General features: G+C 41.6%; 11 protein-coding genes across 14 annotated transcripts; 6 read left to right on the top strand and 5 right to left on the bottom strand.

The window, feature by feature from the left end:
- Positions 1–8302: 8302 nt before the first annotated feature.
- On the top strand, positions 8303–11684 carry LOC137285280 (venom protein 164-like). Its single transcript, XM_067817610.1, has 4 exons — positions 8303–8671; positions 8896–9034; positions 11094–11219; positions 11602–11684. The coding sequence occupies exons 1-4, from the start codon at positions 8627–8629 to the stop codon at positions 11616–11618; spliced, it is 327 nt and encodes a 108-aa protein (XP_067673711.1). The 5' UTR covers positions 8303–8626; the 3' UTR covers positions 11619–11684.
- Positions 11685–23472: 11788 nt separating this feature from the next.
- LOC137285274 (uncharacterized) lies at positions 23473–27515 on the bottom strand. The gene is made up of 5 exons (XM_067817596.1): positions 27363–27515; positions 26104–26269; positions 25499–25678; positions 25149–25268; positions 23473–23541 (listed from the first exon to the last, which is right to left on the bottom strand). Exons 1-5 carry the CDS (start codon positions 27405–27407, stop codon positions 23528–23530), a joined length of 525 nt encoding a protein of 174 aa, XP_067673697.1. The 5' UTR covers positions 27408–27515; the 3' UTR covers positions 23473–23527.
- LOC137285254 (uncharacterized) lies at positions 26756–48083 on the top strand. Of its 3 annotated transcripts, XM_067817575.1 has the most exons (7): positions 36811–36920; positions 38222–38340; positions 42153–43337; positions 43763–43990; positions 44679–44892; positions 45773–45895; positions 47558–48083. In XM_067817575.1, the coding sequence occupies exons 3-7, from the start codon at positions 42354–42356 to the stop codon at positions 47737–47739; spliced, it is 1731 nt and encodes a 576-aa protein (XP_067673676.1). In that variant the 5' UTR covers positions 36811–36920; positions 38222–38340; positions 42153–42353; the 3' UTR covers positions 47740–48083. The 3 variants fall into 3 exon arrangements, with proteins under 3 accessions (XP_067673686.1, XP_067673668.1, XP_067673676.1); XM_067817585.1 differs by lacking the exons at positions 36811–36920; positions 38222–38340 and adding an exon at positions 26756–26848 and having other exon boundaries at positions 47558–48080; XM_067817567.1 differs by lacking the exon at positions 38222–38340 and having other exon boundaries at positions 36770–36920.
- Positions 48084–49557: 1474 nt separating this feature from the next.
- LOC137285246 (F-box only protein 39-like) lies at positions 49558–53689 on the top strand. The gene is made up of 3 exons (XM_067817556.1): positions 49558–50662; positions 52120–52287; positions 53562–53689. The coding sequence occupies exons 1-3, from the start codon at positions 49558–49560 to the stop codon at positions 53687–53689; spliced, it is 1401 nt and encodes a 466-aa protein (XP_067673657.1).
- A 3052-nt stretch (positions 53690–56741) lies between these two features.
- Positions 56742–72880, bottom strand: LOC137285240 (proline-rich protein 11-like). The gene is made up of 9 exons (XM_067817543.1): positions 72800–72880; positions 71152–71314; positions 70476–70595; positions 66873–67049; positions 66347–66457; positions 65949–66061; positions 63995–64051; positions 63328–63436; positions 56742–58428 (listed from the first exon to the last, which is right to left on the bottom strand). Exons 1-9 carry the CDS (start codon positions 72820–72822, stop codon positions 58189–58191), a joined length of 1113 nt encoding a protein of 370 aa, XP_067673644.1. The 5' UTR covers positions 72823–72880; the 3' UTR covers positions 56742–58188.
- A 117-nt stretch (positions 72881–72997) lies between these two features.
- On the top strand, positions 72998–81161 carry LOC137257339 (spindle and kinetochore-associated protein 2-like). The gene is made up of 9 exons (XM_067794648.1): positions 72998–73051; positions 73295–73372; positions 76324–76419; positions 76987–77067; positions 77325–77505; positions 77717–77847; positions 78493–78536; positions 79097–79172; positions 79998–81161. The coding sequence occupies exons 1-9, from the start codon at positions 73019–73021 to the stop codon at positions 80055–80057; spliced, it is 780 nt and encodes a 259-aa protein (XP_067650749.1). The 5' UTR covers positions 72998–73018; the 3' UTR covers positions 80058–81161.
- A 2617-nt stretch (positions 81162–83778) lies between these two features.
- On the bottom strand, positions 83779–87215 carry LOC137277650 (actin CyI, cytoplasmic-like). The gene is made up of 5 exons (XM_067809492.1): positions 87013–87215; positions 85592–86540; positions 85137–85400; positions 84785–84897; positions 83779–83874 (listed from the first exon to the last, which is right to left on the bottom strand). The coding sequence occupies exons 1-5, from the start codon at positions 87127–87129 to the stop codon at positions 83779–83781; spliced, it is 1539 nt and encodes a 512-aa protein (XP_067665593.1). The 5' UTR covers positions 87130–87215.
- Positions 87216–88426: 1211 nt separating this feature from the next.
- LOC137277644 (streptococcal hemagglutinin-like) lies at positions 88427–91051 on the top strand. The gene has a single exon (XM_067809479.1). The coding sequence runs from the start codon at positions 88427–88429 to the stop codon at positions 91049–91051; it is 2625 nt and encodes an 874-aa protein (XP_067665580.1).
- Positions 91052–94473: 3422 nt separating this feature from the next.
- On the bottom strand, positions 94474–97901 carry LOC137285231 (F-box only protein 39-like). The gene is made up of 4 exons (XM_067817531.1): positions 97101–97901; positions 96496–96745; positions 95356–95517; positions 94474–94619 (listed from the first exon to the last, which is right to left on the bottom strand). Exons 1-4 carry the CDS (start codon positions 97899–97901, stop codon positions 94474–94476), a joined length of 1359 nt encoding a protein of 452 aa, XP_067673632.1.
- Positions 97902–111327: 13426 nt separating this feature from the next.
- On the top strand, positions 111328–117422 carry LOC137285225 (uncharacterized). The gene is made up of 2 exons (XM_067817518.1): positions 111328–112368; positions 116225–117422. The coding sequence occupies exons 1-2, from the start codon at positions 111741–111743 to the stop codon at positions 116716–116718; spliced, it is 1122 nt and encodes a 373-aa protein (XP_067673619.1). The 5' UTR covers positions 111328–111740; the 3' UTR covers positions 116719–117422.
- Positions 117423–125312: 7890 nt separating this feature from the next.
- On the bottom strand, positions 125313–136068 carry LOC137257332 (RING finger protein 215-like). 2 transcript variants are annotated; one of them, XM_067794623.1, is made up of 11 exons: positions 135746–136030; positions 133013–133159; positions 132214–132285; positions 131502–131587; positions 131070–131124; positions 130478–130576; positions 129644–129763; positions 129296–129418; positions 128913–129015; positions 128128–128185; positions 128032–128093 (listed from the first exon to the last, which is right to left on the bottom strand). In XM_067794623.1, the coding sequence occupies exons 1-10, from the start codon at positions 136028–136030 to the stop codon at positions 128151–128153; spliced, it is 1125 nt and encodes a 374-aa protein (XP_067650724.1). In that variant the 3' UTR covers positions 128032–128093; positions 128128–128150. The 2 variants fall into 2 exon arrangements, with proteins under 2 accessions (XP_067650735.1, XP_067650724.1); XM_067794634.1 differs by having other exon boundaries at positions 125313–128185; positions 135746–136068.
- Between the last annotated feature and the right edge of the window lie 271 nt (positions 136069–136339).

Below are 136339 nucleotides of genomic sequence, written 5' to 3'. Positions count from 1 at the left end.
TGACAACTCGTCCAATATACAGTCTGTTCCAGTCGAGTGGTTTTTAATTTACTAGTTCTCTCTACTCACAGGCAAACTGTAGCGCAAATGCGGCTGCGCAGCATAGAGAATATAACAAGTCTTCTTATATGCGAGCGAAGCGAGCAAAGTTTGGCAACGTACTTTCCTCGCTTCGATTCTAAAAATGTTTCACATGTCAAAATGAAATATCGCCACCATCAAAGGTACACTCCCATTTCCTCACTTGGCTGTGCTCTCACGTTTCTTACCCCATGTTTAGAAATTACTCACGTGAAATATGTTTTATTCAACATTTTAAGCGCCAATTGTGGTATTCAGATCGTTCTTCGCCTACATTACCCCTGCCGGCTTCCGGTTGAACGGAGTGATGGATCAACAAATAAACAGAAATTATAAATAAATAACACATTGCCTATTTTTATCATGAACCTCTTGCAGTTTATTTGTCTTATCTGTCGTCGCTATTGTTAGAATTTTCGTAACATTTATTCTACATAAAAACACCTCTTGCGTGATGGGTGAATGAAGCAGGGGAGGTAACTGTAAGTATTCAATATAGAATAATACCCTCCTGTTCCTTCACTCCGTTGACCCGGAAGCTGGAAGGGGGAATGGAGGTGAAGAACGGTCTGGTACACCACGAGTTGCACTTAAAATGTTGAATAAAAAATATTTCACATGAGTAACTGTTCAACATGGGGTTTGAAACGTGAAGAAATGGGTGTATACCTTTGATGGTGGCAATGTTTCATTTTGACGTGAAAAATACTTTTAGAATCAAAGCGAGGAAAGTACGTTCCGAACCTTTGCTCGCTTCGCTCGCATGTACGAAGACTTGTCATTTTCTCTATGCTGCGCAACCCATTTGCGCTGCAATTAGCCTGTGCTCTACTGAATATTGGCTCCATCAGGTAGACTGTTCCACTGGTATGTTCCATTATGAGTACTCCCAGTCTGCCTACCCATCAACATACACATACGTTCCGTCAACGCTTATAGAGAATTATAACTGGACCAGGTTCATAACAATTAAAATTATTCGTCTAACTATGTTGCATATTATGAACGTGCATGTGCGCGCGTGTCAGAGAGAGAGAGAGAGAGAGAGAGAGAAAGAGGTGAGAGTATGTGTGTATGTGTATCATATACACTACATAGTAAGGCAGTTAAGAAGTATAATATAATTGACAGCTCAATGAAACGTATATAACGGGAGTCAACATTTCTTCGTCTCCAGTATACATTTTGTATTTACAAAAATTGTTTTGCACTATAGCCTGCTGCCGGATCAAATGAAATAAGCGGCTTCTGGAGCTGATCCTGCAAACGGCGGAATACAGCATCTAAATCTCTGTACATTCTGTACCGGGGTGGTGCAGGAGCTCCACGATCCATGATTATTTGGTCTTGGGCCATCTAGTTCGGAATAATTTCACTCTGGGATGGGAAAACATGCATCATCATCAACCCACACACTCACAACGTAGTCCTTGAAAGCTCAAAAAAGTCCTCATTCTCTCTGAACTTTATTACAAGCCCTAGATCCTTTATTTTGCACCACAAGCGCTGCGGGTAATGAAAGTAACGCCCTCTCACAGATATGTTAGGGAACTCATCAGAGATAGCATTGTGAACAGGAGACTCAAAGTCTACTTGGATAGTTGAAAGATGAAGAGGCCTGCTAGTTATTTGTTGAACAGCATCCTTTAGCACACGAAAAGGTCTACAGTCAGTATCACGCTGACGACCAGACAAAAGGTCTACAGTAAGTATCAGGCTGACGACCAGACAAAAGGTCTACAGCAAGTATCAGGATGACGACCAGACAAAAGGTCTACAGTAAGTATCAGGCTGACGACCAGACAAAAGGTCTACAGTAACAATCACGCTGTCGACCAGACAAAAGGTCTACAGTAAGTATCACGCTGACGACCAGACAAAAGGTCTACAGTAAGTATCAGGCTGACGACCAGACAAAAGGTCTACAGTAAGTATCAGGCTGACGACCAGACAAAAGGTCTACAGTAAGTATCAGGATGACGACCAGACAAAAGGTCTACAGTAAGTATCACGCTGACGACCAGACAAAAGGTCTACAGTAAGTATCAGGATGACGACCAGGTAAAAGGTCTACAGTAAGTATCAGGCTGACGACCAGACAAAAGGTCTACAGTAAGTATCAGGCTGACTACCAGACAAAAGGTCTACAGTAAGTATCACGCTGACGACCAGACAAAAGGTCTACAGTAAGTATCAGGCTGACGACCACACAAAAAGGTCTACAGTAAGTATCACGCTGTCGACCAGACAAAAGGTCTACAGTAAGTATCACGCTGACGACCAGACAAAAGGTCTACAGTAAGTATCACGCTGACGACCAGACAAAAGGTCTACAGTAAGTATCAGGCTGACTACCAGACAAAAGGTCTACAGTAAGTATCAGGCTGACGACCAGGTAAAAGGTCTACAGTAAGTATCAGGCTGACTACCAGACAAAAGGTCTACAGTAAGTATCACGCTGACGACCAGACAAAAGGTCTACAGTAAGTATCAGGCTGACGACCAGACAAAAGGTCTACAGTAAGTATCACGCTGTCGACCAGACAAAAGGTCTACAGTAAGTATCACGCTGACGACCAGACAAAAGGTCTACAGTAAGTATCACGCTGACGACCAGACAAAAGGTCTACAGTAAGTATCAGGCTGACGACCAGACAAAAGGTCTACAGTAAGTATCAGGCTGACTACCAGACAAAAGGTCTACAGTAAGTATCACGCTGACGACCAGACAAAAGGTCTACAGTAAGTATCAGGCTGACGACCACACAAAAAGGTCTACAGTAAGTATCACGCTGTCGACCAGACAAAAGGTCTACAGTAAGTATCAAGCTGACGACCAGACAAAAGGTCTACAGTAAGTATCACGCTGACGACCAGACAAAAGGTCTACAGTAAGTATCAGGCTGACGACCAGACAAAAGGTCTACAGTAAGTATCAGGCTGACGACCAGGTAAAAGGTCTACAGTAAGTATCAGGCTGACTACCAGACAAAAGGTCTACAGTAAGTATCACGCTGACGACCAGACAAAAGGTCTACAGTAAGTATCACGCTGACGACCAGACAAAAGGTCTACAGTAAGTATCACGCTGTCGACCAGACAAAAGGTCTACAGTAAGTATCACGCTGACGACCAGACAAAAGGTCTACAGTAAGTATCACGCTGACGACCAGACAAAAGGTCTACAGTAAGTATCAGGCTGACGACCAGACAAAAGGTCTACAGTAAGTATCACGCTGACGACCAGACAAAAGGTCTACAGTAAGTATCACGCTGTCGACCAGACAAAAGGTCTACAGTAAGTATCACGCTGACGACCAGACAAAAGGTCTACAGTAAGTATCAGGCTGTCGACCAGACAAAAGGTCTACAGTAAGTATCAGCATGACGACCAGACAAAAGGTCTACAGTAAGTATCAGGATGACGACCAGAAAAAAGGTCTACAGTAAGTATCAGGATGACGACCAGAAAAAAGGTCTACAGTAAGTATCAGGCTGACGACCAGACAAAAGGTCTACAGTAAGTATCACGCTGTCGACCAGACAAAAGGTCTACAGTAAGTATCACGCTGTCGACCAGACAAAAGGTCTACAGTAAGTATCAGGCTGACGACCAGACAAAAGGTCTACAGTAAGTATCACGCTGACGACCAGACAAAAGGTCTACAGTAAGCATCACACTGTCGACCAGACAAAAGGTCTACAGTAAGTATCACGCTGTCGACCAGACAAAAGGTCTACAGTAAGTATCATGCTGACGACCAGACAAAAAGTCTACAGTAAGTATCACGCTGACGACCAGACAAAAGGTCTACAGTAAGTATCAGGATGACGACCAGACAAAAGGTCTACAGTAAGTATCAGGATGACGACCAGAAAAAAGGTCTACAGTAAGTATCAGGCTGACGACCAGACAAAAGGTCTACAGTAAGTATCACGCTGTCGACCAGACAAAAGGTCTACAGTAAGTATCAAGCTGACGACCAGGTAAAAGGTCTACAGTAAGTATCACGCTGTCGACCAGACAAAAGGTCTACAGTAAGTATCAGGCTGACGACCAGACAAAAGGTCTACAGTAAGTATCATGCTGACGACCAGACAAAAGGTCTACAGTAAGTATCACACTGTCGACCAGACAAAAGGTCTACAGTAAGTATCACGCTGTCGACCAGACAAAAGGTCTACAGTAAGTATCATGCTGACGACCAGACAAAAGGTCTACAGTAAGTATCACGCTGACGACCAGACAAAAGGTCTACAGTAAGTATCAGGATGACGACCAGACAAAACGTCTACAGTAAGTATCAGGATGACGACCAGACAAAAGGTCTACAGTAAGTATCACGCTGTCGACCAGACAAAAGGTCTACAGTAAGTATCATGCTGACGACCAGACAAAAGGTCTACAGTAAGTATCAGGCTGTCGACCAGACAAAACGTCTACAGTAAGTATCAGGATGACGACCAGACAAAAGGTCTACAGTAAGTATCACGCTGTCGACCAGACAAAAGGTCTACAGTAAGTATCATGCTGACGACCAGACAAAAGGTCTACAGTAAGTATCAGGATGACGACCAGACAAAAGGTCTACAGTAAGTATCAGGCTGACGACCAGACAAAAGGTCTACAGTAAGTATCACGCTGTCGACCAGACAAAAGGTCTACAGTAAGTATCAGGATGACGACCAGACAAAAGGTCTACAGTAAGTATCAGGCTGACGACCAGGCAAAAGGTCTACAGTAAGTATCAGGATGACGACCAGACAAAAGGTCTACAGTAGGTATCAGGCTGACGACCAGACAAAAGGTCTACAGTAAGTATCAGGCTGACGACCAGACAAAAGGTCTACAGTAGGTATCAGGCTGACGACAAGACAAAAGGTCTACAGTAAGTATCACGCTGACGACCAGACAAAAGGTCTACAGTAAGTATCACGCTGACGACCAGGCAAAAGGTCTACAGTAAGTATCAGGCTGACGACCAGACAAAAGGTCTACAGTAAGTATCAGGCTGACGACCAGACAAAAGGTCTACAGTAAGTATCAGGCTAACTACCAGACAAAAGGTCTACAGTAAGTATCAAGCTGACGACCAGGCAAAAGGTCTACAGTCAGTATCACGCTGACGACCAGACAAAAGGTCTACAGTAAGTATCAGGCTGACGACCAGACAAAAGGTCTACAGTAAGTATCAGGCTGACGACCAGACAAAAGGTCTACAGTAAGTATCACGCTGACGACCAGACAAAAGGTCTACAGTAAGTATCACGCTGACGACCAGACAAAAGGTCTACAGTAAGTATCACGCTGACGACCAGGTAAAAGGTCTACAGTCAGTATCACGCTGACGACCAGACAAAAGGTCTACAGTAAGTATCACGCTGACGACCAGACAAAAGGTCTACAGTAAGTATCACGCTGACGACCAGACAAAAGGTCTACAGTCAGTATCACGCTGACGACCAGGGAAAAGGTCTACAGTCAGTATCACGCTGACGACCAGACAAAAGGTCTACAGTAAGTATCACGCTGACGACCAGACAAAAGGTCTACAGTAAGTATCACGCTGACGACCAGACAAAAGGTCTACAGTAAGTATCACGCTGACGACCAGGTAAAAGGTCTACAGTCAGCATCACGCTGACGACCAGACAAAAGGTCTACAGTAAGTATCACGCTGACGACCAGACAAAAGGTCTACAGTCAGTATCAGGCTGACGACCAGACAAAAGGTCTACAGTAAGTATCACGCTGACGACCAGACAAAAGGTCTACAGTAAGTATCACGCTGACGACCAGACAAAAGGTCTACAGTGGGTATCACGCTGACGACCAGACAAAAGGTCTACAGTAAGTATCACGCTGTCGACCAGGCAAAAGGTCTACAGTAAGTATCACGCTGACGACCAGACAAAAGGTCTACAGTAAGTATCACGCTGACGACCAGACAAAAGGTCTACAGTCAGTATCAGGCTGACGACCAGACAAAAGGTCTACAGTAAGTATCACGCTGACGACCAGACAAAAGGTCTACAGTAAGTATCACGCTGACGACCAGACAAAAGGTCTACAGTAAGTATCACGCTGACGACCAGACAAAAGGTCTACAGTAAGTGTCACGCTGACGACCAGACAAAAGGTCTACAGTAGGTATCACGCTGACGACCAGACAAAAGGTCTACAGTAAGTATCACGCTGTCGACCAGGCAAAAGGTCTACAGTAAGTATCACGCTGACGACCAGACAAAAGGTCTACAGTAAGTATCAGGCTGACGACCAGACAAAAGGTCTACAGTCAGTATCAGGCTGACGACCAGACAAAAGGTCTACAGTAAGTATCACGCTGACGACCAGACAAAAGGTCTACAGTAAGTATCACGCTGACGACCAGACAAAAGGTCTACAGTAAGTATCACGCTGACGACCAGGCAAAAGGTCTACAGTGAGTATCAGGATGACGACCAGACAAAAGGTCTACAGTAAGTATCAGGCTGACGACCAGACAAAAGGTCTACAGTAAGTATCAGGCTGACTACCAGACAAAAGGTCTACAGTAAGTATCAAGCTGACGACCAGGCAAAAGGTCTACAGTCAGTATCACGCTGACGACCAGACAAAAGGTCTACAGTAAGTATCAGGATGACGACCAGACAAAAGGTCTACAGTAAGTATCAGGCTGTCGACCAGACAAAAGGTCTACAGTAAGTATCAAGCTGACGACCAGACAAAAGGTCTACAGTAAGTATCAGGCTGACGACCAGACAAAAGGTCTACAGTAAGTATCAGGCTGACGACCAGACAAAAGGTCTACAGTAAGTATCAGGCTGACGACCAGGCAAAAGGTCTACAGTCAGTATCACGCTGACGACCAGACAAAAGGTCTACAGTAAGTATCACGCTGACGACCAGACAAAAGGTCTACAGTAAGTATCAGGCTGACGACCAGACAAAAGGTCTACAGTAAGTATCAGGCTGACGACCAGACAAAAGGTCTACAGTAAGTATCACGCTGACGACCAGGCAAAAGGTCTACAGTAAGTATCAGGCTGACGACCAGACAAAAGGTCTACAGTAAGTATCAGGCTGACGACCAGACAAAAGGTCTACAGTAAGTATCACGCTGACGACCAGGCAAAAGGTCTACAGTAAGTATCACGCTGACGACCAGACAAAAGGTCTACAGTAAGTATCAGGCTGACGACCAGGCAAAAGACAGTAAGCTAAGGGAATCAGAGTATTATTTCATTGCTGAGATCTGTGAGGTGTACTCGATGCACTGACAGTACCACAATCAGTTCCTTTAGGCCTTACCTAATGGATGTCGAGAATGGAGACTGGCAGCCCACTACCGATTTCGAATTGTCTGTGAGGACAGTCGACCTCTAAACATCTCAGCCCTGGACCTGTAGCCGGCAGAAATCTGTCACGTAGGAGACGTTGGACGATTTGACGGTCTTCTGCTCGTGACGTCACACGTGGACAACCCGACCTTGGGCGATCAGAAGCGGTGCCAGTTTGTTGTAGACGACCTCGCAAGTCATACACAGTGCGACGGCTACATCCCATTGCTCTTGCGACGTCAATAACTGATCTTTCCGCTTGCAACATGCCAACGGCACGTTCACGTTGCACACTTGACAATCGTTAGAACTGTGGTTTAAAAGTGTGGGGTTTTTCTCAATTCATCAGCCCATGCAAACACGTGCAAATAAAGAAACCTTCGATGCGAAGATCACGTGATGGACTGCACGTGCAAAACATTACTAAACTTGCATTTGCACGACGAATGGATGGGTTTGAGTGGGTTTTGCTTACGTTTTTCTAAGGTCGAAAGATAGGGATCCCATTTCGGATACATAGATGTATCATCAGAGAAAAATTATTCATTACTTTTTGTGAAGTTTCTCTTTTGGCTCAGTGTATTTGTGATGGGTAACACAGATGGGGCACGATAACTCACCTTTTTGCCTTAACCTGCTATCAATTTCATTTGCTCTCTGGATTGTGGTATTCATAAAGACAGTTTCATTCGGTCACAATCGCCCCAAACGTACTACAATAGCAATGGTAGCAAACCCTGTCATTTAAACGTTGAGTGTTATTTCTAGGGCGGAACATGCTCACCCATTGACAACATCTCATATCGTCACTGGGGTGTAGTGTTCCGTTATAAAATTTACCTTTTGCAAACACAAGGAAACTGTTTTATTCTGATAACTGCACACGGAATCATTACTGAACATAGAAAGAGGCTGGATCCCGATCCTCAAAGCGTTCGTAGCGCTAGGACATACATTCAGAACCGTACGATAAACTGTAGAGTTACGACTTGTCTTAACGTTACGAACCCTTTGTGAGTCGGGGCCCTGAACACTGAGTGTCGGCGGCAGCCGACGTTCCAAGGACGTCACGTCTGGTTACCGCTGGTACAGAGAAGTCGACTTGACCCACTGTGGCCGGCACAATTTTTTCCATCCTTATCAGGACATTGTGACAACAATCAGCGGTTACACAACTAGATAGGCGACAGAGAACGACACCAGCATGAAGTCCTTTGTTCTACTCATAGCTGCCTCCTGTCTTGCCCTGGTAAGTTTTCTTTTATTCACTTTGATCTTTTAATATAATACAAAATTTCATTCCTGTTGCGCCCAGACAGGTAGTCCAAATATGGTCCTTCTTATAGCTGGTCCTCAGAAATTAATTCCGCTTGAAAGGAAAAAGGTGCCTTTATGATGTGTGGATACAATTCTTGGTTTTGGTCCTTGCAAATTGTCGCTAGTTCGAATTCCAATCCAGTTAATTGTTTCCAGGTGTATGGCCAGAACACAACATCCTGCAGTGTGTCCTCGGAGTGTCCGTCTTTCAAGTGCTGCCAGCAAGTCAAAACATGGCCCCAAGTTGGCAAGAGAGCACTAGGAGAGTGCCGACCCATGAGAACACAGGGCCAAAGTAGGTGGAATGTTAGGAACGGTTGCAAAAGGGCGCCCGGGGAGTGCCGACCCATGAGAATAAAAGGGACAAAGTAGGTGGAATGTTTACTGGGGTGAGAAGAGATCCCCCGGGGAGCGCCGTCCCTTGAGAATAAAAGTGACAAAGTAGGTGGACTAATGGATTGGGTTGGGATGCCTCCGGGGAGTGCTGGCGCATGAGAACGCAGGGATCAAAAAGGTGGAATGTTGACTGGGCCGACAAGAGTGCCCTCGGGAATAGCCGGGGATAGCCGTGGCAAGAGGACCGATGTGGAGTTGACAACTATGGCTAGGACTCTAGGCTGGAGTAGGTTCAATGTTGGGTTGGTGGGCAATAATCCTACACTATCGTTTTGCATCGTAGGGCCGATGGGGTAGCTTTATGGTAAAGCACAAGTAAATTATACTGACTGAGTGAGTTTAATTTGACGCCGCGCCCAGCACTACTCCAGCCATATGGAAGCCGCATGTAAATTATCGAGCATGGACAGCATGACCATCGGTCTGCGCATTTGAGAACTATTTTGCACGTGTCAGCCAAGTCAGCGAGCCTGACCAGAGTGAAGAAACAGGGGAGTTAAATCTAAATTTTCTTGTTGAATCATATGGAATACTTGTTATATGGAATATTTGTTATATGGGATACTTGTTGAGTTACATCCCTTGCTCTATTCACCCACTAGACCCGAAGTGTTTTTTGCAGAATAAATGTTACGAAACTTCTAACAATAACGACGACAGCCCAAAAAGAGTAATCTCCAACAGTGTAATGGTGAAATTAAGCAATGTATTTTCCTGTATATAATATCCCAAAAATGAAACGCATAGGTGATTTGTATTTTTAAAATCGTCAAATTATGCAACAAAAGTGTTGATAACATGATTTTAGACAATGGCACAAGGAAAAAAGGATTTTACTGGAAAAAGCTTAATAATATTTTGATGAGATTTCTTACAAGGGCTAGAAAGGCATCGTCACAACGAAACAGAGATAACCTTCCAGTTGAAATTGTGCAGCAAACAGCATTCGGTGTCTGGCAATAAATATCCACATTACTTTCAGAAATTGGCTTTCGTTTTGAAAAGGTTTCAATGTCAGATCACTACATCACGTCTTGATTTTGCGACACGGAACATCGCCATTGACAAAAATGCATGCTGGAGGTTACCAGTCTCCTGTTGCCAGGCGTCTGAATGTTAGTCTGAGGAAGATACCATGGCTTTCAGCTCGTTGCAACCAAACAGGTATAGCATATGACAGTCCCCGAACATGTAGCCCAAGATCGGTACGTCCGGGTACTACAGTTGCATGATCGTACTACCATGGATGGCAGCACAGGGGTCTGGACTTCAGAGGATATCCGATGAAACGGAACAGGTTGAAGGAGATTGGTCCGAGAGCCAGGAAGTCCGACGTCGGAGTCGTTTTACGTCGTCACCATCGCGCCCAACGTCTCCGTTATCTAAAAGTATCCACTTCGGTGTATAGACTTTATCTTCTTCTAAATTCTACAAATTCCATGCACTAAAGCCTAGTTGTGGACGAGTTATATGTTTGAAAATGCAACATATTTCGCAACAGATTTCTCGTCTATGCGTTTCTTTTTATGATAGTATATTTCTACTTATTCTTGTTCCTTGACTCCTTTGAACCGGACGCGGGCTGGGGTAATGGAGGCAAAGAACGATTTGACACCAGCGAACCTACAATGTTGAATTAAATATATTTTGTTCTTGAGTGATTACTAATTATGAAGTCGGAAATCTGAAAGCTCAGTCCTTTGAGGAAAAGGGAGTCAATCTTTGATGGTGGCGATATTTGTTTTGATATTAATATTTGCGAAGCCAAAGTTTGCTTCCTTCGATCGTATGTAGACTTTCATCATTCTCTCTGATGGGCAGCCCTGTGCTACAAGTTGCCTGTGCGCACAGCGTTTGTCTGTGCGCCTTGTTAAAGCGACGCAAAACTAAACTTACTCACTCACTTGTGCAGAGCACCTTGAACTTGCATCACTGACCTATTGTGACGTCATCTGCAGGCTGCTGGGTGAAGAACAAAGCTCTGGATGGTACACGGCCGATGCAGATGATCGACATGTGTCCGTGTGAGGCTGGACTCAGATGTGTCGGGATGGGGGCCTTCGCTGTACCACAGGGAGAAGCAGGTAAACTAGTATCCAAACAACTCACCCATTCACTTGTGAACCTTGTCGTAGAAAAGTTGCTTATACCAGAAGTGGTGGGTGTAGTAACGTCACCAGCAATAGTTGTTGAAATAGTCGCACCAGCATTAGCAGCAGCAACAGCAGCAGTAGTAGTAGTGGTGATGGTGGTGGCAGCAGCAGCAGCAGCAGCAGCAGTAGTAGTAGTCGTAGTCGTAGTCGTAGTCGTAGTCGTAGTCGTAGTCGTCGCCGTAGTAGTAGTAGTAGTAGTAGTAGTAGTAGTAGTAGTAGTAGTAGTAGTAGTGTGTGTATGTGTTATATTTACTATCCTACATTAACAACATAATGTACTTCCTTAAGTTTGATAAACATTTACAACTTGCAGGTAACTGCGCGATGTGAGGGTCGCTTGTCAGAACCAGTACCACGTGAGACCACTACTTAATAAAGGTCATAGTACGTTCATTTTTTGTTTGTTTCTTTCTTTTTCTGAACCGAGGATACAATTATTCCGGTAAAGCGGGGATGCTGTTTTGTGATACAAAGGACGTTTCATCAAAATGTCTGAAAACATACCCAGTCAGCTGACTGTTACAGTTCTGTGTTCAAACTATAAGTTACGGAATTAACTGTTAAATACGGAATTTACAAGGGTCTTACAGTTCTGTACATCCTTTCAAAACACCGTGTGACGAAATGATTACCCTCAAGATCTTTTCATTTAGGTTATCTTTAATCCTCTCAATGCTACCGTCGAACCCATTCGACAGGAGTGCAGGATAATGACATCTCCAAATAAAACTTGCAATAATTATTCAACGAGTCGGATTTACGTGTCATATGAATTATGTATGGAATGTACTAATTCTCACCTTTTTAAATATGTAATGTTCAATACGTTTATATACCTTAAAACGAAACGCCCGCGAATCAAAAATGAGATCGCCGAATTTCTCAGTACGCAGTCGAAAATAACGGCCATTGTTGACTTCCAGCGCACCACGCCGTGTGGTACCCAGTCTAATATTTTCTTCATAATGAAATATTTTTTGATAGTTTAGTCGATATTTTTTGTTCCTTGACGAAGAGAAAGCTCATAAGTTTCCCATTTTCTAAAAATTAGTAACTTTCGGCTCAAATAGATATAAACAAAACCAATCTCAATGTTATATCATCGATTGGACGAACAGAAACGATCATGGCAACGGCGGTAAACAAACAACTCCACATGTATCGTGATGCCGAAGAAAATGTGCCATACTTTTGACATATCCAATTATTTTATCTGGAATTAATTACACGGTGTGAATAGGTAAATGTTATTGCCCCTGCACATAAATTACCAGATTTAGCGATTTTATTTTGATTTGGTTTGATAAACCTTCCAACATTCACAAAGTTGACAGCCGTTGGTGACCCGAAAGGGCGTGGCCAAACTCGCGGTCTTTCTAAGTGACAAGATACGAAGGATGTTTGAAAATATGCGTTCATAAGCAGAATCTGAACACATATACATTGAAAGAAAACGACTCAATACCTATATAATGCAGATCATGAAACAATATCACAATATTTATAATTGTACCCACCCTTGATGAAACCGGAAGCACGTACACAGCATGGCACTCGTGGAAGTAAAATGTGAACGAGTTGGAAAACGACCATTTATACATTTTCTAAACTGATTCAAATTCCCGTAAGATCCATACTATACACCAGAATTACATTTCAGTCATCCTCAGTCATTTACTATTAGTTGTGTTCAATAGCAGTTGTCATTTGTTGCTTGTGTTGTAGTATTTCTCATGAAGTTAGCCGTCGATGTGTTGATCTTTAGTTTAGCAAATCCGAAGTCGATGATGTTCTGACACGGGGAGACATATAAATTGTCAGTGTGTCGTAACAATAACAGAATATTCTTCTGTGTATATCGTTACAAGAAGTACAATTTTGATGATTGAAGATGTCATGAAAAAAATCATTTTTCCTTTTGCAGAAACGAACGAAACCAGAGCTAGTGTGAGAATGTAAAGTACAGTAAATGTATTTCATAAAAAATAATTACTGCTTAGAAAACAACTGTCATCGTCTTTGTGAATCAGTATTTATTTTAGACATTAAAACAGCTGAACATCACATCTTTTGTTCACGAATTTGGAGCAAAATTGAAATTATTTTGTTACTCCAAACAGCAGAGCTTTCGGAGTTAATTCTACCTAGTATAATGCAGGTAATGTTTCAGATCAAATTGTTTGACGTGTGTGCATATTTGTATAAAAACATCATGTCATGTGGCTCAGTCTGTGGTTCCAAACAGCTTTTAGATATTGCACTAGTGCAATCTGAACTGCAAAATGTACCTCATGTTTATGGCTATACTTTTTACCTACTTGCACACTGTCTATGTTCATATTTTACTGCTAAAACAGACTTCATCTGGGAAACAGACTGATGATCCAAACTCTTGGAGCAGTGATTACACTGACAGTGATCGAAAGACTCATTTTTTTCTTGTGATGAAATTTCATGAAGTAATATGAAATTATCATACCAGGCCTAGAATAATTTTGTCGTAGTGATGTTTTGAATATGGAATATCAAAACTACAAGTGACAGATAATTAAGTGTTGAGTAGGAGGTGCAACCTATGTTAGTCTTTGGCATCAAGGTAATCATGTGGTGGCAAGTAAATTTCTTTTTTCCTAATACTGAGCTCTGCAGTGAGTGGTTTTTGTTGTCCAGTTTGGAACTATTCTTTAAGATTTCAATTTGGATTTTTTTCATTGCCATGTGTATATATATATCAAATGCTTCCAGATCTTTAACGGAAGACTGCTCAGTCCTTGGCATTTTGTTATTCAAGGAAGACTGTTCTTCATGTGTCTTGTTTCATGATGGTTTAGGCTATTGAACACTAAATAATTGGAGTATATCACCATCAGACACTTCAGCAAACAGAAACAATCCTTGAAAGTTCATTAGACCCATTTCATATTGTGACATTGCTCCTAAACCCAGGAAAAGACAATAAGGTAGAATAATATATATTTACAGAATATGAAGCATGTTTACTTTCACCAGAGACAATATAACTTCTTATATGTATGTGGTTTCTTTTTTATCAAATAACATTTTCCGATAAATTTACATGTACTGTTACTTCAACAACATAAATGACATTATTTGTCATGTGCGATTCAAATTAATTCAGCAAACAAAGTGGTACTGCTGAAAACAAAAATAACTCATCACCCATTTGTATTTGATGTACATTTTGGCACGATATTATGAAGAAATAAAATACACAAAATAATTTGTAACATCTATCCATATATTTTATAGCATACATGTAGTTGTAATAAAAAATTGTGCAAAACTGTCAGCTTTCCACATTACTGAAAGACATTAATTAAAATTTGGTTATTTACACGTTGCTAATGCATTGACAGATTTTAAGTGTCTTTGCCCTTGTCTATTTGAGAGAGAAAAATAATTGTCATATTATTAATATCATTTAACATATTAAAGTATATGAAAAGATTTAAAGTTGTAACCAGTTATGAAACATAAAGCATTGACAAATCTATCGTAATTATTCATCAAGAACGTGAATTCATTGCATAAAATGATGAATGTAATTCAACTTGTTCTAAAGTGAGACATATAATTTTCCCAATCATGTAATATGAACGCAATTTTTATCAAATCATCTCCGATTTCATGTGAAACTATAACAGAAAATATATTTTTGTTTATAAAACATGTATACTGCAGTTCTTACTACACTACATCGTCATAAAAAGAAAAGCATGAATGTTATTTTGAAACACAAATGCCACGCCCATATCCGCACACCTGTTGTTGAGAATGATATTTGTACACGTTTCTGTGTTGGACTATGTGAAGAAAAGAATAAGCTGGGATCAACATGCATCACAATTATATCTTTGCTGTCTTTATATTGAGTGGACATGAAAGTAATGTGCCTAATATGAACAAAAATTTCACAAAAGATACTGAAAAACTTGCATCTGCAGTGTTGATCGACTACTGTTTCCGGGTCACGGGAGCATACAAGGTCAAACTGGTTCGGCTATGTGCGAATTATATAGTCAAAAATACACCAAGAAAATTCTATGAGCTCTGATTAATCACTTTAAACAGTTATTTGTGCTAAATTCAGACGAAATATCTCCAACTTTTCTGTTCATATTCAATAGCGAATGAATTTCATCAGGCAATCCCCGTCTGTGACATCACATCCGGTGACCTTTGCACTTACTAGAAAACAAGTTAGATTTCACGATCTTAATTTTCGTCCGTCTTTCGTCATACTAAACGGAAAATGATACATGGAACACTTGTAGAATGAGAAATTCTCCCTCTTTCACCAGGTCTTACACAGAAGAGTTCTGTAATCTTTCTTCTGACCAAAAAAGCTATATTTTATGTAGGAGTTCGACGAAGCGCGCCATGTTTGTTTTTTCGTATGCGTAACACGATTTAACACCGTCTGTTTGTGGGTTTGTGCAAAAATTAATGAACCATAACACTTGATATTTGCACTCATGAATGCTTATGAATCATGTATTTTATTCTGCTATTTTCATTACATGACACGTTTAAATAAACGTAATAGTGCCATTTCAGTAAGACCTGTCATGACATCGAAAATATTATTTGTTTACGACGAACGTTTTCGATTATTTTTTTTCAGAATTATTTTTTAATTTGTCGTCGCACGGATATTTGCCGATACAAATATACGAAATTAAAGTCAGATACTTATGAAATATCAGTAGTAAGAATATTGAAATCGGTTTGCGATAATTGGACAATTTATACGGTTCCTAGTATAAAACGCATCCGGCTACCAATCGAGTAATTCAGGTAAATTCAGGAAAATTTACTCTATTTATGTTTGTCTTGTAATTAATATCTGTACGTTTGAAATTATCTGGATATTTTTTGATAATAATATTTATTTTTGTATGTAGTATTAATGAGCTGAATATTTTTTCAGTTGTCCCTTATTTAGTGACGCACTGAGTGTTTGAAATCACCCACCCTCTTATTAGCGCCTTATGCTGAAATTAATTCAGCAGGCTAAAGGTTAAACAACAACATTCATAATTCCTGAACAGTAATAACTCGGTAAATAACTCGGGATGGTTTAGTTTATAACAAAAATGCAATCTCCTACCCATAGTTCCATGCGGCGAGCTAAGTCATCTAAGGTCAAGGTCATTGGTACAACTGACAGATTTGACTGGGTGTATGGTTCGTGCACCCTGGCAAATTCAGGTACGTTTGTAGTTACACGGTGTTTTGAAAGGATGCACGAAACTGTAGGACCCTTGTAAATTCCGGAATTGTCAAGGGTCTTACAGTCCCGTACATCCCTTCAAAACACATTTATTACCCATAAGATCTTTTAATTAACTTTATCTTCAAACAACAACACCCCTCGACAGTATCAGACGCAAAACATTTCGCAATGACTTTTTTTCCTGAACAGTCATAAAGGGGGATAACTCCGGATCACTTAGTAAATGTCAAAAATAATCGAATTTGAGGTCTTGTTAAACGATAAGTGAAGTACAGAAGTTAGTTAATTAGTTAGCTGTTGACCAATCAGAATTCGACAAATTTATCTTAAGGGAAATAAGGTTAAGGGAAATAATGCTGTGGCTATTGACCAATCAGGATTCGACACATTTATCTAAAGAGTAATAATAGTTACTATTTGGAGTTCGTATTAACAACCCCGTGGAATACCAACTGTAGCGATATTTTATCTGATCAACAACATCCGCATTTGTTTATGTTACACGTAATGCAAACAAAACCCAAAAATAAAACTCTCAGGCCCATTCTATAACGTTTCCACGTACACTGCTCACGGGAAAGGTGGATCTTTCATTTCCAACTTTCCGGTCGGAAATTTGTATGTCTTAGAAGTGATATAAGACCCAATGTTACCGATGTTTTCCGAAATATATACATCCTGTGAAAACACCACCAAGTTTGCAGCCTCCTGACTGTGTATTATCAATCTGACAACTGCACGCACACATGAGACAAATCTGCAACTGTATGTTTGGGTGAGCGATAAGATATAAATCCGCGGTGTACCGGTCCGGCGGTTGCCATGGGTGCATGACCTTGGATTTGTTCAAGTTTCCTTCGGGCTTCGGGTTTCGGATGTCTTAAACTTACTTAGAGCGTCCTCCAAACCGTGTTGCCTTCGACAAATTTGGGCTACATGGCACTGATGTTTGCTCTGTTTCAAAAACTGTGTTGCCTTCGTTTGTGTGCGTGTGCTTGCGTGCGCCAGTGTATTTCTGTGTAGGGGTTCGGTGCGCCACTGCACCTCATACTGCACCTACTGGGTTCACATATGTAGAGTTTGCCATGGTATCTGATAAGATATAATATTCAGCTGACATTGTCACGAAAGGTCAAAGGTTGCATGATTGTGTAATTGGTGTATTCAAATAAGTGTAAAATATTATCTGCTTCCGTTGAACAACACATCGGCCTCAGACACTGAAAATATCGATGAGGATGTTACTGAGAGCCCAAAACAAAACCTCGGTTCTGGACAAATATTTCAGAGCTTATATTAATTACTCTATTTGTATTCTGTTTCTAAATGGTTTTTATTGCGTGTACATGTATTTTCATTTGTTGTTGACAAATATAGGACCCAACAGTGAATCAGTGGTTGCAGTAAACAATGATAAACAAGGGTTCAAATCGACCGTTTCGTGAATATAAAATGCTGCAAATATTACGTAATTAAAGGGAGTCCTCCCTTATTAGATATTACTGTAAAATGTCAATAATATACCGCTTCGCCTAATAATGCAAGTGCCCATCAACATGTTAGCTGAACTTTTGTGTCATTTCTCTAATCTTAAATGAGTATGTTGAATGAATCAGCATGATGGTACTAAGGATGATGATGATAAACCACTACATTTATCAATTCGTATATTTTAAGAGACGCTTTACGTAAGGGAGAAATCATCTTGTTTAATGCCATATTACATACATCTACTTTAAGGAACACAGGCAAATATTTGCATTGTCCTCCATCTGTGGCCATGAATTAAAACTAACAATGAGGTAGGCATGGAAATTATGCCACAAATTTTAACAAATTACTTGACCTCTACTCCTCTGATGGCTGAAACAAGACAGAACAATATTGATTTCACGGCTTACTGTGAGTATAGCTATATATTTACATCTATTTTATGTGTTATGGGTTCACACATTTATTATTTCAAGCAGTGTGATAGGTTCACATAAATAATATTTGATCGCAAATATGATGGGTTCATGCTACAAAAGCTTCATTACATTTCATTTGAGCATGACCAACGTACACTTTGCACACCGCAGCATGAATCCGTCATACGTGTGATGAAATAATATTTGTGTGAACCCATCACCTTGGTAACAATAATACATGTGTGAATGCATTACACTAGCTAAAAGAATATTTGTGTGAATCCATTACACTGGTTGAATTATTAACTGTGTGAATTCATCATACTTTCGAGAATAATAAACCTGTGTAAATATACAAAGTGTAGTTACAATCAAGGATGATGATTTGAACCATGGGCACCATGAGTGGTATCTAGAGTACTAGGTCGTGATCCTCTGAGAAAGAAATACGGAAACATAATATTACCAGTAAATCTGTCTAGCCAGTTGACTTATCTGTATCAGTCTCAGGGCTTGCATGTTCGATCTGACTTGAGTTCATATTATGACCCTTCACCTGAAACTAACGTATATTAATATAGATATCTGTTTTGAAATCAGTAGCTTTGTTGGACTGTTGAAGCATTTGTGTGGATAAAGTATATCACAGTGTCCATCACTTGATATCATCAATATTCTTATGATTTTTGAAAAATGATATGTTGATAGGATTCAATGATACAACTTGCACGTACCTCAGGCACAACTATTCTGTGGGTTGATCTCTCGTTTGGTGCAGGTCTCCGGACTCTGGTTTCAAATTTCGGTTTTCAATCCTACACATTTCCAACCCCATGTTGAACAATTACTCACGCGAAATATGTTTTATTCAACATTTTAAGCGCAACTCGTGATATATCAGACAGTTCTTCGCCTCCATCCCCCCTTCCAGTTTCCGGGTCAACGGAGTGAACAAACGGAAGGGTATTATTCCATATGGAATACTTACAGTTACCTCCCCTGTTTCATTCGCCCATTACGCCATAAGTGTTTTTATGTTGAATGAATGTTACGAAAATTCTAACAATAGCGACGACAGATAAGAGAAATAAACTCCAACAGGTACATGATAAAACTAAGCAATATGGTATTGTTTCTTAATTTCTGCTTATTCTTGTTCCGTCAGTCCGTTCAACCGGAAGCTGGCAGGCTTAATGGAGGCAGAGAACGATCTGAATACCGCGATTGGCGCTTAAAATGTTGAATAGAACATATTTCACGTGAGTAATTATTAAAGGTCACATCAACGTAAAATACAACTTTGCAGATTCTGATACCTTTCGGTATGCACTTATGTCAATTCAACCTATAAAGTTGAAAAACGCGATGAAAAAACAGCCCGCGAAATCGGAGTTCACGCGATTCACTAAATTTCCCCCAGTGCTGGGGGAAAAGGTGGTTTCAACAGCTGTGCTGCGCTGCGTCCATAACACATGCGCAGTGAATAGGTTCGCGGAGCTTGAAAGAGTATGCCTGCCCGGAGTATGAGGTCGTGAGCAGTAGTCTAGTCTTGGTTGTGTACACAAACAAGTAAATTATCTACTCGTTGCATTAAAAACTTGTTGATTGTGGTAAGCAGCCTCTGTCACAGAGAAAGCCCAATGTCTGGTTTATTGACACCTATATGTCTGCCTGGCTGTCTGCTAAAGACAATATACAATACACAGCTTCAATCATTGACCATACACAATTTGAACTTAACACCTATCAGGCTATACGCCATAATCAACATAAATTGATTTATGACTAGTGCACCCGAGTCCTGTCTCTGCCAGATACTTGTACAGGTGTGATACTTCGTACACACGACACGTTTTTGTGTGTTGCAAACAAACTACGTGTACATCCATTTTTCTCGGATGACTGGATCTGACGGAAATTCTTGTCAGTTTCAAGTCCTGTTTGTACTTGGACGAATGACAGTTTCCAACCACGCAGTTGTTTTTCATTGAATCGAACACAAATTCAGAGAACATATATCTACAAAACCCAACATCTCTATATACATTCTTTATGGATAACTTCTTCTAGTGCATATGATTTTGTTTGACAACAATATATGATTCCATACCGAAACGACGCATCAAGTACAACAAAAGAAGTTGTTATCCATAAAGAATGTTACTTTCTTGTGACTCGCCATACTTCTAAAATGCTCATCAAACGGATAATTTTTCCGTACACACAATGAGCCCTCAGCGTATCAGTAAATGAACCGGCCAATCGGAAGCCGTCGTTACGCTTGAGTGCAACCTCACCCGCTATGACTGGGTTCGGTCTCCCGAAGGCCTGTTTCGAGGGAAGTTAGCCCAAGTACAAAATATAGCACTTTTGAATCGCGATTGTACACTTATAATTTTCTTTCTTTATTTTTTTACAAGCAGCAATGTATATTATATGTCATGAATAATTGATAATTGTATTTTAATTATGTTTGATTTTTTGGTTGCATGTGACCTTTAAATATGGGGTAGGAAATCTGCGGGTACAACCAAATGAGGAATTGTGAGTGTGCCTTTGATAGTGGTGATATTTTATTTTGACATTGAAAAATATTTTTCGACCCGAAGCGAGGGAAGTACGTTGCAAGCTTTGTTCGCTTCGCTCGCATATACGTAGACTTGTCATATTCTCAATGCTGCGCAACCCCATTTGCGCTACCGTTTGCATGTGGTTTTGCAGACACCCCAAGCACACCTTTTAACTCCCATCCTCTCTCAGTGAGAAGCTTGATCAAAATATATGTCAAGCATCGACAGGCTTCACATTCGTCATTTTGTCCTCTAGCTTGTCCTTTGTCACAAGATCGCCACGAAGGAAGTACCAACTGTGCAGCTGCGACAAATTCAGCGGAAAATCAAGTATTCAAAGAGGGTGAAACTTGACACTGGAAATGTGAAGGAACAATAAATTTGTGCATGCAAACTCGGAGAGATATTGACGCCCTTGCCTACTGGTCAGTGACACCGTCCTCCGTGCTGATGAACAGGAGGGCACGAGTTGTTCCATACAAAACTTTGACTAACGTTTCACCATCCGAACCCATTGCCAAAAGTCATGAAGCAAATATATCCCCAGTAGAGCTTCCATCTCTGTTCCCTCCATTTACAAATTTTATTTAGATTTCATGAATCAGTGACCGTACAGGCCATGCGGGAAAGGTCGTGAGAAAGACATCTTGTCAAGATTGTCAAACTTTGCAGGGATGGCCTTAAAAGTCGAGCCAAGAAAAGTCGGGCCGGGCCGGGACACGGGGTACTACTAAGAATGGATTGCACAATATTAAAACGAAATCCGCGCATTTGGGTAGCTAGAATTCCAAGTATGGTTTGGTTGAAAATGTATAGTTAACGATGAAAAACCAAAATTGATAACATACCGAGAGTCCCAGAGAAAAGACATTGTCTTGTTGTTATGTGTTCTCCTTGATATGTCTGTGCGAGAAGGTTACTTACTTCTCTTAGCGCGTCAGGTGTGACATCCTGGGGTTCTGGGCAGGAAGTGACAGTGTTTTTACAGCTTTTCTTTCCTTAATTAAAATATTTGGAGTTTCCTAATTAACCTTTATTCTTACTGCTGAATCAGCAGAGGATGTTTATGTTAAAGAGGAGCGGGCATTGGCGAGAGCCAGTGGGCAACTGTGACATGATTATAAATATGTGTTAAAAGATTTAGATTTACAAGTACACATGACAGACAAAATGTAATAATATGTACCTCAATAACACTTACCAGAGCATGTGCAAACACGTTTCCTCAAAGCGCAGGACTCTTTTTTCTATAGACTCAACATACACACTGTATCGCTAGCGTGCGGTCCGGCTTTGCGTGCAAGTACCGTCAGAAGCATTTTTCATCTCTCAAATGGACCTTGAAGTGTATTTAAATCCATAGATTGGTATCATATCTACCTAAACATCACACTGTAGTGTTACAAAATGTAAAGATAACCGGTCCCTTAAAGTGAATTACCTGTCCTGAATTACATAGCCTCGACCAAAAGTGGTAAGTCTCTGTTCGGCCCGACTTGGCCCGACCTGTCAAAAGCACCTTACGCCTCACAGGTGTATCTTAAGTTCTATTTAAATCCATAGTTTAGTATCATATCTACCGAAATACGGCTTTATAGAGCTTTGTCTTTGTAACAAACACGTTGCTTAAAGTGAACCTTATTTTCTATGCATTCTCAATAAAGACACAGTATCACAAGCTTTCGGTCCGCCTTGGCCCGACCTCCTTAAAACAGCTTAAACCTGACACATCTTGAATTGTAATTCAATCCATAGATTAGATCTACAAGTGCCTAAATATCACCTTTTCATGTTACAAAATGCAACATGTAAAGATAACCGGTCCCTTAAAGTGAAGCCCTTTTCGCTCTCCGTTCTCAACATAGCCTCGACCAAAAGTGTTAAGTTTCTGTTCGGTCCGACTTGGCCCGACCTCTCAAAAGCACCTTACGCCTCACAGATGTATCTTAAGTTCTATTTAAATCCATAGTTTTGGATCATATCTACCGAAATACGGCTTTACTGAGTTTCAAAGCGTTGTATTTGAAACAAACACGTTGCTCAAAGTGAATCCTATTTTCTATGCATTCTCAATAAAGACACAGTATCACAAGCTTTCGGTCCGGCTTGGCCCGACTTTTAGGCCATCCCAACTTTGCATCTGGTCACTCCGAACCCGCCGAAGTCTCGGCCACGACTTACAGACCATTCCCAGTCTCTTGTTTATCTGAAACTCGCCACGCAAAATGTGAAACAAATCACGAGATCTTTCATTCACCCAGTGTCCTTACATTAACTGGTTTCCAGAAGCTGAGATTACAAGCGTTATTATACCTGCTTCCTTTTAACAAGGAGGGCGTGCGAATGTTGTTTGAAAATCTAAAAGTGTTTATTTTCCCTGACATAGTTTAGGTTCGGGTCCAAATCATGACAGTAACGTTACATGACAAGGAAAACACGACATGTCACTCAATATATTTCAGTTTATTTAATACGTCCTCATGGAGAATGTTGGTACTTCTGTTATGTGCAAATCCCTGGAAAGCAGCAAGGAAGCTGTTAATATCTCAGGTTACTTTCAAGAAAGCATAACGCAGGTAGTATATTATCTAAAACGTGTAATGTATACATGAAAGCGTCACAACAGGTGGCTTCAGTGAGGACCACTGGTGGCCAAGCAGTTACTTCGCTCGCTCGCTTGCTCGTCAACAGATATCACTAGTTCGATTCCGTCTAGGAAACGAGAGCTGTTTAACATCCATTGTTGATGTCATGCATTGATTTACCAAGAGATGCCAGACAGGAATTATAACGTCAATTAGGCTGGTCGCTTAAGCAGGACGTCTTATGAGATTTGGCAGGCTTTGACATGACAAGAATATAAAAGGTGTTATTTATTGAAGCAACATACACACTCACCACGCCACCAGTCGTCGCAATAATCAAGTCATTATGAAGTCATTATCCAACGGATCTAATTAGCCATTAACCAAGGCAGAAACCATGTATTAACCAAGAAATTTACAAAGGCATCACCCAAGGCTTCAGCGAAGGTATTAAAAGGCATTACTCAAGGTCTCAGCCAAGTCATTACACAACGTATCAAGCAAGCCATGAAACAAGGAATCAATCTTGGCCTCAGTCAAGCCAATAAGCAAAGCTTCAATTAAGCCATTACACAACGCATCAATCTGGCCAGTAACCAAGGTATCAATCAAGGCATTAACCAAGGCACCAGTCAAGCCATTAACCAAGGCATGTATCAAGCCAGTAACCATGGCATCAATCGAGCTAGTAGCCAAGGCATCAATCTAGCCAGTAACCAAGGCATCAATCAGGCCAGTAACCAAGGCATCGGTCAGGTCAGTAACCAAGGCATCAATCTAGCCAGTAACCAAGGCATCAATCTAGCCAGTAACCTATGCATCAATCTAGCCAGTAACCAAGGCATCAATCTAGCCAGTAACCAAGGCATCAGTCTAGCCAGTAACCAAGGCATCAATCTAGCCAGTAACCAAGGCATCAATCAAGCCAGTAACCAAGGCATCAATCTAGCCAGTAACCAAGGCATCAGTCAAGCCAGTAACCAAGGCATCAATCAGGCCAGTAACCAAGGCATCGGTCAGGTCAGTAACCAAGGCATCAATCTAGCCAGTAACCAAGGCATCAATCTAGCCAGTAACCTATGCATCAATCTAGCCAGTAACCTATGCATCAATCTAGCCAGTAACCAAGGCATCAGTCAAGCCAGTAACCAAGGCATCAATCTAGCCAGTAACCAAGGCATCAATCTAGCCAGTAACCAAGGCATCAATCTAGCCAGTAACGAAGGCATCAATCAAGCCAGTAACCAAGGCATCAATCAAGCCAGTAACCAAGGCATCAATCTAGCCAGTAACCAAGGCATCAGTCAAGCCAGTAACCAAGGCATCAATCTAGCCAGTAACCAAGGCATCAATCTAGCCAGTAACCAAGGCATCAATCTAGCCAGTAACCAAGGCATCAGTTAAGCCAGTAACCAAGACATCAATCAAGCCAGCAACCAAGGCATCAATCAAGCCAGTAACCAAGACATCAATCAAGCCAGTAACCAAGGTATCAATTCAGCCATAACCCAGTCATTTCCAACTATTGCAATACCCACCCAACGTTTTGTCTGAGTCGTCAATGAGAGTGCAGTTGTACTTGACGTGACAGGGGCAACTCTTCACCAGTCCGTCGGGGCGGGCGTTGTTCGTGCTGTTGAAGTGGTCCAGACGACAGTCTGCAGAGAAGACGTCAACATACTGCACACAACATACTTCCTTGTATCTTCCTTACACAAATAACATTTCACCGGAAGTATAATGAAATCGCCTGGGGAGCTAAAAATAGTCAATCATGCGTTTCATTTCAGGAGATAACCTGGAATTTCGTTTTGCCAAATACGGCGCCAACGATATACATCCAGTACATCGGAAATCAACTCATGTGCACTCTTCTTGGCAGATTTACCTGAGTCGTAGTGTCCCAGCTTGTCACACACTCCGAGGTACACATCCCGGCCAACCTCCCTCCGTCCGAAGCCCGGCCCCTGATCATACTCCACGCAGCACTCGTCGTCGGCGCAGTCGCCCCCGTCGTTACACCAGTGAGGTATCGCCGCCCTCACTGGCGCCGACCTCATGCATATTCCTGGAGGAGAAGTGGCAGTCAGTTATGAACATCACACATGCACATGCATGACAGAGCCAGTCAGTCGTCAGCATCGCACACACCACACACGTCATAAGCCACCATGGTCTAGATTTAAGACCAGGGTCTAGCGCTAAGATAGTTGTAACTTAATGGTTAATGTTAATGTATGTCAGTTACGACTGTCTTAATGCTAAGAGGGGTTCGAAAATCTAGGCCCTGAACAAGTTTTGATGAGCCTAATAAAGCAATGTAACGGAATTATCGCTTAACCTTGAAATTAGGTACAAGCCGTGTGTGTGTGTGTGTGTGTGTGTGTGTGTGTGTGTGTGTGTGTGTGTGTGTGTGTGTGTGTATGTGTGTGTATGTGTGTGTGTGTGTGTGTGTGTGTGTGTGTGTGTTGCGATGATTTCTCCCTGCCCTACCTCTGAGAGCCGACGTTTCAGTGAAACACCTCCCAGGTGCCGCTACACCTCGTCTCCCTAAAGACCCATCCGGTTCTGTGACGTGTACACAACATTCATCATCCGGGCACCCCGTGGAGGAAAAGCACCATTTCTGACTTCCGGGAGGGTATGGTCGCTGTAGCAGCTGCAAGACATTACCGTCAGGAAGGGGAAAGTTTACAATCCATGTAGATGTTACAGATGAATTTAAGCCTGTTTCCTCAGATTGGTCGGAGAGTAAGAACAAACGTCCCTGGCATTCTTACCATGCCAGAGTATTCGGCGTGCGGGCAGTCATCATCTATTTGTATACAGTGCAACCAGTCATAGATCTGGCATCCGATGATGACGACACTAACCTTGAATTAGGAATCTCTGATGACAGTTCACAGAAGTAAATAGACTGGATGAAGATGAGCTGTATTTTAACGCATTCGTTGCTACAAATAAGGCCTTGAACCACCAACCTGAACGAGTAATGGCATGATAGCTGTGACTGGAAAATATTTTGTTTGGGATGTCAAATTCTGTATTGTATGTCTAATGCTTATTTTCTAGAAACGTACTCTGGCTAACTGAATGGATAGAAACTGGGTGCAAAAGGTAGGCTGACGCACTGGTTCTCTAACTCAGTCGGGAGCAATCGTATGTGGTGGCATGGATAATATTGAGAACTCCTTGAAAGAACTATCACTTTGGGGAACGTGTGGTGTACCGCACCAGGGTAGGTAATCGTTTTAACCCGTGTTAAGACTTGGAAAAATACCATAATGCAATGTTTTGAAATGTTTGTACTTAAATACTCATGAGACCAAATTGTCGATTCTCTATCATGTCGTTTGTAAACGATGTCGGGTAGATCAATCAGTTTACGATAGATCGTGCATGAAACTCGTCCTTGATGCCGACAAAATGAGCTCTGAGGTAAAATGCAGGACCACCAGCCTCATCTTACATTGAGTAAGTTAAGTTCTGAGCTTTCAACAGTATTACTACTCATCTATATACTGCAGGGGCGGTGGGCTAACCTATGTGATCAAAGCGTTCACTCATCACGCCGAAGACCCGGGTACGATTTCCCACATGGGTACAGCATGTGAAGCAAATTTCTGGTGTCACCCGTCGTAATATTGGTGGAATATGGCTAAAAGCGGTGTAAAACTAAACTCACTCACATATAAACTAAGCTGTTCAGAGCGACGTTAAAATCGTCGAGTATGATGGTGAGATATACTTACCTGGGCTGTTTTAAACAGAAGTATCGCAAATAATAACTTCAACATTGTGCACAAAGTCCCGGAGAGAGATAGTGACAGAAAGTTGAACGCTGTCCTGAAGTCTTATCTGGTCCAGTCGTCACAATTCTCACCTGTACACACCTACATATACGACTCCAAGCAGTAAGGCGATCATCTGTTTTCTGTTGTCGTTAATCAGTGATTTGCCTATTCTCCTGAGTCATGATCAATGCAAATGGCAGTTTTTTTTATTGGCCTTTCAAAACACTTTATTGTCTGTTGTAAACCTTGACTGTTGAAGAGATAATTTCGCTAGAGAGGTTTTCTTTTTCTGCTTAATGTTCCTTTGAATAATATTTCAATAAGTCTATTCGTATTTTGCTTGTTTGTTCCCCATCAGCCACCCGTCCTGAATTTACGTTCTGACATGAAATAATACAACATTTTCGTATAGTAGGTTTTTCGTCGGTGTGGAAATTTACCCCCTACCCTTCTTCGCTCACAAAAAGAGGTCAGTTTGACCTTTCGTTATCTATATTGTATCAACCACTTCTTCTGGAAGAAAAGTGGCCCGATCTACAACAGATAATATATGAAGACCATCACCAAGTGATCTGAATTACTGAAGTTAGCCCAAGTTACACAGCTGGTTAGAAAACATTCTTAATTCATCAGTATAAGGTTTTGGACCCGTGGAGATCCAGGTTGGAATCGGTTTTCAGCTTGTCGTAAAAGGCGGCTGACGGGATCGGTGCTCTACCTCGCTGACATATCATCGTATCCCAATTACATTGATCGATGGTCATGCTGTTGATCTCTGGATTTTCTGGTATAGACTCGATTGTTTATAGACCTCTGCCATACAGCTGGGACATTGCTGAGTGCGGCAATAAACGACTAACCAGCTAGAGTCTATTAACAACTCAACCAAAACCATTTGGACTTTGAGAGCAGGTACAAGCGATACAGGTTTTAAATGTTTAACATTTTGGTGGAGTAACCAAGCAGCTACAAGGTGATGACCAACATAGAGACATTGTCAGGTGTTGCGTTCCTGGCACACCCAAGTGCAACAACGCGCATCTGCTGAAGTAGGAGTGAGTAAGGCTTTACGCCACTTTTATCAGTATACCAGCAATATCACTGCGGGGAGCACCAGCAGTATCACTGCGGGGAGCACCGGCAGTATCACTGCGGGGAGCACCAGCAGTATCACTGCGGGGAGCACCAGCAATATCACTGCGAGGAGCACCAGCAATATCACTGCGGGGAGCACCAGCAGTACGTTTCACATATTGTACCCATATAGGGAACTGAACCCAGGTGTTTGGCGTGAGATGATGTAACTCCTAGGCCACCCCACTAGGCCACCCCACCGCCACCCCACTGAATCGGAAAGGAAATCGGTTTTGTCGGGGAGATGTTTGTGAAATACCACTGTGTGTAACGTGTATGTTCAACACATCAATACCCTGATTAAACAGACCTTGAAGCTCAAGAAACCTCGTTAATCAGAAGGAGTCAAGTCTACACTGAATCGAAGGCATATCGCCATTATTGTTCGTTATTCGAAAGTGCGGACGCTGTGTTTCTATGCGTCCCTTGTCTAAGAGGCGACTAACGGGATCGGGTGGTCAGGCTCGCTGACTTGGTTGATACATGTCATCGGTTCCCAATTGCGCAGATGTATGCTCATGTTATTGGTCACTGGATTGTCTGGTGCAGACTCGATTATTTACAGACCGCCGCCATATACTAGTGGCTGGAATGTTGCTAGGTGCGGCGTAAAACTAAACTCACTCTCACGTGTGGAAGTAAATGACGGAAGCGCTAGTAAAATATATCCCAAAAGCCAGGGTGTACACGCAACTTGAGCTGACAAGTTGTCGGGGGAAGGTCCGACTTGATGCCGATTTTGACTGTTGAACACTAGTGAATAATCTACATCCCCTCGACTTCCACCTGATGAGGTATTTCGTTCCAGTACCTAAATTCTCGAATGCGCAGTTCAGATGAGCAATTAAAAGTCATTTGCCTGTGAGTGTTGTTTAACGCTATTATCAGAAGTATTTCAGTTCCATGGCCACATGACATATACAATCCAGTAACGGTATTCTGTGTAAAGATCCAAGCCGACAGGTCCAGGTCATGCAAACATTCATACTACCGTGCCATTAAATGGATGCTACATCTGCTCTGACAACCTGCAATGATGCTATGAAAGTGAATGATCTCTATTATGTTTCTCATATATCTAAACATGTAGACTACTGGGCAAAGCTAACCAACATAAATAACGAGAGATTACCGACGAAAACCTACCTAATGCTATAAGGACTATACAACAGATCGTCTTGGGCCACAAAAGTTACATACCGTATTACAGTTTGGAATCGGGCACGCTTTGATTATGAAAGATGTTGGAGATTTGGTTTTTCCATGTCTGAGTTCAAACAATGAGTGTCTAACTGCAACATTGAACCATGGCAGGCTTCAGTATCAATAACCTCAAAGATGACAGCCTATTCATCTTACAAAATAGTTCTGCGTGCGGAATCCTATCTCACTCAAACAGGTCCTAACCTACACAAGCAAACGTTAGCCATGTCCACATGTGGCTATCAGCAGCTCATGATTGAAATGCTGAGACTAATGAGTATAATCATTGAGAGGCGTTTTTGCAGATACCGCCTTCGATATAACGACCAGCTTGTCGCAAACGAGTACTTTTTAACCTTATCTTATGTGCCTTCTCCGACTTAAGAAAGTGAAATATTGACTATAAATACTACGGCATCCCTTCATTTGAAACGTTACGTCAAAAACCCCAACTTACTTCTGTAAATTTCTCTGTCTCTCTCTCTCTCTCTCTCTCTCTCTCTCTCTCTCTCTCTCGCTGTACTCTCTCTCTCTCTCTATCTGTCCCTCCCTCTCTCTCGCTGTACTCTCTCGCTATCTGTCTCTCTCTTTCACTCTCTCTCCCTCTCACGCTGTACGCATACAGACACACACACACACATATACACACACACATATACACACACACACGCACACACACACATATATATATACACACACACGCACACACACACACACATATATATATATATACACACACACATATACACACACACACGCACACACACACACATATACACACGCACGCACACACACACACGCACACACACACACACACATATACACACACACAGAGTATGCCATCCATGCAATGCGAGTGAGTGAGTGAGTCAGTCAGTCAGTTTACTGTTACGTCGCTTTCAGGAATACTCCTGCAATATCATAGCGGGGTATGCTTGAAATGGGCTTCACACATTGTACCCATGTGGGGAGTATCGACCCTGGGTCTTCCGCGTGACTTCCTAACGCTTTAACCCATAGGCTAAGATCCCCCTTCATAAATACGTTTACATGCATCGAACTATCACGGCCTGAACAAGGGTTGTTGTTTAGATAGATAATGCTTTGATCGAAGATAAGCGAAAATGATCAGTCACAAAACCTAACTGGTGTATTTGTGAACTCCCGGTTGGTTCCACTACTGACCAGTCTACGTACGATAAGATACACAGAGTTAAATATACAGGCATGTTCCGACTCGCTGTACTCTGCTGTATTGTGGTGGGTGTTTTGCAGATCTTATTTCATATTCTAGTTTATTTGTTTCTTTAAATCAGCCATATTATAGTTTGCTTTACAGATGATCATCGTTAGAGCTATATGTGTGAGTGGATGGATGGATGGATGTTCTCTTTTATTTCAAGACGACTCTGATCTTTGTTTTGTGAGGAACTGTCATTCTATCTTGATCTTATCTGATCACAAGTTTAATGATTTTGAATATGGACAAAACCACTATGATATTCTGGACATCTTGTTGCACAGTATTCCTGTGTCTGTAAGCCATGCTTGTCGTAAGAGGTAACTAACGGGATCAGTGGTCAAGCACACGGAACTGGTCGTAATACCCACATGTACAGATCGATGATCATGATGGCAGTCTGGAGTGTCTGGTCCATACAAGATTATTTACAGACCACCGTCATATATCTGGAAAATTTCCGAATTCGGCATTAAACAAGCGAACAAACAAATCACCCAAGAGTATTTAATAACTTGACTCAGTATGTCACAACAGAAAAGCATTGACTATTGACGTATACGGCACTGAAAACAAACATACAATAGACTAGTGCGGTTCCACTGCGTCTTAGCGTCTTGTTTACCTTGGTGTCATGACGTGAATCAAGGGTATCCCAGTTTCAGACACTAACACTGTAACTACGAACTTATTATTACTTATTACCTCAGCACTGAATACACACACACACATACACACGCACGCAAGCACGCACGCACCCCCCATCTCACACACACACACACACACACGCACGCGCGCACACACACACATATATAGTGTGTGTGGGTGTGGGTGTAATACACATTTTTTTATTATAATGAAAGCTATCAGTGTGTATGACAGTAGGTACCTTGTCTCTGACCAGCTGACGTCATGGGTAGAGGGTGTCCCCGACGGCTGTCATACTGGGGCTGAGTGTGGGGACAGGCAGTGTTGTGTGGACGTCAACACCGTCTCCAGCCGTAGTGGTACTGCAGGACCGGGTGTATGTGTCGACATGGGCGTTAAAGGTGCTGGTAGGTGCAGCTGATGCTGTGAATAGTGACAGTATAGCAGGGTGGAAGGGTGATAGATCTGGATACAATGAAGTGATATTACTGAAATATTTATAAAAGCAGCGTAAAACTATACCATCTCACTCGATCACATTCGGCAATGGATGATGGTTCGCTGGATCTGTAAGACCAGGCTAATATTTCCCGAATTAAATTCCCCCTTTATGTCCAGGCTGCCATCTAGCATCCGGGTACGCGTGGCAGAAACCACAAGAATTGGTCCAGTTGTGTCCCTGCAGAACAGGACTGATATGTGGAGCAATAAACAGTTACGACGACTACGGTAAAAAAGGTACGAAATCAAGAGGATTATTTGTTTAAACCGACTAACACCTGTTCAGAACATGTTCCTTCCCCTTCCTCGCCCGTGTATGAGAGGGTGGCACGTCCTTAGTGGTCCACGAGATGCAACGGGTCCAGTTAGCATTGGTACAGCTGATGACCTGTATGTTATTACTCATACAATAATACAAGCACGGACATATGTGGGTACGAAGAAGAAAACGAAACATCAGCATCCAGTTTCGTTCCAAACAATAAGCGTCAGAGTCCATTCAGACTATGAAAGAGGAAGGATACACTCCGAAACGCCGTGTCCATCACAATAAAGAAGCTGATATCAAACAAAATCTTGCCTATAACATGTCTCAGCATTGAAATCATGAATACTTGGTTTGTGGCTAGTCTGAATACTGATGCATGCAATCATGATCAATATATTTATGCTATCTTATGTTTCTAAACCAAGTATATCACTCGAAGGACTTTAGAGGGCATTATTCTTTTAAGATCGCCTCAGTACCATACACAGATAAAACTATTAACATGATATTGCTGCCTGTAATTGTTTATCTACCATGGGTGACCTGACGAGTGTCTCCACGTCGTTTTCAAATAATCCTTATCTGTACCCTCATATACTGACGTGTTCCATATATTCTGTGTTGAAGGTATCTGATCCATCGGCTAGACACTAGCAGAAGGCCATACATGTGTGGCAGAGCTGGTGACTTCACGTGTCAAGCATTAGCATTCTGTTGTAACATGCTGAATCGTGTGTACTAAATACCGCTGGGAGATTTAGCGGTTTGTGTCTCGTTTAACGCCACATTCAGCAATTCGCCAGTTTTATGGCGGTGGTTTTTAAATAAACTAGTCTGGACCATACAATCCGTTTAGCAACATGAGCATCGATCTTCTCAAATCAGGAACGATGTTCAAGTTGGGACCGCTACACTCAATCTTAGACACTGTCACAGAAGTGCTGGGGCCTCTATACTTAATGCTAGACACTGTCACACAAGTGCTGGGGCCTCTATACTTAATGCTAGACACTGTCACACAAGTGCTGAGGCCTCTGTACTTAATGCTAGACACTGTCACACAAGTGCTGAGGCCTCTATATTTAATGCTAGACACTGTCACACAAGTGCTGAGGCCTCTATACTTAATGCTCGACACTGTCACACAAGTGCTGGGGCCTCTATACTTAATGCTAGACACTGTCACACAAGTGCTGGGGCCTCTGTACTTAATGCTGGACACTGTCACACAAGTGCTAGGGTCTCTATATTTAATGCTAGACACTGTCACACAAGTGCTGGGGCCTCTGTACTTAATGCTAGACACTGTCACACAAGTGCTGGGGTCTCTATACTTAATGCTAGACACTGTCACACAAGTGCTGGGGCCTCTGTACTTAACGCTAGACACTGTCACACAAGTGCTGGGGCCTCTGTACTTAATGCTAGACACTGTCACACAAGTGCTGGGGCCTCTATACTTAATGCTAGACACTGTCACACAAGTGCTGAGGCCTCTGTACTTAATGCTAGACACTGTCACACAAGTGCTGGGGTCTCTATATTTAATGCTAGACACTGTCACACAAGTGCTGGGGCCTCTGTACTTAATGCTAGACACTGTCACACAAGTGCTGGGGCCTCTGTACTTAATGCTAGACACTGTCACACAAGTGCTGGGGCCTCTATACTTAATGCTAGACACTGTCACACAAGTGCTGGGGCCTCTATACTTAATGCTAGACACTGTCACACAAGTGCTGGGGCCTCTGTACTTAATGCTAGACACTGTCACACAAGTGCTGAGGCCTCTATACTTAATGCTAGACACTGTCACACAAGTGCTGGGGTCTCTATATTTAATGCTAGACACTGTCACACAAGTGGTGGGGTCTCTATATTTAATGCTAGACACTGTCACACAAGTGCTGAGGCCTCTATACTTAATGCTAGACACTGTCACACAAGTGCTGGGGTCTCTATATTTAATGCTGGACACTGTCACACAAGTGCTGAGGCCTCTGTACTTAATGCTAGACACTGTCACACAAGTGCTGGGGCCTCTATACTTAATGCTCGACACTGTCACACAAGTGCTGGGGCCTCTATATTTAATGCTAGACACTGTCACACAAGTGCTGGGGCCTCTGTACTTAATGCTAGACACTGTCACACAAGTGCTGAGGCCTCTGTACTTAATGCTAGACACTGTCACACAAGTGCTAGGGTTACTATACTTACTAGTCATTGTCACACAAGTACTGGATATGACGTTTTATCTCCCCTGAAACAGTGAGAAACAATGTACATAATAAGTATAGTTGTGGGATACCAAAGAATTCCGGACAAACACAACCGAGAAATATATGAAATGTAGAGAAAGGTCAAATATTATCTGGCGTTTCCTCCCTGAACAGATGTAAACTCGATCAATGAGAACAAGCGAGCAGATAAATATCCCCTGTCTCTCCAGAAAACAATGTTTACTTTGTAGACCATTCACGCGCGATTATACACTTCTGTGAGCAAAGGAACCCAGATACATCCCACTGAATATGCACCAACTATGATATCGGCAACATGTTTGAGCTGGATAGCTGACATCAGTAGCAGATTTGGAGATGTTCAAAATACTATAAAAACGCTGCCTATCCATAGAACTTGGATTTCCTCCATTCTCTAGGCGCCTTCAAGAGGAGTGGTCTCGTACTAATTGGAAATAAAAGGTGTTAGTCTTACACTTTACACAACAGACGAATCACGCTTTACACAACTGACTACGGTCTAAATTCTCGGCCAGAGACAGAAAACATTACGTACAAGTTTCATTATGGTGAAATCAGTCTAAAGAAATGCAGCGCAAATGCATTTACCCAGTTTAGCAGATTAACAATATACAACCGGATAATATCCAATTTCACTGTAATAACTCTCACATATTAACAAATGTCGTGAGTAACATTATACCACTGTATTGTCAGTACTTCAATCGCCATTATGTTCGTACAACAATCAACAAGTCAAACCGCGCAACTGTGTCTCCTATCAGAAAGAAAGCAATCGATTGAACACAGAACAATGACGATCAACAAGCAAGTGTCACTGACGGTCACAGATCTACTGTTGACGTCAACCGATCGCCTTTCTCCGGGGGGTGATAAAGGAATCGCTTGTACGGTTTGAAAGCGAGAGTTTATGGAGGCTATTGAGAACATAATCGTTCAATCTCGAGTCTCGGGTCGCCGGCTTCGAGAGGCTTGCCGTTTGAGAGGAACCAGACTGTTACACCTCGACCATGTTGGTGTGGCTGTATCCCACACACTGGTGTTAGTCCGCTCTCTTTGGGATTTATATTGGTAATACTGATGTTTGTAATTTATGAATAAAAACGTCTTCTATTTTTTGAGTGAGACATTTTATACGGATCCTTGCACTGTTGTTGGCAGCAACGTAACATGGAGATAAGAGGGTTCATATAAACTAAAATTATCAATGGAAAACAGCTTCATCCTTATAATCTAAAATGCCTTTGAAAGGAGTTATGTTTGGCCCAAGTCGTGTCTCCATCTGACAATCCTGTGATAGGTATGGTGCGTATCAAGCGATCTAGCTTGGGAACGATGACATGCATGAACATTTCTTAGCGAGGCTGATCATCCGAGTCTTATTACAAAGTTGGAGTAGTGAAGACCAACCTGATCTTCTCGGGGAGGAGGTTAGTTGTGTGTGTGGCAGGTTGGGATGATTATATGATCATTACTAGCCATTTTACCACATGTTTCTGTGTCCACGTGTATACAAATGGTAACGGTATAAGTGGAGCGACGTCGCAAACGGTGTGATGATAGATGGGTTGTGTTTGACGCAGTCTTGTACAGTACAGCCATGCTGTATGAAGGCTGTAGGCGGTGGATGTCACACTCGTCTGCATACTACGTGAATTACACCATATTTTGCTGACGAATGTTGATTAAAGTCAGTGCGGCCTTTGCGCGCATGATCAGCGCATCCTATCAAAGGTGAGGTTCGCAATTATGTATGACATGGGATCAATTAAACAGTTTCACCAAATGTAGTGACCTTGTGGTTGAATATTGTACGAACATCAATGTATTTCAATGGTTGTCACAGATTTGAAAGGATATATCTTATGTATGCCTTCGCTAATGCAGGAGAATTCATTGATTTTAATGAATAACAACGGGTGTAGAGCTGATAAAGTAGATTCTCTGGAACGTCTCTTCTCAACAAATACAACTATGACCTTGACCACAGCTAAAGATATGGTTTAAAAAAACGAAGAGGGAGGCACTTCAAAGATCTAATTCCAACTGAAGACTACCCAGTTTGCCAGAGCAAAGGATCTACAAGGTCGTACCAGTGCGGTCAGACGGTGTCTGGGGGACCGCTCCCTGACATTGCAGCGAGACGGTAAAACGGTAGCGGGAGAGCAACTTAATGGCTGCCTAGCGAGCACAAGCTTTACATTTCGCTTTTCGTACGTTACCGTTAACTGCTTCAAGGGTCATCTACCCTTTGTAAGGTAGGTAAATGTAATTACGTCACGTTCACACAGACCAGTCGGAAGCTAGCTGATGTTACAGTTTTGTCATTGTCTTAGTTGTGGTATTGTGTATAATAAACACAAACAAAGTGAATCTATCTTACACAGATGTATATACATATATTTATATATTTACTTCCATAAATGAAATATACGTAGAGGCGCAAAACGGAACCATTTCAAAATATGATAACATATAACATGATAGTTGTCACTTGTGCATATGATCACGTTGTATGGTCATGTGTTGTTACTGTTGCTGTAAACTGAAACAGTAGGGTGTTGTGTTATCACATGTTGTGTTATCAACCGTTGACTTGACAGTTGCCGTTATCTAGAGTCCATTAACCCTCCTTCCTTGGTGGGTGGAGGTATTGCAAGGCTGTGGAGTGTGGTGGGTGTTGGTGTTGTCGATGAACTTGTTGCCTGCATGGGATTGTCGTCAAATGCACATAATGTATAAACAATGTCATTCAGTGATCTGTACACATGTAGCTATTAAGACACACATACCACTCTAGCGGGCTACCAGTTGCCTAAACATTCATACCATCCTACCGGGTTACCAGTTGCCTAAACATTCCTTCTACCCTACTGGGGTACCAGTTGCCTAAACATTCATTCTACCCTACTGGGGTACCAGTTGCCTAAACATTCATTTTACCCTATCAACCTGCCCGATTGCTACCCATCAGCACTACTCTTCCGGTCTTCCCATTGCCTACACATCCGTACTACTTTACCAGCACACATTGCCTACACGTTCATACCGCCATACCGGCTTACGCATTGCCTACACGTTCATACCACCATACCGGTCTACGCATTGCCTACACGTTCATACCACCATGCCGGTCTACGCATTGCCTACACGTTCATACCACCATACAGGTCTACTCATTGCCTACACGTTCATACCGCCATACCGGTCTACACATTGCCTACACGTTCATACCGCCATACCGACCTACTCTTTGCCTGCGTGTTTATACCACAAAGCCAGCCTACATGTCGCCCAAACATACAGCTATACACAACGTTTCCCCATGAATTACAACTCCTTCATTAGAATATTCATCATAAAAATATATTCTGAAACGCCGTGTCCTTACCACAGAAATTGAAATCCATAAATTTTCACCCTGTATGTAATCACATCTAAATGGCATTCAAAGACCTTACACTTACAACTAAGAGACGTTATTATAAACCACTGTTCAAAGTTGCCATACCAAAATCACCGACTTCATTAAAACATGACATATATTTCATGTACACAGGTCTTAGGTGCGCCTCTTATACACTACTGAGAAGCGGACATTATCAGCACCTTAGTACAAGTATCACCGGCCTCGCCATGGTTTAACGTGTAGTCACGCGTGACCTGACCCAAACACATGTAAATACTGATTGTCAATGCCGAGATTGGCCACACACTTGTAAACAAATCTAGCGGTATTAAAAGTTTAACCATTGTCCACGGCTATATAATCAAGGAATTCCTCACAGTTATGATTGCGGGATATCAGTCTCAGGTGTGTTAGCGACAGGCTATTTAATATGTTAATGGGCGTGTCGGGTTACTCGATGTAGATTCGATATACATATTACTTACCAGGTGTAAAGAATTTTAAAACTATTTTCATATCGTGAGTGAATTTGATTATATGCCATGTCTTTTCCATTTCATCCCATCAGTCAGTCTCAAAGTCAAAGCTCGTGTTCCTGCATAGAGCTTTTGGCTGGTTGTAAATATTCATTTGATAAGAAGGCAGGTGAAGTCTTACTTCACCCCCATACATGTAACATAGACCTTAGATAACTCTTGCCTCATAAACAAAGACTGAATGAAATTGTTACAAAGGTAATAGATAAACCTCTTTCTTGTGAACTATTTCCTTCCTGTATTAATAAAAGTTAATAAAAAATATTACAGCGTTTGACTGATCCGGTGAGACAGGCTTCACACGCATTGTTCCAAAACGAAATTCTCTCTTGGCTGTTTATTAACCTGCTCACAGACTCGGACTGTAGACATTCCATTTTAGGACTGACCACCAGCATTCTTGCTGGCTGCGTGGTGACAGCGATGTTGGACACTCCTCACAATATCAACCACTGGTTTGGCTGTGCCATATTCGATTTGATACACGCCACAGCCATATATCTGTAAACTTGCTGGATGTGACGTTAAACAACAAACGGAACAACTGATGTCATAAAATCAGGAAAAATAGAATTTCAAGTCTCTTTACGACACATGATTCTCCACGTTGTGTAATGAGAGTATCGCACGTTTAGTGATATTGTAAGATGTCACACTAAATAAAACAAACAATATATAACAATATAACAGTGACAACCAGTGAGTACAACCTGAGCGAGGGCTATTTTCAAGCAGAGCCTCCAAACGTTTAAGTGCGTTTAAACAGAGAGTCAACTAACCTACTTGACATGTTTGCTATGGTGCTAGACAGTCGAAGCATTAAGAACAAGTGTGTACCCCCTGTGAAATAGTAAACCCATTAGACGTCAGTCTTAGAACATACACTGCTTGCACAGGAACTATACGGCCACAAAGTCAATAGAAACGGTGTCGGGTTCCCCACTTACTGATTCCAGTTGCGCTACTGAGAATGTTGACAAGTGACATGCGGTTGATTGCTGAATAATGTAACTGGCACGGGTAGATATCACATGCTGCTTTGACAACCTATAACACCTGACAGAATATACAATGAAAACTAATTTAAGATTTGATATATCTGTTTGTTGTTTAACGCCACAGTTAGTAATTTAAAACTATACGGCGGCAGTGTGTGAATCTTCCGGTCTGGGCCAGACAATTCAGTGATCAAAAGTATGAGCATCGATCGAAGATGACATGTGTCAACCATGTCAGCAAGCATGACCAACCGATCCGACTGTTGCCTCATAGAAGGATAGATTGCTGAAGATCAGTTCTAATCCGGACCGTCACGGGTTTCAGTTTGAGAAATATATACAAAACAAATAAGAGTAAATGCCAAGTTTTAATGTGATCTATAGGCCGATATATTTATTATATGTCAAAACATTTATAAAAAATATTTCATTTATTTCGCAGAAATAATAGATGCAAGTAATAGTTCCATTGGTTTCATGTAGAAAGCAACCATAGAAGTCTAAACTTCCATGGGTGAATGGAAAGGAAGATATATGCTTGAAGCAGGATTATAGTCGTATTCATACAATAGAATCTATCTCTGTATTTCTCTTTTTCTGTGTTTTTGTATTTCTGATTATTTTTTTAAATATTTTAACGAAATCGGCGAAGTCATCAATGTTTCAGAAAATTCTACCGCTACACTCATTACATGTTTTTTTGTTTGTTTTTTTCTTTATTTGGTTGGGGTTTTTTTGGTTTTTATATATAAAGTGTGTAGCTATGGAATTTTCGGTAATGCTTCAGAGCAACCTAGAGAGTGTGATTAAAGCGTCACGTAAAATCCTACCAGAGTGACAGTGACTGTCAATCATAAATATGACACTGTTTTAAGCAGTTTGGTCTTTTTCACTAAAAGTTATCATAAAACTAGGGATGCCAGCCCCACTCTTGTTTCTGAGCATACGACATACCGAAACATTTTGCATCTTAGTTTACACACGTTTTAGTCGTATCAGTGTACGTAACCGCTGCAAATGAGTGAGTGGGTTATATTTTCGCCACTTTTAGCAATAATCCAGCAATATAACGACATGGGGCATCAGAATTCGACCCTACACGTTGTACCCATGTGGGGCATCAAACCCTAGTCTTTGGCATGAGGAGCGAATGATTTAACCACTAGCGTCCCCCACCACATACTGCTCCAAGTAATATGGCTTTTATTTTCACATAGAATCTATTGCTTCCAGTGCTCCTTGGCTTAGATATTAACAATGTACTGTTTTGTCACAATCAATTCAGACTGTGAGATAGTTTACCCGTATGTGCAGATGCACTTATGCCTCCTACAATCGATCTGGCTGATAACAGAATTAACTCGGTATCCAGTAACATTAGGGTATACCCACATATGTCAAAATGCGGCTATATATCACGCCATGACTGATGTTCTAAATGCATTATTGTTTGTTTTGGATTGTACGAATACAGTGACCCTTATGCGCACTTATACTGTACATACATCATCGTACACAAACGACTCAAGAGAATCAGCAGGAACCTTTGATGTTCACAAGGCCCAAATATAACCTAAGACGATAAGATTCAATTACAGGTAACGGTATTTGCTTATGTTACACCTGTTCCATATCAGTGTTATCCAACTGTGACTTTAACAGTGGTGTTTAGTTATAAAAATGGCGGTGTTACATTACAGTAACATGTATTATTCTCATCACAACAGTGATGCTAACTCAAATTCACGGTTGTGTTAACTAAGCGTAACAAACGACTTGTTCGACCTAATCAAACAGGACTAACTTTTACCAAGCTCTGCGTGCCCATTTAGGCTATCCAGACTGGTGAACCTTTCACTAAGGCCCAACGGAGGAGGCCTTCGATTTGTCGATTGCGGGGGATTCCTTGATCGGACTCTTCGAGCTTATCTGTACAGGGAGACCTCTGCATGTACAAATAACGAACTTTTACATGTCAGTAATAGGGATGTGGTTAATATATTTACACAAGGACGTGTTCCATTTAGTCCTTACTATGCGTTCCGGTAGGTTAACGTATTGAGATACACGGGTGAAATCTGAGGAACTCCATTGACGGAGTTGGGACGGAAGTCCAGAGTTGCGTCCCTTGGTCTACCGGAAGTGAAGATCGTGAGTTCCAGTTCCGGTACGTCCATGGTTTGTCAGCACCATAACCATGTTCGTAGGTTCGACAACTTTGACACGAACCACTTCCTGGCTTCCTTGAACAAACACAGGCGACTTCATATTACTGAATAAGACGCCAGTGATAAACAATTCCTAGTCTTGACCATTCTCATAAATAGATTCCGAGGACAACAGTCAAAAGAGCCAATCAAACCGAAATCCCCATTCCCCTTTAGTACGCATAATCACATTTAAAACAATAGTGCACGGGAAATACATCACAAAACGAATAGTCTTACCCCATCAATACGTTCAATACCTTCACAAAATGAGGCAAGTATTAATCAATGAAACGACCATCACGATCACATATATGCCGCCTATTTCTTGTAATTACAGACCATCATCGATCTCTGACCACAGACCACGACACTGACAGAAATTGGTCTGTCTTTTATCAGCAGGTGTCAGCAAGAGGTATATTCACACAGATCGATGTATCGATCCCAGACGCAGCTGAGACGTGGGGAAAATCTCAACCCGTCAGAAATGGACTTCAAAATGTGTTCTAGTCATCATACAACGGCTGAGGCTTGACGTATGGGTAAACGGGCCTCAACTAAAGGCAGTAGAAAGAATATAGCATTTAGACTTAGTCTATTGGGTTCTCAGTCTGTTGAAAACATTCCTGTTGCTAAAAAACCTGTAAGTATGCCTAGCGTCGGTGGCAAGTTCACTCAACCCGTCTCTCTGGAAGGGGAAAGACGAAAGGCCATGATGTTGGTTCACTCTGTGGAGAAGGACATTGCGCTGTTCAGAGACCGATTCTTCCGGAAGCCCCAGAATAAGTTCAACGATGACACCAATGATTTTATAGCGTTCGTGCTGGAGAAAACTGGCTCCACTCGAAGGCCACCTAAGAGTTTCCGCGAGTTTTCCATGTTGGTTGACAAGACACGCTCGAGTGCAGCGTTGTTGTATCGGGAAGAGATGGTGGTCACGGACGCTGTCATCCAGCGGCAGATGATGTTCGAGGAACTCATGATGTCGGGTTTAGACCGTTTAGATGACGCTTTGAAAAAACATGTGGGTAAATTCTGCCACAGCTTTGTGTCTGAGGCGGAGGGTATGGATTTGAAATGTGTCCAGGACTACGAAAACAACATCACCAGGTGGAAAGATGCCATTAATGACGGTAAAGGTCTGTTGAAGGACATCCAACAGAGTTTGAAAGACCATAGCACGCCCTTTAATAACTTCGTAAGGCATTACAACAAGATTCTACATTACATTGGTCTGTCGTTGGAAGTGTTTCCACGCATCTACAACCCGCTGAAAGATTGGGTGACGGCGGACGAGGCCTATGTGCATAAGGTTCAGGACGAGCTGAATTTGTTGATGAAGCAGAAGATGGACATTACTGAAACGGGCAGACGCCAACAGATGAGGGCAGAAAACATGCATCACAAGGTTCAACATCAGAGCTACCAGTCCAAGAAGCTCAGAGGACGTCTGTATGACGCTATGGACGAACGGAAGTTCTGTCGGAGGCGGGAAATGGCGCTCATGGATACGTATGCTAAGGTAAGAGACTATTTAAAAGACTAACTATTTCAGGTCTGAGAGTGCAACAAAAACATGTGTTATGTACAGGTACCTGATTGTTCAGCTACTCTTTCGGAGAAATGCATCTATACGACTTAGCCTTTGAGAGTTATTTTCCCAGATGTATCCACGCCAAAGCATCATTTCACCATGCGCTATGAGTATGGAAATTCAAGACAGGGATGCTTCCGGTAATATGCTTTATGCGTTGTAATCGACTCGGGGTTACATGTAAATATGCGACGTGCTATCTAGGTGGACATTCATGTTTAAAATTGAATTCATGCTTGAATTCATAAAAGTAGGCACCTATATAAAAATGCAAGCACGTGAAGGCACGCACACACAATAAGAGCAAATGTCCTCTCACTCCTTCGCCATTTCATTGCCCCTTCTGCTTCCAGAACGCTAGCCAGCTGGAGCAGAAGCACCAGTACCTGGAGGAGACACTGAGCCGTCTGTACAACCAGGAGCCCAACTCAAGACCCATGTACGACCGACACCTGTCATCCATCGCCTCTTTGCAAGAGGAAATCGACAAGCTGGAGAAACGCCAGGATACCCTGCAGAAGACGCTATCTAACATCAAGAAGGAGCGGTACCATATCCAGAAGGAGGTACACAAATTGCAGGTGAGTGAGTGAGTTGGGTTCATGCCAAAGTGAACAATACATGGAGGCGGAATCACACGGAGCTGGAGTGCAGACACATTTGAGAAGCGACTGACTGTTACAGTCACTGCATCGCTCAGATATTTCTAATGTGTGAATATTTCACTGTAATTTAGATGAAGCCACTCATATTTGTATTAGACCTCGAGCTCTCACTCATAAAAGAGCGTGTAGCGCAGAACTGACAATAAAGAAATTCTATTGTGATCGTTATAATATAGATGTGTATGAAAGGGCAACGGTCTTTTTATCTCAGAATACTCAAAGGAAATAAATATGCCATCACTTCGCACGTTAATTCCTACTAAGAAAACATTCGTATCCGTGCTTTGACAAATTAGTATATATATTTCATGCATTATTCTCAGATCTTATTGTCTCTTTTCATGAAATCTTAACGACGAACCTTAAAGACGTTCCCACTCCCCTGTTATGAAAAGGTCTAAAAGTGTATGTGAATTGATAATCTGCAAGAACCGCTGACAGTAGATTCCAAACCCCGGATCGTCCTAACTATGTTGCTATGAACCTCAGGACCAAGCCGGCGCTAAATTGTTGTTCAAGGATGGCAGACATACACCTCACACACCTGCCAGACCTCCCTTATCTAGCTCACACGACCTGATGGTAACTCAACCATGCTTTCTAGGTGATGTATGACAAGAGCATACGGTCAGAGGACGTGGTCCACACCAACGCTGACTGTCAGGTTGCAGGGGTCAAGGTCATACAGGACGAGAGCAGAGTTCTGGCGGAAAAAATCGAGATTCTCAAGAGAATCAAATCTCTGAAGTCACATCCGCACACAATCAGACATATACACAACGAGGGATACATCCCCGGACGCCGTATAGATATATCAGGTGGGTGTACAATACATTCTACAAGGTCATAAACATTACATCCTGGTTTCAAACAAAGCTCTCACTATGTCCAATCACAGGTCGCGATCAGAACGACCTTAGGAACCTTGACCGACCAATGAAATGTCAAAGAACAGTGAGTGAGTGAGTTTAGGTCTACGCCGCACTTAGCAATATTCCAGCTATATGGCGGCGGTCTGTAAATAATCGAGTCTGGACCAGACAATCCAGAGATCAACATGGGCATCGGTCTGCGTAATTGGGAACCGATGACATGTATCATCCAAGTCAACGAGTGACAAGGAGTTATAGAATATAATCAGAAAGCTGTAGAACACTTTTCAACTTGGAGACAGCATTCCAGGGAATGCCTTGAACAGCATTTTGACAAATTTCTCGGTTCCAAATTTGAACGCTGACCAATAGCACTTTCAGGAATTTCTATCAATTGCCGAAATTACATGGCAGTATTTCTAGGTGACTATGCAGAAGGTCTCTTCCGTTCAAACATTATCCCGTCAAGGCCAGAGATGGTTTAAATGGAATTATCCCTACAGCGTGTAAGTGTTGTTCCTAAAACTCTGTGTACATTTTTCTAGGTCACATGTTCAGGAAACTGTCTCATTCACACTTTCCTAATTTGACGTGACAAGTTATAAGGAGACAAAAGAATCTTTTATTGTGTGCTTTTAGCCAATCTTCTTATCATTACAACTATTGACTAGGTATAGTCAATAAGTAAAAGTGGTTTCACTGAAGACAATGCCAGAATACATTACATCGAAAAGCGGGAACCAGATGGGATTAGAGACTAAATAATGATATTCACCGAGCCATAACTTACAAAACACACTTAAAATGTACGTAAAATGTGTTCCAGACCGCCTCTTGACTGCCTTCCGAATCGTGGCCCCTGATGTAGGGCGTGACTGGGCGTATCTCTACCAGAGACTGCCATTCAGCCCAATCAGGGACGCCGTGACGCGGTCTCACGACATTGAGCGTAAGTAACCCGTAACTATATCGATGATATTGTATGAGTGCCGATGTCATACTACGTTTATAACCGGAGTGTTTAATGCTGGTATTTCCCGGGCGTGAGCGAGGGATATGCTCATATTTAGGCACATGTGTCGTAAAAGCAGTTTGATATTTCCACAAATATAATATTCAGTTTATTACCAAAGTCGTCAAATTGACGAAAATAAACCAGAATCTTTGCATAACTATGCTGGCTGGCCGCATGGAGAGGGGCTCGTGATCGCGTCCGGATTGACTGCCGTGGTTACGGTACTGTCATTGCTTTGATCCCAGAAAATTCTGTTTACGATACATGGAGTAGAAGATAGAAATCCATAGGCTAGCGAAAATACCAACAAGAGTTTCTCAACCGACTGTCAGTGTTAGCGAGAGGACGGCATAGGAATCTATTTGCACAATGTCACGTGAACGTTAAAGTGTAGACAACGATACGCTTTTTAACATAAAAGCTGACTGGGAACTAGATGACGTAACGCAGACAAATAAATGATCAGTAGAAAATTGCGTCACCCAGCTTGTGACGTCACGTATTACTACGCCCATATTTACGTCACTGAGATGCGGGCACATCCAACGATTCATGATCTGTGGTAAATGAAATTGCATTTTTTAAATTATAAAGTAATGATAAATAGGTTATCGCACTCGTGTATTTGGGGTTGATTAATATCCTGCATTAGGAATGAACACTATGTACTCGTCTCTCTAGGGCTCACGAAATACGATGTTTATTACTAAAGAAGGATAGCCTATATTTACTAGTTCTACCGATCTTCAGATGGCAGTTGGGTACCAAGTGCCTTGAAGCGTTTGTTTGTCACGACCACCCGGATTCCATACATGGGTACAATGTGTGGAACCTATTTTGACCCCGACATGATATTCTAGAATAGTGCTGAAAACGGGATAATATATCCTCGCTGTCACTACACATCTGACAGACAAGTTGTATATAGTAGTAAAAGCTCAGTGCCCCAAAGTACAACTGAACTTGCTCAAATACAACTATTGGTTGGGTGACATGAAATTTGATTTTACATGTGATTTACGGATGGACATCAACTGTTTCATGACAATGGGAACAGATTTTAAAATATCAACATTATTTGAGTAAAACATTTTCTGTATCGTTTGTGGGGCTTCATTAGAGCATATTAAACACTTCTGTCGGCAGACAGAGAAGGCCTGTGACTAGGACGCAGACTATTAATAAGTGACCTTCGTCTTCAGTTCTCCCAGAACGATAAGAATGTGACAATATATTGCCTTTTCTAAAAGATTGAATTTTAAGGCATGTCGAGAGATTCTAAATTTACACTCTTAAAAGGGACTAATCATTAATTAAATACGCTGATATATTTTTCGGATCGGAACAATGAGTTACATTGTAACTAAGAGAGTACGATGAATTTACTGATGCGTACCATTTCTCAGTTAAAAAAATTTATAAATAGTTTATTTGCAAAGTACACGTAGACTGGCAGTTTGAAAAGGTCTACATGTAGGTCTGGACTTATTATACTTGTAATCCGTGTTTAAAATGCCAGAAAACCCAAAGCCCAAGGCGGCATAAAACCAACCCATTCACTCCCTACTACTGATCATGTCGTGTATTTATTTACAGTTTTGGATCTGTCTGCCCAGAGGAACGACCTGAGTCTACGCGACACGGTGTTGAAGAGTCTCGAGCGGTGGAGGCGTCTCAGCCATGACGCCACAGTTCCAAATCTCGTGAAAGCTCTCAAAGATATTCGCAAACGAGATCTTGCAAAAAAACTTGAACGAGAGATGCTCGTAACCAGTTGATGTCGGCCGGACATTCGGAATGTGCATGAAGTAATGAGAGTATCTCGAATATCCCTTGCTGACCAGATCCGTCTGTGATAAACTGATGAATTTGTCTGCATATCCTTTGAATATATTTAAGAAAATTGGTATATCAAATAGACATCGGTCATATATATTTTTTGCACTTATCCCCCGAAACAAGAAGGGACAAAATACCTTTTCTCTGCTGCTAGTAAGAATCTCACAATATAAAATCACACACAAAATTATACGTCACACATTTGCTATTCTGCCGGGCAATCTCTGAAAAAGGGAAAATAGATATGGTTTTACATTAAAAGAGGTTTTCTATTTGCATTTAATTGTTCTTCATGAGAGTATATTTTTCTAGTAGTGTTCTACATCGGTTACAGGCAGACTCGATTCCACAACTGAGCCGTTACGCTACTTACTGAATAGCAACGGAACACAGGCCTGTGAACATCCGGGTTACAATTCCGTAACCCATGTTTGTTCTGAGACGACTAACGGGATCCGGTGGTCAGACTCGCTGACTGGGTTGGCACATATGTATATATCTCAGTTGCGTAAATCGGCGTTCATGCTGTTTGACCCCAATAATGTCTGGTCCAGACTAGATTATTTATAGACCGCCAACATATGGCTGGAATATTGCTGAGTGTGGCGTGAAACTAAACACACTCACTTAACCGGACACAGAAAAATTAAACCCATCTCGGAGTGCAATATGGATCGATAGTGATGACAGTCAGCTTGAGTCAGTGGGGGAATTGTGCTGTATCCATATTATTTCGACAACATCACCAGGAAGAGAAGAGTGACTGGGGCCCTGTGATAATATTTTAGAAAAACTCTCATCTGTCGACAGATTAAGTAATAACTGCCAGGTGTTATTTCTTTTTAGGATTATTTTTCTGTTAATAATACATGTAGTTCCGTAAATGTCAGTAAAATGCTAGTGTGCTGGAACTGGAGAACAATTATCGAAAGAAAATGGCAGGCATTTTGTAACGTACAAAAATATAAGGTTCAACACAACCTCTCCTAACCTAAAGACTCTTGCATCTTGCTGTCTCCTTCGTGGATACACATTTAGTTCCTACAGATTGCCAATGACTAATACTTTCCTATGTCAATCCAAGGTAGGATTAAGACACCTACTGGTCTTTCGGAAGTACAAACGAGCGTAAACTAAAGCTTGACAAGAAATGTTGTCAAAGTATTGTGGGTACAGAGGTTCGGTCTCTGTTGCCACCAACTTGTCTATCAAACATCGGTATTGTCAGACTCGAGTTCGATATGTTAACTGTTGGCAAACTGTTGTTGTACAAAAATAAGGAAATTGCAGAAATCGTCATGTGGTGTGACATGGCGCTCGAATGTTTGACAACACATGCTGACACATGAAATTCAAGTTTGACAACGTTTAAAATTTTTACAATATAACAATATTATGTTGTTAAACTTTAGTTTGACATGTGATGGCGACTCAAGTATTCATAGTTTGAATCCATATTTATGATCCTTTCGAAATAGTTTCAAGAATGCATCATGTAGATTTTGTTTAAATTCATGTTTGACTGCCATTATGAACTTACAAATGCGTGTCGCTTTCCTGAAAGAAAATACCTGAAACGAGAGTTGGGCATGTTGCGTTTCTACAAAGACGTAAATATAAGCTCTGGATTTGTAGGATAAGTTCACACCGCTCCGGCTCACAGTTTGACGTCATATCATGTGTGACGTCATTGCATTCTTTGACGTCACAATTCTAAATGTTTGCGACGACGTCACAACAACTGAAAGAACACAGCAATGGCGTCCTCTAGTAGTTCGGATAATCAATCCAAAGCGGTTAAGTCTTCAAGTTCTACATACGCAGTTTTGACTAGGAGCAAGAGCAAGCGTCTGTCGGCTCACAAGTCAGACTCGTGGTGGGACAAACTGCCAGACGAAGCCCTCATTCTTGTGTACAGCTACCTGGAAGACAATGACAGAGCATCCATGTCCTTGGTGTGCAAACACTGGAGCAACATCTTTCGGACGCCAACCCTCTGGAGGGAACGTCATTTCATGTTCGTTGGTATGAGAGCCATGGAGCATACGAAGAAAGCTTGTGAATTTATTACACATGTTGGTCCTCATCTCAGACGTATGGTCCTGGAATGCGGACATCCAGTTCTTCACACGGCCAGACCCATTGCAGAAGCTGTAGCAACCTTTCTGGGACATACCATCAAAATCCCAAACATGAGGGTGACATATTTCAAAGTTGTATATCTTGACTGCTACCACAGCTGGAGATTTTTCGATCTGTCCAGGGGGAAGCTTATAGAGGCGCTGACTAAATTCCTGAGAAAACAGAGAAACTTACGAAAGCTTGACCTCTCCGGAGCTCACATGACGTCAGCAGAAGGAATGAGATGCCTCGCTTCCGCAGCCCAAAGTCCTGCCAGAAAAACAATCAGCTACCTCCACATCAAAGACCTTTTCGAGCTGCGGTACCCAGCATTCCAAGACAACCGCTTCCGGGACAATCTGGCTCGCTTCACGAACCTTCGCCAGCTCTATCTCAACTACCTGTACGTTGATGAGCTCGTTCTTCAAGTTTTGCGAACTCACAGTAGGACAAGCCTCCAGTATCTACGGATCGTTGTTGACTCGAGTGAACCTTGCAACCATGGCATTTCAGCATATTCGTGGCGTGATTTCAGTGACGGGTGTCCTCATGCCAAGGTTGTGTTTCATTTTCTAGGGAAGCTGTCAATTGAAGATTACAGAAGGGTGTTTGTTCGATGTGTTCCGATACATGAGATTGACATTCTCAGCTGGGATCGCTACCCGAGTGACCGGGACCCCGCCTCCGAAGACATGTCAGCCGTCTTAGCTCACGTCGTTGCGACTTACTCCACCCAGCTAGGTATATACCGACCTCATTTGCACCCCATATATAGGAATCCCTGAATACCATATACCCTTCCTATTTTTTGTTAATGCTCGTAAATATAGCACTTGGCGATGACGTAACTATTCGTAATGTGGGTAATTCGGCTCAAAACAAGCAGAAAAGCGCTTGCTTGTGGATGTAACAATGAAATTACAATAATGCAGTGCAGTTACATATAAAATAGAAATATGCAGAAGGTCCGTGCAGCAACCACATCAGTGATATTAACAGCGTAGGATTTCAACAAATACGTTGGATTATTCACGGAATGGAAATGACGTTCATATACCGTGGTATATCTGCTGGAAGTCGCTGTGTACAACTTGGACAGACTCGACAGAACCCGAGTTGACTTTAGGCCCGAAAATATTAATGACTGTCTATAAGGAATGAGCTCGTGCACATTATCATCACAAATACACTTGCAACTTACAGCGTGCCCCAAAACAGTTCCTTACATCAGACAGTTCGATATGAATGTAGTTTTCTGTATTTCAGGACGGCAACCCCCAGATCGGAGTCTCATAGTTCCTCTTCAACAATTCAGTTAACTCATCCAGTAAATACATGCATGTAGAAATAGAGCGGGGGTTCTGTTCAGACAGCTACACCAAATATAATAGCCGCTCAATTGATAGCAAGGCGCTTGAGTATACTGAATCCTCCAATGAGAACGTCCAGAAATATTTCTTGAGATGGCGCAATACTTTATTAGGTGTAATACCGTCCGCTAGTTTACTGTTACTAAACAGTTCTAGCCCACAATTTGGCTGAGAACGAAATTCCGAATATGACAGGGTTCTCTAGTTCCGAACATGACAGAACGCACTGACGATAGTACGTGTGAAAGATATCGACGGATTTAGTTTTTGAAAGCAGTGCTTACTCCAGCTATATAACGAGGTGTATTGGGTCACAAACACATTGGAAATACTCTTCTGATAAGTTTATCTTTCATACGTTAGTGAGATGATTTACAACTGTTCCGGTCAAGCATCCGACTTATAATAGGAGGAATGAGTAAGTGAATTTAGTTTTACGCCGCTTTTAGCAATATTTCAGCAACATCACGGCAGGGGACTCCAGAATGGGCTTCACACATCGTACCTATGTGGGGAATGGAACCTGGGTCATAGACGTGAAGATCGAACAACAAGACTGCCAAGTACAATACCAGGATAAACATGTGTTAACATAATAATGAGGGGTTATCGAGAAGCTTCAACTGGTCAACGATCCGTTGAGGATGCTGGTCGAAGTACTCCACCAAACTGATCGGACGGTGTGTAACATATACTGTGTCATCTGACCCCAACAGGGTACATTGCTCATAATATCCTTCACTGGTTTGTACTGGACTTAGTACATGTCGTCTTTTATGAATGGTGTGTATTGTTATTCAGCAAATAGTATTCGTATTTCTCTTGCAGTCAACTTCCGACTCGCATTTGATCACCTGAGTAACGAACCAATCGACTCTGCACTGGTCATGCTGCTCGACAGGTGCACGAAGTTAAAGGACGTGTGCATCAACACCGCGATTAGGATTGACACGGTTGAGAAGATTTGTGCAACACTCAAGAAGAAAAGACCTAGAGGTACACAAGTACAAAGCTAAAAGTGTCAAAAGTTATATTCAATGACATTTCGACTTCAGTTTTTTTAAGGTTGAACTGAATTCAAACAACTTCATTACGTCCTTCATTGCGCAAAGTTCGCGTGGTAAACCGAAGCCCCGAAGCCATCTCTAACAATGCCTAAAAATGTAGGAAACATCGGGGTTTTTTTCACACGAAACATATCCTGTTGTGAAATTTGAGATCATTTTAAAAAATAAAAAACTATCATGCTGTAATCAGTGACGATGAGTTCCAAATCCACTATGTAACGGCAATCAGAAACCGTTAACAATGTTTCAACTTGTAGAATTTCGTTGCATTTTCTGCTACGCTTCTTGAGGGAAACTCTAAGACATAGTTCTTTTCATACTATGTAATATGTATATTTTATATAATGCAGCAATGTTTAGTTTTGTCAGAAATTGAAACAAGTCTACCGGAGGTGTAGCAATTCATATACATTTGGAATCGATGGCGAGCTTGAATCTCTAGCTGCCAAAACAAATGTTTCCAGATTAAGAGTATAACGGGGGCTGCTGCTGCAGAACATGCCATTTCAAAAACCGATCGTAGATCTGTGACTGTTTACAGTTACTCGGTCACGCGACCACTATCTAATTACCTTCACAATCCACACACTATATCACGCCTTGAATTATAGACTGAAAGCAATCCACTGGGTGTTCCCAATGCCAGAGACAATATACGGTTTCAGCCAATGGCAACCTGTGGAAGCAGTCTCGATATGTAATTCGTCTCCACTTGCCCCTTTCCTTATCCTGCAGTCGGCATGCTATTATTTATCAGCAGTGTTTTAGTGGGTTGGGGACGGATTGTTTCATTTTGTTTGGGATTGTGTGTGTGTGTGTGTGTGTGTGTGTGTGTGTGTGTGCGTGCGTGCGTGCGTGCTTGTGTGTGTTTGTTTGTTTAAAGGCACTTTATTGGAGATTGCTCCCGTCTAATGATGAACCAACCAGAGATATTTACTAATGACAAGTCGCACAGACTGAATATGTACCGACCATACTTACAAGATGGGGTCGTGTCGGTGCGGTAGCCCAGTGGTTTAAGTGTTTAGCACATGGGTTCAAATCCTAAAGTAGGCACGTGTGAAGTCTATTGATATTGCTAACAGCGGAGTAAAACCATATTCACTCACTCGACACTTGCGAATTGCATGTGAATGATCATCTTTCGTTTTGATATTACACTCGTCATAGACGTCGGAACAACTCTTCATTTCCATATTTCAGTGTTGGAACACCTGGAGTTAAAGGTTCGTGACCTGACCCCGGAGGAAGTGTCCAAGTTACGGGGCATCGCCATTTTAAGCAGCGAGGAGCTCGGATTGCGGAGCGTGGATGTTCAGCCAGACGACTGACCAATCACAGACCGTTACAGACAGCAACGGCCAATCGGCACTCAGATACAACTAGATTCGTTGAGGTTGAAAGTCAACTGATCATGGTAGAACAATTGTAGTTCGATGATTGTGGTGGGAATATGTTCCGTATGTTTGGAGAAGTATGGATGTATGACCATGGGATAATGTATATTTTATTATGTTTTCAAATATTTCCCGTACAATAAAATAAAGATGTCAGTGATGCGTCTTTCTCGCGATTTCTTTCTTTTCCTCTTTGTTTCTGTTTTCACAGAGATTTCTACGATTCATGAGACTGATCTATGACGGAAAGGTGTCTGGATACAGGGCAAACACCCAGTAGTATGCTTGATTAGCTTTGCTGTATTTGTCGCAAAGTGTTCAAAGAAAGGGTGTATCTCAAACGATACCATTGTCAATTCTGAGACTCCTCCCTAACGCAACAAACCTGTTCTCGGAGATCGTCAGTTACAGCAGTACAAAAATAAAATTCAAACAAAATCGGAATTATAATAAATCTTTAATACCTTATCACAGATTCACTAAAGGTATTGCAACTAAAAACTATATAATGTCAACAATGATAAAACGTAGACAAACATAATTGCTGAAGTCCATAAGCATGAGAAAATATATGAAAGCCATTGCGAATATTCCCTACACAGCCATACAATCAGATAAAACCTGGAACAGGTCTAAGATGCTATTTTCCGGCAAAAGATAACATTCATTGTATTACAGTGGAAGCTCATGGGTCATCACCTAAATCAATCATGCATTTGCGTAAAAAAGAACGATATGAATATGTGAAAGACAAGAATCTAAGAGTGCACCAATTAGAACCAAGCTGGTGTTATCATCCAACAGTATATCACGTGACTGATCAAAGGAATGACTTTGCCTTCTTGTGTGTCTTATAAATGGCATTTACTTTGTGAACGATGTTTGCCTAATAAAACGTATTTGTTTAATGAAAGGTATGTGCTTCATGAAAGGCATCTGCTTAATGAACATATGGCCAACAAAGTCAAATCAAGTCTTATATCATTGACGAAGATTCAGGCAATACAAAATTTCTAAATATAAGGTGTTTTAAAGCCAACCGCGTTATTCCACAATCACCTCATGACACATACAAGATATACGTGTGTAAGTGTGATATGTAGTTCTAGCACCAACCATGTACTTCAGACTATCATGTTTTCCACTACCCCTACAAATACATATTGAAACATATTATAACCATTTGAGACATGGAAAAGAAAAGAGTAATGTACACGAGAACAGTGTTATACTGGAAGGAAGCAGTGACAGTACAAGTGAGTGAGTGAGTGAGTGAGTGAGTGAGTGAGTGAGGAGAGTTCACTCATGAATGAAATCAGTGTTTGACTAGAACAAAATGGCTTTGGGGTTCTTCTCAATTAGTCTGTTTGGATGTCTGACAAAGTTGTAAACAATTAGAGTATTGCAAACACACACAGGACATATGCCTTTAAGTAATGTATTCTTTAGTCGCACAGGCCAAAGTCAAATCCATTAAAGGGGGAAGCGGATAATCTCATAACTGGCTGAAATGTCTGCTTAAACCATACCTACATCACACATTAGCAGTTGCAACTTATTCCATGGAAATGAGTAGGTACAGTTTTTGGCAAGTGTTTGCAAAATCAGAGAGAAAAGATGTAATTCAGATTGCCGTTAATTTTAGGACTTCACTGGTCATTCTAAAACATTTTAGACAACTAAAACCAACTAAAATAAAGGTCATTATGCAGAACTTTGGAGAAATCACTAGAATAACAAATCGGGAGAGAAAAATCAACTTGATCTTTGTCACATGAATTCTGTTCTCACGACCAGCTTCTCAGGACTCCTTGATACCTAGGCACGTGAATTTCACCAAACAATACCTGCCATATTTTCAGGAAAAAACATACGGTTGCCATATAGTAGAAACACGTAAACTAACATCCTACAAGTAACATGATTGTGCAAGGGCGTGAAGCATTACCATAACATTACCTTCCAGTCAATGCTGCTGATCACTGGATTGTCTGGTCCACACTCAATAAGCCACAGGCCACTGCCATACAGCTTGAATATTGCCGTGTGTGGCGTTACTTTGAAATTGTGATCATGCAAAATTGAACGCACGCAGTCCGTAATTGTCTGGCACTCAGTGAGTATTGTGAAACACTGATGAACAAAAACAGGCAACTGTAAGCATTAGTACTTAGACGCTTCCATGAAATGCATCTTCATTAAGATAATGAAATATGTATGAGCAGAATTAGTCTAAGTAAATTTTCTCTCAGTACTTTTAGCTACACTCCACTACTGAATCTAACAAAACCTAGTTGGAGGCCGCGTCAGGTAACCTTTGCGACTGACCAATCAGAACACAGCTTACCAAATCACGAAAGTGGACATTCGTACATACCTCTTGGATTTTTACCTCGGAAAGGTCTGTACCCGAATGATTCCGAATGCTATTTTCCATTGTCTGATTGGTTAAATCAGTTCGGCCTCCTCACATTTGATTGGACGGTCAAAGGTTAACTGACGCAACTCCAACTAGAATTTGTTTGACTCAGTAGTGGAGTGTCACGAAAAGTACTACGACTAAGTTTACTCAGACTGGAGCAGAATAATTATAAATGCATATTATGCATTAAGTTTCAACAAACATAAAGGCATTGAACGCATTTCTTAGAAACAGTTTCTAAAATAGATACATAATAAACAATTTCTGTGCCTTTTTTCCCTTGTTAAATATTATAAGAGAGATAGTTTGAAAAACAAGCAGTGTAAATCCAGCAGGCTGGGCTACATGAGGAGATACAAGGGACAACTATCATGCCAAGCAGACGTGACTATTAAAGCTGAACATTTGTACAAAGAACCAGCAGTGACACGTTGATTATGTTCAACAATGATATCATGGCTGATGTTTAAACTTCGCCAGCTCCAACACAGATACCAGCCTTCTCCATCAGGCTGTGGTGAATACCCTACCTTAATTGTCAGTCACCTAGAGACAAGACTTGTATTTCCAAGATAGATGTAAATTTATTGACAGCACCTTATGAACACATTCTCTGAGATCCTTAAAAATGCGTGATATGACAGATACATATTTCACTATATTCTACATATTGTACATTTTGTAACATCTACAAGTACACCTTAGAGCAATAGAGACTAAATCCTTGGCAATTATAAAACCGTTTTGATTAAAGATTCATTCAACGCAAACAACCACCATGTTTTCTACAACAAATAAAACAAGCTGATTGTATAGAAAAAGAACTAAACAGGGTAAAAGTGAGTTTGGCTCATCTCTTCAGAGAAATAAATATCCAGATAATGGCCAACATTCCTTACCGGGGTTACCAGTGAATTTAGCAGCTGTCTACTGATTCCTGGGTTTTTCTAAACAAAAAGGAGTTTCACTTTGTACCTTACAGGGTATCAGTGAAGATCTGAAAGACAAGGCTATATATTAATGTGGGGTTTAGAGTGCTACCCACAGAGACACCACATCACATATTTACGTGGATGCTAAGATTGGTACGATATACTCATGAATTCAGGAATCGAACCATACCACTTTATGAATTAATTTCCTAACTTGTGATCACTTAAACCCAATATTCATGAACTTCTCTACAAGGAGATGTTTTACTTGAATGTGGGTGTTAATTATCAAAACGAGATATTGAAACTCGATTGCATCCAAGCATAACAAGCAAATAGTAAACACTACTATATATTAAATTTGACAGTGAGGCACATGATGTTGCTGGTTAGTGTCGTGATATTTTAACAATGACAACATGTTCAAAACTGGACATGAATACAGTGTTATTGTTGCACTGAATATTTTCAATAACACATCTACAGCTGAGCCCTAGTACCCATGTGGGTCAAACAGGTCTGTTAAGCGTAGGTGAATGAGTATAGTTTTTTGCCACTGTTACCAATACTCCTGCAATGTCGCAGTTTCACACACTGTAGTATTGTGGGGAAGTCAATCTGGGCGTTCATCTCTCAGTCCACAGAACAGATTGTGGTGAAAGACATTTAAAAGACAATTATGTCCAGCCACTTGAACTGGCTATCTAGACACAGAGAATCTACTCTGTCATACTTACCCTGTTCACCAGTATTATATTAAATACATAAGATTTCAACATGATATTTGAATGGATTTTTCTCCTTAACATGACATACACATATTGTTTAAGTGTGTTCATGAAACAAGTAATTTTAAAATGGTGTCATTAACAATAAAGAATTATGTTAGAGATCAAAAGTCACTAGGCTATCTCATTTGTATTGTGAACTAGGTTCAATCAGTAGAGTGAACATAGGTTTAATAGACAGTGTGAACAACCTTTGATCAGCAGAGTGAACAAGGCATGAAGTGAATGAGTGAGTCTAGTTTTAAATATAATCGCTGGGGACACCAAATATTGGCAGCACAGACTGAGGTATCACAGCGGAGACATAGCCGCTTCCTGTGTCTCATTCACGTTGTTGATTTCCACCAAAGGAGACCGTGTGTTCATGCTGCTACGTCGTCGCCGCTTGGACTTGGTTATCTTGTCTGTGGTGGCTGATGTTGGCGTGGAGGCTGACGCTGAGGTAAATGACGCTGTGTTTGATGGAGGGAGGTCGGGGCTGGAGAAAGAGCTGGATGAGTCACCGGAGGAGATGCTGTCAGACTGGACTAGCTGCGGACACAGAGAATGGTTACCATGGTGATGATGTCTATGTTACATCATGTATTGCAACTGCATAAATAATTTCCAGCATAATTTCAACAAAATAATTGTCATAAACAATGGTTTTGCTCCCGTCAGATTCATCATATTCTTCCATCTGTTTATGTAAATTACCCAACTTGCATGATATCAAATATATATAACAAATATTTCAAAGCAGTCATGTTAATGGAAGGAAAACAATATATGGATGAACAAGTTTTATGTTACACTGAGAAGAAAGTTTCGTTGTAGGTGCCTATACTGTCATGTGATGAAAGGTTTAAGGATTGAGAGGCATATTGAAAGTGTGAGAAAGGGTTCATACAAACCATTTGGAATTAGGGCTGCAACACCAACAGCCAGTATAACATCACATAGAAACACTACACATAATAAAGAAGTTGTTTATCCATTTATGATTATCATTCCCTATCTTTAAAAAGCATCAAAGATGTCATGCTAACTATTGACCTTGACATATTTTCACTGTCTGGACATCAAGGCAGTATAAGTAACATGAATGATATTCACATTCCCTTACCAATATTCATGTATGTATAGTATTCCCAGAAATTATTGAGAATCATGTTGCGTCATGTAACACATTACGTTTATTAACTTCTGGCGTTTTACTTACATAAACATGTTAAAACATCATCCTTTTACAGTCTCAGTCTTGTTTTAGTACTTTGTTAGACCTCCTCGCTCAGCAATGCATGCCTCAATACGCCTAGGCACACTACCCATCAAAGTTTGTAGGTAATCGTGTGACAGGGTATCCCAATATTGGACCACCTCGGCCTTCATATCTTCAATATTTCTCAGTCCCTTTTGGTTTATTCTGTCCTTCATGACTCCCCACACATTCTCAATTGGGTTTAGGTCTGGGCTGTAACTGGGCCAGTCTAAAACTTGAACATTTTCGCCCGACAACCACTGTTTTGTGTAGCGCGCAGTGTGTTTTGGGTCATTATCATGCTGGAAAATCCAATCATCTTCATACAATGTTTGTGCTGTCAACGTATCTTTCTTTTGTCAAGTTTCCCGTGAAAACACACAATGGCGTCACTCCGCGAGCCGATATGCCACCCCACATGTGAAACTTTGGGCTATGTTTTGGTCGCTGGTAGATAGGTTTGACAGTATCTTTGGTCCAAATTTTCACACAATTAGGGAAAAGCCAAACAGAACTTTCATCCGAAAAGAAAACATTATCCCAATCTTGATTTTCATGAGCCAGTTTAAACGTTTTTCCTTTTGTGCATCTTTCATCAACGGCGAGGGAATTCCACGTTTTTTCACCCAGTTAAGTCTCTGTAATTCCTGCCTAACTGTTTCATTGCATAACTGAGGACTTCCTCTGCTAATCATTTCATTTCTGATGTTCTCAACACTTTTCAATTTGCCCCTACTCACAATCTGCTGAAGTCTTCGGCGATCCACAACACTGAATTTCCTAGGCCGACCTGCCCCTGCTTTGTGCTCTATCCCGGTTCCTGTTTGAATATTCTTCAAAGTTCTGTATACTGTAGACAGAGGAATACCATGTCTACAAGCTAACACTTTAGCATCAGCCTCACCCCTTTCAAAATCATCTAGAATGAGCTTTCTTTTCTCTCTTGCTGTAAATTCTGCCATGTCAACACAGGAAGCCGTCTGCTCAGACAAGGGAGATAACTCTTGATGTAATGAGCTGCCTTCTAAGCCTTCAAGAGTTGTCTCCTTTATGTAGTATGCTTAGTGCATAGTGAAAGCCCTTTTTCCAATCTTAGCATCATTAGAAAAAAAACAAAGATTTTCTCAATAATTTCGGGGAGCACTGTATCGTATCGCCTCATTATTGATAATATCTTGCAGCTCCAATGTACAATTGTCTCATCCCATTCCGGTCTATTACTTTCAATTTCATCCATTATTTGTGACAATGTAATGTCATCCCACTCCTTACTTGACATTGCGGCAATGTGGAACAGAATGATTTCAAATTTAAACTTCCCATACAGATTTTGAAAACACGCAGTAACGGTATGGTACAAAGCAGTTAAGCTATCCAGTCACTCGAGGTTTGTCCAGATAGACGATGGATGAACTGGGGTTGATCAACAGCTGCATGTGTCTTGGGCTGAACACAACACCTGCTTGCCCGTCTATCTGGAGAAAGCTCTCGTAACTACAACTTACCAACTCCACCACAACAAGTGCTTGTTTTATATCTTTACCGCTGATCAGCTGCTTAACAAGACATAGCATCCCATCAGGGCCGCGTTTCACAAAACTCTCGTAAGCCTAAGATCTCGTAACTTTTCTCGTAGCATCCGTAGCTCCTATGTTTCAGTATAGGAGGCACAATGGCTATGACAAAACTTACGAGATCTTAGGCTTACGAGAGTTTTGTGAAACGGGCCCCAGGTCTTCTGGAAGGATGAAGCTGATCAGCTGCCCAACAAGACATAGCATCCCATCAGGCTTCTGGAAGGATGAAGCTGATCAGCTGCCCAACAAGACATAGCATCCCATCAGGCTTCTGGAAGGATGAAGCTGATCAGCTGCCCAACAAGACATAGCATCCCATCAGGCTTCTGGAAGGATGAAGCTGATCAGCTGCCCAACAAGACATAGCATCCCATCAGGTCTTTTGGAAGGATGAAGCTGATCAGCTGCCCAACAAGACATAGCATCCCATCAGGTCTTCTGGAAGGATGAAGCTGATCAGCTGCCCAACAAGACATAGCATCCCATCAGGTCTTTTGGAAGGATGAAGCTGATCAGCTGCCCAACAAGACATAGCATCCCATCAGGTCTTTTGGAAGGATGAAGCTGATCAGCTGCCCAACAAGACATAGCATCCCATCAGGCTTCTGGAAGGATGAAGCTGATCAGCTGCTCAACAAGACATAGCATCCCATCAGGTCTTTTGGAAGGATGAAGCTGATCAGCTGCCCAACAAGACATAGCATCCCATCAGGTCTTTTGGAAGGATGAAGCTGATCAGCTGCTCAACAAGACATAGCATCCCATCAGGTCTTTTGGAAGGATGAAGCTGATCAGCTGCTCAACAAGACATAGCATCCCATCAGGTCTTTTGGAAGGATGAAGCTGATCAGCTGCCCAACAAGACATAGCATCCCATCAGGCTTCTGGAAGGATGAAGCTGATCAGCTGCTCAACAAGACATAGCATCCCATCAGGTCTTTTGGAAGGATGAAGCTGATCAGCTGCCCAACAAGACATAGCATCCCATCAGGCTTCTGGAAGGATGAAGCTGATCAGCTGCCCAACAAGACATAGCATCCCATCAGGCTTCTGGAAGGATGAAGCTGATCAGCTGCCCAACAAGACATAGCATCCCATCAGGTCTTTTGGAAGGATGAAGCTGATCAGCTGCCCAACAAGACATAGCATCCCATCAGGCTTCTGGAAGGATGAAGCTGATCAGCTGCCCAACAAGACATAGCATCCCATCAGGCTTCTGGAAGGATGAAGCTGATCAGCTGCCCAACAAGACATAGCATCCCATCAGGTCTTTTGGAAGGATGAAGCTGATCAGCTGCCCAACAAGACATAGCATCCCATCAGGCTTCTGGAAGGATGAAGCTGATCAGCTGCCCAACAAGACATAGCATCCCATCAGGCTTCTGGAAGGATGAAGCTGATCAGCTGCTCAACAAGACATAGCATCCCATCAGGCTTCTGGAAGGATGAAGCTGATCAGCTGCCCAACAAGACATAGCATCCCATCAGGTCTTCTGGAAGGATGAAGCTGATCAGCTGCCCAACAAGACATAGCATCCCATCAGGCTTCTGGAAGGATGAAGCTGATCAGCTGCCCAACAAGACATAGCATCCCATCAGGCTTCTGGAAGGATGAAGCTGATCAGCTGCCCAACAAGACATAGCATCCCATCAGGCTTCTGGAAGGATGAAGCTGATCAGCTGCCCAACAAGACATAGCATCCCATCAGGCTTCTGGAAGGATGAAGCTGATCAGCTGCCCAACAAGACATAGCATCCCATCAGGCTTCTGGAAGGATGAAGCTGATCAGCTGCCCAACAAGACATAGCATCCCATCAGGCTTCTGGAAGGATGAAGCTGATCAGCTGCCCAACAAGACATAGCATCCCATCAGGCTTCTGGAAGGATGAAGCTGATCAGCTGCCCAACAAGACATAGCATCCCATCAGGTCTTTTGGAAGGATGAAGCTGATCAGCTGCCCAACAAGACATAGCATCCCATCAGGCTTCTGGAAGGATGAAGCTGATCAGCTGCCCAACAAGACATAGCATCCCATCAGGCTTCTGGAAGGATGAAGCTGATCAGCTGCCCAACAAGACATAGCATCCCATCAGGCTTCTGGAAGGATGAAGCTGATCAGCTGCCCAACAAGACATAGCATCCCATCAGGCTTCTGGAAGGATGAAGCTGATCAGCTGCCCAACAAGACATAGCATCCCATCAGGCTTCTGGAAGGATGAAGCTGATCAGCTGCCCAACAAGACATAGCATCCCATCAGGCTTCTGGAAGGATGAAGCTGATCAGCTGCCCAACAAGACATAGCATCCCATCAGGCTTCTGGAAGGATGAAGCTGATCAGCTGCCCAACAAGACATAGCATCCCATCAGGCTTCTGGAAGGATGAAGCTGATCAGCTGCCCAACAAGACATAGCATCCCATCAGGTCTTCTGGAAGGATGAAGCTGATCAGCTGCCCAACAAGACATAGCATCCCATCAGGTCTTCTGGAAGGATGAAGCTGATCAGCTGCCCAACAAGACATAGCATCCCATCAGGTCTTTTGGAAGGATGAAGCCATGCATCAACTCAGTGACACAAAATGTAGTCGGACACGATAATATTCTGACATACCCTGAACTTCTTCCTGAGGGCCCTCGTCATGATGGGGGTGAGACCCTGGCCCGTCTCCCTCTTCCTCTTCTTCTCCCCACTGTCAATGATGGGGGTTCCCCCCGGACTCCTGACATTACAAGTAAAAAATCACCATGGTTACTTGTGCACATTGACAATAGTCAAAAGAAACTTGCTAACTGATATTTTATGTCAGGTCAAAAATTACATATCAGTAAAACATATCAATGACATGAGCAAAATTTCCTGATTCACAATGCGTTTGTACACAGTAAAACGGAGTGTCAAACATTTCAAAAGTGTGAACTAGAAACAACAGCCACCTAGTGACCTACACTAACTAAACATATACTCTATTATACTGACAAGACCTTTTTCCCTTTTTTCAATGGAAGCCAAATAAATTATGAAATCTTGTATTGGCACCTGGCACGACTAGTTTGTAACCAATGTTAGTATATCTTGCTAGAACCTACACCCAAGTGTACAAAACATGAGGCACCTAACGGGACATGTCACTGTGTCAAAATGGCACAGGTCGATGCTCACTGATCACTGGATTGACTGGTTCAGACTCGATTATTTATATACCACTGCCAATAGCTGAAATATTGCTGAGTGGGCTGTTAAACAATAAACCAACCAACCAGACACAAGTCCAACCTACCTCTGGACGGTGGTCTTCTTCAGCTTGAAGCGGTTGACAATGACCTCCTGGAGCAGCCTGGACAAGGCAAGAGTGGAGATCACACATAGAGAGAAATTGCAGTTCTGTGGAAAGGGACCTTTGGGCACCAGGCAGATAGTTTAGATAGTGCTTTTTGATGATCAAATTGACAATTATCGATACTTTTTTGATTATCCAATCACCAAATATGCATACTTTTTTGATTATCCAATTAAACATCACAACAATTATACCATTTCAACATATTATTTAAGAAATCAGTTAGCATTAACATTTAACATTAAGCTTCAGAGCAGGATGTCCTGAACACAATATAAATAGTTCAGTTTCAGTTGTCCTGGACCCCATGAAGTAGTTGTTTAGTTGTAAGGTCTTGGTTAGTTAATGATTAGTAATAAGTTGCTCGTGATAAGGCAATGTGTCATAAGTGTTGATAGTGATTAGTAATACGTTGTTGGCGATAAGGTCATGGGTTGCTAGGGATTGGTAATAGGTTACTGGCAATAAGGCAATGTGTCCTTAGTGTTGATAGTGATTAGTAATACATTGTTGGCGATAAGGTCATGTGTTGTTAGGGATTAGTAATATGTTGTTGGCAATAAGGTTGTGGGTTGTTAGGGATTAGTAATATGTTGTTGGCAATAAGGTCGTGGGTTGTTAGGGATTAGTAATATGTTGTTGGCAATAAGGTCATGGGTTGTTAGGGGTTAGTAATATGTTGTTGGCAATAAGGTCGTGGGTTGTTAGGGATTAGTAATAGGTTGTTGGCAATAAGGTCGTGGGTTGTTAGGGATTAGTAATAGGTTGTTGGCAATAAGGTCATGGGTTGTTAGGGATTAGTAATATGTTGTTGGCAATAAGGTCGTGGGTTGTTAGGGATTAGTAATATGTTGTTGGCAATAAGGTCATGTGTTGTTAGGGGTTAGTCATAGGTTGTTGGCAATAAGGTCATGGGTTGTTAGGGGTTAGTCATAGGTTGTTGGCGATAAGGTCGTGGGTTGTTAGGGATTAGTAATAGGTTGTTGGCAATAAGGTCGTGGGTTGTTAGGGATTAGTAACAGGTTGTTGGCAATAAGGTCATGGGTTGTTAAGGGTTAGTCATAGGTTGTTGGCGATAAGGTCGTGGGTTGTTAGGGGTTAGTAATATGTTGTTGGCAATAAGGTCGTGGGTTGTTAGGGATTGGTAATAGGTTGTTGGCAATAAGGTCATGGGTTGTTAGGGGTTAGTCATAGGTTGTTGGCAATAAGGTCGTGGGTTGTTAGGGATTAGTAATATGTTGTTGGCAATAAGGTCGTGGGTTGTTAGGGATTGGTAATAGGTTGTTGGCAATAAGGTCATGGGTTGTTAAGGGTTAGTCATAGGTTGTTGGCGATAAGGTCGTGGGTTGTTAGGGGTTAGTAATATGTTGTTGGCAATAAGGTCGTGGGTTGTTAGGGATTGGTAATAGGTTGTTGGCAATAAGGTCATGGGTTGTTAGGGGTTAGTCATAGGTTGTTGGCAATAAGGTCGTGGGTTGTTAGGGATTAGTAATATGTTGTTGGCAATAAGGTCGTGGGTTGTTAGGGATTAGTAATATGTTGTTGGCAATAAGGTCGTGGGTTGTTAGGGATTAGTAATATGTTGTTGGCAATAAGGTCGTGGGTTGTTAGGGATTGGTAATAGGTTGTTGGCAATAAGGTCATGGGTTGTTAAGGGTTAGTCATAGGTTGTTGGCGATAAGGTCGTGGGTTGTTAGGGATTAGTAATAGGTTGTATAGGTGACAGTTTGCAAAGCAATAGCTATAGTCTGGACAATGTCTTTAATGTATAAAAAAAGAAACATATTTATTTCAGTTGTATTGGAATTTTGTTTGAGCATGATGATAATTCTACCAAACAGCCCTCTGTCACCTTCTGAATACATCTACTCTGAATACATTGCTACTATCTTACATGTGTTGCATGTTCTCCTTGCCAAGTTCCCCTAGAGTGACTGCCGACTGGGTCTTCCTCAGTGACACCCTCTTCAAGTCCTCCAAACTCACAACAGGGGCTTTGCCATCAGCCTGATATAATGAGGGAAGACTGTCAGTGGACAACATCTATTGATGCATGAATAGGTTCCTTGCTTTGTCAAGGGAAGCAACTCTGTATACACAACTGGTAAAACATGTTTCCTAATCACTCGTTGTTAGCAATTAAGCATGTATCATATTTTAATGAACCTATATATCAAAATATATGATTTAAAACTTTAATACATTTCATAACGGCTCCGCCTGATTGTGAGATACTTGACAAACTTTACTGGACAATGGACTATTCCACCTTGATGGTGGTATATCCCGTACCTGTTCCTGGCCTCCGCGTGGAGTGTCACGTGGTGTTGACCTTAGTTTGACCTTCAGCAAGTCAGCTGCAGTAACCACCATCTTCCCGGAACACTTGTTCTCTTCTGGTGTCTGAAACAGAGAAATGCATTCAGTCATATTGTATTTTATTGAATTTCCTTGTTTTAAAACACACACAGAAAATGCAAAAAGAAATGGGGGCAACCTACCTGAGGATAGGAAAAACAATAACAAAAACATTGCATATTTGTCACAGTGGAAAGAGGCGTGTTAAACTACTAGTTTGTTGAGGATGTACTTCAAGGTCCAAGATTAATTTTGTGACAATAGTCAGACTACTTTTGTGACAATAGTCAGATTACTTTTGTGACAATAGTCTGACACTGATTTTAATGAAAGCTTATTTTGGGGTTTATTTTTTCAATAAGATAGAGAATGTTGATGGACTTCAGCATACATCTGGTACAGATACAAGAACATATGATATTCTACATGATTACAAAGACTGAAGATCAGATCCCCATACCCGGTCATCAGCACTCTTCTTCTTCTTAAACACTATCTTCTGAGGGGGTAGTGCTGGCGGGGGAGGGGGTGGAGGTGGAGGAGGAGGGGGTGGAGGGGCACAGGGGGGTGGTGGAGGTGGGGGGACAGTGGTGGCAGAGTCCAGAACAGCTTTCTTGGCATCTTGAGCCAATGATTCCTGCAACAGATGATCAAGATGTGAATGCAGTGCCAGTATCACAAGAACTGCTTGCTATCATACTTTAGGCTTCTCAACCTGTGGTTAGGACTCAGTGAGTGTATCAAAGTGTACTATTTCCAGAACGCTTGGCACGATGTACCATCAAGAATTCAAATCCAAATCTGTCAGTCTCAGATGAAGGCACCTCATTGCCAGTAGAATCAGCTGCCAACCCATCAGCAATGTGCATTCCACAAACTGTACGGCTGACAACTGGCAGCATAGAATGCTTTGTTTACCTCTAATCAGCTTAAATTCACACCCTTCTCGCAACAACAAGTGAGTATTGCTTTACGTCAATTTTTGCAATATTACAGCAATATCATGACAGAGGACAACAGAGTTGGGCTTCACAAAATGAGCCCATGTCGGAATCAAAACTTGGTTTTACACACAAGTAAATGCTATAACCAGCAAGCTATCCCACCATCCCTAGCAGCAACGACACATGCGACTTGCAACTCTAGTTTAAACAAGGAGACAAAGTCATCATTATCCCCTGCAAAAGCAAACTTCTCTTCATCAATATGTCTACATGTTGTGATGATGTCAAATGTTTTCACAAAGTGGAAGGACAGTATTGGAAATATCTTATTCAGTATTCCAAAACTACCAAAAGGCACCATTACACCACCAGACGAATCTGTGTGCCAAGTTTGGTGAAGAAAAATTGAAACATTTTACAGTTCTGCTCCAGAAAAAAAACACAACCACCACATTCATTTTAAGTTAAACTTGTTCTGAAAATGCACAAATATATGATATTCACAAGATCTATCTATGTGCCAAGTTTGGAGAAGAACAGTTTGAAAGTTATGCTCCGGGAAGGACAAATGTGCATGAACGCAGTCCATTTTAAAACCCCCTCCAAAATGCATTGCTGGGGATGAAAACAGACTGACGATAGTTTACATATACAATTTTCATCACTGCCTCCTGCTCATAAATAATAACAAGAAACAATGCATCGAAATCTAATGGATTGCAATTGTTGAGTCTCCGATAGCTAGTAATCGATGGTAGAAACGAAAAACTATCTTTGCATCGATAGTATGTGTGACTATCAATACTTCAATATATACCTGTGTGCTTCTCACTATAATGCTACGTCATCTCCTGTTTTCCCAGAATAACCACATTTGAGGTTTTTGTTTAGGAGGGACAGGTTTTACTTTTCGCAAGAAAGATCTCTTCCCAGGTTTTACTTTTCATTAGTAAAACCGCCTCCCAGGTTTTACTTTTCCTAACTTTATCATGTTTATATGAACATCAACATTCAGATGATACATGACTGTTTGAAATCAATTGAAAAATATCATTCAAGATTTAACTCACAAGACAAATGTCTTCCCAAGCGGAATTGGAACCCCAAATCTCAGATCCGTAGGCAGACTCTCTACCTCACGACCACCAGGCTGACAAAAGTGGTGGGGTTAAATTATCTACTTATAGTTACTGTCATTAAATTGACTTTACATGTGCTTCTGTTATTGTTATGTAGCTTCATTAAATGATCATCTACATTGTAATTACCTATCACTGATGGTATATATGTTAGAGAAAACACTTCTCCTCAGTTTCGGAAGACAATGTAAAACCACCAGGCTGACGAAAGTGTTGGGGTTACATTATCTACTTATAGTTACTGTCATTAAATTGATTTTACACGCGCTTCTGTTATTGTTATGTAGTTTCATTAAATGATCATCTACACTGTAATTACCCATCACTGACGGTATGTATGTTAGAGAAAACACTTCTCCTCAGTTTTGGTAGACAATGTAAACGAGGGATTTCCCTCCCCATCCAGTTTTATATTGTCTACCAAAACCTTGGAGGCGTGTTTTCTCCTATATTCACATGCAACGTAAAATACAACTTTGCAGATTCTGATACCTTTCGGTATGCACTTATCCAAACAAATCATCAAAAATGCTAATTCAACCTATATAGTTAAAAATAAATGTGATGAAAAAAAGCCCGCGAAATCAGAGTTCAAACGATTCACTAAAAGCGGTTTCAACAGCTGTGCTGCATTGCGCTCGTAATGCATGCGCAGTGAATAGGTTCACTGAGCTTGACACAGTATGCATGCCCGGATGAGTGATGAGCAGTATTCTAATACTCAGAGATGATTTTTGATAAGATCGAATGAAAATTCAGAGAACATGTATTTACAAAACCCAACATCTCTATATACATTCTTTATGGATAACAACTTCTTCTAGTGTATATGGTTTTGTTTGACAACGGTATATGAATCCATACTGAAACGATGCATCAAGTACAATAAAAGAAGTTGTTATCCATAAAGAATCTTACTTTCTTTTGACTCTAAATACTTCTAAAATGCCCATCAAACAGATCATCTTTCTGTACATACAATGAGCCCTCAGCATTTCCGCAAATGAACCAGTCAATCGGAAGCCGTCGTTACACTTGGGTGCACAGCCACCCACTATTACTGGGCTTCGTTTCGAGGGAAGTAAGCCCGAGTATAAAATATTGCACTTTTGAATTGTGATTGCACGCTTATAATTTTGTTATTTGTTTTTTTAACAAGCAGCAATGTATATTCTATGTCATGAATAAGTGATAATTGTGTTTTAATTATGTTTGAATTTTGGTTGCATGTGAACTTTAAATGATCATCTACATTGTAATTACACATCATTGACTGTATATATGTTAGAGAAAACACTTCTCCTTGGTTTTGGTAGACAATGTAAAACCATCGTTGTCGGGAAATCCCGAGGGGCAGGATTTCCCTCCCCCCTCCAACATTTTTCTCCTATACATAATGACTTCTGTTGATAAATGAGCTGTGCAAAATGCAGAAGTAGCAGATTTATTCACTTTGATTTAGAGTTATCCACCCCTGTTACCACTTAAACAAACTTGATCTGGGTTTCAAGTTTCTTGTCTGTTATCAAAAGGATTGTGACTACTTTAGCTTGTTTATATTTCATCTTAACTTAACATTCACTTGAGAAATGACTTCAGATAAGACAATTCAAGGAGAAAAAAACTTACTGCAATAGTTGCTCACATTATTGCAATACAGTGGAAAGTGTCTTAACCGCACTCATTAGGACTAAAGAATAAATCCGGTTAAGACGATATGCCAGATTGTACAGCTAATGATAGATGTACAAGCCACAGACGGGATGGAGATTTTATGCTCGTATTGACAACTTGCCGGATTGAACAGATGGCCAACATTCCCAACCCAGTGAACAAACAACCAATTAAAGGCAGTTGTTACTGTTAACAACTAACAAAAAATTCAGAGCGACATCTTTCCATACATACAGCAAACATGATAGATCCACAAAACAAGCTTGCCCCGCACAATTGTGTTGTTGGAGATATGACAATATCTACCTTCTCTTGTCTGACTGCCTGTAGTTCCCGTTCCAGTTCCTGAACAAGCTGCAGTGTCTCCTGGAGCTGTTGCTGATACTGCCGCTGCGTCAACCACACCCTCCGCACTCTCTCCACTCCCTGCAAACACTCCATTGTTGTACCATGAATCCAGAAAACTGTTTGAGTCATGGATTATTTACTCACATGCTGTCAATCTCACTAGGGAACCAAAACTTTTGTTCAGTACCCAATATATTTGAAAGCCTGCGTGTCTAACTCTTTGTACTTTTAAGTTAATAAGTAATCATGTTAAACGACAATTCTACCTAAATGACATTTGACAAGAATCAGTTATCACAAATATCCTGAGGCGATAGTTTTGAGGAATATTGAGATCATAAACTCTATTTGTTCATGAAACGCAGATAGCATGCCAAGTTGTAGGTTGGCACCACGACAGACAATCAACAAGTTATGAACCCAAGACTGACCATCCAATCCACAAAGTTCACTGGTGGGAGTGCGTGAGCATGATTTTACACTATATTCAGGCAATATCAAGGAAGGGGACGCCAGAAATGGGCTTCACACACTGCACTCATGTCAAGAATCAAACAAGTATAATCGGCATGGCGCGCCAACGTTTTAACCACTAGGCTATCCCATAGACGGTATTAAAACAGACAAGGCTTACATTCCTCACTGTTTGAAGACTTTGCTGACACCAGTGTATAACATTGTTAATGCCAGTTGTCACAGTAACCAAACTATGGAAACCTGTCAGGTGATCCATGATGGAAGCTGGTGACAGATGGTTGCCACGCCAACCAAGACGAGAAGTACTCTTTCTTTTCTGCCTGCAAAACAGATTCAGTGACTTTGTCACAATAACATACTTTTCAATAAGAACAGGACCTATTCATTAAAGTGGCAAAGTTGAACAAAATAGAGCCAATTTCCATGCTAGGTCTAGATTATGATGGGTCTCATGTTGGTGCAAGTAAAAAAGTTGGCAATCCTTTTAGAATGAGATTCATGCAGAGAATCTGAACTGTGTGTCTTCTGATATGAAATATATCAATAGTAAGTTACTGATAAAAGTTTAGAACAAATAAATCTTATTTACTATATTGACAGCTGGTCCATAAGCAGAGACACCAACCCTATACTGGATCTAAGTAATACTGGATCTCAAAAAGAGTAATGTAAGCTCAAAGAGTGTCACTTTGATACAATGCAAGTTTTCACAAAAGGAATATTCTAGACAGAAATATACATCACCAATCATTATGGAACTCCATGCATCAAAAATTAACAGTTAAATTAATTGGTTAGGTGACACAAGATACTTAATTCCTTACAAATATATAGGAATCTGCACGATTCTAGGAATAAGCAATTTCTATCACTATAAGGCCATTTTTAACCCCTACTTGAGTGTGTTACAAAACACTTCCTTCTGAAATTTTATCCACTTTATTCATTTTCAGAAAACCAGTAGAAAAGCGTATTAAGTGTATAGGCGTAATTAATTCATCAAAATCTTAATAACTATGCCAAAACCATAAGGGTAAACTTCCATTCATGATTGCTGATAATAAGACATAAGGGTGATATTCTGTTTATCAGACATCATAATTGTTCTAACTTTTTTCAGCTGGTAAGGGACTGTTTATAACTTATGGCTAGTTGGGCTGATGATGATTGTTATCATGTGGAGAAGCATGTACAATGTGAATTAACAACACACTCATTCAACAAACTAATGGTTCACGTGAAGAGCAACTGTTCAGATCTGGTAATTATCCAATCATCACTGGCGACAGAGACCTTATCATGCATTATTGTGTGGTCTCTGCTGACGACAAGCACCCAATCATCCGATATTACATCCGGGAAAGTGCAAATATTCTATGTAAAAAGGTGTAGGGGCGGAACTCTTTCCGCACTGTGAATGTGTCTCGATCTGAAACCTGTTATTAATGATTACAGTCTTACAAGTTTAACAGATTGCATATGTCAACCACTGAGCTGAGTGAGTGAGTATGGTTTTACGCCACTTTTATAGACCGTTCATAATTTATCATCGAGGAGGGGGGGATGAGAATTTTCGGGGGGGGGGGGGCACATAATATAGGCGGGTCAGCTGTTTTGTACAGATATTTAGATATTTTAGGGGGTTCATGTGCGTCATCGCACCCTAGTGATAAATTATGAACGATCCCTTAGCACTATTCCACCATGCAGAGTTTAGAAATGGGCTTCACACTGTCACTGAGTTAAATCCGTGGATTCTAACACTATGAATAGCTACTGAAGTAAGGGATAGACATGTGCATTACCTAGCTGCGCAAATCTGTTTCATGAGGGCCGGTTTCAAACCATCATAACGTTCGTTAAATCCTCCGAGATGGGCGGGCCATTTGAAACCACCGGGCTTCGTATGTCAACAGGAAATGTCTTTGAAGAAGGCGCTTTTCCATCCACCAATGAAACGCACGGTTTTATGTTTTAGACCAATCACAAAGGGCTTTACATAATCCGGAAGTAAACGTTACAAGATGGAGAAAAGTGTCGAGACTTTGGAGGCTATGGTATGAAAACAACATGGAATGTGTAAACATTAACTTAATTTTGACTTAAAACCACGTAAATAAAGGAAATTGCGTTCTTGTCTAATGAGACAATAACACTGCTGAACAGATTAGATAAAAGCAATCAATGGACGTAAGATCATGACAGTATTGACACACTGAAGTATCATTTGGCTTCACTACTGTTTACATCACAGGTTCTTGAACCTGTCATGAACCGTCTCAGTATTGTTTTTGTTTCAGTTCCAGAAAACAGAGTCGGATCTTGACTACTTGTCAAGGAAACTCGACTTTGAGTTCGACAATTCCAGTACTTCAGAGGTAGCTATATGATTCTAGAAACAGTAGCCGAAAAATACCTTGATGCTTCACCCTCTGTTCTTAAGAGTTGGGTAGAAAATGTGTAATTAATAATTGTCTTTACTCAAAGTTGTATATAATTCACAAAGTGGAAAGACTTCCGCTCACATGTGCCCATGTCCAACCTAAGTTTCATGACTGACAGATAATGCCACCTGAATATAATTATCCTCATCTGACAAGGATGAGTTTTAACGTGTATCTGAACTGTGAACATACTGAAAGACATATCCAGCTCCTAAAACTTCCACTCAAAGAAAAATTCCCTCATTGTTATAATTGAAACTGGCACTGATGTGGAGTTTATAATGTTTCTCACCAGTGATCTAATTACGAAACCAAGCAGCAAATTGGTCAGCACCCGCTCCCTCGACCATGACAGTCAAAGGGACTGGGCTCCTGTCCACATTAGCAGAATTTCTTCGCTCTAAAAAGTGAGAAGGCCGGATGCCCATCACATGAAGTCATTTAGAAATATCCATGGTATTCCTTATCTGATTGTAACAAAATAACCCAGCAGGTGTACTTTTTTTCTGATGCCTGGATGGTAGAGTGACTGATCCAATTTCTGTGTTTTTTATCTCGATATTTAATAATGTTCATGTGAAAATATTATGTCTACATACACGTAGCAAGCCATTTGTTTCATACAAGTCCGAAAGATTGCAAAGCTTTATATTTAGATACTTTTGAGGGTTGGTCCAGCTGTCACAGCAAACATCATATGTAAATTTTGGTAGCTACGACCCTGGTTTATTATCTATGATAATAAAAAACACACAGTTGATTTATCTGAATTCGTGAACTTATAACAACGACTTTGCCATTGGTAGACAAATCTGAAAATTTACTTAAATTGAAAAAAAAACTGATTATACCCATTTACCCAAGTATACAGCAAATACCTATGTGCATTTCTTATGTAACAACGTTGGTATCCTCAAAACAGTTTGGCCCAAAAGTGCTTTCAGGCTGCATGCGACAGAGATTACATCTTCCTGGCTGTTACTCGCGTTTGATGGTATAAACCTACACATGTTATTTGTCATCATTCACTTGATGGTCAGTATAAATAGTGGTAACACCATGAAAAATAGTAGCCTGACATTGTTGCTATAACTTTCGTCTGTCTTAAATTTAATATTTGCATTTTGTTTTAATTTATTTCTTGTAGCATTCAGCATAATCTGTATTACAGAAAACATGCACTAGGGCGCGAATAGGGTGTGTGTGAAATATGATTTTCATTGGCAATCTATACAGTGTTTAGATATTAAAATGATGTTAGAAATTCACTGTAAGTATACACAGACCGTGTGGGTTTTTTTTATTACCTTTCAAAATGCATACAAATATGACAAGGAACTAAATATAAAGACCTACACTGACTTTGTTATTTTTTAGTCCTAACAGTTTTTTTTATATCAGTGGCAGATGAGTAAACTTCAAGGTGTTTTATTTGTTTTCATAATAACTAAGTAAAATGACTTCATCTTTGTTGATCAGTCTACACATAAACTATCAATTGCGCATATGTGAGGCGCAACAGAGATCACGAACCACTCATGAATTCTGCGATATCACCCAGGTACTCACGGGAGAAAAACAATAACAAAAGAAACCACCAGTCCACGGAAATTGCTCTGCATCAGTGCCCCTTTAAGAGGGGATACAGACAGAAATCTTACCCACACAGAAATATAGAAAGAATATTTAGAAAAAAATCATTCATCTGTATCATTTATGAAGAATAACCAATAATATATGTCTTGTAATCGATCACCAGTTCCGGTAGCTGTATGGTTACCTGGGTGCTACTCATAACCTGTCTGACCTGAGTGCTATAGTTACCCATCCTAGCCATAGATTCTGCTTCCTCAAAAACCGATTTCTTTTATGGACTAACTGTGATGTTTCCACAAACTGATAGTCCAGTAAAGATCCCAGTGTTTAACATCAGTATGAACCTGGCTCTTAAGAAGTGATTCTGACTCGTTCCAGGTCCTTTTGCCCCATTTACATAACACTGTCATGGAACCTCAGATAAAAATTATAAGTCTGTCTCCTATCCTTGTGGCTTTCCTATTCTGCGGTAAACACATTTTCTGCTGAGATCACCAATGTGTGATACTTAGCAGTCGTTTACATCACTGACCGGAAACTAGAAAGTGGCCCAAGCCTGCGAATGATCAAGATTTTGCAGTGTCATGAATATTGGGGAGTTTTACCAATTTGGACAAATCATAACTTTTTCCTGCCCTTTGTGACAGCATTCCTCTTCCTGACACTTCATGATGCTACTTCCTCGTCATGCTGCGAGAATAGGAGACGTCTCATTAAGTTTTTCACTGAGCTCAAGAGTGGTAATACTCCTTACGGATCCAGCAGTTGATAGATGCATATGTTAGAGGAGGAGTCTCTTCATTTAAAACCAACAGGCATTCATATGATAAGAACTGTTTGTATTATTTTTTAGCCAGTATCCGTAAGTACTGCGAGAATAGGAAATGCCAGTATAATTGCTACCACCTGGGTGGTAAATTAAGGGAGATCCTTTGGTATTTTAGTCTAAGAACCTACTGAATCTTTTACTTTTCAAGGCTTATGGTAGAGACCCCTTAATATTCACCGTGTTCACTGTGTCAGTGATGAGATAGTGATCAATATGGAGACTTACATTTTAAAAAAATCCAATATGTCCTTAATTCATGAAACTATTTGGACTGTGGGTGTCACAATAAACAAATCTTGATGCCTATATTGATAGGTAAGTCTTATGCATTGATAACTTTGAGATTGTGATTTATACAGTGATATGTTAGCTCTTAAATTTAACACATATCTGTATGTGGCAGAAGCCAGATCATAGTCTGTGTAGCTAGTGCTGCAGGTTAATGTGTTCCTCTGCACAGGCAAACCCTGTCCGCTTAATGCAGAAGGTGTCAGAGATCAGGAAGGAGTATGGCAACATTGTCCAAGAGGCAGTCGCCATCCAGGAGGCACAGAAGGTAGGTGTTGTAACTTGTACAGCAGCCATTTTAGTGGAATTATTTCCTCAATAAAACAAAGATATTTAAGGGCTGGTTATTTCCAGTTCAGGGTTTGTATCTTTGATGTTTTGCTGTGGTAATGGTTCTAGTGAAGGTACCTATTCCATTATTTCCATTTTCCCACGACATTGTACAAGTTGTAGAATCCTACATTCTCATTGGTCCTTTTAGTCAGCACATGATTTTTCAGAAATTTACAGGTATTGATTGAAACTTTGCTAGTAACCTCCACAGAAGCCATGTGTTTGGTTTTATTGTGAATTTAGCTTTATTTTGAATTGTACAAGCTTTGCTATCAGGAAAGCCTGAAAACTGAGATCAAATGTTTCCTAGCAACAAGATAATTTGATTTCAGCAGTAATCATGACAACCAAATTCCAAGGCATATCAAAGGCATCAGTACCCAATGTAGACTTGTAAACATGGTAAAGGAAAATAGTGATAAACATTTACAATCAATTAATGGTTTACTTTCATATTACAATGTGTTAAAGAACATATTTGATGACTTGATTCCCTTGACAGGAGGCAATGGACTATTTTCGGTCTCAGCTGCTGTCGGCCTGTCAGATGCTCCAGAAACTTCAGACAGAAACTGAATCCGAGGTAAAGTTCATCACAAATGTTGAAGTTTTTCACTTTTTCAGTAAAGCTGATCGTAGCATGCTTAATTACATAATCCCTGTTTTTTTATGACATTAAAAGCTAGCCAAACAAAAGTTTCCGTTCATTGAGGTAGGGACGAAGGTTCATCTTATATCTAGGTGTTCATTCATTATATTTATGCAAAGTGTGGTCTTCGGGGTTTAACCTAGGGTGAGTCAAGGGGCTCTCTGACATAAAGAATTGTTGCGTCATTGCAGACAGAAAGTGTAGAGAAGCCGGCAGCACTGTGTCAACTGGAGCAGCTTCTTGGTGTTGATACAAGCGTCATCACTCCTGCAGCTTCAGCTGCTGCTGAAGATACACCATATCAGCAGGACCAAGGAGGGGGAGATAACTCTGCCACCACTTCTGTTGCAGAGACCATGAGTGAAGCTCCAGGTAGGCAGTGTTTGTATTTATGATGATTTAGTATCAGGTGTACAGAGACTGGATACAGGTATGATTCTCTGATACTGCTTTTGAATCCCAGGTTGGTTTGATTACCATATCAGTCATTGGATTTTCTAGCCAAGATTTAATTGTTTTCATTCCATGCAGCTTAAATTGTGCTAAGTATGTCATGTTAGCAACAAACAATAATGTGTTACAGTTGAGGAGCCCCAAGTGTCACCAAGTGCTCGGAGGGAGGGTTGCACAGAGATGGTGGAAGTCTCACAGGCGGAGTTTGAGTCTGTGTCAGCCCTGGTTAGAGGCAGAGTCAAGCTGGTTGACGTCAATGCTGTAAGTGTTGTGTAATGTAAACTAGAAACTTGTGCTGAGGACAAGTGGCATGTTTGTCCTCATTGACTATAATCTGTCAGCCCAACTTTTGGGACACCCCATTTGTTAAATATGTTCCGCAAATCACCAAATGAACGCATGCCATTAACGCATATCTTAATGAGATCGTTTGACTTCGTAGGAAAAATTAGTTTGAACTTTGTTGATCACTTGGGAAAATTATTACTGAAGTAACAATGTTTAAAATTTGTTTTGTTTTTGTCAGGAGACTGGGTGTAGTTGCAGTAAGTGTAACAGCTTACAGCTAGATTACAACTTTCTAGATTACCTATTTTCATCAAAATTTCACTTCTAGTTGAGAGAAACAATTATTTCAGGCACATTACCCTAGAGCTGGACCTCACCTATCAATTTATGTCTTAAGATACCAGTGAGATCTTATGGACAGACTTTCAGTCTAGGTTTGTGCATGTGATGTTATCCCAAATGCATCGATAGATGCTCTTAGTTTCATTTGTCTGTCCCAAACTTCATTTCTTTTCCATACAGCCATTATATTGCAGGAATGTTATTTAGTATTGTACTAAACAACAAACAACTGAGTACCAAGTGTTTATTGTACGTACATGAGACATGTGTTTTCAGACATATAGTGTGCTGTGGAGACACTTCAAGGAAGAAGGCAACAGGTGAACAACATTTCTTATTGACAGTATTGGTAATGAGTCAGGTGCCCCAATAAGATAAGATTCACCTAGTTAGTTATGGGGAAGGTTGGGGGGAACATTTGGAATAATGATCACACATTAGCAGTGAAAAATACTGGCAATGTGCCTAGCAGATAGGACCCAGAAAGATCCCGGTTAGTCTTCAACAACCCTTGCTTGTTGTAGGAGGCAACTAAGGGGATCGGATGGTTAGGCTTGCTGACTTAGTTGATGCGCCATGGCATCCCAGTTGCATAGATTTATGCTCTTTATGTTTATCACTGGATTGTTTGGTCTGGATGCAATTATTTACAGACTGATGCCATATTGTTGCATATTACTTCGTGAAGCTTTAATCAAACAAGCAAACATCAAAACAGATGATGTCATATTTACAATTTGTGTTGTACAGTGTACTATTACACTATTATATTACTGTCATCAGCTTGGGTTTTGTTTTTTATTTGGCCATTTAAGACTGTGATTTCTCATCAACTTGATCAGTTGTAAATCACTGTATGAATATTTTCTCACAATTGCAGTGAGCCTCTGAATGGACCAGACATGCACAAGATGGGGCTCCGCGTGACCGGCGCAACGGGGGAGGCCAAGTTAAAGGTTTGTGAATGTTATTAAGATTATATGAGGCTTTGTTTCAGCATGTTTATATCCTGAATATTTGACATGTACTATATGGAAGAAGAAGATAAGGTATTAATCTCTGTATGAGATAATGTGAACTATATAGTTTATTCCACTGGCGTCACCACTGAATAGGGGCTGTGGGGTCCCCTGATGGTTAAAGCATCCACTTGTCATGCCGAGGACCCGGGTTTGATTTCCCACATGAGCAGAATTTTGGTGTTCCTAGATGTTGCAGTAATATAGGTCAAAGTGGCGTGAAATAAAACACACACGCACACGCACACGCACACACACACACACACACGGAGAGTGAGTACATTGAGAGAGAGATGTACTCATTTGAGTTATAGTTATGTCCCAGAACTTGTGACCAAAAAATCAGTAAATCATCCTGGAAGATATGTTGGTTTTGTGCAGTGTGTCAAATAGTCTCCAGATTTTGTTAGCTAATCAGACTATGTCTGAAAGTGAGCACAAAATAATTCACCAGTACAAAATTTGAATAGATAAGAATAAGAATGTCGTCGGCATGACATAGGTTTCGTCATTAAGCTCCTAATGTGATGAATGTTCTCATCAAGCCATAGTCTTGCATGGTTTAAAAGTGGGTTGTTTAACAAGTCAGAGAGAGTGATATGTTTACAAAATGACCCCATGAAACTTCACTAGCTTGTTAGACCAGTCACTCAGGAGGTACACTGCGACGGTGGATGATTGCACACTATGTGATATATTTCTCATCCTTAATGTTTTTGTTCAGGATGTATTTAAGACCTGGTGTAACATCTTTTTTTGTAGGTTCTCCGAGCTCTGAAGTTACTCAACATGACCAGAAAAGGGGAAGTAACTCTAGTGTGACACGTCTGCAGGAAGTGCCAGATCTTAGCACTGCCAGTACTGTCCAGTATATGGAGAGGACACAAATGGGTTTTCATCTATTTCATTATTGAAATATTTTCTTTAGGGTTCTAGCGGATATAAGCTTCAGCAATTGCTAAATTATTCATAATACTGGTTGAAATTCTTTCAGACTGGTTTGTTGGTATCCCATTGACATTTTTCATCAGAAGACGAGTCTGTCAGAGAAAATTCCAGTTTTATTGTTATGTAGTCTTGTGATTTACACAAAATGCACAAATGGTTAGACAGGTAGCTGAATGAAGCAGGCACCAAGTTGTTTTCCCTGGACCAGACATTACTTGTTATCATATATTTTAGGTCTTTGAATATTAGAACTGGAATGTGTCTGAGAGTATGTTAAAGGGCTGTGGTAAGGTAGCCTAGTGGTTCAAGTGTTCGTTCATCTTGACGAAGACATGGGTTCCATTTCCCACATGTATGCAATGTGTGAATCCCATTTCTGGTGTCCCCCTATCAAGATATTGCTGTAACAAAAATGGCATAAAACTGAAACTTACTCACTCACTGTCAGTACAGTAAATACTGGGGACTGGGGCAGCATTATTGTGGTGCAGTCCAGGTTTTGTTCTTCTCACGTTCCATTGTTCAAAGCTGAACATGATACAATGGCGTGTCAACCAAGTCAGAAAGCCTTACCACCCAATTCCATCCCTTTCACAACAAGCATGGGTTGCTGGAGACCATTTCTCACTGGATTGTCACAGATCAGAAATGGCTACATTTAAAATCTTGCATGCAGAGTTTGACTGTTTACTAGCATGAACTGACACCAGCAAGTTGTGGTGTGATTGACAAACCTTGGTTTATGTGGTCCATGGTGACGGTTTTACTACACCCTAGACATATATGTTTCACAGAAAAAAGGTACTGTCAGCAAAATAGCTTTTTTGCTCTTTGATGATGATTTGTATTTTATTGTTACTGGTGTGGCTGCAAGGGCAGATCTACATACACGGCAAGACTTACGTAGACGTTTGTTCCATGTCCCTTATGATGTAATGTTATTTGTTGATTTATGTAAATAAATGTATATAGAATTCATTCTGATTTTATTTGTATTTCCTGCTACTTGAGTCACTCAGGAGAGCTGAGACACCAATGTTTTGTCACGACGGTGAGGTTCTATTTATCTTTCAGTATCATGCTTAATCTGCCTTTCAAGAGAAACTAAAAATGAAACGTAACTTTGTAACAAGTTCGTTTGAAGACTTGCGTATGAATACATCCAAGTGAACAAGAGTGAAGAATTGAACGAATGACGTCATAAAAAATAAGCACATGAAACAAGGTGCTAACATGTATTGCTTTATATTCTGTAATGCATATGTTTCACCATTTCATGGTGGCATTAATCTTTTATGTTATCAGAACAAATCACGAACAATAAATACGTTTTCCATCTTTGTTTACAGCTAAAGGAAATGAAAGTGTGTTTTTCTGGTCACTGTATGATATGATGCCGATACGAGGTAGAACTCAGTCACAGTCTAAGTAAACTTAAACTCAGTACTTTTCGTTACACTCCACTACAAGGTCTAACAAAACCACATGGGAGATCGCGTCAGGTAACCTTTGAGATTGACTAATCAGAACACAGCTTACCAAATCGCGAAAGTGGACATTCGCACATACCGTTTAAACTTTTTGTCTCGAAAAGATTCATAGCCGAACGATTCCGAATGCTATTTAGCGTACGCTCCGTAACTACTCGTTTCTTTCCGTGACCTACAAGATTGGTGGAATGACACGAGTAGTTACGAATGGCGTACGCTCGCTTCTGAATGATGCACATGACGCACGTACAACCATGACAACGGTGAGTAAACAGTTGCTGAAAATGGTATTTTTGGCAATATACAAGGATGTCATCTTGCGGAAATATTAGCTAATGGTAACCATGTCAACAGAAACCCGAAAGCGTATATACTGCAGCTGAAATGACTGTGTGATATGCGGATTTCTGTTTGTGGAGAGATCTGTGTCAGTGACCTGAATATTTTGAAAGTCCCTCCGACCCCTAAATAGTAGCCGTTGTCTGATTGGTTAAATCGATTTAACCGTCTCGCGCTTGGTTGGACGGTGATTGGTCGCTCAAAGGTTACCTGACGCGACCTTCTACTAGGTTTTGTTACACTCCGTGGTGAAATGTAGCGAAATACACTGAGACTAAGTTTACTTAGACTGAACTCAGTCAGTCACCTAATACATCATGTCTACTACTGCCATTCAGTACTATTTACCACCAAACTGTGTAACTTCACCTGACATAAAGTAAAACACATCGTCCCTGGACTATCTATGTCATTTATATGTATGTTTTCATTAGAAAACAGTGGCATAACACGTAATCACTTCAAGCTCTCATATCCACGTGTCATCACGAATGGCGTCAACTGGCGTCAGTGTTCTCACTAATAGTGTACGTGTATAAGAAAGTAGTCCAAGACTGGCAGTTCAAAATATGCGTTCTTAATTTTCTCCCGGTCACCATGACCTGTATGGACCTTTGACTCACAAAAGACGACAAAATAATTAGAATCCATGTTGGTTTCATGGTGATAGCTGCTCATTTCAGTTAACATTGATTCTCATATAAAACATGTCTGTACAAGTACGGTCCTGGAATGTTCAATGTTGAATTTATTGGTGAAGGTGAACATTCAAATGCCATTTTGCTTGTTTTACGTGATTCAAGTCAACACCGAGTCTAACCTCCTTGTGACTGTATGACAGTGAGCACTCTCCTCCCCATACCCCCTGTCAGTCTCCTGATCCTCTGAATTGGGCTGTCAACCCCATTCCTCGAGTAAAGTAGCTTCCAGTTGGACCAGGTTCTGTACGGGAGGGCTGACTTGGTGCACACAACGACAACGTCCCAGGATATGCTTCAAAGAGTTACATGGATACAATGTGTAATGTCCATTTGTGATGTCCCTGCCGTGATGTTGCTGGAATATTGCTTAGAGCGGCTTAAAACTATTCTCAGTCAGTCAGTTGAAAGAGTTAAGATCGGGACTCATTCAGCCGACAGATATGTCCGGAAATACTTAACTAAGTGTATGTGACGACATGAGAGTTAGCGTGTCAGGTAATGCTTAGTTATATCATGTCATCTCGGTTTCACTGTTGGTATTGGACACCCACTGTCACTAAACGATGTCACTAGCTAAAGCTGTAAATAGTGTTCAGCATGGGTAATAAACGATGCGGAACATGTTTGAATCTGTCACTTTCGTTGCGTCAACAAACAGCTGCTATAAGGGGACTAGTGAATTATTTTCGGGCACTTTCAGGCACTGGCTAGCAAAATGTGAAGACTATTACACACACTCCACAAAACCAACATCTCACCCAGGACGATTCACTGATTTTTTTTTGTCCCAAGTAATGGGATTTAACTATAACTCAACAAAATGTTGCCATAAGTACAAATATGTGTGTGTGTGCGTGTGTATGAGAAACAGAGAGAGAGAGAGGGTATGAATTTACGCCACTTTAACCTATATTCCTGCAATACCAGAAATTGGCTTCACACATTGTACCCATGTAGGGAATCGAACCCTGCTCTTCGGCAACTCCAGCGAACACTTTAAGCACCAGGCAACTTCACCGCGCTCTAAAACTAAACCTAGGTCATGTGATCTTGTGAAAAGAGCTTCTACTTGGAGAGGAGTGGTTGTGGCTCGACTGCTGTATTTCCTGTCGGCAGGGAGTCCCAGAGAGCTGAATGGAGGAATGTACGAGAACGAGAATCCTGTAAATATAGAAATCAATGGTGTGTAACATTTATCTACGCTGAAAACAGTGGTCCGCTGAATCTGGGATTCAAACCAGTTCCAAACGCAATTACTACCATAGTGCTGATGCAGCTTAAAGCAAGATTCACTCACTTGAACCAGTTCAGGTGTACATAATGGGCGTTGGAGAGAGGTAACAGCGTTGGAAGTGCTGACGAGACCTAGTAGGAAATGCAGACAGCCCGGGTGCCATGATGTTATGATGTTGAAGCCCTATGGCTGTCCATGATATCGCAGACATGACAATGATAATCTGGGAGATTTTCCATGCAATTTATTTTATAATGCGTATTCCGCACATGGTCCAGCGACGTCAGTGGATAGCATGTGTGCTCCCCATTTGTACTTGCTGACTACTTGACGAAACATACTCTTGCTTAAGGGATGAATGATTATCGCCTATACAATTATTTCTGTATCCATGTCTCCCGTCCGCCAGGGAAAGTCGTGCCATGCATGTTGTCCTTGTTGCCAGCTGCTGCACTAGTTGTATATGCTTTGTTGACAGGTAATCGTTTCTGCCGACTGCAGCGTTCACTGGGGTATTCCGTATGGTATAATATATATGCGTAGTTTCATAGTACATTGTTAAGTTGTATAGTTTCACTCAACCCACATTTGCCACTGAGGACCTTATCAAGTATACATTGAGGTATCATCAATATTAGGGACTCATTGTGAACAGTCTTTAGTGTGTTACGTGTTATAAGACATTTTATACCCAGTCGCTGTTATCCAAGAATAACGCATGAGCATATTAGGTATATCCACGGTATCAGTCAGACGGGTGCAAACGTACTGGTGACAACAGGTGCCAAACACTTAAATCTGTCCAAGACTAATTCCAACCTGAATCTCAACCCTTACCTTCCTGTCAAACATACCTGGCTCAGTAGGTTCAAACATACCTAGCTCAGTAGGTTCAAACATACCTGGCTCAAAAGGTTCAAACATACCTGGCTCAGTAGGTTCAAACATACCTGGCGCAGTAGGTTCAAAGATACCTAGCTCAGGAGTTCAGACCTACCTGGCTCAAAAAGTTCAAACATACCTGGCTCAGTATTTTCAAACCTACCTGGCTCAGTATTTTCAAACCTACCTGGCTCAGTAGGTTCAAACATACCTAGCTCAGTAGGTTCAAACATACCTGGCTCAGTAGGTTCAAACATACCTGGCGCAGTAGGTTCAAACATACCTAGCTCAGTAGGTTCAAACCTACCTGGCTCAGTAGGTTCAAACGTACCTAGCTCAGTAGGTTCAGACATACCTGGCTCAAAAGGTTCAAACATACCTGGCTCAGTAGGTTCAAACATACCTAGCTCAGTAGGTTCAAACATACCTGGCTCAGTAGGTTCAAACATACCTGGCTCAGTATTTTCAAACATACCTAGCTCAGTAGGTTCAAACATATCTGGCTCAATAGGTTCAAACATACCTGACTCAGTAGGTTCAAACATACCTAGCTCAGTAGGTTCAAACATACCTGGCTCAAAAGGTTCAAAATACCTGGTTCAATAGGTTCAAACATACCTGGCTCAACAGGTTAAATATATTATATTATTGTTCAGAGATTAACGTGAAACACTAACACCCTCAGTGTAACATCGTTTAAATAATCGTGATGCATAGTTTATAGGATATGGAGTGAAAAGTGCCGACTTTAGCCAAACCTACTGACGACAGATGGGCCAGATTCTTCATAGTCCTTTTTGGTGATACACAGCTCGTTGAAAGTCGGCAGAGACGCCATCTTGGATCCTCCATGCCAAGCAGAGAGAAATCTGTCAGGCGGTGCAATGACCTTGACTTCCACGTCAGGTCCAGCAAGAGCAGATACCTCCTTCTTGATTCTGGCTTCGATTCCAGGGAACATGGTGTTTCCACCTGCCAACAGGATGTTCTGGTATAATTCTTGGCGAGAGTTGGTATCACACCCCATTACTGAAGCGTTGATCATCTCCTGGATCCCAGGTTCTGTGGCACGTGCGATGGACGGTTGGAACAGACCCTCCGGGCCCCTGAACCTGTCCATGTTGACAGTGATGTTTGTACCCTCGGCAGACTCATACGTCATCTCCAAAGATTTAGAAGATGTTGCCGTTATCATTTCCTTATCAAAGTCAGCAGCAACGTAACAAACGGCTTTCTTCATTTGCTCGATGATTTCAAAATCAGTATTGAGCGCCATGGACAAGAATTCAGAAATATTCCATCCAGCAAAGAAAGACCTCTTGACGGCTTCTCGTACTATTCTGTGGCCCTGGATTGGGGTGGTTGTTGTTAATTCAGCGCCAGATCCCACAACAATCCCCGATGTACACCCGGCTGCAGCCAGTGAGAGAGAGGCGGTGTCAGCAATACATATTGCTGGAGCCTTGAAGGTCTCAAACAGGACCTGAGCCATCCGTTCTTGGGTCTCATTACTGCTGATGGGAGGTTTGGTCATTAGGATGGGATGGTTCTCTGGAGAAGCTGCGAGCCTGCTGTAGGCGTGTTGCCACACCTGCTCTATGTCCTCCCATCCTGTAATGGTACCGTAATTTACAGGAAATCTGAGATTGAGGACAGACCACTTGCGGATGGCATCCATGTCATAACATATGTTCCCACCGTTGAAAGAAGTCTAAAAAGAAAGATAAAACAAACGGGAATCATCCACGATCCACCATGTTACGTTTCATTACCCGGTATTTCACCGCCTCAGAATGTCAACACCCGTCACAGAAATACTAACTCCTCTGGGTGCCATAGTCTTCGCTTGATTTTGTACAAACAGCATGGAACTATGTACACTGTAGTCTGTTTTGTTTCTATTGGTCTGACTTTAACCAAATGGGCCTGCAGATTTCATTCGGGGCCTGCAGAAGTTAAAGCCTGCATGTAGCAGCAGGCCCAGATGACCGGCTGGTAAATTATAGTATTGCAAACACTGGTTCCTATTCTACTTTGCACACAATAAAACGTTGGATATCTAAAGCACTCAAGTAACAGAAATACTAAATATCAATGCTTATACGATAAGCTAACACAGTTACAAAGGCGTAAAATCGAATCACGCTTATAATTCACCTTTTGCTGTGTGGGTAGATTCTTACCGAGAATCTTGCTCTCCCAACAACAGAACGGATATTCAACTGCGGGATGTTCTCCCCAGCGAATCCAGCCCTGAAGTTCTGGGATCCATTCTCGAAGACCAGAGGATCGCCTGACATGATTCAACCTACAACAGGAGCAGGACAGGCAGAAGCGTTCGTTGTCAGTAAGACGTCACCACCAACTACTGCAACTGCAGCAACTTGTATTCATCAGTAGAGCTACAACATATTAACAGAAACATGATTGCATGCTAACGCTGCTGAATAACATAAATGACATGAAATATAAATGTGTGTGAACGATGCATAATGAACTGAATGTGGCTATTTATTTTACAGCACAGCAGATAGATTCCACACCGCCTAGTGGGAAGCGATGTGTACGAACTCGAATCTAGACCTAACAATCCAGTGATTAAAGTCATGAGCATTGATCTGCGCTTCTGATTTCAACATGCAGCAACAACATCAGTGATCACTGATCCATGAAGGTCCTGGTTAGAATATATTGGCCTTCGTAAACCCATGCGAAGCGACTAACGGGATCGGGTGGTCAGACTCCCTGACTTGGTTGACACGTCATCGGTTCCCATTTAGGCAGATCGATATTCATGCTGTTGATGACTGGATTCTCTACTCCAGACTCGATTATTTACAGATCTATCTGCCATATAGCTAGAATATCACTAAGAGCGGCGTAAAACTAAACTCTTCACTCAGTGATCACTCGCTCCCATTTGTCGGTCTTACTGATCAGCACGGGTTGCAGCAGACTGATTCTAAATGTGATACAGATCAGCCGCACTGGTTTACCACACACACACAGAGAGAGAAACTTTCAGGTATACAAGAAATAGGGGATACTTGGAAATTTCTTTGAACAGTAAGAGATATTTGAACTCCCAGTGAAGTATGACAGAAGATGTTGTGAACGCCTGACAAATCAATAATGAAATGGAGGAATTTTGTAAAAGCTGGTAGTCCTGGATTAAAAGTCTATTATGTCTCTTGTCCTGTCCTACGCCTCCTGCAGAGCCTTGCCAGGTTCAGCCAGCAATGCCGGCGGCCTATGATGATAAAAGACATCACAGGTGAATGACATGGTATTGTGGTCAGGTTCACTGACTTGGTTGACACGTCATCGTATTCCAGTTGCGTGGATCAATGCTCATGCTGTTGATCACTGGGTATTCCATCCGGTCTGGATTATTTACAGTCCGCCACCATAAAGCTGGAATATTGCTGCAGTGACGTAAAACTCAAATAACTCACCCGCTCTTTAGACATGTAACCTTTCCTCTCATTTATCCTGGAACCAGAACTTCCCTCTGTCATGTGAGTAATTGGGCAGTATCCTTGTGTCCGTCGAATCGACCCCAATAACGAGTTATTGTAGGGCATTACACACGGATCCATGTCGATGTACCAGAGTATTCAGTCCATCACCCATGCCTCCGTGTCGATGTACCAGAGTATTCAGTCCATCACCCATGCCTCCGTGTCGATGTACCAGAGTATTCAGTCCATCACCCATGCCTCCGTGTCGATGTACCAGAGTATTCAGTCCATCACCCATGTCTCCGTGTCGATGTACCAGAGTATTCAGTCCATCACCCAAGCCTCCGTGTCAATGTACCAGAGTATTCAGTCCATCACCCATGCCTCCGTGTCAATGTACCAGAGTATTCAGTCCATCACCCATGCCTCCGTGTCGATGTACCAGAGTATTCAGTCCATCACCCATGCCTCCGTGTCGATGTACCAGAGTATTCAGTCCATCACCCATGCCTCCGTGTCGATGTACCAGAGTATTCAGTCCATCACCCATGCCTCCGTGTCGATGTACCAGAGTATTCAGTCCATCACCCATGCCTCCGTGTCGATGTCCCAGAGTATTCAGTCCATCACCCATGCCTCCGTGTCGATGTACCAGAGTATTCAGTCCATCACCCATGCCTCCGTGTCGATGTACCAGGGTATTCAGTCCATCACCCATGCCTCCGTGTCGATGTACCAGGGTATTCAGTCCATCACCCATGCCTCCGTGTCGATGTACCAGAGTATTCAGTCCATCACTCATGCCTCCGTGTCGATGTACCAGGGTATTCAGTCCATCACCCAAGCCTCCGTGTCCGTGTACCAGAGTATTCAGTCCCTCACCCAAGCCTCCGTGTCGATGTACCAGAGTATTCAGTCCATCACCCATGCCTCCGTGTCGATGTACCAGAGTATTCAGTCCATCACCCATGTCTCCGTGTCGATGTACCAGAGTATTCAGTCCATCACCCAAGCCTCCGTGTCAATGTACCAGAGTATTCAGTCCATCACCCATGCCTCCGTGTCAATGTACCAGAGTATTCAGTCCATCACCCATGCCTCCGTGTCAATGTACCAGAGTATTCAGTCCATCACCCATGCCTCCGTGTCGATGTACCAGAGTATTCAGTCCATCACCCATGCCTCCGTGTCGATGTACCAGAGTATTCAGTCCATCACCCATGCCTCCGTGTCGATGTACCAGAGTATTCAGTCCATCACCCATGCCTCCGTGTCGATGTACCAGAGTATTCAGTCCATCACCCATGCCTCCGTGTCGATGTACCAGAGTATTCAGTCCATCACCCATGCCTCCGTGTCGATGTACCAGAGTATTCAGTCCATCACCCATGCCTCCGTGTCGATGTACCAGGGTATTCAGTCCATCACCCATGCCTCCGTGTCGATGTACCAGGGTATTCAGTCCATCACCCATGCCTCCGTGTCGATGTACCAGAGTATTCAGTCCATCACTCATGCCTCCGTGTCGATGTACCAGGGTATTCAGTCCATCACCCAAGCCTCCGTGTCCGTGTACCAGAGTATTCAGTCCCTCACCCAAGCCTCCGTGTCGATGTACCAGAGTATTCAGTCCATCACCCATGCCTCCGTGTCAATGTACCAGAGTATTCAGTCCATCACCCATGCCTCCGTGTCGATGTACCAGAGTATTCAGTCCATCACCCAAGCCTCCGTGTCAATATACCAGAGTATTCAGTCCATCACCCAAGCCTCCGTGTCGATGTACCAGAGTATTCAGTCCATCACCCATGCCTCCGTGTCGATGTACCAGAGTATTCAGTCCATCACCCATGCCTCCGTGTCGATGTACCAGAGTATTCAGTCCATCACCCATGCCTCCGTGTCGATGTACCAGGGTATTCAGTCCATCACCCATGCCTCCGTGTCAATGTACCAGAGTATTCAGTCCATCACTCATGCCTCCGTCTCGATGTACCAGAGTATTCAGTCCATCACCCATGCCTCCGTGTCGATGTACCAGAGTATTCAGTCCATCACCCAAGCCTCCGTGTCAATGTACCAGAGTATTCAGTCCATCACCCATGCCTCCGTGTCGATGTACCAGGGTATTCAGTCCATCACCCAAGCCTCCGTGTCAATGTACCAGAGTATTCAGTCCATCACCCATGCCTCCGTGTCCATGTACCAGAGTATTCAGTCCATCACCCATGCCTCCGTGTCGATGTACCAGAGTATTCAGTCCATCACCCATGCCTCCGTGTCGATGTACCAGAGTATTCAGTCCATCACCCATGCCTCCGTGTCGATGTACCAGGGTATTCAGTCCATCACCCATGCCTCCGTGTCAATGTACCAGAGTATTCAGTCCATCACTCATGCCTCCGTGTCGATGTACCAGGGTATTCAGTCCATCACCCAAGCCTCCGTGTCAATGTGCCAGAGTATTCAGTCCATCACCCATGCCTCCGTGTCGATGTACCAGAGTATTCAGTCCATCACCCATGCCTCCGTGTCAATGTACCAGAGTATTCAGTCCATCACCCATGCCTCCGTGTCAATGTACCAGAGTATTCAGTCCATCACCCATGCCTCCGTGTCGATGTACCAGAGTATTCAGTCCATCACCCATGCCTCCGTGTCGATGTACCAGAGTATTCAGTCCATCACCAAGCCTCCGTGTCAATGTACCAGAGTATTCAGTCCATCACTCATGCCTCTGTGTCGATGTACCAGGGTATGAATCCCCTGTTTATGAAAACCTTCCTTCGGACTGTATATTTGCTTGTTTTCAACGTTGCACCCAGAAATATTCCCGCGATCGCGTCAATCTGTAGGTCTTCGAGTCCTGCCGACATAGTGCCATGATCAAGAGCAACAGCATGGATCTACACATCTGATCCGACAACGGTACGCGAACCAAGTCAACGCGCCTAACCCGTTAGTCACTTCCTGACACTTGGACTGTCATGGGCCTTAACTGTCATGGGTGTTTGTTGGGGAGAATCCGATACAGGTACAGCGGAACACATATTCATTAGAAACGGAGGAAATCTCTCAAAGCATGGTGCTGCCGAAGATATTATAGTCTGTATGTAAACTAGGGTCCAAAAGAAACGCCACCAACTATTTTTCTGATCTAACACAAAGCTAAATATGGTAACATTAAATATTTCATTGCAAAAATCAATCATTCAGCAACAGTATTTAATGGATAACAAGAAGAAAAACAGCACAGCTCGTGATCTAAGATCATATGAATGACACTGGGGAGCATTATCCAGTATTCGATCACCATGCAGATTCGACTGAGCACTTTTACAACTTTCTGGGCAGCACATATTGTTCAACGCCGAGTATGGCTCGAGCACTGATGCCGACCCGAACCACCACACAAAATGAGTGCATTACAAAAATTTACTAACGCTGGGAAACATGTGTCATCCTACGACCATATGAACAACGTTTGAAATCTACGTATCATCAGGCTGTTAGAATTAAACACGTTCAAAGGGGTGTTAAAATAAACTAACATTCAACTCTGCATTTGAATGTATATTACAGGAGTGTAAATGTGGCCAGTAATCTGGTATATCGGTGTTGGGTTATCAACGCCATGCCGCTGAAAGGTCGCCTGATCACACTCTGTCTGCTGGCTGGATGTCCAGTACTGCATTGGTAACTACTCGCCTCTTTCCGTAACCTGCAAGAAGGTTTGCCGGAATGACTTCAGTAGTTACGAATGTCCAGTACTGTTGGCGCTTGATGACGTCACAGTGACGTATCGGTTCCTCAAGCGCAACACCCGTAAATGCCGGTCTTCATGTTGGGTAGAGTCTTCAGTCTGTCGCTCTGTGGCCTGTCTGCAGTACTGCCAGTCTGTCGTAGACGTGTCTTCCGTTGCAGCATCCCATGGTCCTAGCCACATGGTCTTGTGCCTATTCCATCTGTACTATACCGATTGCTCTCTCCCTCTGCTCCTGGTTGGTAATCGATTATAATGGTGTAAAATAATAAACCTGGTTCGCTTTTATACCCTAATTTGATATCGGTAACTATGTACACAGTTTCCGTTTTATTCGTGTAAATTAGGTTTGTTTTGGTGGCGTTTCTTTTGTCCGCTAGTTTTGCTAGTTTAGCCCACGAGCAAACCTAAGTACCATGTTCGGTCATGACTGATTTCCGATGCGAAAGTTTTCATTTACTGAAACATGTTAAAATAAAGCACTGCACGTCATTTAAAACGTGGATCGAAGACATATCGATTCACTCGACATAAGTGTCGATATCACTTCGACAAATATTTTTCCTCGTCCATAAGGTTGTAACATAATCTTTGAAAGGCGTTTGCATTAATAGCATCTGGATGGGTGTAAACAATATGAAAATTAAGTGGCATTTGTTGAATTATGTTGAATAGGTGATCATGTTACCATGTCTAGATTTGACAGTTTTTCTTTGTTTGTACGTGAATTAAAGTCTCTCCAGTGGAGGCTGGCAACAGCTGTTCTTAGGACTAAGTGACCCTGGTCGATATAACAGGTCACGTGTATGACAGATAAACAGACGTTCAGTCAGTAAACATGGAATTCAATGATTGCTCTGTCACAGATAACAGCTTACTTTCGTATTTGGTGAGTTTAACCTTTACGGAGTTAAGAACAAATTGTATGAACTTCAGGGCTTGTAACATTATACTGGAATGAGTGAGTAAATTATACTGAAATGAGTGAGGTCAAACTGAAATGAGTGAGCTCAAACTGAAATGAGCGAGTGAGTTTATAATGGAATGAGTGAGTGAGTTAATACTAGAAGGAGTGGGTTAATATTGGAATGAGGAAGTGAGTGAGTTTATACTGGAATGAGTGTGTTAAGACTGGAATGAGTGAGTGAATTAATACAGGAATGAGTGAGTTAAGACTGGAATTAGTGAGTTTATACCGGAGTGAGTGAGTGAGTTTAGACTGGAATGAACTAAAGCATTGAAAGTCAATTCACAAGATCTCAGTTATTGCGTTACTGCCTGGATGGATGTACTGCACAAATCAGATTAGGACATGTGACTTCTAACCCTTGAAGACCCGAACTAGGACTGGTTTGGGCAACCCATGCTTGTCGTAAGAGGCGACTAACGGATAAGGGTGGTCAGGTTCGAATACACATATTATCGCATTCCACCCCCCCCACCCCCCCACCTCCCAGCTCCCACACCCACACACCCACACACCCACACACACCCCACACCCTCTCATTTGGTGTGATGCTTTAAAAAACAAACATATTTTCACGGACACCTGTCACGGTCGCCTGTCACAAGTATGGATAGCTGAAGACCAATTCTAAACTGAATCTTCACGGGTAAGAAGATATGTACATCGTGCAAAATTCACATTAGGAGCTAAGGCATGTCCTTTTGTATGTCTGCTCTTGTACAATGCATCTGCTGCTGCTGCTGCTGCTGCTGCTGATGATGATGATGATGTCGATAAAGAACTGCAGTGTGGTATCTACCCGTACTTATGTGTTTCGAAAGGTACAAGGTGTCTGCACCCGTCCCTCCACCCATCGCTACCACGTGGGGTTGAAACACCCATATGTGACTGACCTACTTGTTACGTCACATGACGTATTGATTGATTGCATGTCACTGACACAACATACGAGAACTAGAAATTCATTTTAACATCCATTTATTTATACATAAAGTAAATATATCAAAGCCATGAATGTAAATTTTACTTTATACAATAAAATTTCCCGAACGCATTAACTGCTACAAAAAGTATACACATATGAAGTATACGACAGAGTAGGCCGTGAATAAATCTTAGTAACAGAAGGGCTGACAGATTGATATGTTTCCTGAGCTTCAAAATTAAAGTCGCACTTATGCAACTTATTCATCATCCCAACCTCAATCCTGAGAATATCACTTCAAAACATACCCCAAATACTGTCCTCTGGTCTCCACCCATCCCCGGAGCGTCAACACCTCTCATTTACTATACATGAATATAAAAATTAAATGAAATGTAATAACAAACGGCGTACTAATGTGAATCTTGAGATCACAACATATAACATAGGTAAATGTTATACAAAATGTAAAACATGTCTGCTAAGGCACATATCACAGTACAGACTATCACTTCCTGAAACATATCATTAGCTGTCAATCATCAGGTCCGACTGAAGCTTGAAGTCCACGTGCCGTTCCCTCAACATGGGAGTGAACTTCTCCCTCAGATAGCTGAGCTCCGCCCACTCTATGTCTGTCAAGCCGCACACCGTGACGTGCAAGACCTGCAGGACTAAAGTGAAACAAACACTGTTATCTTATACCTGGCACATAAATGTCACTTTCTGACTGGCTGAGCGCGCTTCTGCTATGTTCAGTGAATCCCACTTATTACAAATAACATTTTTATGTACCCGACTGAGAATGTAAATCGATGGAAGGGTGATAACTCTAAATCTGGTTTTCTTGTCCGCAAAATCTGCAAAAAAGGCTACAAAAAGATTTGTGTTCGTGCTTTGAACAACTCAAAATTAACACTGAGGTGTTCACCCCATCAGCAAGTTGACAACGTAAGGATGTCATCTGTAGCATCACTCTCCGACCTGCTACAACGAATACAATTTTAAAATGCAAGATTCAGAATTTACCATTACAAAGTCCCACGGCAGCAGAGTGTTGTTCTATGGTATTTCAGTTATGTCACGAAGTGACAATTAGAGCACGTTCTCGTAAAAATGTAAAAGGCGTATTAAATGCCCAATTATGCTTCAGACTGTTCGTAAAAGAAGATTTGAAAAAAGCTCAAGAGCCTACAGTCTGACTAAAAGAGTGTCTAGTTTTCAGTCAGCAGCTGAATAACAACAGCTCTCCGACTTTAGTTGCTGATCGCGGCTTTAAAACACAAGAAAACCCTAGGAAGCTGAGTTGACGTTCTGTGGTGTTAACACTCACTCACTCACTGACTCACTCACTGACTCACTCACTGACTCACTCACTCACTCACCGGAGAACGAAAAAAACACACTTACAGATCTTATTTTCTTGAATCATCTCACAAATGGCCTCGATCGTGAACACGTGCAGAACGGCATTAATTGTGAGTTCATGCAGACTCGTGCAGCGCGAGAGCATGCGCACAAGGACATCATCTATGTACTCCTGATTGTTGTCTAGCTCCAGAGAAAGGCTTTCTGTAAACAATAAAAGGCTCCCTGTAGCAGTGAAATGTTCTCTGTAAGCAGACAAAAATCATGAATCAGCTAATGTACACAGTTGAATACAATGAGTCTTCGGGTTGACCCAGGGATTAATACGTGTGCATTCGTGGCATGTGAGGAACAATGTCCAGTAAGATTTTCATATTTGTTTGCGCCGTGTACATGTTCTGAACATGTCTGGCAAAAGGGGTGCTACTCAATGTTTGGGGTTGTGCACAAGAATACTGCATGAAAGTGTAGGTGACCTATTCGAAATTACGTCTACTCGTGAGACACGAAATGGAGAATTTGAATTCCATCCCGTGTCCCCCAGGATTCAGATAGGTGTTCACATTGGCACAGCAAGGAACTAAACAATGCAATGTTTGTTTTGTACTGATCTGATCAGGCGCGACTCCGGATAACAACTGACATCGACGATTCAGATAAATGATATAGCGTAGCGTTTTTACGAAAATACAAAACGAAAAAGGTTTCGTAAAGTGGTACTTTCAACTGGTTCAGCTGTTGCTCTGATGCTCTGCTAACATAGACATGAAGATATGGCAATTTCTACTGCCCTTCTAGTGTAAACCTTTGGTGACCACACGTATAGTTTACAAGCATAATTCACGTTGTCCTCTAACTTTTTGTTTACACTCGATACCGAGAACTAGTGAATGTTTTAACATGCTACCGTCCAACTGGAACTCGTGAGAGATTGAGTATGTGTGAGTTTTGCGCAATATATCAACAGCAATATTACTACACTATCAGGACGGGGAACACCATAAGTGGCTTCACACATTGTACCCAGGTGGGCAATAGAAGCCAGGTATTCGTCCTGACGAGCGAATGCATTAAACACTAAGCGACCCCACCGCCCCGATGAGAGACTGCACCCCCTATCTATATGTAGTCGGCATCTCAAGCTGGAATGAACGTCAGTTTCAGTGGTTTAGTAAGACTTACGAAGAGTCTTCTTGTAATGGATTCCGAGGTGACTGATGGTGTCCGACAGATTCCAGTCAGTGTCATCATCGTAGCCGCTCCACATGTGCATGTCCTGTAAAGGCATTTCCGGTACAAGGATAGGAATGACATCAGTGGACACTCCGATGCTCTCAAACCAGACTTCCACTGTCAAATTTGGGCACGATGTATTCAACATTTTCCATGTCCTTCCCGAAATTCGATGGAAGTGTGGGTCTGGCTTGTAAACCTGCCGAAAATAAATACAGATTAAAAAAAACCAACATTTCAAAACTTTCTCAATGTTTCATTGGACATTCAATTTTGCTATTTTCAAGGCTCATATTTTCATAGAGTTATTTTCACTAGAAGCTGATAGCATGGATTAGTTTGCCATTCTATAATTCTGAAAATTTGCGACACCAAATCCGATGATGTTTCACGAGGGACCTAATAATTTATGGCCTGGATCTGAATGATCGTATAAAACCTGTAGTATGAGTACGTGTTTCCTAGCAAGCTACGACATCACCGGGTGCTAAAAATATATAACTGGTGTCCAAGGCACATGTACACATGCAAGAGAACTTACCTAGCTGACTTACCTTTATGAGAATGCGCGTGAGCTTTCCTGCCAAATTTTTGTTGAGAATGTCCAAAATATCATCGGACAGACAGCTGTAATTGATGGACAGATCCTGTAGCGCCGTGAAAGAACTGACAGCTTGTTTGAACCGCTTCACCTGATATATGGCTAGTCGTGTATGGAAGAAATCTTCAATTCCAAGAGTCTTCACAACGTGACCAGAAGAAATACCTAGGCTCTCCAGCAACTTGCAACCATTAGTCAACGAACACTGGGCAGAACTCATGTCAAACTCTTCAATGTGACTTTGCGTTCGAAAGAAACGGCAAATGCTCTCTACCACCTTTTCTCGAAGATTATCAAATTTCCAAAATCGGTCAAGTTCCAATCTTTCCATGTCAAAAGTTAAGAGGCGACAACCTTGAATTTTCTGTAGAAAACTTTCAATATTCTTCTGAACAACTTTGGACGTATGGTTAGATGGGTGATTACACGTAACGATCAGATGACGTAAGTATTTCCCGTGCTGCTCGGCAAAGCTGCACGCCCTCACCCCAGTGATGACTGCCCGGTACCCCCCTAGTTCCACGCTACGATGCCTCCATAAACAGGGGGCATGAAATGCACGGAGCCATCTACGGCACACAAGAGCCATGCTTGCCCTCTCCTGATCATTTAAATAACAGTATATTTCTATCAAAGCCGTATCCGGAAGGTATGCCCAAGATGAAGATTCCATTGTGCCGCCCCAGAGAGAAGATGTAATCCACCCTTTTACGCTTCTAAGCCATTGCATGTCCATCGGCAGTCCTAACAACATGAAGTGAACAATGCCGGTACGTCACACCCTTCCATGACGTCATGACATTGTGACGTCACAAGGCAGATTGTACGGATGTAAATCATCACGTTGATTGTTGATTTGTAACATTGTAAGGTTTTGAATGGTATGCGTGAATTACATACGTTTCAATATAAATCATCTGGTGATCTTTGTGACGGAAAAGTGATGTATGAAACAAACTAAAAATACCTTGGATCGCGAATGAGGGATACATGGACATGTCTGATGACACAATGATGGTGAGTTGGCCTTTGAATCATTACAGAATAAATGTAGCGTGTGAAAGTGACTTAGGTAGAAGCTCCCGGGAAATGTACTACCTAAAACCATTTCATCGTGTACTTTCGACGTGTGTGTGTAAAAAAAGTATTAAAAATGCAAGAGGAAAAACAAAAATGATTAATATGTATTACACCGGACATCTACTTACTGTATTGGATCAGGTCCCTAACCCTAACCCTAAAGCCGATTCTAATCCTAACCCTAAACATAACCCTAACCCCCCGGTACAATCCAAATGCACTGACCGAGGCGGCACGAATATGGCTGTCGTGCATAGTGCAATGCATTCTTGCCGCTCCGCCGATGAATAAAAATGTTTTCTTTGATAGGCATTTTAGAAATTTTTATGGGTGAGGGAAACGAAGTTCTATGGATATTCAACTTTCTTTGTGGCGATGATTTCGACGTTTCTTGTGTACGCATACATCGTTGACGGTAACAGCTTCCTATACAAATGCACATAGAAGGGAACTTCCTTTCCGAGAAGATATTTTTTTCAGACGGAAGAAAGTCGATAAAGATACATTTATCAAACCTGTGCAGACTTATAAAGATTAAAACACAGAGATAAGCGACATGTATCCATGCACGTGGCACGTTCCGTGACGTCAGTAGTTTCGGCCTTGAGACGTGCAATACGTTGTTGCACGTACAATCCTGGAAAAAGAAACAAAGCAAATGAATGCCACACAATACTGTCACTGGAAAGCTCAACACCTGCCCTTGCGATCGTTCAGAAAAATAAACGGCTATTGAAACTTATAGCATGTCAAGGCTAAAGTCTGCACAACGTCAAGAGGCCATTGGAATGGTACGTGGGCGATTGTCTCAAATACAAGTGGCTGCACATTACCACTGCCACCGGAACACCATTTCTGCATTGGTGAGACGCTAACATCGATGACACAAATGACGTCATCGATGGGCCACGTTCTGGACGTCCACGTGTAACAACGCCAAGACAGGACAGATGGATAAGGGTGACCCATCTTCGCCACAGGTTTCCGACTGCAGTGATGACCATCCCAGGACTTCACCGTATTCACCCCAACACAGTTCGATAACGTTTACGTCATCACGGGATCAGACCACGACATTTCTTGCAACACCACAACGCTGATTTGATGCCTGGGCCAACGACTTCACCGGATCTTTCAACGATAGAACATGTTTGGGACGAGACGGACCGACGTCTACGCCTTCTTTCTCATCCGCCAGATAACGTCCTTGACCTTGCAACAGAACTTGAGAGACCATTTTCTCGACGGCATCTAAATCTAACAATTTTCCACCGAATGCTGGGTACATTATACATTTATCCCCACCATTGCGAACTAAAGTATACCAGGAGTGTTCGACCGCTCCTGTCGTGTTGACGGTATCACATAAAAAATGGGGTTACAAGTCGTATCATTGCTTTAAGACGAACGAGTGGGACGACTGTTACTTTGCCTTCGGCGACAGCAAGGATTACCGCGTTTGGAGGTTCATACAAGGACCGGGAGACGATTGGAAATGATTTTGATGATTCGATTCCAACGTACGTGTGGGCGCTAAGGGTGAGCAGACGCAGGCTCATTCCAGTGTTATAGGTGAAGGGACTGCTTACGACGCACAAAAACAGTTTGTGGCTAACGCCGAGGATGATATCACCAGACCGCACATGATCAAATTCCGGATAGTACACCATTGAAATAGATGTAAATAATTGGAAAAACACGCTATGACCGCGTTTACTTATGTTTGCAGATATGTCCTACCTTCTGGCATATGTACCTTTGAAACATGTGCCCATTATACCTCGTTCATGTATGCCCTGACCGGATTGTCAAGTATTTCCAAACATGAACTGCAAAACAGACACCCAAGTAAATACAATGCATTCCTTTGAATTTCAAAGGGTTCCGAAATTTCCGATTTCGTTCTACGTTTACTCGATAGGGAAACATGTGAATTGTTTTTTGTGGGAAAACACGTTTAAATTTTCAAATTTGAAAATGTTTATTCACCTTCGATATTTATGTCTGAAACCGGATTTCAGGGGCATGTGTATGAACGGTTCATACGTGTTCATGTGGGCCTCCGCTCAAGCAAGATGATCATATGATTCCACAATGTGAATTACATGGTTCATGTAATTTCACACATTTTAGTAGGTTTGAAATATCAACGTTCACGTGACCTCATTATTCTTATCGCCATAATGACAAAGACAGCAGTATGTAGCACGTCTTATTTAGCTGGCCTCGCTCTTGCTACCAGTATCAGTTACGTCGTATCTGTGGTGTTGGAAAATCTTGGGAGGTGGATGTTTCGAGGGCGATGCGTTGCCCCTTTGTCCTCGCAAGTGTTCCCTGCGTCCCAACAGAAAAGCACTTTATCTCTCTTGGGGCACGGCTAAATACACCACAAGAACCAACTCGTAGTTTCTTAAGTCTGTTCCGCTCGCCAATCACTACTGTGACAGTAGTGGCAGTACATAATTTGAATACTATTGCACTGCATGTGACCTTCCTTAATAATCTCACAGTGCCTGTACCATGTTATTTCCCCAACCTTTGCTGTAATAATGTCATACATAGACATACATACAAGTTGTCCACATTTAATTGTTTCACTAACGGAAAAGTATACGATAACAAACAATGCCACATCAAATTATATATTCGGTGAGACATGATAATGAAAGATAATAGTGTAGAGATAATAACCAGATGGTTCAGGCGGATGCGTTCTCTGAGTGTATCATAGGCACGTTGGATCTCCGTGCTGTTTTGTTAAATTCGTATTGATTGTCCGGTTTAAATTAACGCCCTATAAACACAGACTGTGAGTAAATTTGACACAAGTAAATGTGATGTCGCATTGTTATAAATTTCCTTTCAGTATGTATCATAATAAACGGGCTAAGATAAGAGTACATGTCATTCATCCCCTCATTATATCCCTTCTATAGACACGTGGCAAACACATTCTTCCGTAGGTATCTGCCGGTTTCATGCTTCATATATGTATTCAGATTATTCGTAGCCGTATATTGATGTCACTGCAGTTTCAGATCAATTTATAGTTAGAGTGGAGTAAAATGAATCTGCGCAACATTATAATAAAATGGATTAATTTTTAATTGTTCATCCTAGATTTGCGATTTCGCACTGTGTGCTGTATCTTTATCGTGAATGTATGTCGGGACCACACTGCGCAATGGTTTCTTGATGTGTTCTAAATAAGAGTTCTGATACATACAAACGGCAAACTTCGCCCGCTTGTCATTTTCTCTTACCACGGTCTCTCGGTTGATGGTCAAGATCACGAAATATACACTGACAAGCTCAATCGCACATACTCCAACTTTTGATTGACAATGTTCATCAGTTTGTTAAGTGAGCCTATAAGTGGTTTGCGTGCCAGCGCACTAACGTTCACGTGTCTGCGGTATAAACTAGTAGGTACTGAAGGTGTTACACCATTTTATATTTTCCAACGGCAATTTTAGAAGCTGCCAATGCATTGAGTAAACTCGCTGAAGGCGCAGTAAATACGGAATCACATGTGATAAAAAAAATTATCAGCTGTTGCATGTCTTTTCAAACAGGATAATATACACTGAAGAATACCATTAACAATGTGGCGATTTACTGACAACAAAATATTGTCGATACCACATTATTAGTAAGTGTTTCGAAATAGTCGTAAGAGCTGAATAGGCACGCTAAAATATATAGCAACGTGCATGTTGGTGAATCAATTAATTATCAATAAATATACATTATTTGTCAATATCAACAGCTCCGTTATATGTATTTCTAAAGCACAGTTCTAAGGAGGGGCCATATGCTTGCATTCATTGATTTGGAAATATTTTAGTTCCATATTTGAACAATTAAGTCACGAATAGGTTTTCCAGTGCGTATGTTGATGTGTGATAACTTATCAGACCTTTCAAGAACTTGACGGGATGTATGAGGTTTGGTTTGGAACGCCTAGCATCAATTCTTAACATATTCTGATGGATTGCATTTAATCCTTTCTTCATCTTGTCTCGAACATATACAGGCTGTCGTTGTATCGCTTGATTATTTAATATAGTCATAGGTCTGCTCAAAATAACGGAATATATATCTTGTGAGAAGGACTTCTCCGACGGGGGAAATTACAGCAATGCAACAACATCACATTTACCTGTGTGGCATTAGCTTCCTTAAGCTGAGTTTATCGATCGTCAATTTATATATGACAATCAAGATAGAGGTAAAACACGCCTATGGCACACTCAGAGAACGCATCTGAATGTACTATCCGGTCATATTCGCTACACGATGCAAACTATTTTTCATGTCTTACAAATATATATATTTTGATATGGCATTGTTTGTCGTACTTTTGCGTTAGAGAAACAAATGTGGACATCTTTAAAGTTTATGTATGGCGTTGTTATAGCAACAGTTGAGCAGATGGAGAAATAACATGGTACAGGAACTGTGAGACTATTAAGGAAGGTCACATGCAGTGCAATAGTATTCCAATATGTACTGTCAAAATAGTTTACAGAATTGAGCTGAATAGATGTAAGAAACAAGTGTAGAAGTGAGCACAGCTCACATACTCACTTCCCGCTTTGAGACATGGACATGGCTGATGTTGATATATAAAGTGACAAGGATCACCAGCTCACAAGACCTGCTCTTTGACTCTACTAAACGTTATTGCTAGATAATAGTTTTGCCATTGTACATGTTCATGATATAATTACGAAAACATTTTTTAGTGTTTTCCGTGGAAACCTGACATACAATTGAACTTGACTGTCTCATGTTGCACACATTGAAGTGGACGTAGATGAAGACTGGTACTGACTCTCATGATGCACACAATGAAAATAATCACATTTTGCAAATAAATAGCACACACGTCTCTGTGGCTCATGATTAACTTGTGCAGTTAGTTTGGCATGTAGGGTCTTGGTGATGTGCTGTGGCCAGGTAACCATCAAAAATGTTGAAGCAAATAATGTTGCCATGGAAAGAACAGCAAAACAAATTCTGCAAAACATTCAGATAGCAAGAGGCACATCAGTGGGTAATAACTAGCATGTGTGTAAAGTTTGCTGAACCCAGCATGTAAACTTTAAGAGGTATGCTCCGGACAAAACCATCAAAATTTAATACATTTGGCACTAAGCAGTCTTTCAACGGACACAGCCCAAACACAAAATTCTTTCTGAAAACCTTCAAAATAACAAAAGGCACATATATGGGGAGTGATCAACATGTGTGTGAAGTTTGCTGAACCCAGCATGTAACCTTTAAGAGATATGCTCCGGACAAAGTTTCGGGACGGACGGGTGGACTGACAGACAGAATGAACGCTAGATATACCCCCGTTACCTTGTAGATGGTACATGTGGCGTGTTTGCCTGTGGTGAAAGAGAGATAAAGCGCTATTCTTTTGGGACAAGTAGGTACAAAGGGGCACCTCATCGCCCTTTGTCCAGCACTAAATTTTTTCATCCCTTGAAACAAGCACCTCACAAGATTTGCCAACACCGTAGGCAAAGCGTAACTGATACTGGTAGCAAGAGCGAGTGCAGCTTAATGAGGCATGCCCGTGGCGTTAGAAAATCGTGGGAGGTGGATGTTTCGAGGGCTTAAAAGTCAAATATTTAAAGCCATATATCGCATTGCTTTAGATATCCCTGTCGGTGAGGTCATTTCTACAAGATATATATTCCATTGTTTGGAGCAGGCCTATGACTTTTTTTTCAGAATGCTTCTGACAAGGTTGTGCGCACTGGTTCATGGAAAACGTTACTTACGCGGCGATTATGACCGGACAGCACAGGCGGGTGCTTCTCTGGGTATACCATAGGCATGTTGGATGTTCGTACTTTTTGAGAAATTCGTCTTGATTGTACTGTTTATTAGCGATCGATAAACTCATATTGCGAAAGCGAATGTCACAAAGTAAATGTGACGCTGCATTACTGTAATTGTCCCGTCGGAGAAGTCCTTCCTACAAGATATACAGTCCGTTATTTGGAGCAGGCCTCTGACTATTACGTCCTAGTGTTGCTCAACAACTTAGAGGCCTTTAGCCCGCCATAGACGCAGACCTCGCCTGTTCAAGTTCAGAACTGATAGGGGCGGAAATATTTATTCAGACATGGATGCAATATCTTAGGGTGTTATTGTTGTCTAAGTAAGTGGAGTGTTTTCTACAACTTTGCAGATAACTGCATTGTTGTTTTTCAGATAACCTCCTCGATCGATACGTAAATACGTTTAGAATACGCCCGATCGAAAGTGGACTACGTGTTCGGTATTCGGCTGCACATGGCCCCGGGCGACATATATCTGAGGATCAACAAAGGGGTGGGCTATATCAACACAATCTTCATAGCAAAGGCCGGACAAATGTTGGGCGTAAACCCCGACATCAGTGTGAGTCACATCCCACCACCCACGAACTGATACAGTGGCGCCGCCTCCGAAGTCCAGACAACACACACAGCATAAACCTCCTCACGTGCATCAGAGGCACATCGATCGTAAAGCAGCATTTATGGTAGGCTGGTTAGGTATGGTTAAATATTCCCTAGTGGTTACTAACACCAACCCGGCCACGGCAACAACGGCAGCCCAGAGTTTTAGACTGAAAGACGTGACAGTTTTCGACAGCGTACTCAGCAGCCAAGAGCTGATGCTGCCATGGTTACCAGGAGGCACTTCGGACACTTTACCAGCAAGTCGGGCCACGGCTAGTGATTTCAAATATTTTTTAACTCAGTCTCTGACACCAGATGGGGTAGCCGGGCCACCCGAAAACAGTTAATACCAGGGTTGATATTACGAAGTCCAATGCTGTAAGAATACTAGCTATAGTGATCTATGTTCCAGGAATAGGGTTCGAATCCTATTGGCCAGTGTGGTATCCTCGTAGAGGACTGTCTATGGTTTCTCGCATGCGGATGATTTGGGTTCGAAGTTTTTCTTGGAAGGAGGAAACCACTTCCAACCGAACCCGTCTTTCATTTTCCAAGTCGTTTATTCTTTCCTCTAAGCGGCGTCTAATGTCATCGTCTTTCACCTGTTCGAGTTTTGTTTTCTCGTACGCGATGTCTTTATCGGTAGCGATCCGCCAATAGTTCGCAAGGCCTTCCCAGCCCATCAGTTCCCGAATGGTAAACTCTAACCCCGGTATGGGTTTATTCCAGTTTTGAAATATTTTTTCGATATCATCTGACATATCTTTAGCACGTTGCGACACGTCTCTGGTGATGTCTGTATTGATGTTTTCCAGACATTGGACGAACGTTTAGGTTTTGCCACACCGTAATGTAGTATATTTAATTCATAGCGGATCAGCTGATTCCCACAAAGGCGACTGGCGAGTGTCGACAAGGCAAGCGGTTTTCTCGTCCTTAGGGTCATGAGATCGACATCCGGACGAGCTTTCAATCGCAGCGTGTCATTCCTATCAATGAAAAACTTATGCAAAAATTGGAATAATCTCGGCCCAACCGTTCGACGTAATTTTTATCTTGCATCAATGCGTCGTAATAATCGTCGACGGCTGGTTTGACGAGTTCATTGCTCCAGGCAAACGAAGTTTCATCCTCTCCATTATTGGACCTTATTATCCCAAATTTCATTCATTGGAATACCACCACTTTCAGCCATTCTTAATATAATCATCAAACGTGATTATTTGTATATATACAATGTACTGTTACTGGACAAAACAAGACCCTTTTCGAAGATTAAGAGAACCAAGATGCGTGAAAGCCGTGCGCCAGAGGATGACCATCACCAACAATCCGAGCAAGATAGATCAAAACCAAACGTTGTTGGTTCGATTCCCTAACCGGGGCGAGAATGACGTTATCGTCTCCGGCACGGTGCGACTGGCGTTCAACAATAAGTTGACTTCCGACAACGTCAAACGAGATCTCATGCGGAACATCGGTCTGGCCATAGTCAAGAAAACGACCACAAAATCAACGGCAATGAGATACTGAGCATAGACGGCAGCGACGTATTCTACAAGCCAAGCTTTGCTACAAACTGACCAACCCGTGCCTCACCAGTTACTTAGCAAAATCTAACATGCACCCTCTGTCTACACGTGTCGACATATAGATGGTAATGACAATCACCTTCTGTCTAGAAGTGTCTCCATGGAGACTGTACTGACATGCACCCTCTGTCTACACGTGTCGACATATAGATGGTAATGACAATCACCTTCTGTCTAGAAGTGTCTCCATGGAGACTGTAATGAGATACACCCTCTGTCTACACGTGTCGACATATAGATGGTAATGACAATCACCTTCTGTCTAGAAGTGTCTCCATGGAGACTGTAATGACATGCAAACTCTGTCTACATGTGTCGACATATAGATGGTAATGACAATCACCTTCTGTCTAGAAGTGTCTCCATGGAGACTGTAATGACATGCACCCTCTGTCTACACGTGTCGACATATAGATGGTAATGACAATCACCTTCTGTCTAGAAGTGTCTCCATGGAGACTGTAATGACATACACCCATTGTCTACACGTGTCGACATATAGATGGTAACGACAATCACCTTCTGTCTAGAAGTGTCTCCATGGAGACTGTAATGACATACACCCATTGTCTACACGTGTCGACATATAGATGGTAATGACAATCACCTTCTGTCTAGAAGTGTCTCCATGGAGACTGTAATGAGATACACCCATTGTCTACACGTGTCGACATATAGATGGTAATGACAATCACCTTCTGTCTAGAAGTGTCTCCATGGAGACTGTAATGACATACACCCATTGTCTACACGTGTCGACATATAGATGGTAATGACAATCACCTTCTGTCTAGAAGTGTCTCCATGGAGACTGTAATGACATACACCCATTGTCTACACGTGTCGACATATAGATGGTAATGACAATCACCTTCTGTCTAGAAGTGTCTCCATGGAGACTGTAATGACATACACCCATTGTCTACACGTGTCGACATATAGATGGTAATGACAATCACCTTCTGTCTAGAAGTGTCTCCATGGAGACTGTAATGACATACACCCATTGTCTACACGTGTCGACATATAGATGGTAATGACAATCACCTTCTGTCTAGAAGTGTCTCCATGGAGACTGTAATGACATACACCCTCTGTCTACACGTGTCTTCATGGAGATGGTAATGTCTAGCTTTTCTTCTGGCGCACATTTTCATAAGGTTTAAAAAGTGAACGTTAGTTTAACGATGTGACTTTTCTTTATCATAGTACTTGTGTCACTCACAGATGACGCTTTCTGCCACCATGTAGGACGTCATCCACGTGTCGTCATCCACGTGTCGCCATCCACGTGTCGTCATCCACGTGTCGTCATCCACGTGTCGTCATCCACGTGTCGTCATCCACGTGTAGCATGTGTTAGTGGTACGCATGAGTCACAGCCAGTGCGCACATGGAGTGTACAAGCTGCATTGCTGTTGCTATTGCTATTAAACTTGTACACAATATCTTGTTTTAGAAACCTTTCCTTCTGACAGGAAAATATATTTTGTCAGGAGTTCTTTTTCAGAAACATTGTTCACAGGATTGAATTAAACGTTTTTGTGAGTAATGGTTGTTCAGCCCCTATGGACTACTGTAGGTGTTTGGAAGAGTCTTTTTGCCAGTTACATGCCTATCGTAGCATTTGTTTTGAAACCACAGTTTGTCGATGCACTCAGAGATGAGGCCATTCAAAATGCCTGGCTGCTTGACAAAGCATCTGCTTAGTAATACTTTTTGGGGGGTATCCTTACCATGGTTATTATTATTCAGAGGCGTGGAAGAGTACATATAACAATCATACATGCTTATGCCGGCCACAAGAAGAAGCTGTATCAAAGCCGTGAAAAGCTGAATGGCCTGCTGTGGGGGTATATCTATATAATACACGAAGGAGACTAACAGGGTAGCTCCATTTTCACTCTTGCCCCAGGACGGGTAGGACGTTGCCCCCCTCATCTTGTGCAAAAAAGAACGCAGAAAAGGAACCATGAAGATGACCACCTGTTCAGATTGCAGGATGACTTTTACACGGAAAGACAACCTACGGAGACATCAGAAGCAAAGGCTTCGAACTACTCACGTCTTACCTCCTCCTCCTCCTCCTCCTCCTCCTCCTCCCCCTCCTCCTCCTCCCCCTCCTCCTCCCCCTCCTCCTCCTCCCCCTCCTCCTCCTCCTCCTCCCCCTCCTCTTCTTCCTCCTCCTCCTCCTCCTCCTCCTCCCCTCCTCCTCCTCCTCCTTCTCCTCCTCCTCCTCCCCCCCCTCCACCTCCTCCTCCTCCTCCTCCTCCCCCTCCTCTTCCTCCTCCTCCTCCTTCTCCTCCTCCTCTTCCTCCTCCTCCTCCTCCTCCCCCTCCTCTTCCTCCTCCTCCTCCTCTTCCTCCTCCTCCTCCTCCTCCTCCCCCTCTTCCTCCTCCTCCTCCTCCTCCTCTTCCTCCTCCTCTCCTCCTCCTCCTCCTCCTCCTCCTCCTCCTCCTCTCCTCCTCCTTCTCCTCCTCTTCCTCCTCCTCCTCCTCCTCCCCCTCCTCTTCCTCCTCCTCCTCCTCTTCCTCCTCCTCCTCCTCCTCCTTCTCCTCCTCCTCCTCCTCCTCCTCCTCCTCTTCCTCCTCCTCTCCTCCTCCTCCTCCTCCTCCCCCTCCTCTTCTTCCTCCTCCTCCTCCTCCTCCTCCTCCTCCTCTTCCTCCTCCTCCTCCTCCTCCTCCCCCTCCTCTTCCTCCTCCTCCTCCTCCTCCTTCTCCTCCTTCTCCTCCTCCTCCTCCGGATGATATGGACAGATATGAGGGATTCAAGTTTCTGATCCCTTCGAATGTTTTCGTTGTAATACCCAGCGGTTGTGAAAAGTCTGTGTTTACCTACAATGTGCTGCTTCAGCGTTGCGTGATGAAACCCCTCCCCGACCGTACACACAGTGGCAGCCACTATATCAGGTCATAAAGGAGCAATCGTCTCGAGTAATGACATTTGTGAAAGGACTTCCCTATGATATATTAGAGGAGGATTACTTTGACGCTCGTCAGTGCAACGTGTTGGTCTTGGACGATTTCCTGGCTGAAGCTAAACATTACAAACGTATCTCTAGACTGTTTACCCAAACCTCCCATCACAAGAATGTGCTGATATTTCTTCTAGTACAAGACCTGTTTCCAAGAGGTAAGGAATCCAGAGATGTTGCTTTGGATGCTCATTATGTCGCACTGTTTCATTCGACCATAGATAGACAACAAATCAGGGTCTTTGCTAGTAGAATCTTCCCTGAAAACATTGATCACTTTATGTCCATGTATGAACGGGTTGCAGAACAACCTTTTGGAAACTGACTATTGATCTGAAACCTAACAGGAAGAATGACAAGGACCTCCACGTGAACATCATAAAAACCAAGGGGGAAGGTGCTACTAAAGCTCAGAGCACCGCCAACAGCATAGCGAGGGGTACCTCGCCAAATAGTATCCTCCCAAGCTGCCCACGACTCGAGAAGAAGAGAGCTCAAGCAATAATCATCATAATCAAGTCAGTCGGGAAGAAGACGGAGACGCGGATTCTGACATGAGTAGTAGTATCAGCAGTCGGGGTCTGTTCACAATGGCCAAGGCCTGTGTTGACTGCGGGGTGCTGATAGATAACATGTACGATCTACAGCGCCATGTCAAATATTGGTGTCCAGAAAATACTACCTTAAAATCAAAGAGAAAGCATGACAGTGATGATGATGAGATGGACAGTGATGATGACGGTGTCAGTGACTTAGGCTTCCCCGGGAAGGTTGGTCGAGGTGGAGGAGGTAGTCCTGCTGTCAAACATCATCGACGTCGTGGTAGGAAGCAGCAGCCAACACCACTCGCTGATGAGGAAGCCGAGGAGTGGCAAGATGTGGGTATGCAATGCATCTGGAAGCGCTTGTATAACTTGCGCCATGACGTGATGAAACTCAAGAGAAATAAGTACAGGCAGCAGGGTCGAACGGATGACAGGGTGGACAGATATATCAATCAGATGCAGTTGTGGGCAAATGAAATGGCTAATATCCTCAGCTGCTTGATCGAATACACTCAATATTTTAAACAGGCACCACTGTTTGAACCAATTCTACGCAGTTTGGATCATATGAATCCTTCCACGGATCCATTAATGCTTAAAAATAAGATTAAGCTCTTTTTAAGACCCAGAATGAAAGGCATCCTGACTCGTATAGATATGCTCGAAGCAGCATCGGTCGTGGCGGCGGAAAGTGACTCTGTCTCTGACATGGCTACATTACAGCTTTAGGTTCAATAAAACAATATGTTATATAACTCATGCATGTTGTTTGGTTTTTAATAAACCAGACGTGTGGATAAGTTGAAATAATTCATTGTTTAATGCAGAGGTACCCGCTCGTAATACGGAAGCATTATATCAAGCGCGTGAGGGTTAAAATGTTAACGTCGCCTCGGCAATATTTCAGTCACATAGTGGAGATGTCTTTCACAAAAGATCCCTATTGTTAAAGTTTCTCATTAAGTGAATTTATTTAGCTACTGTGGTTAGTTCTGACCCGTGAGGTTTTTTAATAGTTGTCAGCACATTATGTGACACTACACTGTAAACATGTTCATCGTTGCAGTGACTTTGCATGCACACTTGGGCATCATGTCAATAGTCACTCACGAAATGATGTGGCTATATATTTACCTACTCTGCACGCCGTTATACATTATATGACAAATAAGCCTACGCTATTACGACGTTCATAGGAAGCTTTACACTCCCTATACCAATGATGTTTTTGCATTGATGCCTTCACTCATATACACTCATATATACTCATGTACCTGTAATCATTACTGAGTAAGTACTAACGGTTCTCCTGGGGTGGGCACTCCAACAATCCTCGATTCAAGAAAGTTTTAGATTTGTTCGGGGTAGTAACTCCTATGTTGGAAAATGTTCGGATAAATGCCATACAACCACTACTTTTGTGTTCCAAGATACGTATGAAAATGTAACAGGACGGTCTATTGATTCCTGTGGGTTCCCACTGTAAACTGAACACCCAGTGACGCCTGTTACTGTAGCGCCACCTGGCCCTCACATGGATGTCCGTCCCGAGATGAATTAACAGACCGTGCCTTGTTACTGAACGTTGACGAAGAAAAATAACCACACGAAGAAATGTCATCACTTTAACACTTGCCGTTGATGACGCGCCATATGCAAGAACTGAAGTCCTGAATTGACAACTGCCAGTATGGGGAGTCTGTGATCAGTGGTACTCTTTCATATTCCTTGTTTTCCGTCTTCAGCGGAGTTAGTGTCCAAATCGGAGGGGACAGGCTGGTGCCGCTATAGTCTGCCAGAGAACTATTGTCGTAACAGTCAACTTATTAAGATTCGCCGCATTGCAATGAACCTGAACGTATTATGCATCTATACTGTGAACTGGAATTATCTTCTTGCTTAATTGTTGCTACCAGGAAACGTTAAAAACCGTTAAAAATGGATATCTTTGCCATGAGAAGGTACTCTAGATTCCTGATTTTTTGCTGCTTCACGTGCACCGTGTTCTATGTGTATAACGTTTTTCCTTTGCTGAGATTTGGTGGAATCCATCATGTACGTTACCTCCTGGACAACATAAACGTGAGATGGACAAGCACCTGCTCATACTACCTGCTTCACGACGTAGACCCGTCCGCCTCATGCATGGAACCCAAGTGGTTGTGTGACGAGCAGGCCGGGACCAGTGACGTCATATGTCGATGGTTCCGCTCACAAAACAAGTCGAGAGAAAACATGACATGTCTTCTGCCAGAGAGCAAAAACCTTGACAATGTGAATCAAAATGGCGGCAGCCTCGTTCCCAAAATCGTCTATTACGTGTCCATGGGGATAAGAGAGCCGACGTTTCTGCACTATGTAAGCTTTTTGAGCGCAAAGAAGTTTGTGGAGCCGTGGGCTATATATGTAGTGAGTGACGTGACTCTGTCGGGGCAGTGGTGGGACAAGGCAGAGAAGGAACTGGGGGTCCGAGTCATCTACAGGGTTCCTCCGCAACGTCTCAACAACGTAACCGTCAAGCATAGGACTCACATGTCCGACATCATTCGACTGCAACTGCTGCTAGGTAAGTGAATGTAGCCAAAACAAGTGAGTGCGTGGGTGTTTGAGTGAGTGAGTAATCGAGCGAGCCAAATCCACTTGTCAGCAAACGGTGGATTATTTGGTGTGGTACAGTTGGTTCTTCACACTGTGGTAGATTGGAATGGACTCGACCAAGGTAAGTGTGCCGAGCCGAGGTACCAGGATAGGAACGTTTTCACTGAATAGATACGGTGAGGGCCTGAAATATACATAGCATACAAATGTGCATAATACCTGCATATGTATACCTACATTACATCATTTAGGAGATAAACATCATGTGTTGGCCAATTTCCGAGTGTTATTGAGTATTTGAAGCACGGGAATGCATTTGGAACCGACGGCGTCAAATGAAACATTCCCGTGCTTCAAATACTCAATAACACCCAGGAATTGGCCAACACATGATGTTTATCGACATTGTAAACACAAAAGGAAACTAAAGGGTTTTAGTGTCTGCACTCGTTTACATCGAGTACGGGTACAGCAGTGAAGTGTCATCAGCAGGATGTTTCAGCTGGTTCCCATTGTAGCGTCTGGAGTTGCTCATTTGTGACGTCATTCTGACTTTACGTCACAATATGATATGAATGACGTCACCACTGTTGATGACTCAACAAAACAATTGTTTGCGAGGTCAATGCGCAGTGAATAGTCTTACAGTTTCCGGGAATCTAATACCATTTGATCATGTTTTTCAACCAATCAGATTACAGAACACAGTAACTTTTGGTTTACAATGCATAATACATGCATATGTATACCTACATTGCATCATATTCTTAAAACTGAATTGCAATATATTCACACCTTGGTGCCATTCTATGACGCAGAATGGTTCTGTGAGTCAGGCGGGCTGGAAACAATATCCTTAGTTGTGGAGACAGATTTCCTGCAATCTCCCAGACACCCCGTCTCCTGTCGTCCTCTAACTGTGAACATGTAGCTTTCCTTTCTGCACACAAGTATCTACCGCTCCAGAAGTAGCAAGGAACATAAAGCGTGACTGTGCACCTAGCCATCTACCATATTGAATCATCCTTGTACCAAAGATACAGTCCTTCACCATGCTGATAGTACGTTGATAGTACTTAAACTGCACAAGTTTACGTGAGATACGTCAAGTTAAATGTTAATCAGTCATATTTGAGAGTGCTCTGTGAGAAAAATATTACATTTCGGTTCTAGTGTGAATGAACAATTTTGCTGCCATCAGTGTGTAACCGAGCGTATTTGGATTTAAAACCGTGATCAAGATCCTGTCAAACAATACACTTCCGACTTCGAACTGGTTCTGTAAAATGAAGACTCAATAATATGAACGCCATTATCTCAGTTAAGCACATTTGCTTGTAGACAACAGTGGGAACATCCCTTAATGATGAAAGGAGTGGGTTGTTCAGGAACACAGATAACGCATAGTTCGGTATTCGAAAATAACAAACACAGTCGAGCCCTGTTTATCCCGCCATTTGGTCCGGCTGGAGAGGCGTCTGGTTAATTGAATATAGCAAGCAAAACGTACTGACGATGTATATTGAAAATTTATTCATGTATGTATATCAATGAATCAAAAGTCAGTTGTCAGTAGTAAAAACAGTATAACATATAAATAGATACCAATAACCTTTGTTTCAACACTTTGATTCACGTCACACATTTTATATTGTGCTTCTCACTTGACTCCATATCACATATCACCTGTAGCACATTATTTCCTTCGACACGTATGTACATTTTCATCAAGCGATGCCTTTAGTCTTAGCGCAAATGTGAAGTCAGTATGTGGAAGTGGTTTATATAAGCCTTTTTCTCTTTGGTAACCTGTTAACTGAATTATCTTAAAATCTGTCCACAAATTTATTTCTAAATCCGATAATTTGCACTATTCCATCTCAGCTAGCGAAAATTATACTCAATAATGACCGAATTACCCATACCTGTTCCACATGCCTAACCATATCCACTTCCAAATACTTCTTATCGATTCATATGCTTTCCATTTGAATGAAATATGTTCAGACAATGTTTGTAGAACTGCCTGATGCATATCCTCGTGTAACTCTTGCACAGATCGATGGTCGTGACTTTGCTATTTACCGATTATAATTAAACAGCATGCAAGTTAGCGAGTGGAGCGTTAAACTACTAGCGAGGAAATAGAGTAAGACTCATTTCCGATCAAATATCCGTGGGTAATTCTATCTGCCGCATTCGATTTGAAAATAAAGACATGTTTTAAACAATGACATCGCTTTTAGACCTATTTAGATATGTACATAGGTATGTTTCACATGCTCTCCTGTTGCTCTACAGTGTGGAGTTTTCAGTCGATACAGGACGTGTCACAGACGGATCCAGAGCATGGGTGCAGGGGTGAGCCCCCTCCCTTTTGTCCACAAATTTTGTTATAAGACCATTGAAACTCGAGTGAAAATGAAGTGTGCACCGCCAAGTTTGCTGACCAACTGCACGTTACTACTGACATTTATTGTTTAACAAGAAACTGGATAAAATAGTTGCTTGAGCTACTAGTAAATTTCGATCTTTTAAACATAGGTATCGATCTTGAAACCATGCTCTGATAACAAGGTAAGTCATATCATAATAGACTGAAGGTCAGAAAATATCTTCACTTTGTGGTAGTATATTAAAAACTTTACTGAAATGAGACACATTACAATAGAAAACTCCAATATGATATTAAATTTAGAAATATGATGAGATTTAACACTGATTGTTACCTCAGACATCTTTTCTTTGAAAATCAACACTTTTACATTTTTCGGCCTCATGTTTAATAATTTGCAACAAAAAGGAGTTTATGTGTTTTCTTTTATTGAGTCAATATAATTTTAGAAAAAATACCGACCCAAAGATTGTTTTTTGAATTAGTTGAATGAGTGAGTGACGATTAATAGACATGATCTTAATTTCTGTAGCATAACAATAAAAACACCTGAATTTACTGGTGTAAAATATAACTGGTTGATCCAGTTTGGACACGAGCTGTTATTGTAAGTATGTCCTTTATAAACAGCATTTTAATGAACATTATTTGCGATGAAATTCAACCGCAAAGCATTATAACTAAGGTGACAATCCTTTTTTCTGATAACTCAGCATCGCGGGATGATCATGATGTTGGCTGTACAGGGGTTACTTTTCCAATAAATGTTAAAATCTGACTGACAACCATGTGTGTCTGCATCCTTACAACTCGCATCTTAGTTATTTGGAAATAGTTTAGTTGTCGTAAATGCCATTAACTGAGATTGCACTTATGCACTTTTTGAATAAAGTATGGCGATACGTGGATGTGTTTCTATATAATCTCTTACACAGAAGAAGAAAAGTTTAGTTATGTTTGTTGCTGCCTCCGGAAGTATTTTACTCTTGGCCACACTGCCATCTGTTCACTGAGTGTGATGTGTTTATAGTGTCCTGGTGCTCAGTAACCAACACACCTTGAGGCAGATACTACAGGCGGCGTTTGTTGAGAGAAACATGCTTCATATTAGAGTGCATATGCTTAACGTATGTATCGAGTCGTGGAGTTTTTGAGATTCAACTGTACAGAACCGTCTCTGTTAGTGTATGGGTGCGTACGTTCACGCGTGCGTGGGTGTGCCATAACTTGTTCACGAATGCTCCTGACAATGATTCACTTCAATTAAATTCATGTCGTTAGATTAACCAGCAAACAAACCAAGACTAAATCTTCTTCTCCGTGTTGTTTTAAAAACAAATTTCCAATTCCACAAGACCAAAGTACATTCCGTCGCTAACATCGCAATTCTACACTGTTTCCTCACAGACTTCGTGTGTTTGTTTCTCAGCTAATGGAGGAGTGTACCTGGACCTCGACATGGTGGTACTGCGGTCTCTGGACCCACTCAGGGTCCATGACATCACACTCGGTCTCCTTGACAACGGAACTGGGATGGGTAACGCCTTCATCTCCGCCAAGAGACACTCCCCCTTCATCAACAAATGGTACCAGAGCTACAGAAATTACACACTATTGCCCTACAATGCAAACTCCATGGCCAAAGCTAAGCAGCTGTGGCTGGACAATCCAACAGCTGTCAACATGGAAACGAAGAGACTGTACAATCCAAACTGGTTTGAAAGAAACGCCATGTTTAATAAAACGAACTTCAACTGGCGACATAACTATGCCATGCATATTTGGATGGATACACCATCAGTGTCATTTCCTAAATCCCCGGCTGATATTCACAAACTCAACAGTACGTTCGGGCAAGTTCTGAGATATATATACTATGGGAAGGAAACAATGGTGGGTGGTATAAAACAAAGACGCTATTGAAAGAACCGGTGAGAGGTGGTTCCTGCAAACTTAGGCCATGTTTCTTGTGCTTTGGTACTTGCAAAGACGCACCGCTCACACAGTCACAAGGTCAGTTACACGTCAAATGACCACCACGTTCGAACGTCAACTGGTAACTGGCTTTGTGTTCAGGTAAATGTTCTCAACTAAGCTGGGAATCTGATCTCCATAGTCGCCTCTTACGACAAACGTGAGCCATTTAGAACAATTTTAACTCGTCTTCATGAACAGACGATCAGTTATTCATGTAACACATTGCTGAAGTGGTATTAGTTCATAATGCGGGTGCGTTTTGTTTGAAAGTGAGAATGATGCATTAGTATGTTTCTTTCATTATTTACTTGTAATTACTATATTTAAGTTGTCATGCTATATGCTCGTGTGGTTTGTAGGACGATGATGCTTCGTTAGAGAAAATAACTTGAATTGTTTGTTATCTATATCCTAATGATAGACAATCGTTATAAAGCTGGAATATAAGCAACAGATTACAGGCTGATTTTGATACGAACATTTAGTGTCATTATGTAAGTCGCATGACCAAGTTATTACTATCAAGAAGTAACAACAATTCTGTCAGGAAATCCATTTTTTCTACAAAAACGTGGTTTCTTTATGATCTCCACAATGTATCTCCGAAAAACTGTTTCAACGATTCAGACTAAAATAGATATTAAGTGTTATTTCATTCGAATCGAAAATCCATTTTTTCTATTTCCTTGCACAATATCTCACCACTAAACGCATGATGCCATCTGGGGTTAATTCAAATGGTCAGGTTGACAACATGTGCCCCTAAAGTGATATATTATAAGTTAATTAATTAATTTTCCATTTTAGTTGGTAAAAATATTCAGTCCTATTGATACATTTTTAAAGGAAGGCTTTTCACAGCCGAGACGTGGTATGAATGCACCGAACTATGGAACACGTATGTATACAACCGCAGTCACGCTTCCACAATACCACAGCTTGCTGAAAATGAAGGTATTCGCACTCTACGAATTCTTTAAAGAGGAATGTCCTCAATGGCATTTTAATCCATCGAAACAGAATATCGTAGATTGTTAACATGCGACGTCACGTCAATAGGGTACCATATACGGTTGGTGCGTGTATGTAACCTGTACTAAACTACCAGCATGGCAATTCCTCGACTAAGGCTAAGTATTGCCCGCACTGTATGAGACTGATTGACGGAACACAACATCCGACCCCAACGCCCAGCGATATGCTCAACATAGCTTCCCTACAGCCATACCTAACTTGGTGTAGACCATATCAGAAACAGAAGGTAAGTCGAGGACAGTATACTTCTCCAAGAAAAGACCGGGTTTCATACAGGGACACCTCTGATGGCCATGCACGTGTCACCATGTACCAGGAAGAACGTTTTGGCCTCGCTTGCCATGTAAAGGAACAGTTCTCAGGCTGCTTGGAATCATCAGGTGCCATGGTCCGTGTTGTCGAGCGATCCTTACATTGTTCGTTCATTGCTATTACAGAACCACGTTAAGGGCGTGTCGCATGGTCCCTGTTTACCGGGAACTGGGAGTAGCCGAGTAGTCACGACAAAGGCCCGGTTAGATTCCCCACATGGTTACGATCCCAGAGGCTAATTTCTGGTGTCTCCAGAAGTGACGTTACTGAAAAAAGGCGCATGACTAAACTCACTCCGAGTAACAGAGCTGGTTTTGTCATGAATTATTTTCAGTAACATTCTATTTGCACCAAATTACGTGAAACACACCTCATTTTTCTTGTCAGTATGTAAGAAAGGAAAGCTGTATCATCCAGTATACATGTTGAAAGGTTATCTCTCAAAGGTCTTCTCCCATTTGTGAGAAGTCCCAGTTGTGAGACAGTGGACGTCTCACAAATGGGACGACACCCTCTCAAATACACAATGTTAGCAGTCCCAACAACAACCTGACAACGATTTAACTCGGAAACTGGAAAATAACAAAACAAACAGAATAATTTGAATATGGAAATAACGGATAGACGGTGGTAAATGTGTATCAATATATTGCACATTGGTCAGTCCACATGAAGGTCGATATTCTCTGGCCACATGTAATCCCTCTGTATTGCAGTGTGGTTATTCTCTGGACAAACCATGAATTTCGTGAGTGGTGACATGGAAACACGTGTCGCCGTCCAGTCAATAAACATATACTGCCATTGTGCCTCCAGCAATCTAACCATGACATTTTCACCTTAACGTAATTATACATGCACCAGCTGTGTTCTTCCTCACCGGCACGGAAACAATATAATACTACTTCCACGTTCACAAGAAATCTCTGCTTAAACCAAAATCGGTTCATAAATTCCACTATTCAGTCCTACCAGCCTTTTACTTCGCAATCATTTTATTCTACCGGCATGTTTTGGTTTGTTTTTGTTTTTTTGGTTTTTTTTTTTTGGTTTTTTGTTTTGTTTTGTTTTTATGGAGGGGTGGGGTGGGGGGGGGGGTTATCCTGCAAACATGTTACTGGAGAACTATCTTGTCTTACCCGCATGGTACTGGGAAACTATCTTGTCTTACTCGTATGATACTGGGGAACTATCCTCTCTCACGAATTAGCATGTTACTGGGAAACTAGTCTGTCTTACCTTCATGTTACTGGGGAACTAGTCTGTCTTACCCGCATGTTACTGAGGAACTAGTATGTCTTACCCGCATGTTACTGGGAAACTATCCTCTCTCACGAATTAGCATGTTACTGGGGAACTAGTCTGTCTTACCTTCATGTTACTGGGGAACTAGTATGTCTTACCCGCAGGTTACTGGGGAACTAGTATGTCTTACCCGCATGTTACTGGGGAACTATCCTCTCTCACGAATTAGCATGTTACAGGGGAACTAGTCTGTCTTACCTTCATGTTACTGGGGAACTAGTATGTCTTTCCCGCAGGTTACTGGGGAACTAGTATGTCTTACCCGCATGGTACTGGGAAACTAGTATGTCTTACCCGCATGTTACTGGGGAACTAGTATGTCTTACCCGCATGTTACTGGGGAACTAGTATGTCTTACCCGCATGTTACTGGGGAACTAGTATGTCTTACCCGCATGTTACTGGGGAACTAGTATGTCTTACCCGCATGTTACTGGGGAACTATCCTCTCTCACGAATTAGCATGCTACTGGGGAACTAGTCTGTCTTACCTTCATGTTACTGGGGAACTAGTATGTCTTACCCGCATGTTACTGGGGAACTAGTCTGTCTTACCCGCATGTTACTGAGGAACTAGTATGTCTTACCCGCATGTTACTGGGAAACTATCCTCTCTCACGAATTAGCATGTTACTGGGGAACTAGTCTGTCTTACCTTCATGTTACTGGGGAACTAGTATGTCTTACCCGCAGGTTACTGGGGAACTAGTATGTCTTACCCGCATGTTACTGGGGAACTATCCTCTCTCACGAATTAGCATGTTACAGGGGAACTAGTCTGTCTTACCTTCATGTTACTGGGGAACTAGTATGTCTTTCCCGCAGGTTACTGGGGAACTAGTATGTCTTACCCGCATGGTACTGGGAAACTAGTATGTCTTACCCGCATGTTACTGGGGAACTAGTATGTCTTACCCGCATGTTACTGGGGAACTAGTATGTCTTACCCGCATGTTACTGGGGAACTAGTATGTCTTACCCGCATGTTACTGGGGAACTAGTATGTCTTACCCGCATGTTACTGGGGAACTATCCTCTCTCACGAATTAGCATGCTACTGGGGAACTAGTCTGTCTTACCTTCATGTTACTGGGGAACTAGTATGTCTTACCCGCATGTTACTGGGGAACTAGTCTGTCTTACCCGCATGTTACTGGGGAACTAGTATGTCTTACCCGCATGTTACTGGGGAACTAGTCTGTCTTACCTTCATGTTACTGGGGAACTAGTCTGTCTTACCCGCATGTTACTGGGGAACTAGTATGTCTTACCCGCATGTTACTGGGGAACTAGTCTGTCTTACCCGCAGGTTACTGGAGAAGTATTGTACTCGACCGGCGTGAATTTCTGCGGACGTATTCTTTCAGACCAGTATAATTTTCAGGGTCCATGTATATTGAGTAAATGACGGATTCAGCCATGTTATTAACTGTATGGCCGTGAACCGTTCAATATATAGATTCGATCTGTGGTAATCATCTACGTCAACCCGCCAATTTATCAACTTCTACAATATTGAACGTAGACTTGACGTTTGCTCGTCAACCATGCCTTTCCTTACACTCTAAATAGCTTGAAGGATCATCGCGGAAAGTAACAAAGGAAACAGAATGTGAATTTCATTTGATGACATCTATTGTTCAAGACCCGTGAAGATCCGGTTTAGAATTGATCTCCAGCAAATCCATGTTTGCCGTAAGAAGCGATTAACCAGAACGTGGCTAGACTCACTGATTTTGGTTGACATATGTGATCGTATCCCAGTTGCTTATGATCACTGGACTGTCTGGTCCAGACTATCTGTCTGGTCCAGATCTATTTACAGCTGGAATAGTGTGGCGTTAAACAAATCAACCTATCCGTAAAATCCCAAGTGCTGTATACTATATAAGTAAAAGGGTTGTCGTTTGTTGTTTAAGGCTTCACTGAGTAATTGAGCCCATGCCCACCAACAGCAGGACCATGATCACCCGATCCAGTATTACGTTCTTACGACAAGCACGGGTTGCTGAAGATCAATTCGAAACAGGATCTTCACGGGTCACTACAAAGACTACTGTTTAATTCGTGAGCATTTAACAGCTAAGTGTCAGTTTTACAAGGCCATTTGATCGTAAAAGTAATGAATGATTAACTGTTAAGTGTCAGTTTTACAAGGCCATGTGATCGTAAAAGAAATAAATGATTAACTGTTTACAACGCCAGCTGACAACAGCTCACTTTGATATCCCGTCATCCGGTGTCAGTGGTCAATAACACCTGGTGTTAACTCTTCATGTTGACCATTGATCAATGTAAACCCATCGGCAAGTCACAAGTCCATGGTATGATTGAGGTGCAAACTTGATCCCTAATTGTGTAGACTGTCGATGAAGCGATGACCCTCAAGAGTGACCGACATATGGTCATCTTGGATTATTGTAAATGGGCGTCACCGGTCGATGCCAAATCTTAAATGAAATACATAATATGTAACGTTTTCGTAGCACCAAATTCTAACGCCGCGCTGAGCAATATTATAGGTCTCTAACGGTGGTCTGTCAATAACACTCGAGTCTGGGTCCGTTGGGTAATACACCCATTTTGTAAAGTATACTGAGTCACAAAAGAAACTTCACATTCTTTCTGCAGGGCACTCTTAAAGAACAAGACATGTTAAGATTATTAAATTGTTATTATTTCATTGCTGAGATCTGTGTGATGTACTCGATACACTGACAGTTCCACAATCGTTCCATTAGGCTGCAACGCCGTTCCAAAACATGGGTATACAGAATGTCAAGTCACCACTGCCAAACACCGTCTCCTCATCGACTGCCTGATGCTTGTGAACACGTGGTTTTGGATTCTGCGCCATTGCTCTTGCAAGGCAGCGCCAAGTTCCTATAATTTTTTAGGTTGGTTCCTAGGACCACGAAGCCTTCTCCCAAGTGCATCCCAAAGTGCTCTGTTGGATTAAGGTCAGGGGACCTCGATGGCCAGTCGAGTGTTTTGAAGGAAATTTTGTGGCAACATCGCGGTATGCGGTCGAACATTATCATGCTGGAACTGTAGACCTGTTCCATGAGCCACCATGAAAGGAACGAGTTCAGTTGTGAGCATCGGGTAGCATGTAAGCAGCAGCTGTGAAGTTTCCACGGATGACCAGAAGTTTTCACAGAAAGCACCCCACACCATGCAGCTTCCGCCCCCGAATCTGTCGGCTTCTTGTACGCAACATTAGGCATACGGTTCACGACTTGGTCTCCAGACCCTTTGCCTGTAATCAGCGAATCTGAGGGTAATACTGGATTCATTGCTAAAGACGACTCGATTCCAGTCTCTCTGGGTCCATCGGAGGTGACGTTCAAACAGCAGACGTTGACGTTGATGAAACGGCGTCAATACTGTCCCATGATATGGACGTCGAGAATGGAGATTGGCAGTCTGCAACCGATTTCGAATGGTCTGTGAAGACAGTCGACCTCTAAACATCTCAGCCCCGGTTCGTGTAGCCGGCAGAAATCTGTCACGTAGGTGACGTAGGACGATTTGACGATCTTCTGCTCATGACGTCAGACGTAGACGGCCCGACATTGGGCGATCAGAAGTGGTGCCAGGTTGTTGTAGACGACCTCGCAAGTCATACACACTACGACGGCTGCATCCCATTGCTCCTGCGACGTCAATAACGGATCTTCCCGCTTGCAACATGCCAACGGCACGTTCACGTTGTACATGTGACAATCGTGGCATTGAAAGTATCGTTGTGGTTTAAAAGTGTGTTTTTCAGTTCTTGAGGCCAATGCAAACACGTGCAAATGAAGAAAATTTTGATGCGAAAATCACGTGATGGACTGCACGTGCATAACCTGATTTGGCACTAACGTCATTTGCACGACGAATGGATGGGTTTGAGTGGGTTTAGCTAACGTTTTTCTAAAGTCGAAAGATAGATATCCCATGTCGGATACATAGATATATCATCTGAGAAACATTATTCATTGTTTTTAACAATTACATTTTGTGAAGTTTCTTTTTTTACTCAGTATATTTTGTTCACTTTTTACTCGTCTACAGAAATGATGCCAAGATAATAACACCATGTTCTTTAAAGATCTGTGAAGATCAGGGTTAGAATTGATTCAGCAACCCATGTATGTCTTACGGGGACTCATGGGATCAAGTGGCCAGGCACGCTGACGTGGTTGACACATGCCATCGCATCCCATTTGCGTCGGTAGATGCCAATTCTTTAAGCGTAAAACTAATCAGACTAATTCCCTCACCGGCCTCTCTCCATCACATGCATTATATGTTATATTTATACGTAGAAATCTCTCTCTGTCCAAGCCTCTGTCTTTAAATCATTACATGTACTTGCAAAATGTAGGTGTAATTTTGGCTTTCCTGTTGGACTTTTTCCACAAGTCTCACCCACAAGTACACACATGAACAGGCAGTATGTCGTTACGTAAAATAAGATAGTATAAGTGCAAAATATTTTATATATTTTACTGGAATGAAACTTTGTAAGGAATAATACTGATCAATTTATTTAGAAAAATAAAAAAAACATACATAATCATAAATTGCATCATTGCTGGTATAAAAGAATCGACATTTCTTTTCTGAAAACTTACCAGGAAATATTCAGTTCTGTACAATATGAGCATTTTACAGCCTCTTCACTATATATTTCTGTAATCTATACTACTCATCAAAAGTGTAAACTCACTAATGTAAATGCAGCCGATTACTTCAGTCACCTGTTCTAAACTAGATTTTGCAATATATTCCACATAGTTTAAAAGTGCTGATGTATAATAAAACAAATTCGTTAAGTTGACAAGAGTATTGTCATGTGTTCAAGCAATGATTAAACACGGTGAAAAACGGCTAATTCTTATCAAAAGTTTACACAACACGCAGCGGTTCACTTGTACGATATTTGCAAATGCTTACAGGAATTTGATGAATCATCAACGTGCAATTAATCTGCATAAAGTTTGTACATGTTTCCCCCAAGAGGTGGAGAAATTCATCTTCGCTGTAAACATGTATACATATTTAACATATAGTGGGTGTTATAAGCGAGTCTAGACTTTTGATGGGTAGTATATTACACTACATGGTGAACTCACATCCGCGGTACATACACGCGTCGACAAGTACCATTTTAACGTATTTGAAGTTTGAAGTTTGTTTTCTATTAATGATGGAGGACGATAACGTATGCAAGCTCGTGAAGTATTGACCATTCACTGCAGCTGCTTTGTCGCAATGTATCACACGATAACTGCATGGTCCACTACATAACGCCTCTTTGGCCAATGTCCAGTTACAAAAGCCTGTCGGCAGCAGCAGGGGTTGCTTATACTAGTATCACTTTACCATCGTAACCGAGTTACCTTTGTAGTGAGTGAGTGAGTGAGTGACTTTGGTTTGACACCGCTTTTAGCATCATCCCAACATTATCACGACGGGAAGTACAAAAAGTGGGCTTCACACCCTGGTGGAGAATCGAACCCGGGCCTTCGGCATGACGAGCGAACGCTTTAACCGCTAGGCTACCCCGCTGCACTAGTTCACTCAAGAATTCACATGACTGAATCAAGAAGAGATTTGGCTATCATGGTCTGTCCAAACATGTTTATCAAATACAGTCGGTGAGTGGATGAGTAAAACTATGATTTTACGCCGCTTTTAGTAATATTTTAGCCTTATCGTGGCGCCAGAAATGGGTTTCACAAATTGTACCTTTGTTGGAACATCGAACCCGTGTCTACATCGTGACGAACGGAACTCACATTCCGCTGAGCAAAGACAAGAGAGCTACCTGAAGCCCCCATTGGTGTTGAGAGGTTGTCATGGGCTTCTGGGTCGACCCTCGTGAAAAATAACAACCTGTTATTCATAAGACCTTTATTAACTTGGATGTTCAGGTTCATGGATAATAAATACATGTATATTGGTGTACGGGACAACTCTCTACCACACAAACGTATATACCGAGCTTAACTCTTAGCTCGGACTGTTTTATTCTGTCGACAAAATTCCCTGCAACAGGTTAATGTTTCATTGTGCTGCAGTCGGCACTGTTCCAGTCACATCAGAACAGACTGTACATAACAAAGTATGCACCTGAAGCAGACAGTGACTGGCTACTTGAGGAAGATCCGTCATCGGAGAATGTCAACACGCAATACACACACCATCATATCATTTCAACATATTGGTCAGCTGTTCAGTACACTGCTATTCTGACCGCAGAGAAACCGTGTTGCCATGGTGACGACACTGAGAGGTAGCATGTGATACAATGAAGTTAAAAACACTTCATCAGTTTTGGTTCGTTGCAGAACATAAACCACGCACAGATATGTGTATTCACACCTTCCACCCTTCAAGTATAAGGTTGTGGTCCAGAGGTCTAGGTGCCACAGTTCACAGTTGCCTCCCTTGGGGGAACAGGAAACAGTGATTGTGAGAACGAATAACAGCTTACCCCAATTATGTTTCTGTTTTGTTAGCACCATTACCATGATTGTGGGTCAGTCTTCCGACATCAAGCTGGCAAGCTGTGATATAACTGTAAGAATGTTTAAAGCAGCCTTAAATCCATCTACTCACTCACTCTCACTCTTGAATAAGTTAGAGTTATATCTACAGAACATACAATGTGAGAACAGTTTACATTAATTTGAACAAACAATGCTGCACATGCACGGGAAATCTGCAACAGAATTATGTAAACACACATAAGAGCCATAATTACCCACCATAATAGTCCCTCTGAAACTATATGCCTTTAGTTGCAGTAACACCTTTGAAAAACTTTGCCTTATTTGTAAAAATCCTACATTCATCCCTCAATGAAATGATAAACAGTTAAACTAAAATGCTTTTTGGACTCAATCACATAAATACATAATATATTCACATGTAAATGATAGAAGAGACGAAACAGCTGTGACTACTTTCCAGTACCCTTTTGAATGATAACACACCAATCATGCTGTAACCTAGATATACTAACAGCAGCCATAATGGAGGTACAGAAGCTCACCGATCCCCAATGGGATTTTTATGGCAACATTTGATGCCATCATTCCGATTTCCATGTTTTTTTTAAATCAGCAATCTCTTTCTATTGTGACAAATCTGTCACCATGAAACCAATACATAATAATTCAGTCTCGCATATGAAGCCATACAATGCTCAAAATAACCACCCCATACAAAAAAAATATAAGAACCATAAAAATCCTCAGTATTAAAGCATTTAATAGTTCATATTAAGATCCATGTGATACTTAAATATCGAATACTGGGATGGTCCTTGCCTTCCTTATAGCTGAATATACGAGCTAGAGAGATTCTGTACTATATTATAGTTAAAGGTGGAAAGGAAGTCTCTGTCTTTGTCATTTTTCTTAGCAACAGAATGAAGTTAAAAACCCTGGATAAAAGAGGATACTGGAGACTTGTGACTTCCCTTTGACAGTCAGCCTTGGCAAGAACTCTTTCTTCATCATTAAACAGCAAATAACAAGCTCAGTATTTTACAAATGAATATCACATGACAGTACTTGCTGAAATACATACTACTGACTTTATATAAAAATATGCATCACAAACATACATGAATATGCACGACCATCATGAAATAGGGGTATGACTTCAATATATCTAAGACTAAAAATATAACTGTTTCACCATATTTAGGTAGAACAGTACATATGTACTTACAGTTTACACACATAAACAATGAAATTATCACACACAATAGTATTTAACAAATATTCTTCATATTCTCAATTTTTCACATTAGGATTGAGCAAATATCTGAGTTTCAGGAAACCAAATCAACTTCTGTATAAACTGCAACACAAATATTTTTATCACAGCTGGAAACAGGATGTTAAGCAAACCATTTTTCAGATTTCCCATCATGACTTTTTTGTAGCTACTTCAACTTACAAGTCAAACTTTGCCACTATAAATTAAAAAGCAGTCATCTGCAAGTATTTTGGCTTTAGGACAAATACAAACAAAGAACCACCACACAACAACTAAACAAACAACCGATCACAGATGTGAGTAACAGTCAAAGTTATATATATATAGCGGCTGAGGCAAACTCACAGTTATACTCCCTTCCAATAGGCAGGTACTAAAGGAAGCACACACTGTAATGAAGCTTGCAGCTGACAGCGTCATGGGTCATAGCTTTAACAAATCAAGCAAACTTACTAGTGTTAAACTCAAAGACCTAGTAATTTAATTGGGCATCTGCATAATGACTGCAGTTAAAAACAACAGAGCAAGTTCATGATCAGCTCATCACACTAACACAATTGATCAATGGAAATTAATTCTTCACACCAACGTTTTCATATTCAAGTTTTTAAAGCAGCACTGCATGTATGCTTCTACTCTTCCCATACATATCTTAACCTATGGGGCAAATGCAAGGTCTGCATTGTTTTTTATCATTGCTCTATAGAGATGGAATAACATGAAACAACAGATTTATGACATATTTATATGTAGTTGATGAAACCAGTCAGTCTGCCCCCCAATCAGTGTCAGGTAGTCACCATGTTTAGGAAAGCAATTTTCTGACTTGGTTCTGAAGACATATATATTCATACACCAAGTCTCAGTGATGTACACTTCCTGGCAGACCTGATGGACGTGGCATCAAAGGGTTAATCTTGACCTGATGGACGTGGCATCAAAGGGTTAATCTTCATCATCGGAGTCTCTCTGTAACTGCTCTGAAACAGGAATGACAACAAGTGACAGACTATCATCCCAAATCCTCAACACTTTACATAACTGTTAAGACCTTGTGACATAGGATGAAACCTTTTTGTCTTGAACCTTTTCAACATAACTATGTACATAATAGAAACAAATTTGTGGCATTATATCGATTAAAATTTTGCATATGTACTGAGAGTTCAATTACAACATTCCACAATACTGAGACAATACTAACTGATAATGTTGAGCTGGCAAAGAGGAACAAGTCTATGATAAACAGACAATACTAACCAATAATGTTGAGTCAACATAGTTGAACCAATCTATGGTAAACGGACAACACTAACTGATAATGTTGAGTCGACACAGTGGAACCAGTCTATAGTAACAGACAATACTAACTGATAATGTTGAGTCAACAGAGTGGAACCAATCTATGGTAACAGACAATACTAACTGATAATGTTGAGTCAACACGGTGGAACCAGTCTATAGTAAACAGACAATACTAACTGATAATGTTGAGTCAACACGGTGGAACCAGTCTATAGTAAACAGACAATACTAAGGGATAATGTTGAGTCAACACAGTGGAACCAGTCTATGGTAAACTGACAACACTAAAAAATAACGCTGAACTTGCACTGAGAAAGTGTCTCTGGTAAACAGACAATACTAACCAATAATGTTGAGCTGGCAAAGAGGAACAAGTCTATGGTACACACAGACAATACTAACCGATAATGTTGAGCTTGCACAGTGGACAAGTTCTGTTTTTCACCAGCCATGGATCAACACACTTGGTGTGAAACTGATGACTGCATGGAAGAACGCGGATTTTCTGTAACAGGAAGCAAACCAAAACAGTAAGCTGCACTCAGTCATTACATTTAAAACTCAACCATCTCTCAAGGGATGTGATGAGGATTTTTATAGAGAAACATGTACAATGTGAGTGACACCCACCTTAATGTATGTACAAAGCCATCATCATCATCATCATCATCATCATCATCATCATCATCATCATCATCATCACACCCTCCTCCTCCTCCATCTCTCCCTTCCACCACCACCCCCCATCCCATCCCCCCGGGCATAAGTTATGGACGGTCCATTACCTGTTTTTTAAAGAATAAATCAAGGCAAATGGCACAGGTATCATGGCCGGTGTTCATGTGGGCGTGGTATTTCTGTGTCTTCATCATTGACAGAGCTTGACAGGCCAACTGACGCAGAGACGCCTGAAACAATAATAATAGGATCTTGTACAACAACTGTCATCTCAAGTTGTCTTCCCTTGAAGGCACCAACTTCCAAACAGAGCATTGCCCTTCATGAATTTTTGTTGGCGAGTAATCTGGTTTGAACTTTGATTGTATTAATTTTGAGGTTAACATATTACAGAAGTACAACTATGAGTCTTGAGTCCATCATATGCTTGAGCAGCAGTAAGTACCACAGCACACCTCCAGTTCTCTGTTGGCTGGACCCCATTCTCCATCCCTGCCTCGGGACTTCATCATGTACAGCAGCATCAGCAACAAGATGATGGTGTAGAAGAAGTTCCAGAACAAGCCAGGATCTGCCTGTATACATCAGTAAAGTCAGAACAACCTAGATGTGTGCATTTCCTGGAATACTACAGGTTTACAGAAACTAAAGATATCAGGGTGGGTAGGTAACTTCTTCAATGGCTAAAGCACAAAATATAGTTGACATCCTGGTATCATAAATTTTCATGCTAGTATATTACAAAGGTTACGTATGACAATAAAGGGGCACTGATGCACAGCGAATAATGTTTCTCGCCAACGGTCTAATTACGAAACCAAACTGCAGATTGGTCAGCACCCGCTCCCTCGACCGTGACGGACAAAGGGACTGTGCTCCGGTCCACCTTAGCAGAATTTCTTCACCTAAACAGTCAGGAGACTGGATGCCCATCATATGCCAATATTTAAAAATATCCATGGTATTCCTTGTCTGATCGTAACAAAATATCCCAGCAGTGTAGTTTTTTCAGATGCTTGGATGTTATAGTGACTGATCCTATTTGATCCTATTTCTGTGTATTTTACCTCGATATTATGTGAAAATATGATGTCTACAAGCTTGTCTTGCTTGACAACGACATAAGGATCCATACCAAAACGTTGCATTATATGTAATAAAGAAGTTGTTATCCATTAAGAATCTTACCCTCTTACTACTCTCCAGCTTCTAATAATCAAACAAATCATCCATGGCAACCCTTGTCTGAAGTACTAAACTGATACAGATCCAATGAGGACAGCACATACCTTGCCCTGTCCAGCCTCACTGTTCCTTTCCAGACAAACGATGCCTCCATGTCCATTCTGCCGCCCACATGTTGCCCACATTGTCAAGGTGGGGAATTTCTGCATAACACAGGACAAATGCAACATCCAAGTATGCAATAAAGAGTTAAAATCCAATGCTTTCTGCAGGAAACTAGTCAGAAATACACTTTATGGGAACTCAAAACACAATCAAAACCAATTCAAAATTCAAGCATTCCAAAAGGTGGAATATATCAGCTATGGTCAGACTAATATTTCATGACATTGTTAACAAAAATAGCTGGAACAAACAGCTTCTTCAATATGACTGCAATAGCAATATCCCAGGAATATCACAGCAAGCACTTGTATTGTACAAGTGTTGAGAATCAAACAAGCATCTTTGGTCTGACAAGCAAATGCCTTAACCCTCGCAGACATACTGAACAGAGAATCTGAATGTCTTGAACACAGTTCTTGAAGCTTCATTTGTCCAGTTATTTCTAAACTTTTAGATGACAAGAGTGGATAAAGAACAAATAAGTCATTACTAAATTTTACTGGATTGCCATCTAGGTGAAAACGGTCTTACCAGGAGCTCTTGCCTTGTCATGTTGACCAACACTCTTGCCTTCAGCGTCATCTTACTGTCAACACATCAAGAACAGGATACAGGTGTTGTAGAATGTAGCTAAACTACAAATCACATGGAGCAACAAGGCTTTATTTCTTGCAAATCAAGGATCCATGTAGGCTGAGATTGTAACATTAATTTAAAGAGTTACATTTCATCCCAGTAAAACATCTAAAATATATACACCACATCAAGCAATTACTTGACCACTTTTGAATCAATATCAAAATATGACAATATTCCTGTCAAGGGAAAATGTGCCTTAAGCTTAGGAATTATTCACTTCCCCATGTATTTTGGTATTTAATTTGTTATTTATACTATAATCTTTAATTTTCTGAAGTAAGCAACTCTGGTAGCAAATATTTGCCACCAAACAGATGTTTATACCTTCTCAGTAGGGAGAGGAGAGCTGTCACATTTTCAGCATTATCAACAATAACAACTGGCTGTGAAAATAGTTGTGACACATCCAACTGAAAGAAAACAGTCTGAATTTACTGCCATGACTCCACCGAATGAAGAGTGAGAAAATCTCTTCCTACATAAGTCTCCTACACTTTGTCAGAAAATTCATAAACATTCACAGGAAAGGTTTAGCAACCATAGATCATCAATATCACAACTACAGTTTGTTGCACTTCAGCCAGAAGCTCACTTGTAGTAGATATTTGTAAAATATGTCTAGCTGGTTTGCAAGCCTCCATTAAGATGTCTGTCCATTGTTTTGTCATGTTTTCATATTAAAAAGTGTCAGTCAAAGAATATGAATTTTCCGATCTTACTCTAGTTCCAAAACAAGTTCAAACTATTTCACTGAAATGTCACCTTTCCGTGTTCTGGTGGAATGTTTACTGACAGCATCAAAACTTCCAAGTTAGTATCCCTGACATCCTTCCATCAATATCAACTATGGTAGGGTTTGTAGAAAGTCCAAGCACATATACAAGCGCATTTGACTTCAATCATAGCTTATTCAGTCTTATACACATGCATCACTATTGCAGGCTTTCACAGTGAGCCAGGAATGCAATGTATACAAATTCATGACATCTATGGCCTATCACGTCAGCTACATTTAGAGAATGTTCATGGTCATTACCTCCTTGAATATTTTGGGGTTTAGAGTCAGGATGATGATCGCAGAGGCACCAAACATCAGAGCATTCTTCACCTGGACACAAGACAAATGATCTTAAAACATTTAGGTGTATCAAACGAAGCAGCCATACCTCTGGTTTCCAGATTTTCCAAAACGGAAATAATATCAGTATGTATTTTGACTTCCATATTTAAGGTTGTGGCTGACAGTCATTGCTATCCCTTTTTGATCATTCATTTCTTTGCTAGTTACCATCATATTCAGAAAAAATATCATCCTCATGTAACAAAGACAACTATATAATACATTTGTGCATTTACAACTTCAATATATATCAAGTAAAGGAAGATCTGCTGCTCTATCATGTCTATCACCACAATGGGCATTCTGTGCTCAGAAATTTATATATTCTTCCCACTTAAAGTTTCAACACTCAATTTTGGTTGTACTCTGTAATATTCTAGCTATCTGATGACAGTCTGTATCTAATCGAGTCTGGACCAGACAATCCAATGAGCAATAGCATGAGCACTGATCTACTCAATCGGGATATGCTGACATGTCATGATGTGTCAACCAAGTCAGTGAGTCTGACAATGCAATCTATTCAGTCACTTCTTACACACATGGGTTGCTAACGAACCAGAATCTTCACATTCTTTACAATTCTCCATAAAAACATACAATGCTTATCGCCTTCCAGTTTATCAATGGCACTGAATTTATGATTTATCTGAAAAACCTGGTATGATGGAATGTTATCAGAGAGGCAGCACATCCTGTGTTGCCATTCACCAACCCTGTCAAGCACATGTGGACAGTTGGTCGAGGTGCCATTGTCTGTGATGGTGTCGATGATGTCATCAGCGTAGTACAAGACACCCACCCAGTCTTTTGGAAGTCGGGCAAAACTCTTTTCATCTTCATTGCCACAAGAGTCCTCAATCTGGCACATACAAACAAAAACTATGGTAACATGCAACGAAAAAATCAAACACAATTAAAACACAATTATTACTTATTCATGACATATAATATACACTGTTGCTTGTAAAAAAACAAATAAACAAAATTATAAGCCTACAATCGCGATTCAAAAGTGCAATATTTTCTTCTTGGGCTTACTTCCCTCGTAACAAAGCACTCAGGAGTCTAAACCCTGTCATAGCAGATGGATGTGCACCCAAGTGTAACGACAGCTTCCAACTGGCTGGTTCATTTGCTGATACGCTAAGGGCTCATAGTGTGGTCAGAAAGATGATCTGTTTGATGGGCATTTTAGAAGTATGGCGAGTCACAAGAAAATAACATTCTTTATGGATAACAACTTCTTTTATTGTACTTGATGCATTGTTTCAGTATGGATTCATATACCATTGTCAAACAAAACCATATACACTAGAAGAAGTTGTTATCCATAAAGAATGTATGCAGAGATGCTGGGTTTTCTAAATATATGTACTCTGAATTTGCATTCGATCCAGACCCGTGAAGGTCCCGGGGTAGAATAGGCCTTCAGCAGCCCATGCTTGCCATAAAAGGTGACTATGCTTGTCGTAAGAGGCGACTAACGGGATCGGGTGGTCAGCCTCGCTGACTTGGTTGACACATGTCATCGGTTCCCAAGTGCGCATATCGATGCTCATGTTGTTGGTCACTGGATTGTCTGGTCCAGACTTGATTATTTACAGACCGCCGCCATATAGCTGGAATATTGCTGAGTGTGGCGTAAAACTACACTCACTCACTCGCATTCGATCCAATCAAAATTCACTTCAGTAGAGATGGTGAACTACTGCCTGGCCGGAAACTGTCAGGACTTGAAACTGACAAGTGCTTGCACCAGTTTCCGTCAGATCCAGTCATCAGAGAAAAAACAGATGTAGTTTGTTTGCAACCCATTGACATAAAAACATGTGTATAAGTATAAGTATCACACGTGCCTAATTACATAATGTGGCAGAGACAGGACTCGGCTGTACGGGTCATTGATCAATTTATATTGTTTATGGCGTATAGGTGTTAGGTGTTAAGTTTAAATTACATGTGTTCAATGATTTAAGCTGTGTATTACATACTGTCTTTAGTAGACAGGCAGGCAGACATATAGGTGCCAATAAATCAGACATTGAGCTTTCTCTGTGACAGAGGCTGCTTACCACAATCAACAAGTTTTTCTTATGTAATGAGTAGATTATTTACTTGTTTGTGTACACAACCAAGATAAGACTACTGCTCACGACCCTACACTCCGGGCATGCATACTGTTTCAAGCTCCATGAACCTATAAACTGTGCATGCGTTATGTGCACAGCGCAGCACAGCTGTTGAAACCACTTTTTCCTCCAGCGCTGGGAGAAATTTAGTGAATCATTTGAACTCCAATTTTTCGGGCTTTTTTTCCAAGGAGTATTTTTCAACTTTCTAGGTTGAATTGGCATTTTTGAAGATTAGTTTCAGTAACTGCATACCAAAAGGTATCAGAATTTGCAAAGTTGTGTTTTAAGCTGCATGTGACCTTTAAGATGACTGTCAACATAGATCTAAACAGTGCTTATTTTAGTTGCTAAGGGTTTCTCAAGCAATTATACTGCATAACATTTTCAATATACACATTCAATATAGGACTTGTACAATGATGTACCTTGATAACATACACTTTATACAGCAGTATTTTTTTAGCATGGGCACCATGCAGTGATGTACCTGAGAATTTTCAATGACGAGTGGGTGATAAAATTTCTGTGCCTCAGATATGCAATGCTAATCACAGAAAGTGAGTGAGTGAGTGAGTTTAGCTTTACGTTGCACTCTGCAACATTTCAGCTACCTGGTAATGGTCAGTAAATCATCAACCCTGAACCAGACAATCCAGTTACCAACAGCATGAGCATCCATCTGCACAGCTGGGAACCGATGACATGTGTCAACCATGTCAGCGAGCCTGACCACCCAATCCCATTAGACACCTCTTATGAGTCGCCTCTTTTGGCAAGTATGGGTTGCTGAAGGCCTATTCTATCCTCAACCCTCACAGGTATTATCACAGAAAAATGGTACTTGTCTCTTTCTACCCTTTGCACTTGATACTGACTTTCAGGCACCTTTGCCTGCAGAGAGCAAGGCAAAAGAATCACAAGGCTGATATTACGGGATATTACAGTGATAATCTAATAAGGAAATCATATACTGTATATTCCTCAAAATGTTGGAAGTACTCATGAGCAACAAAAACATTTTGGTCAGGGAGACATTGTTCTTGTATCATATACTTCTATACAGCATAGCATCCACAATGACAGCAAATGTTTTAGCAACGATCGACAGGGAAATTAAACAGCACAATAATGAAAACCGCACATTCTATTAGAACCAACATTCCATCAGTACTTCCTATCACTAAAGGAATGGTCGTAAATAAGAGTTACCTCCCTTGCAAAATGTGTAAACATTCGGTTAAATATTCATTGCAAAACAGCCACAACAAACAAAATCACAGGCTCGTAAACACAATACCAATGAAGATACGCACCAGATGCACCCTCCCATCAGCCATCTTCTCTCCCCCTGACCCGGACAACCATCCACGAACATTAGCTGTCAAACTCGACACCGTGTCCTCATCACTAGATATGCTTCGTTTCGAGCCGAATTTTTCCACCTTTCTGAACTCGATTCCAGCAGTTTTGCTGGACGAAGCTAGCACTGGAGTGAGTAATATAATGTATATAGTAAATATTGCACAACAGCCATTTCGTCTAGGATATTTCACACAGAGAAATATGCATTGTATAAGAATCCAGGCTATGTCAGCCATCTTTGTTTTGATTTGCCTTTACCTTGCCTCAGCTGTTTGTCTCCCTTGTCCAGTGCTGCTGCCGTGATGTCACTTGAGCAGACAGTCCGCTTGCACGTGCGGTATTGCAGAGTGTTTAGTCAAACAATAAACAGAATCAAAACAAGACTGTTTCAAGAATAAAAAATGCAAAGCGCATGTGATAATGATAATTGCATTTTTGACGTAGGACAGACATGTAGGAAAGCGCACATACAATCTCGTCGTCGTCGTCGTCGTCGTCGTCATCATCATATCATCATCATCATCATCATCATCATCTTAATCAGC

Source organism: Haliotis asinina, chromosome 1 (genome assembly GCF_037392515.1).
Source record: "Haliotis asinina isolate JCU_RB_2024 chromosome 1, JCU_Hal_asi_v2, whole genome shotgun sequence".
Classification (NCBI taxonomy): Eukaryota; Metazoa; Mollusca; class Gastropoda; order Lepetellida; family Haliotidae; genus Haliotis; species Haliotis asinina.
This window is presented reverse-complemented; position numbering and strand designations above follow the sequence as displayed.

Bases quoted from the DNA above. Each gene is read 5' to 3' on its own strand.
- LOC137277650 (XM_067809492.1), bottom strand. From the start codon at position 87,129: ATGTCAGGCGATCCTCTGGTCTTCGAGAATGGATCCCAGAACTTCAGG. The intron at 86,541-87,012 runs GTAAGAATCTAC...CTTTCTTTTTAG, and splicing joins TTGGGAGAGCAAGATTCTCG to ACTTCTTTCAACGGTGGGAA. The intron at 84,898-85,136 runs GTAGGTTTGAAC...CTACTGCGCCAG, and splicing joins GTTTGAACCTACTGAGCCAG to GTATGTTTGAACCTACTGAG.
- LOC137257332 (XM_067794634.1), bottom strand. From the start codon at position 136,030: ATGGCTGACATAGCCTGGATTCTTATACAATGCATATTTCTCTGTGTG. The intron at 131,125-131,501 runs GTATAAACATCT...ATGTGTTGACAG, and splicing joins CTCCTCTCCCTACTGAGAAG to TAAGATGACGCTGAAGGCAA. The intron at 130,577-131,069 runs GTAAGACCGTTT...TGTGTTATGCAG, and splicing joins TGACAAGGCAAGAGCTCCTG to AAATTCCCCACCTTGACAAT.
- LOC137285274 (XM_067817596.1), bottom strand. From the start codon at position 27,407: ATGTTGAAGTTATTATTTGCGATACTTCTGTTTAAAACAGCCCAG. The intron at 26,270-27,362 runs GTAAGTATATCT...AATGTCTTGCAG, and splicing joins TTCTGTTTAAAACAGCCCAG to CTGCTACAGCGACCATACCC. The intron at 25,679-26,103 runs GTAGGGCAGGGA...CTTCTCCTCCAG, and splicing joins TGAAACGTCGGCTCTCAGAG to GAATATGCATGAGGTCGGCG.
- LOC137257339 (XM_067794648.1), top strand. From the start codon at position 73,019: ATGGAGAAAAGTGTCGAGACTTTGGAGGCTATG. The intron at 76,420-76,986 runs GTAGGTGTTGTA...TTCCCTTGACAG, and splicing joins CCATCCAGGAGGCACAGAAG to GAGGCAATGGACTATTTTCG. The intron at 77,506-77,716 runs GTAGGCAGTGTT...AATGTGTTACAG, and splicing joins GACCATGAGTGAAGCTCCAG to TTGAGGAGCCCCAAGTGTCA.
- LOC137285280 (XM_067817610.1), top strand. From the start codon at position 8,627: ATGAAGTCCTTTGTTCTACTCATAGCTGCCTCCTGTCTTGCCCTG. The intron at 8,672-8,895 runs GTAAGTTTTCTT...AATTGTTTCCAG, and splicing joins CTGCCTCCTGTCTTGCCCTG to GTGTATGGCCAGAACACAAC. The intron at 9,035-11,093 runs GTAGGTGGAATG...CGTCATCTGCAG, and splicing joins CATGAGAACACAGGGCCAAA to GCTGCTGGGTGAAGAACAAA.
- LOC137285254 (XM_067817567.1), top strand. From the start codon at position 42,354: ATGGGTAAACGGGCCTCAACTAAAGGCAGTAGAAAGAATATAGCATTT. The intron at 43,338-43,762 runs GTAAGAGACTAT...TTCTGCTTCCAG, and splicing joins TCATGGATACGTATGCTAAG to AACGCTAGCCAGCTGGAGCA. The intron at 44,893-45,772 runs GTGGGTGTACAA...AATGTGTTCCAG, and splicing joins ACGCCGTATAGATATATCAG to ACCGCCTCTTGACTGCCTTC.
- LOC137285246 (XM_067817556.1), top strand. From the start codon at position 49,558: ATGGCGTCCTCTAGTAGTTCGGATAATCAATCCAAAGCGGTTAAGTCT. The intron at 50,663-52,119 runs GTATATACCGAC...TTTCTCTTGCAG, and splicing joins GACTTACTCCACCCAGCTAG to TCAACTTCCGACTCGCATTT. The intron at 52,288-53,561 runs GTACACAAGTAC...TCCATATTTCAG, and splicing joins CAAGAAGAAAAGACCTAGAG to TGTTGGAACACCTGGAGTTA.
- LOC137277644 (XM_067809479.1), top strand. From the start codon at position 88,427: ATGTCGATGTACCAGAGTATTCAGTCCATCACCCATGCCTCCGTGTCG.
- LOC137285240 (XM_067817543.1), bottom strand. From the start codon at position 72,822: ATGAAACAGATTTGCGCAGCTAG. The intron at 70,596-71,151 runs GTAAGCCTTGTC...GAGTGTTTGCAG, and splicing joins GTCTTCAAACAGTGAGGAAT to GGAGTGGAGAGAGTGCGGAG. The intron at 64,052-65,948 runs GTAAGATAGTAG...TGCCTTGTCCAG, and splicing joins AAGGAGAACATGCAACACAT to GCTGCTCCAGGAGGTCATTG.
- LOC137285231 (XM_067817531.1), bottom strand. From the start codon at position 97,901: ATGTTGTTAGGACTGCCGATGGACATGCAATGGCTTAGAAGCGTAAAA. The intron at 96,746-97,100 runs GTAAGTCAGCTA...TATTTTCGGCAG, and splicing joins TCACGCGCATTCTCATAAAG to GTTTACAAGCCAGACCCACA. The intron at 94,620-95,355 runs GTAAGTGTGTTT...GTTTCACTTTAG, and splicing joins GATTCAAGAAAATAAGATCT to TCCTGCAGGTCTTGCACGTC.
- LOC137285225 (XM_067817518.1), top strand. From the start codon at position 111,741: ATGGATATCTTTGCCATGAGAAGGTACTCTAGATTCCTGATTTTTTGC. The intron at 112,369-116,224 runs GTAAGTGAATGT...TTTGTTTCTCAG, and splicing joins TCGACTGCAACTGCTGCTAG to CTAATGGAGGAGTGTACCTG.